Here is a 106,459-nt window from a genome sequence, read left to right on the forward strand (position 1 = left end):
CAATCTTTAAGACTAATAAATACAAAGACATTCAATTGTGCAAGTCCTTTCTTTTAGATAAAATGGATTGCAAATTATAAATTAAACCTAATTTAATTTTTTAAAAGGGTAAATTTCATAAACTTTCCTTATGGTTTAGCCAATTCGTTAAGTGTACCTTTATTATTTGAAAATTGATTGATGCTATCCTACTGTTTCTAACAATTGACTAATACTGTCCGTTAATAGAAAGATAAAAAGCTATTTTACCCTTTATTTTTCTTCAAATTTTCAAAATAAAACAAGTAAAATAACTGTGGCGGTTTAACCGGGGTGGCGGAAGCCTGCTTCTCGGCGTTGTACCAGTCTTTACGAACCAAAGAAACAGAGCTCCTATCCCTGTGGAATTTCAGAAACCAAGAACACATTCTAAGACCTCGTTCGGGAACGACGAAGCCTTCTTCTTCTCCTCCTCCAGCGTATCCTTTTGCCTCTTAGAAGCCATGCCTACTCAAACTTCAAAATCTAAACCGTCACGCAGACAGAAGGAAAAACTGAAAAGGGCTTCAGAGAGATAGTGATAGTCATCGTTGCTACTACCTACGATTTCTTCCACGTGCAGGTGGTTTGTGCAGATCTGAGATCGTTTTCCTCGTGGCTTGTGCAGTAGAGGAGAAGGCAGGCGGCGATTTCCTCAACCACCGCTGCAAGCTCTCTCTTCTCTCCGTTCTTCCCCTCTGTTCGTCAACAGCGGCGGTTTTGAAAAATATATATATTGAGTCATTCCTCTTGAATCTGGCTGGGAGAAGAGAAAACTGAAGCCTGAAGTTTCTATACCCACCGTAATTCTCGGGGGAAATTTGCAGGCCAAAAGAAAGCAAAAAGATGGAGGAGATTTTTGTTGCAATTTTGTCCATGTTTCTTGCTCTGGCGTTACTCCCTCTTTATTTATGGAAACGCCGTCAGGTTTCTAGATCTTCTGATGGTCGAGAAGAAGATGAACAGGTTCGTGTTTTTCAATTATAAATTCAGACGTGATTGCTTTCTGAAATTTTGATATCCTTCCAATGCAATCTCATTTTTTCCCCCTTTCCTTCCCCGTTATAACTTCAAGAACTTGAACCCTAGCTTTAATTGTGCTTTTTTTTGGTGGCTTGGATTATCGCGTGATACGGCTCGGAATACATTCTATGCGTCTTTCTTTTTTCTTCTCCCTAACTTCACTTAGGACTTTAGTGATGAGCATAGTGTGCAGATTTTCATTTTATTTTTTGTTTTTATCTTTTATCAAATTTTTGTACTTTGTTGGAAATTAGAATTTGATTCTTTCTAGGGTAAAATTGGGTTTTAAAAAATATATATTGAGTTTTGACAAAATATTAACAGAATTTAATAGTAAATGATGAGGGCGGATTTAGTCCTCCAATAATATTGTGACACATGGCACCTCAGAATAAATAGGTGACACCTGAAACCATTTAGGCAACAATTTGCCTTAACCAAGTTGATGGTTTCCCACCTGGCGACTTGACCCAGGCGTGACCTGGCAGCCTGGCCCAAGCGCTGACCTAGCGGCCTGACACAGGCGTCGACCTGGCGACCTGCGAGACGTGCTCGCCGAGAAATTCGACATGCATATCCTAACACTCCCACGATCCTTGGAAGTTGGCCCACGTGCTGAATGATCCAGAGGGTGGTCAACATGCATGACAGTTGCCTCAGGGAATCTCGGACCACTTAGACGACTTCTCGGAAATCTTGGATGCGGAGTGTGAAACCCACGCCAAACAATGCCTATATAAAGGCACAAACCCCAATGGCATAGGGGGGCAAGTAAGCATATTCTGGCTCTCATACTTTGTGATTTTTAACTCGTAGTTTACTATGAAAGTACTGACTTAAGCATCAGAGCGACCTCGTCGGGTTAGCCACCCCCGGGTCCTCTGACATTGATTCCTTGCAGGTCTCTAAAGAACTACGAAGCTCAACAATCAATCCAGCTTGGCAACTAATAGGCAGCTCAGCCCTCTGGTCAGCTCGGCACCTAATAGCCAGCTCGACTCTCTGGTCAGCTCGTCACCTAACCTGCCTAGCTCGGCCTAGTCAGTTCGACACCTAACCTGCCCAGCTCGGCCCAGTTCACTTGGCACCTAATCTGCCCCCAGCTCAGCCTGGTCAGCTCTGCATCCAGGTCCTCATCCAGCAAAAGTTCACTTCGGCCTCTGAGTCATCGGCCACTTGGAAGCAAACCAAATGACGAGGTACTTAGCACAAAAAATTAATACATAAGCAAAAATTGATTCATCAATTGGCGTTGTCTATGGGAAGCACTACAAAAAGCTAAGTTCTCATCCTCTAAAATGCTAAGTTTTCTTCTTCTATAAAGCTAAGTTCTCACCTTTTAGAAACTAAAAGCTCTCACTTTCTAGTTTCATTTTTTTATGAACTCAAAGATTATGCAGGAAGTTGATGGCCAACAAACTAAGCAACTCTACCAGCTTTATTTCAACTCAGATAAAGCCTCATCAGTCCTCTTCGCGAGGTACCCTCTACAAAGATGAGCTGTTCGTGGCTTCTGCGGGAGTAGGCAGCCAATAGACTGCATGGACGCCCCTGCCGGTCGAGACTTCCAAGGCTCCTGTGCGAATTGGTGACGTAAAGTTAGTAGTGCTGCCCCCATAGGTCGAGCTCTAGTAGCTTCTTGTAGGATTGGGTAACCAACGTCACTAACGAGGCTGATGCAGCGTAGCCATAGCTCTAAGGTGCAAAGTTGATAAAAGACCTTGGCACCACATAAGACCCAATTGCCTCTTCGACATGGGCAAAATCAAAGATTAAGGAGAGTGGACTACGAGTCGCTCCCAGAGCCTAAGGGCTAAAGTGCTGAACTGGCAAAGACTTCGGCACCACATAAGACCCAGTCGCCTCTTTGGCATGGGCAAAATCAAGGGTAAGGAGAGTGGAGTGCGAGTCGCTCCCAAAGCCTAAGGAATTGAATCGACGCTTACGAGCTCATCGAATTAGTCATTTCAGGCCAAAAGGAGCAATCTATTCCCTTCGCCGAATTACTTTCAGCTCGGGAGTGGGGAGCAAATGATGAGGGAGGATTTGGCCCTCCAATGATATTGTGACACATGGCACCTCGGAACTAGGTGACACCCGGAACCACTTAGGCAACAACTTGCCTTAGCCAAGTTGATGATGTCCCACCTGGAGGCCTGGCCTAGGCGCAACCTGGCGGCCTCGCCCAGGTGTCGACCTGGCGACCTGCGAGACGTGCTCGCCGACAAATTCGATATGCATATCCTAACACTCCCACGACCCTTGGAAATTGGCCCACGTGCCGAACGATCCGGAGGGTGGTCAACATGCATAGTGGTTGCCTCAGGGAATCTCAGACCACTTAGGCGACTTTTCGGAAATATCGGATGCGGTGCGTAAAACCCACGCCAAACAATACCTATATAAAGGCACCAACCCCAATGGCATAGGGGGGGGGGCAAGTAAGCATATTCTGGCTCTCATACTTTGTGATTTTTAGCTCGCAATCTACTATGAGAGTACTAACTTAAGCATCGGAGCGACCTCGCCGGGTTAGCCACCCCCAGGTCCTCTGACATTGATTCCTTGCAGGTCTCTAAAGAACTACGAAGCTCAACAATCAATCCAACTCGCCACCAGGGAGTTCGGCCCTCTGGTCAGCTCGGTGCCTAATAGGCAGCTCGACACTATGGTTAGCTCGTCACCTAACCTGCCTAGCTCAGCCCAGTTAGTTTGACACCTAACTTGCCCAGCTCGGCCCAGTTAACTCGGCACCTAATTTGCCCCTAGCTCGGCCTGGTCAACTCGGCATCCAAATCCTCATCCAGCAAAAGTTCACTTCGACCTCTGAATCATCGGCCACTTGGAAGCAGACCAAATAACAAGGTACTTAGCGCACATAATTAATATATAACCAAAAATTGATTCATTAGTAAAGATGAAGTTAATCAATTGTTAAAAATAATAGGGATAGAATTAGTCAATTTTCAAATAGTAAGAATACAGGTAGTCAATTAGCTAAACCATAAATAGTTTAAAAAATTTACCCTTTATTAAATTAAATAAAAAATACGTGAGAGTCTGCACCCCACAGGGCGCATCCCATCTCGCCCTACATGCACATATCAACGTGCATTACGAACATCTCCCACAGTTGTCATTTGGGAGACGTTTTAAATACACGATTGGGATGTGCTGTGGGGCGGGCGTGGGGCGTAGATGCGAATTCTTTATTATGGGGTTTAAGAACTCGAATTGGATTAGGGTTAACTCAGCCCAACATAACCCGGCCCGACTTGTGATGGTAATTGGCAAAACCTGATTGGAATTGCAGGAGAAATAAAACTGTAATCGGAGACTCGCTATCCCTCTTTCTTTCGTTATTCCAGACCATGCTTTCTTTGGAGCTGCAATAGTCCAGAATCTGGGTCTCTAGACCAGTGCTTTAGCGTGGCAGGAAAATCGAAAGTGGAAACGGAAAGTGTTAGGCAAGCAAAGGCGGAGCCATGGGCCGTTCCGAGACGAGGTTCTTTCAGGAACTGGCCTTGTACGCTGCAAGCGCCGCTCTGAGCTGCTTGGTGTTATTCGTTGGCCTCCGTCAACTAGACCCAAATCGCGCTGCCAGCAAGAAAGCCCAGGAACATAAGAAAGAGATCTCGAGGCGCTTGGGTCGTCCACTTATCCAGACCAATCCCTACGAGGTACGCCACCTCCCTCTTTCACCGCCTTTCTCCTGGCTTACAAAGTTTGGAATTTTGCTTCTTTTTCTTTGTTCGGAAATCAATTCCGCGAATTAGGGTTCGGCCCATATCTTGCTATTTCTTATGCGTGTTTCCCCTCGGCACACAAGAAGTGTGGAAATATTTTTTCTTTCTTGCTAGAAACATCGCAAACCGGAAAAATACAAGGTTCTTAGTGTGTTCTTTATCATAGTTCACAATTTGGGTTTTTCCAGCAATCATGTTGTGAATTAGGTTACAAATTCGATTTGTGAAAAGAAATAGAAGGATAACCGTATCTTATAGAGACGGTTAGGACCTTCTTACTGGCTTTGTAATAAATTAGCTCATCAGAGAAGTAATATCGCTTGAGACCTCTATCAACCGGTAATATTTGGTTAAATACCACTGCGACGAATAAAACAAAAATGTTATGCTTGAGCATCAAAATCATAATTTATAGAAGCAACTAATTATTGGACCTGAGGGGAGTGAAAAGTATTCAGTTTTAATCTAATAGCGACTTTCATTGGAATTGAAAATGCTTTATCAAATTTTGAATAAAAATCAAGAATACATCATGGATATGCACTTCTGAAAATTAAGAGTATGAAGGATAATACTGTGCTGTAGCCTGTAGTTTTTTCTAAGTTTTATGTTTCAAATATTCTATAATTTATTTCCACATGTCAAACAGGTTGAAAAGAAAAGACAAGTTAAAAGTGGCTCTTGTTAACTCTTTTCAAGTTCTAGGGCACCGAATTTATGTTCCACTTTTCCTTTTATTTATTATCTAGGGTGGAAGTATATATATATAAAACTTTTTTGATGGTTTGGTGGAAGAAAACGATTGGTACAATGTTCTATTTATCGATACTTTTTTTATTGTTAATTCGATTTATGGATAATGCTAATAAATAAAACCAAACGATTTTTTATTGATTACCTAATGGCTAGTATAGTGCTTTCGAACTGCATGGGAAAAGATATTGCATTGTACTGTATGCATATCAAAATGGGGTACATATACAAATGCCATCATTCTTCATTAAGAAAAGAAAAAAAGAAAAAATGTATAAAAGAGGATGCTACCTAATTCTGGTCCCAATTACTTGGGGTAGGGGTGGACCAGATACAGAACTAACCTTCGGAATCTTTTACATGAAGTGGCTACTCACAAACTGAAACCTGTGTTTGCACACTTGCCCAAAAAGTATATGCATATCATAAAATGAGAATGTATAGGAGCAATTGATTTGTTGATACTGCAGATTATAATCTTTACCTTCTCTGCAGAGATTGGGGAACAGAGCTTGAAAGACTATATGATTGAGATTTTTTGTTTATCAGTGATTATATGATTGAGTTTAATTGGAGACAACTATGTGTGTTCCAAATAGTTGATAGAAGTATTTCCAATTTCTAAACAAGTGAAAGAAAAAGGAAAATGAGATATTGTTATTGCCTTTTCTATTCTATTCTAGAAACTCTGAAACCACTTGTTTTCTTGATGGAGTATGAACTAAAATTCTAATCTCTTCATTGGTATGAACGTTAAAGTAATTATTTTAATGCATTATTAAGGAATCTTTGAAATATATTAAAGAAAATGAGTTCTTGTTATCTAGTAGGATACCTTGAAACCTGACAAGATAGGTTGTACGTTGTACAGATTAATAAAAGCAATGCCAAATTTTACATGATGATTTTCTATCAATTGTCATGTAGGTACTCGGAAAGTCATTATTCTAGAAAGTATTAGCAAGTAGTGATGCTTCATTGACAAAAGTCTCTTTGATACTGTTATTAATAGAAATATAGAATAAAGGCACTTCATTGAACAAAGAGAACATTTATTGCTAATATTTGTCTATGGAGCTGTATTTTTATCAAAGTTGAACAAATTATTTAAAAAGAAAAGTAAATGAAACTGAAGGCATTTATCTTCGACCAAAGTTATTAAACTGACTTGCATGTGTTAGGTTTGCTATCCTAGGTTATTGCTCTGATTTGAGTTGTAACATGGAAAAATCAAAATAGGCTTTCCTTGTTTGTTTTACTTGAATTATTTCTAATGTCTTACAGGATGTAATAGCATGTGATGTTATAAATCCTGATCATATTGATGTGGAGTTTGATTCTATTGGGGGCTTAGAAGATATCAAAAAGTCACTCTTTGAACTGGTGATTCTTCCACTACGGAGACCTGATTTATTTTCTGGGAAGCTTCTCAGGCCACAGAAAGGGGTATTACTATATGGGCCACCTGGAACAGGAAAGACAATGCTTGCTAAGGCCATAGCAAAGGAATCTGGAGCTGTATTTATTAATGTGCGAATATCAAATTTAATGAGCAAATGGTTTGGGGATGCACAAAAGCTTGGTAAGTTTGGGTTATCTTTTAAATTGTTAAGGTGACAGGCATAAGTTATCTTCATTACTTGATATGATTAGATGATGTGCTCTGTTTTTTTTTTTTTGAATTTTACATTTTTACTGAAAATTATGATTCCTTAACCCTTGTTTAGATTTTGATGTTGAGTGAGCATTACCTTAATTGCTAGTAGATCTGGGGGTCCAATTCGTTTTTAATCATCAACAGAATATACTGTATTCAATGGCAATGGGAACCATTCTATCCAAAAGAAAAAAAAGTAAGAGCAATTACAAATAGCTCACAGCTGGCAGGACATACATTTTCTGTTTACAAATTTACACTTCATTCTCAGGCCCAGGCATTCCCCAGAGAAGACCTTTTCTTTTCTTTTTTTTTGAGAAAAGGGTGGCTTTCATTCATAAAAGGGTAAGATACACAAAAGGTATGGGATCTACAAAAATAATCTGCAAAGGCATTGAATTGGCAGTATACAATTTTTATTGAGCAAAATTATGAATTTATTGAAGGAGAAGAGGTACATCAAGAATCTAAACAAAGAAAACAGAAATTACATAGGCAGAAACCTGTCACTAAACAAGAAATCTCTATGAGCATCAGATTTAGCTAGACCATCATCAAGAGAGTTTTGTTCCCTGGGGATCCAACTCAACTTTACATTCATTGAGCCCAATATGTTTCTAGCTTCTGCCAGAAAATGCGCCAATATCCAAGGACCTCCATCTTTTTCTTTAGCCATCTTATAGTATTGGTGGAATCACCCTCAATGGCTAGACATGAAATGCCTAACAATTTTGCAAAACAAAGCCCCAAGGGGGCTGCCAAAATTTCTATCCTCCCCAGGCTTAGCTAGGGAATCAGCCAAAACATTTAATTCCCTCAGAATCCACCTAAAAGAGACTTCAATCTCAGCAGAGATCTCCCTGCTTTCATTCAGAAAATGAACAAATCTCCATGGGCTGCTCCCCAACCTAGAAGCCCAACCAATAACTTTCTTAGAGGACTGCGTTCAGATATCCTTTGCTGCCCTAAGACCTTCAAAGTAGACTTTACCTGATTACCCTTCTTGACTATCAGCCAGGCCATAGGCAGTTCTAGGGGTCCACCTGAATGAGCAGTCATGCTACTGCCTATTGCTTTAGCTTCTCTAATAGTAAATTGGAAATTCCAAGAAATCTCTTCTTCTGCAAACCACCAAAGGGTGACAACTTGGCAATCCCCTTCTACAATCAGATTTGTCCAATTGTGCAATGCTGCCAAGGCACCGGCCTTAAACCTTGAATTACAGCCGTAAGTTCACCCTCAATGAATTACCATACCTGGCTAAAAAACTAATTATCGTACTTGCTGCCCCCAAAAAGCTAAGTAGGATTTTGCCTCTATCATGTCTTAATGCCCCTACTATTCCAGATTCAGCTGTATTGCCTAAACTGCAACAATCAGAGTTTAGTTTTAATGTGCCCAATTCAAGAGGGCTCTTGTCCTGTTGTCCACTATTATTGGTTGATTCCTAATGGAGGAGCCCACCACTATTTCCAACCTCTCAATAAGCCATCCATTGTGACTCCCTTGAGTTCTTCTCTTACAAACACTCAATATGAGCTATTCTCAACTTGATAGTTTCCATTAGTGATTCTGCATCTTATTCTTTGTTCATAAATGGTCTAGCATTTCTCTGACCCCGAATACTCCATAGAGTAGCAGTCCTTGTGTAGTGCCATAAAATCCTCGTTCTTTTTGTGTGGCAGCTTACCAGGTTTGCCATGAAGAGATCCATGATGCTTGGTGGTGCTGTCCCAGAGGTCCCAAAGAGAGATAAAAAGTGATTCCATACCTGAGATGTGAATAGGTAAAGTATTTTATATTTTATTGATATCATGTAGCAAAAAGGATACATTAGATAACCTGGGATGCATATTCACAGAAGTCCCTTGAACAAGCCATCAATTTGACCTGTATTTGGGATCCACAATGTAGTTGATCCTAATTTTAAACGCAACTATGGATCAATATCCATGTCTCAAGTAAAGTGTTGGTTATGTACTTGCGACCTATAGGGGTAGGGGACTCACTAAAGGCCGAACTGATGGCGCTGCTAGCTAAGCAATCAAGCTTCAGAAATTTGGAAGTTGAAGGGGATTCAAAATTGGTTATTTCTTGGACCACTTCTAGATGTAATGTGCCTTTGACTTATGGACATGCTTTAAGTGAGATAGAAAGCCTGACAAAGGACCTGAATGCCTCTTTTACCTGGACAAGGACTGCAAATGGATGACTGACACTTGAGTTAAGTAGGGGATCTATAGGCAGCAATTGTTTTGAGCTTTATTGTGATTTTGTTCTTGGACGTTATTGTTTCAGGTTTCTGTATTCTTTGGTGGCTGGTTACCGATTCTACTGTAACTTGTTTTTTCACTTATTAATATAATAAATCTTTTCTTGCTAATAAAAAAAATCCATGTCCAAGACCAAATCAGAATCATCATCATAATCCAAGCCTTATCCCAAATATATGGGGTCAGCTACAGGAATCCTGTTCTACTATTCTGTTCTGTTTAATGCCAAAATCTAGACTCAAATTGCATAACTGAACTACGTCCATGATCCTTGTATTATTAGCTAATTGCTCCACCTTGCCTCCTTGATAATTTATATAGCTATAGTAGAATTTATGAACTTTGATATGGGCATTCTTGGTGTTGGTTTCATGGAAAAAGGTAAGTTATTGGTTAAGAATGTATTTAGGCTTAGGAAATGGAAAAGTGTTAGTGTTGTGTGCAAGTCTGAAGTGTTTTCAGTTTTATCATTCCATAAACTCTTTCAAGGATGTGTTGTCTAGAATTGGTACGATTTGGTTTTTAGTTACACTTAGAAGATGAGATCTAAGATTCTAGTTATAGGTTATGTGATGTAGACAACCATCCCGTATTTCAGTATTTCTTTTGAATTCTCTATTCCATTAACTTAACTGTTTTGATATTTTCTTTCCTTCAACCACTGTTTTCCATACCCCCTTCTGACATTTTCTTATCATTAACTACAAGAGTATAATAGTAAAGAGGAAAAATCAGAATGTACAAACTCTAATGTTCTCAAAAATGAGAGGGAAAGTGCTACCCAATGCTCCAACCAGTGATGGGGTGTTGCATGTATGTGACTATGAGGGGCAAGTCATTATTCAAATATTATAAAAATCATCATTCATAAAAAAAATATTATAAAAATCATTGCCTAAGCCAGCAGCATAGAACCATAATACAAATCCCTCCTACTCACCCCTCCACCTTGAAAATCTACAATTTAATTGGCAAAACTTGGAACCTAATAGAATTAAATGCAGTGTTTTAAAAGGCATGGGAGGTGTATGCCTGGAGGCGTGCCTCCAGGAGAGGTGCCCTCAAAACGCCCTGAGATGTATGCCAGGGGCATTGATACCTCTGGTGCAAGAGGCATATGCTTCATACATCTTTTTCATGAAGCATGCTAGAGGTGTACACCTCATGTGCCTCACACACACTTCATACAAAAAAACAGAAAAAAAAAAAAGAAAACAAGAAAAGAAAGGAAAGGAAAGGAAAAGAAAGGGAAGGGAAAGAAAGAAAAAGGAAGGGAAGGAAAGAGAAGGGGAAAGATTTTTATTAAAAATAGAGAAAAATGAGATCCTCCTTTATCTTCTTCCTCCTCCTCCCCCTCCTCCTCCTTCCTTATCTCCTTCCTCTTTAAGGAGGCTTACGCCTCTTATGTTCTGAACTACGTCTCACGCCTCCAGGCAGTGGAATGCCTCGCATCATGCCTTTGCATTTTAAAACTTTGATTAAAGGCTAAGTTTTTGTCAACAAAGTTTTTTCTTTCTTTTTTTTTGGAAATACGTAAAGTAACTGTTACGATTCATTTGTCCCATATTAGTAGTATGGGATGCTAATGTGAGGTATTCCACATTGGTAGTTTGGGATGCTGTTGTGGGATATATATGTGCTTGGGTTCCCTCCCTCTAACAGCTAGCTTTTAGGGGTGTTCTCCTAGGCACATAACAGTAACTTTTATTAAAAAAACAGGTAGAGTACAACAGGCCCCCAAGGAAAATACTCTGCTTGTCAACAAATATCTCGCTTCTCTGAAGATTAACACTTATTCAAGGACTGATAATATAAGAATCTCCTCAAGATGATTCTCTCAAAGATAGAATGGAATCCTAATCCTCTGGTGGGGTGATGGAAACTTCATCCTCAGTGAATGCGTCATACCAGAGGTCCCAAGTAAGCAAGTAATGCCATGCCTCTGCTGTACACAGGACTCCTCAAGCACCATAAAGGCCCAGGTTTCTCAAAGAGATCCATCAAAATTTTAGTATCTACAGATGGAATCATGGAAGGTCCCATTCAGATTAGTCACTGTCCTAAAGATACATTAGAAGGCAATGGCTGCTAGTCTCCACAAGAATTCATTGATATGCTTCTAAAATCCTCCAATTCCTGAACCAAGTGAGTGGATACCAACTTGACACTTGCTCATAGGCCATAAAAGAGCCATTATACAATGTGGGTCCTAGCTATCTGGGATCTTGAGAGGAGTGAACTGTATACAGAGTTACAGACCTAACCTTTGGCATTTTTCACATATAGTGGCTGCTCTCAGAACTGTCTTCACATTCTTGTTAGCTCGATATTTTACCATTTCCACCAAGCAGTGATCCCTAGGTTGTACCGTTGTCACTTCCTCATGGGATCACTATTTATTTTGGAAGATTCTATTCTTCCTTCCAAGACTCCCCCGGCCAAACTGATGCTGCCACATTATATTTGTTTTTGTTGCATCAGCTTGTTATTGGAGTTGTTCTCCTGCATCAGTTTTTGTAGCTGTTATTATTCATTTGTTTATACTTTATACTACATCCTTGCTGTTTTTTTTCTTATTTAAGCAACAAAATATTACTGGCATTATTGCAAACAATATTTTAGTTTTTAAAACCTGAGTAAAACTGACAAAATGGGGATACAAAGGTCCTGTTCTAGATTAACCTGCTCAGGTATTCAAGCTTTGGTATAGGTTAGTTGTTGATAGAGAGGCAACAATACATTATACATGCCACTCAAAAAGTGACAAAGTTGGGCTTTAAACTTCTAAAGCAGTCTGGAGAGTAAGGTTTTAAGGAGGATGGAAATACCAGGAGTGGACTACTGAGTAGGAAAGAGGGGATGACAATGATATAAATGTGTATTAGCCTATTAGGGTTCTGGACTTTAGACAGAGTAGAGGAAGAAAGAATGAATGGAAATGAGAAAGATGTGAATGGTTTTCTCATCTATCCACAAAACCATAACTAGATTATAAAAGGTATGGATGGTTTTGTATTTGCCATGTATGACAACAAATAATACAAGATGAAAATTGTAATTCTAGAATACCTTTATTGAAAAAATAGAACAACTGTTTATATGTGAAAACATTTTTATTTTACAAAAATTTAATGAAATAATATGTATTAGAATGATATAATTTTTAATAATGTGTTTATAGATATTCATGTATTATGTTGAGACACTTGGAGTAATATAATTTTGTATTAATTTGTTGTGGTATGTGGCCAAATAGAATCATGGGAGAATTCTTGAATATTTTCTTGCAAGTTATATATGTTTTTTGTCAGAATACTAACATCTAGGCAAAATTTTGCAGTGGCAGCTGTGTTTTCCTTGGCTTATAAGCTCCAGCCTGCTATCATATTCATTGATGAGGTTGATAGTTTTTTGGGGCAGCGTAGAACTACAGACCATGAAGCAATGACTAACATGAAAACTGAGTTCATGTCTTTGTGGGATGGTTTTACCACAGATCGTGAGTATCACTCAAAAGTATTTTTATTCTGTTGTTTCTGTATGTGTTTAGTTTTTTTTTTGATAAATACCACATATGCTTAGAATTGAGCTATCCTTTTTCCTATACTCTTTAAATCAAATTCCAAGTTAGATATTTTTAGAGTTTCTGGTCAAAGAATGTCATTGTTCATTAATTAAAAGCCATGAAATTGGTTTGCTGAAAGAAATAAAATGCTAGTTTAGTTACTCCAGTGATTAAATACTTGAAGATGTTAAAACTAGTGAACAATGGTGTGTAGCTTTGTAGAAGGTAATTTGTTGCCTCATTTCTGAGCCCAGGGGAACAAAGGCAAACTAAACTGGTTTCATGGTATCTGGGACCTGCATTTTTCACCTTTGTTGTTCTGTTTTCTGAAGCTGGAAATTTGCAGCAGTTGCATTATTTCTTCCAATGGAATTTTTGAGAATGATAAATTTACTGGACTTCTTTCAAAAAGTTCTGAGCATTACTGTCAGACTACCTGGTCAAATCCTCTCAAACTTTTGGGACCCATGTTGCTGAGTAAAGAAATTGCACTCCAACAAATGTAACATATTGTTCTTAAAATTTTGGTGTAAAATGTATTGCATCTTTCTTAGTGCTGAAATTACTGGAGCACATCTCTGGATAATGGTGATGATGATTTTCTATTGTTAATATAGAGAATGCTCGGGTAATGGTCCTGGCTGCAACTAACCGCCCATCGGAACTTGATGAAGCAATACTTCGGCGTCTTCCCCAGTCCTTCGAGATAGGCATACCTGACACAAATGAGAGAGTGAAGATACTGAAGGTGATTTTGAGGGGTGAGAGGGTAGAAGTGAATATTGATTATGACTACATAGCTAGCTTGTGCGAAGGGTATACTGGTTCAGATCTCTTTGAACTTTGCAAGCAAGCAGCTCTTTGCCCTATCAGGGACCGACTGCGTGAAGAGGCAAATGGCAATTTACCTCATGTCAGTACTTAGTACTCAACTCATGTTTGCATTCCGTTGTTTTCTTTTCCTGCTTATTTTCAGCAGAATATTATCTTTTTTATACACCAGATTGTTGACCAACTTGATGAAATTAAGAATTGCCCAGATATTCTATTAGATGGTAATAGCATGTACAAGGACTTAGAACCACAACTACTGCTTGCTTTGTTGTGAAATATGAATGTAAATCTTTTCTTTTAACTTCTCTTGTGTTGATTGACACGATGACACTTCATGGCTTCATGCCAGTCTTGTAACCTAATCTCAATTGTGCAGATTTGTTTCTGGGCAGTCAATGAATTCCCACTATTTGATGTGTTCTTTTTATTTCTTTTATCTGTTCTTGGCTATTACATGTATGGCCGATTTTCTTAACTTGGTGCCTACATTAGTTAATTTTTGCTGTTTGTTACTATTTTTTTACATCGTTTTTCTTAAAGATGATTCTATATTTTGGTGTCTTAGATTAAAAAAGAATCTATTGAATTTTGGAATCTGGTTTTAGATCAGCCTACAGGATGTCTTGGAACTTTCTTGAATTTGAAAACCGAGATATCTGTAAATTAAAAATCCATAGTTGGAAAATGAAATATGTTATTATTGTGAAGCTACTTATCCTGTTGTGATGGAGATGATCAAACATTTTATTCAATTCATTGGTCTATGTTGTTTGATACAGACTACGAGGCCACTGTCACAGTCAGATCTAGAGCATGTCCTAACTACATCTAGAAAGACAAGGACTGCTGCAAGTGAATACAGTGGGTTAAGCTCACAGTTGCCGGCATGGTCGAGACACATGGAGCAGGATGGATACCAGGTTCTGATTGAGAACCTTGCTAAACTTGTGATGTTCCTGAACCTTCAATCAAATGCACGTGACCTTTAGAAAGGATTCTCATCTGAAGGTAGTTCGTGATGATGCATAAATATTTTTTGAGAACTAAATGTCTTGGATGTTTTTTACTTTCAGGGATTGTAATCCTTTTCAAGCAGACTGTTCACACCATAGACTCGTACAAGCACTCAACGATCTCTCCATGTTTTATAAGCATTTAATTACTTTGATAAGCTGCCCTGATTTCAAACATTGCAGCTCCCCCCTCTTCTCCCTCGCCCTTTCTAAATTCATTTCCTGTAGCAGCTATCTGAGCTTAGAATCCAGCATTAATGACTATATTTACAGGTTCTTATTTTGTTTTTGTACAATTTGATGCACATGATAAATTCTCTTTCATAATTGTGTGTCTGCAGCTCTGCTAAATCACTTTTTATTGACACTCAATGGAAACCATGTTAACTAGTTCGTTCACAATTTTCTCTCATTTTAATGATTTATTGATTTTGGGGTCCCTTTGGTTTGGTGATCTATCGGTATAATGTGGGCGGGCCGGCATGACACAGTTTTGTTGTGCTGCCCACACTGTAGCAGGCCGGTCCAGCCCGATAGATTAGGGAAGGGGCCAGCACGGGCCCAGGCCCAGGCCCGTGGGTTGGGATGAACTTTTTTAACAAAGGAAATATATTTTATTGACCATGCCGGCCCGTGGGCCTCAAACCCCTGGCCCAGCCTGGCATGGGTATATGTGTGGCCGTGCCCACATCGTGCTGCGCTGTATCGGCCTATTATGGGCGTCCTGGTGTGTTTTACACCTATACGGTGACCCATGTATTTCATGTTTTCTCCTTTGAGTAATTCTAGTAGGTTGTAGCCATACGGATTGGGAAAAAAACCCGTATTGAAATATGGATCCGGTGTATCATGTGGGACCCCTCACTCCTGTATTTCTGAATGCTGATCTTGGTTTCAAACCCCGGACCTTGCACGATGTAACAGATCCACAGGTCAAACCTTCAGGGCACCATCTTCAAAGATGGACGTGCCGTATCTAAATATTATCGCATGTTTTGTTTGCTTGTTTTGGGTGGAGATGATCCGAAGTCCGAAGATATGATTGGAATGTTTAATATGCAAACAATTACATGAGCTCGTACGCCCAAGCCAACAATGTTTCTCATAATAATGTTACAGCCTTGGTACCCTGGAATTGGATCCTCAGAAGTCATAACTTGTTACATGTTCTATAATCAGAGATCCCTGACCTTTAGATGGTATTCACATGAGGGAGGGCTTACACTTAAAACTAGTACAATCAGCTAGCCTTCAACTATCATTGAAATCTGGGGGGGGTGTATGGTCAATCTCTTCTTCAAGTCTTCACCTCATGACTTTATTCCAGTGTTTTAAAAATCGACCTGGTAGGTTGCAGGTCACCCGTTCGACCATGCCATATCAGTATCTATGTGTATATATAAATACATATTTTATCAATATATAATGTATAATTATGTTTTAGATATGATATATGCATTATATTTAATCTATGTTTTTTAATTCAATTTTTAACTTTTATGTATAAAATATTAAAAATTATAATTTAAGGCCAAAAAGGGATTTCTTGCAGGTTGAGGGAGGGAGACTATCGAAGGAGAAGAATTAGGGTTAGGACATAATATGTATATTATTATATTTTTGATAATATATTATTAATTATTATATATATAATATTGTCGGGCTGGGCTTTTATGTGAAATCCCAAGCCCGACCTGAAATTGAGTCAGGCTTAGATAATAGGGCCCGGGCTGGGGCCCACAGGCCTAATAATACTATCCAAGCCCGACCGCAGCTGGGCCGGGCCGTCGGGCTACTCGGCCCATGAACAGATCTAAGCATGATATAATAAGGTTAGTATAGAAAACACTGTTCTCTAGCTCAGGATGGTGTGCCTAAACTAGCGCTCCATCAGAAGCAAAGCTGGATTTAAATATCTCAACTTGAAAGAAGCTGAGGTTGAACCTTTTAATCTAAATATAAAAAGAAAAGTTCAGTCAAAAGGTTGATCATATAAAATGAAGGAAATTGCAAATAAAATGATTGTAGAAAGCGAACATTAGTGAACGCAAAATGTAAAATAATCAAGTCCCGCCATCTATTAAGTCTTGCAACTGATTTTCTGAGCTAAAATTGGTTCAAACATGGTCACAGAACAATGGAACATAGTGCTCCGATCTTGCAGAATAAATTTGATCGTATAAAAGATTCTTTATCATTATCACTGTTATTTTTGGGGCAGGGTGACCGGTGACGGTAAGCAGAAAGAAGTTCTAGACTGCTAGTAATGTCTCAAAGTTCTCAGAAGTTCAGAGGATAGAGTTTCCTCCATTTGTGCCCCTGAATATTTTGTCATCCTCAGATCTTTTTTTTTTTTTTCTTTATGCCATTTCGCAACCTACATTTTCTTGTAAATTTAATCAAATCATTAAGCCTGGTAAGTAGAATTTAATCAATAACTACCACTTGGAGTAGTGAATAGCTTAATGGTCATTATAAGGATTATGTTTGGTTATGAGTCTAGTTCGGTTCAAATGAAAATGTCATTTTGATCCATATATTCATCAAAGCTCTAAGGGGGGTTTTGATTGGTCGTATCATACCCTTCATATCCTAAAACAATTTTTTTTTATTGATTTATATTTTTATTGGTTTGTATAGTTGAGAATAATCACGAAATCTATCAAAATACAATGAGATATTATATCATTGATGGAGTGTTTGGTAGATAAAACAAAAAACAAACCAAAAAATAAATTATGAAATGGGGCAAACCATAACCCCCTTTTTTGCTAACTGTTGGGTTGTGGGTAATTATCCTTTTAACCATTATATGTCTCACAACTACTTCAATCTCTCATTTCATGTGTATGGCTGACATGGGCTATGAGTTATTATTATTGGTTAAACAGCCCCTAACACACAATGATCAAGTGCAGTTAATCCGGATTCACATACAGCATGGTCTTACTCATTATCACTTGGAATAAAATACAATGTGTTTTTAATGGCAGTAAACGGCTTCTGTCATCACAGCAATGAAAGTAATTAAGGATAACCTAACTTCTCTTTTCCTCATTGGCAATATCATCATAATTTACATGGGCTCTATAATCACCTTCAATTATGTCATTTAGAATTTAGCATCTGGCGTGCATTTGCCATCGATAAATGACATAATTTAAGGGTAATTTGGCCCCATGATCTGTTGTCATCGTTGGTGAGGCGTAACATCAGCAGAAGCAGCCAAAGGACTAGCCCTCTCCCCATGTAAGACCAAACTTAAGCTCTGTGGCCATGGTGAAACTCTTTGTACATCCCGATAAGCCTGAAGGCAAGGAGTTCAGGATCCAAACCAAACGTGATCACATGGAGTTCTCCGTGGTATTCTCAGATGAGAAAGGACCAACGATAACCCAACCATTCATCCATTGGACTCGTTATCAAATGGCGTTCCAATGATTCAATTTGCTCGCTCTCACCGACAAAGTCATTACTGCCCTACCCTGTTCATCATTCATCGTTCAGCTGCTTGAAAAGTGAAAACCCAGGCAAGAAATAATGGCAAATTATTTATTTTCCTTTTCTAGCTACCAGTGTCCAGTGATAAAAAACGTAGAGAGTACAGTGAGAGCGCGTCCTTTGGAGTTCGGATCACCTCTCATTCAATCGTTCTTTAACTCAAGTTCACAGACAGAACGATAGAAATGCTAGTCCCTACAATTATTGGATTCCATGCCCCACATGAGTGTACAAGTACTTGTGATTGTAGGGAGTATACAAGGACGAGGAGAGGGTATTTACTTTTGGAATAAAAGTCGTCCGAATGTAAAACCAATTGCAAGATCATTTGGAATAATAACTGCTCCACACATGTAATAGAAAAAGATACAACAGAGAAAGAGTAGTTCAGACACAAGGACACAAGAAGGGATCGACCAACAAACCACCAAATTATGAATTATTTTGTTTTGTCTATTCCAGCCTCTCCTTTAACCACATTACCCACTACTACACCTAACAGATCCACCACAATCACCTGTCGATTCTGCTTTATTTCTCTCTCTAATCGAAAGCTGTTAACTACTTTCCTTTCATTATCAGGCACTGTAAATGAACTCCTACCATCATAGCCACCTCTTTTGTCCCATATTCTACTATATGCATAATTAGCATCTTTACAGGCCAAAAGGTAAAGTCCTCTCATGCACTGTAAATACACAGGAATCTCACTCCCTAATTCACTATGTTTGTTTGCTTATAAGCAAATGAGTAATTCTATATGTCAAGGGATGTAGAATTACACATCAGTTTCAGGAAGACAGAGTAGCAGCAGGAGTATCAAGCGGTACCTAAGAGGAATCAAATTCGTTGACATGGCAGCAGCATGTCATGCTCAAGAAGATGATATGTTTTCAAGGAGTCTACAGAAGAGATACCATGGGCTTCTAACAGTTAGGACAAGAGCCATTAGAGGTAAAGGTGCTTGGTACTGGTTTCACCTAGAGCCCATTCTTCTCCAAAACCAAACCACAGGAACTGCTAAAGCACTTAAACTGCGGTGTGGCCTTTGTAATGCCCTTTTCTCTGCTTCCAATCCTTCTAGAACCGCAACTGAGCATCTCAAACGGGGAACCTGTCCCAAATTCCGAAATCCTGAGACCAACTCTAGTGCCATTTTCCCCAAGTTCAGAAAGCACAGCCTGATGGCATTGCCAGAACCACCACCACCAATCAGCATGATACTTGCCCCTTCCTCCATTGACCCAATACTTTCTATTCCACCTAACAGGCCACAACTGACCCAAGCCCAAGTAGACACAGCTTTTCGTCTGCTTTCTGACTGGTTCTATGAGTCCTGTGGCTTTATCTCTTTCTCCACCCCTGACCACCCAAAGTTTAGGGCATTTCTTCACCATCTTGGCCTCCCTCAGGTTAATGCAAGATACATCTTTGGCAGAAATCTTGACACCAAGTATGCAGAGGCCAAGCTTGAATTTGAGGAGAAACTCCAGGATGCCATGTTTTTCCAGCTATCTACTAATGGCTGGAAGAAGGAATACCGGAGGAACAACTATGCTGATGAAAGCACTTCTGTGAATGTCACCTTGAATCTTCCAAACGGTAGCAGTCTCTTTCACAAAGTCCTGTTCATTGGAACCTGTAATCCTAGCTCAGATCACATTTTAGAATTAGTACAGTCAACAATCAAGGAAATTTCTGGTGGGGATATGTTCCGGTGTGCTGGAATCATTGCTGATATTGGTAATGTTAACTGCAAAGCTCTACAGGACTTAGAGTTATGCCACCACTGGATGGTTAACCTCACATGCCAATCAAAAGCATTCCACAAGCTTCTCAAAGACTTCTTCAAAAAGCTTCCTATCTTCATCTCTACTGCATCCTTTTGCATGAAGCTAGCCAACATTTTCAAATCCAACAACTTCACTGCAATAGATCTCTTTCTCCCTCACCATCAGAGTGGTTCCTCTGAAAGCATGTCTACTGCCCTTTCTGCCATTGAAAGTGTCTCCACGCTGTCTCACTTATTGAGTCAGACTTTCACTGAAGAAGCCATCGTCAAAGAGTCATTAAACAGGGAAATATTGGATGTAATTCAGGATTCAAAGTTTTGGGATGACCTAAACTCTGTAATTGTTCTAATAAAGCTAATAAAAACTGCAGTGCAGGAAATAGAAGAAGACAAACCACATTTAGGCCGCTACCTACCCCTATGGAAAGAACTGAAGAGTAGAATCAAGGACTGGTGCAACAGTTTCAACATTGAAGAAAAATCAGTCATGGATTTGGTACACAGAAGGTTCTCTAAAAACTACCATCAAGCCTGGGCAGCAAGTTATGTTCTAGACCCTCTTTATCTGGTCGAAGACAGCAGTGGGAGGTATCTACCACCATTCATGTTCCTTTCTTCTGAGCAAGAAAAAGATGTAGTCAAAATTATAACAAGGATGACACCAGAAGAGGATGCACACATTGCATTGATGGAGTTGATGAAATGGAGGACCCAGGGATTAAACACTGCTTATGCACAGGCAGTTCAGGCCAAAGAGAGAGATCCAGTTACTGGAAAGGTGAAAGTAGTGAACCCACATGGCAGTAGATTGGTGTGGGAGACTTGTCTTAGTGAATTCAATGTGTTAAAGAAGGTTGCAGTAAGGTTGATTTTTCTTCAGGCAACAACAGGGGTTTCAAATAGGACAGAATCAACTTTAAGCTGGTTTTGTTCCAAAAGTCGATCAAAGAACATAATTGGAAGGTCACAGAAGATGTTGTTTTTGTCTTCACGCAGGAGGCTGAAGAGAAAAGAGTTCAAAGATGAACAAGGAAATGATTCAGAAATGTTTGCATGCAAGAAGGAAGAGAGTCTGAGTGAATGATTAGCATGTAGACCAGTTGGTAAAAAATGATCTTTATTGCCAGGGTATTCATCAAGTTTCAAACAAGTGATTGCTTGCCATTTCTTTTTCCTCTTTATATCTTTTGGTCCAGGAATGAGCTTTCACTTAGAAACATAAAGCTGCAAACTTGAACCTTAACAACATCAAGAGGTTCTGTTTCAACTTGTTTTGCATCCTTCACATATGTACTTTCCAGTATGATACTGTGTCCTCATCTTTCCATCAATAGACATCTAAAAATGTATAATTACCAAAGGAAAAATGCAATGAGTGAATTTCCTTGCATTCAGAATACTGAATTTTGCAAATGATTTCAAATCCCACTTCTCCCTTTACTTTGAACTGTGCATTCGGCCAAAGCACAAATGCACGGTGAGTAATTTGGCATAATCAAAGAATTTTGGATTTCTCTGAACACAAGCTGAATACGCCATACTACCTCTATTGGAGATGCAATCAGAAAGTCAGAGATAGATCATATTTGAAGTATCTGATATGGACTCGTTTTTTTTAATGTTCAATTTAAATATTTACAAATTCTATCCTCATAAGGAAAAAATCAAATATAACCCCCAAAATGAAGATTCTTTACCTTGTATTGGTTCTGGTAACTGATTTTTTTATGGGAAAAGGACTCAATAACCTCATCTTAAAGCAGAAATCCAGAGCAACAGCAGAAAAAGCAAAGATAAAAAGATTCTCAGATACATAGACTGCACCATCAACAGCATGAGACAAGAAACTCCCAATATCTAATTCTAAAGGCGGTCCAGCTCCTAGTGCCCCTAAGCCTTCATTTTCAGATAAAAAGCAAATTAGTGAGATATCAATTATAAAACTGCAAACTCCTCTATAACTCAAACTAGGAACAAAAACATCACCTTTTTTTATCCATAACTAAAATATTTTATATGTAAAATAACAATTACGATACTTGAAATATGCACTTCGAATCAATAAATCATTAATACCTTTGACAAAGCTAAAAGCTGCAGAAGTCCCAGTCTTAAGTTGAATGTTGTCCAAATCTCTTCGTATAGTGTACCGAAATGTAACTCCAAACAAACTGCAACTAATGAAGGTGATTGCTAATGGAAGTATTAGCTGGGCACTGCTGCTAACCTGAGAAACGGAAATGGGAAGCCCTGCAATTGTTCCAACTATAGCAGATATAGATGCTGCTTTTATAGACTCCCACCTCTCTTCTCCTTTGTCAATTCCCTCATTTTTTTTGTCCTTAAAATTAACTGCAGACTCAAGGTCGTTCATGTTTATAGAAAGAGAGCGTTCAGCTTCTTCAACCATCGCTTTTGCTTCTAATATTTCCTTTTGGCATTCTGCAATCTTGAATAGGACCAAAAAGGAAACAAAGAAAATAAAAATGATAGAAGAAGAAGAAAATCAATATCTTAAGTACCCAGAAAAATAAAAATTAAAAAAAAAAAAAGAAGCAATAAACAGGCGGAATCGCCTAAGAATGAAGGAAAAAGTATGCAACACGTCATGATAGTTAGAGACTAATCTGCCCCTCAAAAGTGTTTTCAGCATTACAGCGATATTAGTTCTGTGTGCATTCTTGCTCCCTCAAATGTACAGTCTCCAGTTGAAAATACACTAAACTGATCACATTCTCAAAGTGATCGGGTATTCAGACTATCAATTCCTCCTTTTTGAACAATAATAACGGATTCGCCTTGGCTTAATTTAGAGTTTGGGGGCCAAGGTTTCATTCACAATGTTTGGATCTCAATTCAACGAAAGATTGAATTTCCCGCCATAATAATCTAACTAATGAAAAGACCAAGTAAAAGCAAAGTATAGAAGACCTCGGAAGCTCTACTCTCGAGTTGATTAACGTAATCTCTCAGTTGGGCAGCTTCTATCTGCTGTCTTTCGATCTCTGCAAGCTCCTTCCTTGCCATCTCAACTCTTTGGGATGCTTTGTCCAAATCATCTAACAAAGCCCTATTTTCCTCTCTGTTCAACAGTTCCTCTACTCGCTTATCGACCATTCCAGATAGAGCGTTTTTCAAATTCCCTTCTGTTCTCTCTTCCGAGCTGCATTTCACAAGCAGTATTCGAGACAATGAAGAAATTCTGTTGGAAATCCTAACGGAGGTTGGATAATAAATAGAACGTCGTTTTGCGAGAAGACTGTTAAGGCATGGAGAGCAGAACCAATTAGGATTGATTAGGGCTTCCATGGGTTTGGTACTTCGGTTGCAGAAATCGTGCAGGGAATGGATAACAGCGGCCACGTCCAGAGTTGAAGTTGAACGACCAGATGAGTTAAGTGCATTTGCTGCTTATCCGGAGTCCAAACGGCCACAGTGAATGAGGCTGAAATGGCTTCGAGGTTGTTTGCATGATCGTGTTTCGCCACGTGGAATATGCAACCCGGTTTCCCAGGCTCAAAAATGCGTCCATGTTTTCGGTTTGGTCTGGGGTGCGGGGTGGAGCAAGTGAGCAACAAGACCCACTGCATGGCTCTCGCCCCCTTGGCATTCATTTGGCACAACTGCACAAGTTTCGTGCAGGTGTCAAATCGGGCCGGGTTAGGTCGGCATGAGGCCAACCTTGATCCAATCCGAGGTTCTAAACCTCCAGCCCTACCCCTAACCCAACCGGAGTTTCAATCCGAGCTAATCAACCCTTTAACCCTAATCCAATTGACTTCGACGTTCTTTCATTGTCTTAAAATCTCTCAAATTTCCTTTCTTCGGAGAGTAAGGGTGGATAAGTTGGTGAATCCTATGAAAATTAAATAAATTTGCATTTATATCTAATATATATATTAAATGACGGTTTTTAGGCTACATCTCTTACCGTTTTTTCAAATTTAGACACATGGCATTTTATAAAAAATTGTTGTTAAAGCTCACAACCACTACCAATATCCAGACAAGTGTCCTTCTCATTTTTTAGAAAGCTAGATACATGACAATTTCTAAGAAATTCCTGCTAAAACTCACAACCCACTATCAGGCTACACTACAGCTCCCCACCATTTAGACACATGGCACTCTCATTTTTCTGGAAAACTAGACATGTGTCATTTTCTAAAAATTTGCTACTAAATCCCACAACCCACTACCACCATTTTCAATCCATTCCTAAAAAAATATAGAAAATGCAAAAGGGTTTATCCACAACTACTTCTGCCTATATTATATCAATCTCACTTAATCATTAACCCTCTAAGTATCGTAACAAAAGAAAATTATCCATATTCTAATAATTATTGAAAAGCTATTTTTTTTTTAATTTTAATAATTATTTATAATATTAATAAATATAAATTTAACACTATTGCTTCCATAATATAAATTTAATATTATTGATTCCCCGTACTTAATACGGGGTCATTCACTAGTTTTAATATTAATGGGTTCCATAAAAAATAATTTTTTTAAGCATAGAACTTTTTTGAGATTTGGATAAACCACTTACCCATCTATACTGAAAATTAATAATATATGATAGGATTATTCCTTCAATAATATTACTTTTTTTTTATAAAATAATCATTATTGTACAATTTTACTTGGAGAATAAATGACTTACTGCTACAACCGTAATACATTTTTTGGTAATTAGGGAAATATACAAAGGGAAAACCAGAGAACAAAACATCTATTCAAGTCTTGGGCAACAACATCTTGAATCCGCTGAGGGCAGTTCAAAACATGGATGCCAAAATCTTTTTAAACCTTTCATGGCCAACGCATGGAGCACAAAAGTTAATACTTCTATTTACAAACTTAAAGTTAATGAACATCCTAGCACAAAAACAGAGCATCCCATGCCAAAGTCACATTGTTGCTTCTAATTGTTTTGATGAGATTTAGGGCCCTTTTGTGTTTTGGATTTAGAGGTGGAGGGAAAGTTGGTCAATGGAATTTTGGTTCTATTGACCAAAGATACCTATATTTTTTTCCAATATTTATGTAGGGTCCACAAAAAATTATTTTCCTCTCCCATATGTAAATTGCCAACATTTGAATGAGACAAAATCATCCCTTTAACTTTTAATGATGGCTTTTTTATGACTAAAACAATCATTTTGAGAAATAAAAGAAATGTACTTATTTATTTATTGAGAAATACTTGTCCAAATAAATAACTTCCCGAAAAGAGAAACGGAACCTTAAATAATTAAGTTTCAACCATCACTTGATTCACCTGTCGTTTGTTTGGCATTGATGTCGTTGCTCTAGAAAACGGTGACACATAAAAACGATGCTCTAGGAAACGTCAATATGTTTGGAACCGTTTTTCTATAAAAAATGGTTCTCCAAGCCATGTCTTGGAAATCGAGAAGGCGTGGTTTGGAACAACGCCGAATTTGACGTTTTCTCATATTGGAGCTCATTACTACCAATGAGGACATGATGTGGCAGTGACATGGACTTCCTATAATGGGTACCAGTGTTGAAAACATATATAGAGAACTGGTACCAAATAGAAGGTGTTGTTGCTCCAGGAAACGTCCTACCTAACAACAACGTTTCCAAAAAAAAAAAAGACATCGTTTTCTCAGAAAATGGTGTTGTATCTACAACATCGATGCCAAACAGAGACAAGACTGCACCAACTCCAGGCCCTTCATCAAACAGAGACAAGACTACGCCTTTCCCAAAATGTGCAGCAGCAACAGCTCCTCTGTGATTAGGGGTGAACATTATTCAATTAAAACTGAATAACTGAACCAAAAATTTCAGTTTCGATTTTTCGGTTTGGCTTTTCAGTTTTTGGTTAAATCAGTTCGGTTTTTCTAGTTTTTGGCTATTTCAATTTTTGGTTTCGGTTTTTGAAATTAGAATTTTGGTTAACCAAATTAATCAAACTTTTTATTATTATATGTAACATATAATATATAATATGTAACATATAATATATAATATATAATATATAATATATAATATATTGAAATTTGATTTCATAATATATAATATTATAATAGAGTATATATTATTAAAATTTGGTTTTAACTGAAATAACTGAAAACCGAACCAAAAATTTTGGTTTCAATTATTTCGGTTTTTTTTAAATGTCGGTTTAGGTTTCGGTTTTTATTTTTTTTTAATTCGGTTTTTAAAATTTCGATTTATTCGGTTCGGTTTTTAACCGAATAAACCGGATGCTCACCCCTATCTATGATATTGAACTATAACTCCAAAGCCCATGTTTCCAACTTTCAGTTGTTAATTTTTAACCACCCAAGCAGGGGAGGTTGTTAAGAAAGGTTTGATCTTCTTTGCTTAATTATTGGGTAAGAATACTGCCATACTATGATATGGATTCCGTTCATTCACTAAACGTTTGTACTTGATTTATTTGCAAAATCGAGAAAATTAATAATGAAATCATTTATTGATATAACTAGGCACCATTAGGCACCACATCATCATTACAGTGAATAAATTAATGTTTAATCGTTGGGGGAAGCATTAAAATTAAGTTTTGCCCAGTGGTAGGCATTCACATAAATCCAGGCCACCTTTTGTGAGTCTCTATGCATACGAATCAGCATGATGAGCTAAATGCAGAAGTGGTGCCTATGTGGTAGCATTTATTGAAAAAATGTCTATAGTTACAAACACCGCCTAAGTAAGCAGAAAGGCAAAGAATTTCCTCTTCTATCACCCATCTAATTAACATGAGTAATATGATAGTTTTACTCTCGTGGTTAACACCGTTTAACATAAATAATTTCAAGGGGTATTTGAAAGTTTGAAACTTTAGTTCTTTGTAGTTAAGCGGCTTTTCGAGTTTACTCTTTTTTTAGGGTAAACTATGTATATGTTTGGCATCGATGCTGCAGATGTAGTAGAAAACGGTGCCTTTATTTTTGTTTGGAATTGTTGCTACCAGGTAGGACGTTACCTGGAACAATAACAATTTTTTCTGTTTGGTACCAATGCTCCAGGAAACGTTTTCAGCACTGGTACTCATTATCCAGTGCCACATCACTACCCTGTTGACAGCAATGAGCTGTAGCTCCAGGAAACGCCAAATTTAGCGTTGCTTAAAGCCATGGCTTCTCGATTTCTGAGGCGTGGCTTGGAGCACCAATTTTTATGAAAAAAGGGTTCCAAACAAATGTCCATTTCTTGGAGCATCGTTTTTTCCAATGTGGCACTGATGTGGTGTCGTTGCTCTAGGAAACGACAACAATGCCAAACAGATGCTATGAAAATCTCCCTTCGATTTTTTTGACAATCATATAAATCAGTATTTTCAAATTGCCTTCGACCTAGACAGTTAGACTATCTGGCCCGAAAACCATCCAAGCAACTCCGATTTCATTTTACTATCAACCTGATCCTTGACCAAAAACCGTTGATAAACAGCTCAACCAAATAAACAGCTCAAATCATATAAATTAGAGGCTAGAGCTACCTAGAGATAAGCAGTTCACATGATTCTAGAGATAAACAGCTCAACCAAATAACTTTTTAGGAATTTTTTGTTAAATGAGTTTACAATGCTGAGCTGGCACCGCTCCTCTCAAAAGCTACATCGATATCAAACACCATCTAAATTAGAGGCTAAGCTACCTTTTCTCTACTCGGGCAACCCCCTTGGCCTATCCAAAGGCCAACAAGCCAACAACCACGTCAGTCCCCTCAAATCATATAAGATTCAAAATAAAACCTAATTTTCTCAAATTTTATTATTTATTTGTTTTCCTTGAATAAAGGAAATATTAGAAATGCGCCATAAACAAACTCCTCAAAAAGACAAAATGGTGGATTTCAATTTAGCAAATTAGAAACTGTCAAAATTTAGCAAATTAGAAGCCCTAACGGTTTGAGTTCAGAAATAAAGCCCAAAGAAAACAGCTCGATAAACCTTTAAATGTTCTTGTTAGCTTATCTAAACCGATCCTGATATTGAATTTTCAAAAGCAGCAGCTAAAACTTTTCAGCAGCAAGATGAAATTCAACCATATTTTCAGATGACATTCTGGAAAATCATTAAAGATTTACGAATCAAACTATTACTAAGAACAAAGGGTTTTGTTTTTTAACAGGAAAGAAGCGACGACTGACCTGAATATAAAAATTAACGCTTTAGATATCTCATTCTTGAAGCATGTTAGATCTTGTTTAGTGTTGAACAATGTTGAAATTAAATGCAATAGCTTAAGATTTAATCTGGTTATTTGAACTCTTTAGAGAGTTGATGGCTTGTGAACTGTTGGTTGCCACAGATAAAATTGGACAAGACAATGGAACACTATTAGACCTATTCATGGGCTGGGTAGTCCAATGATGGCCTGGCCCGTTATTTTTGGGCTTGGTTTAGACTTTCTCAAATAAGTCTAGTTCGGCCTGAGTCCGATCCAATACTATTATATATAATAAAAAAGTATTTACGTTATATATAATATATATTTGTTTTTTAAATTATTAATAAATACTAATTTACTTTTAGAAAATACAAATTAGCTTATTGATTTATTAAATTATTACTAAATTAATATAATATTAATTTATAAAAAGTATATTAAAAATAAGACATTTTGTGTACAGATCGAACTTCAGGCTTTGGGTTTTATATAAGGGTCGGGATCAGGTTCAAGATCTAAGCCTGATGGTTGGGCCAGACTCGGGCTCGGGCTTGCACATTTTTTGTTGATAAAGAGGCAAAGCCCGGCCCAATCCATAAACAACTCTAAACATTACCTAGGTCTTATTGACACATCCAATAACTTTTTTATTTAAAGAATTGAAATAAATTTTCTTTTTTAGTATTTTAGTAAATGTACATACAAAGGGGTGGTAAAGTGATATTTTGAAAAGAATAATATATTATATCAACCTTTTCTGTTTAGAAAGTCAAATGGAAAAGTGTATATTTTCTCAAAATTATTGGAGAGGTTTTTATTAAGATAAAAAACTAAGAGAGGTTTATATGATTCTTAGAAAATCTAGAGAAAGGTTTTATATTTTATCCCTCTTTATTATTAACAGAGTAAGTTTCTTAAACTATATCTAAAGTTTAGAAAATTGACTAATTCTATTATTGTTATTTCAACATTATCTCACAATTGTCTAAAACCTCTCTATCATTAACTTTTCGTCATATTCGATCACATGTGATATCACGTGATCGATTTTCTTTTAAATTTCCAAAAATACACTTTGAAATCATTGAGGCAGCTTGGCGGCGGCTCTTCTCTCTCTCGTCCGATACAGAGTAGAACAAATTCGTTGAGCGGCTTGGTCGTGACATTTTGTACATGGAGCTTCTTCACTACTACAACCCACCCATCAAACCATCGGATCTAGTCTATACCGGAACCGTACAAATTGGCAACAAGGGTGTTTCTACTCCGGCAAATGGAAAAAACTAATTTTATTCCCAGTGTTTTACGTCCTCCCAAGAAAACATAATTTTCTTCCTTCGATATCCACCAAATCTAGCAAAGCTTTCTCTATCTTTATAGGCATTTCAGCTTCGAGAATCTAACCGGTCTGACCTGCAAATGTCGGTGATCTCCCATACCTGAAGACTCTCGACTTCAATGACATCATCAAACCTCGGAATACTTTGCATATGAAACACTGGCCTCTCATCGAAATAGATGGTGGGTAGTGGTAAAAAGAAGGATAAAACGATGGAGGAGAGAGGGAAGATGAAAGATAGGAGAATATAGAGAGGAGGAGGAAAGAAGAGGGGAGAATGGTTGGGTGATCCTACCGCTGGGTGGAGTTACAGGGAAGTGAATTATGCAAAATGGAGAGAGAGAGAGATTGGAGTTGAGAGGGGGTTTTCGCCGTTGTCGCCCCTATTTGGTTCGCTTGTTCTCTACTTCTTCCAATAGAGTTTCAATCCAACCCCCACTATGCTCGAATCGCGGGACTTGCAGTGCAAGAGCATCCCTCCCACCATTCCTAGCATGGCGGCAACCGCCTTAGGGACTTTTGTGCTCGAATTTGCAAAAGATACTTGGAAGAAAATGTCAGTTGGGTATCTAAGTCAGTCCTTTGGCCATCGGTGATCATGGAACCTTTAATGGAATCACCATTTGAGATTTCCTGTTTCCTTCAAGCCAGCCAGTCTGCTGTTTGGGGCGAACTTGGATTATGTTTCCCGGTCTAGGTGCACGTAACGGGAGTACCTCGGCTTTGAACAACAATGAAGAAGGGAAGGGCATGGCAACCAGTTCCGCCATCGGTGGTGCCAATCGCCCAGAGGAGAAGATGATCATAAGCTATCAGGGCATGCCTCCGGCTAACCTCAATAAGCAAAGACGGCTCAGAGTGGAAATGGAATAGTTTTAGGGTACCCTTCTTTCGGAGTGGAAATAAAGCGGTGGGTTTTATTTTGAAAATTTGAAAAATAGTGAAGGGCAAATTTGACAATATTGAAACAGTAAAGATAGAGTTGCTCAATTTTCTAAATCTTACGGGTAGTTTAAGAAATTTGCCGATAGATGCTTCACACTTCTCCGTTTTTATTATGAAGTGGGAATGCCGAAGGTCCCTCTCTCCCCGTGTGCTTGCTAGTTTCGGTTTGTAGTTTGGAGCAGTTGCAAGTAGCCTCGAACAGAGGTTAAATGCAAGGCTTAGTTCCCCGACCTCGTTTTGCAGAATTTCTGAATCGTCCATGGCGGAAGATTTCCCGTCTCCGAGCCTCCTCAACGCCAGATTATGCAAACCAGTCTCGCGGCGTTCTCCCGCGCTTTTACTCCGAAGCTCTTCCGCCTAGCAAGGCAAGCTGTATACCTATTTGTTTTTATAAACTAATTTTAGTTGTGTAACTGTTGCCTAAGATAGAAAATGTTTCGTTCCCATGGTTACTTTGTTGTGATTTTCAGTGTCATTAATACTAGAGATTAATGGATTCGTAGTTCTCTTGTAACATCACATTTATATTTTTCTAAGATGTGTATTTATGTCTATAAGTAACATTAAATTGAGATTACTCTCTGAACTACTTGTGGCGTTTTGAGCTCTTTACACGATTGAAGTGCAACTGTGCTTCTGAATTCGAGTATAATTCTTTTTTTTTTTCTGAAAATTATTATATTGCTATCTTTTTCATCATTCTTTCCTTATTGCACATGTAAAAAACTGTAGGCAAATTTTTTATAATATATATTAGTGAGACCTAGGAGTTAGATTTACCATATAAGCTAGTTATGAAACAGTAATACTGGAAGTAAATGCTAAGGATTGGGTTTGAGATAGAGCTACTGACTCAGAAGCATGGAAGAGAATGAGGTCATAGTGTCATACAGAGGATATACCAAGGCATCCTTCATTGAACCCGAAATTCTAAAACTGATAGTATCAATGCAAAAGCTCTTGTTGCATCAGACATAACCGGCATGTTTAGGGAGACCACGTTTGAGTTAGATCAATTTCCAGAGCTAGTTCTAACTTGGTTATCCAAAGGAGGCATTGTTCTAGCACGATACAAGCTTTTTATGGGTAAATTCTTGCCCACACCTCTTCCCTCCGAATTTTCTTGTTTTAGTTGAGTGTATAACCAATGTTCTAGTGTTTTGATTCCATATCTTTGTGATTTCAAAATTTGGGCCCGTATGCTTAGAGGCTAAATCCTTTTCAATTGCATATCCACTTTGGATGCTTCTTAGTTTGAACTGTTAGAGTATGATTATTGTGCTTTATTTGTAAATCTCTTTGCAACTTCAAATTATAGATCCGTGAGTTTGTTGGAGTGCCCCTTGATGTAGTAGTAGGTTGAATACAAGTTAGGGGATTTTGACTATAATAGAAAGAAGAGGAGGGTTAGGGTTTGGGCTGTATACAAGATAACACTTGATAATTTGAGAATAGGTGCAGAATTAGAAATGAGTGGAGGTGATGAGAAAGATCTGGAGGCACAGGTGGCAGTGATTTTGATCAATGACATTGATGTCTATGTGGAAATGGAAGGACACTAATTGGAGGAGGATCTTTTAAGTGTGTAGAGGGAAGGTAAGGAAGGCTAGTTTGATGAGGCTACAAATTAAGATTCTATGTTGTGGCATCAATTTGGCTGGCAGGTTTAATCTGAAGAGGGTTTGTTATTAACTGAAGTTAGAGTGTTATACCTAGGAGTTATATTCACTAGAGTGTCCTAATAATTCAAGGGAAACGTCCAAACTACCCTGCTGCCTACAACTATGTAAATTACATAAAATAACATGGGACCACACTTATTAAACACTCCAATTCTTGCTATTGGTCAAGGGAAAAAAAAGAAGGGAGGACAAGCAATAAATTATAATAGAATATTTAATAGGGGGTGGATTTGCTAGTAGGGTCATTTAGCAAGGAATTCTAAATGACCTACCTATTGAGATGTTGACTACTTAGGCTCTGTTCGACTGTTCCAAACCTTCTTTGAAGCCAGGGTACATTATAGAGCTTTCTCAGCTCCCAGGGATTGATTAATTTTTTCTTTTTGTTTCTTTTTTTTCTGATTTCTTCGTTATAAGGCTGATTATTCTGAAGTTTTAACTGAAAGGTGACCTCATAAATGCTAAACTTTCAACCGAAACAGTGCAATGCATTCTTCCTAGTTCTGTTAGCTTACTTCTTTTTATGGTCCAGGTGCCATGCGGTCTTTCCAGTTCTAACAGAGTTGGTTCTCCAACTGCTTCAGATGCGAACATGATTCCTACTGTGTTAGATAAGAACTTCGCTGTCTGGACAGCGTGTGTGAAAACCTGAATGCTCTTTTGAGAGTCAGGAGTCAGCTGTTACTTGTACAGATGCGGTTATTAGATCAATCTTCTATGTGTCAAGATGGTCTAGGGAACAAGAAGGTCCCACATGTTAGTCTTTATCCCTATATGGGAGCCCATTTAGTATTGTTCATTAGGTTAAAGTGGGTTTGGTGTCTGTTGGGGGTGCCTAACTATTTCTTTCTATTTGTGCATCTGCTTCTCTCTAACTTCTGCAATTCTAAGAACCTAAGTCATTGTGAGTTTTAGTCCTTGTAAATAATGGACTAACTAAAATTCATTTGTTCTTTAATAAGGTCCTGCTCTTTGTGGTGCAACTCCATGCATTACCGGTGAGATGTTGTAGAATTTTCTTTCCCAATAATAGTGAGGCTACAGTCCTTGTGATTATTTTCAACTGAGATCCTCGGCTACCTTCTTTATCTTAATTATCTTTCTCCTTTACTCTCTCAACTCACTATGTCTGTTTGTGTGCTAGTCAAACTTTCAGGGTGGGGGAGGGTGAAGCAGAAACAAGCCCAGGCCAGAGCAAACAACATCCACTGCTTTACCAACTGAGCCAACCAACTTGAACCTTCTTGTGCCTAATTCTACATCAACCAAATCCTGATCCAAAAAGACATAATTTGTTGTTTCTTTTGGTAAGGCCAGCCTTTTAGTTCTAAAATGGCTGCCTGCATATCACATGCATATACTTTCTATCTGATGGTGGATTGATGGATGGAAAAGCTCTTATAGCTATTGGTGGATGGTAAAGCTCCACTTCAGTGTTAGTAAATGGCCTAACACTGAGTTTGGCTATTTTGAACGATGAATCAGAAAATTCAGTTAGCAAGAAAAGAATTTCCTTCAGTAAGAATGTTTCATTTCATTCTTGTCAACTTTATGCATTTGGGTCCTGATTGGACATGGTATATTTGATAATGTTTTTTTCATTTTTCTCTTAACATAATGTAATTATTTTTTATCGTTATTGATTATAAAATGATGCAGGGTAGTGTTGTTAGAGTACAAGGTGATGAGTTTTGGCATATGTCGAAGGTCTTACGGATGACCATCAGTGATAGGTAGGGTAATGTTTATCACTTTTGATTGGAGTAGGACATGATTATATTGATTCTTTAATATCTAGGAATGGTAATTGACCGTGGACTAGGTCATGTTTGTAACCTATTGATATGGGTTGAACAATTATTATTTTTTATTAAAAAAGGGTTTTTGTTAGTATGTAGATCCTTACTGTAGTCTGTATAGCATAAGGTACTTTTGAGAGGATTGTGAAGGGGATAGCATATATAAATATGATACTATGGAATGCAGATGAATATATTTCCTTATCCATGCTGCTACTTGAAATGGAGGGGTCAAAGAGCTGCAATATATTGGTGCTCGAGATTGGGTAGCCATATGTCATAAGCTAATGATACTTCAGGGTAGAGCTTCACATATATAATGACATTCTACCTCAATGTGTTTGGTGCATTCATGAAAAATATAATTGGATATTAATTTAGATTTGCACTTATGATTTATAAACAGAGTGGTGGAATGGAGGTGATTATAACCTTGAGGCCTTGGAGAAGCTCTTGAAGCTAGAGAATTTCTCATGTAGCAGAGGACATGGAACAATACATTGCTTTAGTGGACAACTTGGGAAATGGAATTCCTTTTTTATTGCATTTGCAGGATATAAGATCATCTAAGACCATGCATTAGCTAGAGATTAACCAATGGATGTTAGGGTAACCTGCCTAATCATCATCAATGTGAGTCCCTTGATCAGTACTATTCCATGCACTAGCTAGAGATTAATAGACTTCCCTCATGGACCCTTCATCTGCAGTCCCCTCATCAGCTTCTTTTTTCCAATGAGGATGCCTACCACGTCCCACTTAAGGTCTTTGGATGTGTTTGCTTTGTCTATGACATGAGTCCTTCTAGACTAAAATTTGATCTAAAGTCTATCAAGTGTGTCTTCTTGGTATATTCATCAATTTATAAGGGTTTCCGTTGCTATGATCCTTGTTCTAGTAAGGGACATGTGTCCAAAGATGTTACCTTTTTTGAGTTTACTCTCTTCTTTTCATATCGTTCTTCTCTTTAGGGGGAGAATGTTAATGAAGATTGAACTACTTTTTGCATGCCTATTCCCGTGTTGGTTGCAACTGATGCTCCTGGCCTCTCTTCTCCTCTTGTATGTGGTGGTAGTAGTGCTCCTCCTTTGCCCCCTCCAGAAACTCCTATTCCTCAATCTTGGCACTAGTGGTTTGTTAGATGAAAAAGGAGGATGACTCTAGAGACTAAATGTTCATTACAATCTGACTTCTTGGACCCAGGTAATTTTGAAACTGAACCTCTCCTTGTTTCTCATGCTTGTGTTGAACCTATTACTAAGCCTCCAAATTAGGGGTGGATTCGAGCCGAGCTGAGCCGAATACTACTAGGCTCGAGCTCGGCTCGAGCCAGAACCTTGAGCTCGAGCTCGGCTTGAGTCAAAAATTCATAAGCTCGAGCTCGATTTTGAGAAAAAATATTTTATAAAAATAAAAAATTATATATACAAATATTTTTTATTTGATATTTAAAAAACTAAGAATTATAATAACTAATATATATATAATTCGAGCCGGCTCGCGAGCCTCATGACTCATTTAATAATCGAGCCAATGAATTGGGCTCGAGCTCGGTTGAAATCAAGCCGAGCCGAGCTCGAGCAGCTCGTGGAAAGCTCGGCTTGTTGCCACCCCTACTCCTAATGTGAGTCCTGACCTTGACCTCCCTATTACAGTCCGCCAAGCAGAAAGGATATGTGTTAAATATCCCATCTCAAATGGACTCTTTGGTTCAAACTAAAGACTAAAATCTTTGTTATTTTCACTGATTTGTACAGTTATTCAAAGCAGTTTAAAGATTGAAAATCTGAACATTTTAGTCAAAGCAGTCTAAAAGCAAGGCCCCCACACGCTTCAACTACAGGCTCTTAAAGTAATTACAGTTTGTTAAAGATACATGATAAAACGATTTTACTTAATAAATTGTCCATAACATCTAAAGTTTCAAATCCTTTTGAGTGCTGGGGAGACAACCTTAGAAAATTCTGATTTTGTGAGGTCCTAGAAACTACTTTTCCTAGTTCTGTATCTACAATCTTATTGCTTAGTTCTGCTCAATCTAATAGCCCTAGCTTTATTGCTTAGTTCTGCCAAGTAATGTGTTGAATTATGTAAACCTATTAGACCAAAACTCTCATGATAAATATATCTATACATATAATGAATCTTCTGACTTAAATCTTAGTTTCAATTAATCTCTTGCATCTTCATCTTGATTTCAATGCTTAGATTGAATATAATAAATATTAATCTGGATATGTGCTAGCTTGTTTGCTTCTGTAATGGTTTTCCATGACATCACATTGTAAGGGTAGAGCTCTTCAATGGAAGAGGAGGTGTGGTCAGATGCTGCATTCAGAAGATTGACCAAACAGGGCTGGATGTCATTGCACTGGAAGAGCCACAAGTATTTCTTCCTAAAGGGACACAATGGCATGTCTTTGCAGCTTTTGGTGAGTCTCTAATTATTGCAGTATTTTAAGTAGTTCTATTTTATTCTACTGTATGCAACTTGGTAATTATGTGTTTCAAATTGCTGCTATTCAGGTACATTGAAGGGCAGTCGGGCAGATTGGCTGGTTGAGAAATGCACAGTATGTTCTAAATGTCAATATAGAGACTATTTTGTTGAAGCCTTGGTTTTTACCTAGCAGACAGTTCTTTTTCTCCTCAGGAGCTAGGAGCAAGTAGCATAACACCTCTTCTAACTGAACGTTCACCTTCAATATCAGAAAATCGTGTAGACAGGTTGCAACGGGTCATCCTAGCTGCTGTTAAACAATGTAGGTAACCAGTTCTAATTAGTTTTCAAAATATTCAGTCTTAATATGAGATTTGTTTTCTCTATCTCGCCTTGATTTGTAATTTTAGTACTCATTTAGGGCATGGGGTTGAAAGTCATTTGAATCATTTCACATGTGAAACTTAAGTTAGGGCGTGTCTATTTTAAATTTATTTATGCTGTTCTTATTTGGTATTTTCTTAAGATTTGTTAATTGTTTCTTTACTAGGTCAACGGCTGCACGAAATGTCTATGAATCCTTCTACCAAAATTGGCAGCCTTTTGCCTATTGTGAGTTTTCTTTTTTCCCCTAGTATATTTAATAGATTTCCAAGATATTTTGATTATAGTTTATTGAAAAAACACTTAACAAGGCAATGATCAATTATGGTTGTACTGTGGATATTTTAAGAATTAATATCTTAAATTTTGTACTGTGGATATTTTATAGACTTCCTCATGAGGCATGCTTTACCTTTTATGTCAGGTGTCTGTTTTTCATCAATTCAATGTCTATGAATGAAAATATTAGAAGACAACTCCTCTTAGTTACATTTGTGTTGCTACTGTTCTAGGTTGCCCAGTCAAAGCTGTCTTTCATAGCGGTGGCAGAAGCAACTCCCCTTATTACTACCCTGACCTGCTCAAGAGTAGAAGCAAGTGGGCTCATAATAATTGGACCAGAAGGGGGTTAGTACACATTATACTTAATCCACCCCTATTTTCTTGATCTCTCGTTTATATGCATGTGTGTGTATTTTGGTGAAACTTTAGATTTAGTGTAGCAGACTGCTTTGGTTCAATATTGCTCTGGTTTAATCTGGGCTTACCATAGTCTGAACCCATACTAAACTGATGCTGTGGCCTCACAAGTAAAAAGATAAGTAAAAGAAAGAGGAAGGAATGTGTTATTGAATCATCATTAGACTGGATGGTTTGCACATTTTCCCATGCAGATAATCTGGTTTGGCAATTCTGTCTATTACAGCATTTCAATTCAATTTGCCAACCAAATAGGTACCCTGGCAGGGAATACTTCCTAGTTCAACCTGATCTAAGCAACCACTCTAGTCGAGTTTTTACAACATTATAACATATAGTTGATTGGTTTAGAGCTTAGACAGGTTACTTTAACATGTATTGGTCAAGAAAAATTATATAGTTATCAAAATATGAGATTGATGTCAAGGGTTTTACCTTTATAAAAGAGCTACTAATTTATTTGCATTTTTTGTTGGGTTTCTAATGTTTCAGACTTCACTGAGAAGGAGGTGAAGATGATGACTGAAGCAGGTGCTACTGCTGTTGGGCTTGGGCCAAATCGTCTAAGGGTTGAGACTGCGACAATGACACTTTTGGCAACTCTGATGTTATGGTCTGACTCTCAACAGCAACAAGATCCTTAATTGGTCCAGTCATTAGTCCACTTCTAGACCCGTGTATGTGCATTTCTGGGACACCTTTTAAAATTGTTGGATCCTTTGTCATCCTTAATCCCCAAATCATTACTCGTGTAAGAATATATTCTACATGAAGGCTATACAAAGGGAAAAAAATGAACATGAATAGGGGGGGAAAGATTAACAGTTTATCCTGGTTTTGATTCCTCATCAGCTTATACCTTTTAGGGTCCGTTTGGTTAGTGGGAATAGAGTTCTGGAGTAGGAATCAGAATGGCCATTTCAATTCCAACCATTTGGTTGGACGGAGTTAGAATCTGATTCCCATTCCTGGTGGAATGGCATTCCTCCATTTGAGGGAATGACCATTCCCTCCCCCTCCCTTGGGAATGAGAATCCTATTCCAGTTGATTCCAATTCCTGTCTGAACCAAACGGGCAGGGGGAATAGACCATTTCAATATGATTCCGGTCCTGACTGTGAACCAAATGGACCCTTAGTTGATTGTAGTGATTTCAAGCTGAAGGGATTTTCAGAGTATCCCATGACTTGTTGCTTGAAGTGCTTTTGTTGCTTTGGCAGAGCAATTAAATAGATGGACAAATCAACCATTTGTTTTTTGCACCTAATATCAATCATTTACATGAATGAAGGATGACATTAAAGAAATGGTGCCTATAGAATCAGAGCAGGATGAATGAAGTGGTGATGTTCTTAAGAGTATTGTTGGTTGAGGTAAACGAGCCATGTGGAAGGAATATGTTTTATGTGATAGTTGTAAGACCAGACATACTTCATGGGAATAGAATGTTTTGGCAATCAAGAATCAAGGCATCCACAATTTCACATGATAGTTAATATGGACATGATGATGTTCTGATGGGTAAGGAGCCATCTTGCCCAGGTTTGGCAAGGATATGCCATAGGTGGTAAGAGCATGTGTTTACATAATTATTACTAAAATTCAAACACATATTCAGGGTTCATTTGAAGTGTTTTAAGTATTACGCATGAGAAATGGGATTAGAAAGAACATAATTAGCGATACATTCAGAGGTCATGGGTGGGAATCTAGTTGTAGTCTAGATAGGTGAAAAGATAACAAAAGTTGACTAACGATTAAATGGTTTAGTCATGTGCATATGTGAAATCATAAAATGTTTTTCCTGCTCTTGGATTTCTTTGGTTATATGAGCACATCTTCATTGCTATCTGTATTACTGAAATATGATGACGAAAACTGAAAATTATGGTACTTGAGAAGGAATGAAGTGGATTAATAGTAAGTATTATTATCCCCTCTACATAATTGTTATTGATGTGAAATTGTTAATCTATGATCAAGGTTTGCATCTTGTCAGAGAAGTCGAGAACGAAAAATAGAAGCTCAAAATACGATGGGAAATAAAAGACAATCCCATGGTTTGAGATGTTTTACACTTTTACTTCGTTAGATGCTTGTGTTGGCATCTCATCAGAGAGAAGTGTTCATGGTGTTCTGCATGTCTACAAGTGTTTTATATTTCCTCTTAGCCACTTCGATTGGCGCTCATGAAAGTTGAAAATTGAAATCCAGTTTTCCTTGAGTTTTCTTTAAACTGACCTTTCAAGTTTGTATTTTATTTTAAAGTCTTCTTTTCATCTGTTCTTTCCTCAGTCCTGTAAGCTTACAAGAAAACTTATGGACTGAGTGTCTAATATTCAACATAGATGTGCTTTGTGGCCCATTGTTTGTTATTTTCTTTTGATGTTTCTTTGCTTGCAGTTTTGACTTTGATTCTCTCTAGGACTGGTAGATCTATATGAGGCAGGTTTTTATATGTTGGCTCTGTATATTGACAGGAACACAATTCAATATTATAAGCACACGACACAAGAGGAGCGATGGGGCCACCATTCCATTGCTCCATCTGCTACAAGTCAAGACACAAGCGTACATGAATTCTTGTAAGTTGCAACCGTTCAATCTAAACATGTTATATTGGATATTTGACAAGATTCTCTTCCAATTCCAATTATGCGCAATCAGGTTGTATGTTGATCATCAATAACCAAGGGGCTGTTTGGAAAGTCTTTTTAAGTAAATCTTTCGACAACCCAGCAGACCGAAAGACATACCTAGTTTTATTTTTTTTTTGGACTTTGTCTTTAAAGGCCAAGATTGTTTGGTAAGTATCCTGGTCTACGGGCTGTTAAAAACAGAGTAGAAGGAAAAACCACATTTTGGTCTTTGGGCCTTTGAAAAACCAGGAAGACCCGCGGGGGGGGAGGGAACCCCAAATGCCCTAGAGGTTTAGGCTGCATTTGGCATTCCTTGTTTTAAGGACTTATCTCCTTCAGTTAAAAACTCATTTTTTATAAGGGCATTTTAACTGCAAAAAAAAGATGCAAGTCCTTAAAATAAGCAATGCAACATTAGGATCATCCAGCTAGATTCTATAGTTTAGTTTTCCCCTTTTAAATCCATCACTTTGATTCAGTGACCCGAAGACATTAGACTCATCCATCAAAAACAAAGAATACAATACAAACGGTCATTGTCTTGGATCTTGAGCCACATGACCCTGGAACGGTGTGCGGGGAAGAGCTTTCACAATTAATTTAGCGAATTCGGGTTTTCAAGAGGTCTACTCCAAATATTGGGCCAGTCATAACGCAACATGTTAACTCTGTACACATGGATCCCATTTGTCATAGACGTGGTGTATCATCTTTACCGTCCTGGGACTGGAGCTCTGATCTGCTACCTAACAGATGTTTCCACATCTCTACCCACGAGATATGACGACTGCACATTGGGAATATCTCCCTTCTTGCTCTGTAGGTATGGATGGAGTTCAAATCTGCACCCCATGGCCTGGCGTTCCAAAAGTGCTCCACACAATGAAAATCAGCCAAGTGTCCTCTCACATGCATTTTCTCCTCAGAGTGTGCGGAGCTAAAAAGGACTAGTCTGTAAGACTCGACCTGCATTGTGTAACCTGACCCCTGCACCTCATCCATTCAAGCTGGGCAATATATCCGGCGTCTCTCTCTCTCTCTCTCTCGTCCTAGAAGTTTAGAACTAAATTTGGACTACATTCGGCCTATCAGCCACCAGATAATCGATTCTGGCGATCATACCGTCCTGCAATACCTCTATTATACTATATGTGAAACAGAATATTAGTATATTACCATACGAAAATGCTAAAGAGGACGAACCCTTAAAGTAGTTGGATGGAGAGTTTAAATTTATCAAAACCATGATAAAAAGACTCCAAGAATACCCATTTTCCAAATTCAAAGAGGGAACAATCAGAGAAAACATTATAGAAATACAACCAAACCCACTTTACAGGGTTTTTAGGAAAAAAATGAGAGAACCACAGATATTTATCCTCCATACAGCGAGAAATATGTACGAAAAGTACAAAACAGAAAAAAAAATAAAAATAAGAGAAGAAAAAATGCCTGAAATGAGATAAAATAGGAACCCATTTGAAGTTCAATGCAGAACACCCGGGACTATAAAACCCTCGATAAAATCTATATAAATGTACGGACGGGCGAGTTGCATGCACAAGGTTTTTGCGTTGCGGAGCAATGAGTGAAGTGTGGTGGCCTGGTGGGAGTCTGGTAGTACGTGTAGGAGGTGAAACGTGGAGCGTGAGTTTGGTTGTCTGGCGCTGGAGAGCAAGTGTGGAGTTCAAGGTTAGTTCTCGACCGAAATGAGATGACAAAGAACGGAGTCAAGAGAAGCGGAATGAGATTTTTGGATCTTTTGGGAGCTAACAGAATGAATTAACGTCCCTGACGTTAGTTTCGCACGCATCAAGGCAGGTGCAGGAGCGGGAGGACGCTTGGCAGGCTTTCATTGTACGAGGCGTTTTTGGGGCGCAAATTTGAATTTAACGTTGTGGGTAGCAGATCCCGAGTCGGGACAAGAATCGTTTATCGGTATTTTGGTGCAGGCACCGGCCACTGAGCATGGTGTAAGTTGGACACCTGGTGGTAATAACTCTTATTAGCCAATAATACATGATTTTGTTTTTCAAAACAAAGACAACTGCCGGTAACCGTAAACATCCCCATGGCTTTACGGGGAGGGGGTTCGGCTTCAGTCAAAACTTGATGGGTTCGAACACCGTTCGAACATTATGAGAGAATGACACGTGTTTATAAGTGCGTGTGGATTTTTCATTCGTGCGGGGATGATAAATGGGCGTTTACCATGAACCTCATTAGCCAAACCCTCATTCAAAGTATTTTTGTGAAAAAATCTTTCGTTCTCTTTTTTCTGGCGTCTCTCCATTCTCCACCAAAACTTTTCATTCTGCTATCCTCTCCAACCGGCGAAGGCAAGCTTTTTCTGGCGACCGACAAAAAAGGTTTAGTGCTTTTCTCCTTGCGGTGGTTCATCTACAACTGAAACCCCAAAAGGCAAAAGGCATCAACGGCTTAATCTGCAACTTTGTGCTTCTATGGCTTCATCTGCAACGGCTTCATCTGCGGTGGTTCAATTACTTTGTACTTCTACGGCCAAGGTTTAAAGTATTAGAAACGTAGGGTGTATCGGAAAGATAATTTTAAGAGACATATCGAGATACACTTTGGATACGTATGGATGCGGATGAAAAATCAAGATACACATAAATATGCTAAAAAACTCAAATAAATCCTAAAAAATATATTAATAATGATAGTTACAAGTTTTATATGATTTAAATAAGTTATTTAAAAGTAAAAAAAACTATAATTTAATGGTCTATATAAAATTCGAGATATCAGAACACACTTAGTAACTATTGACAAATGATGGAATAACTCAAATGTGAAAAAACAAAAAAAAAACTAAAATGTATATTGATATATATTGTTTTAAAATAATCAATATAATTTATCTTAATATTTTACTAATGCATAAATTTTAATAATTAATTCTAACATTTATTGATAAGCATACACTAAGAAAAAGAGAAAATTTACTTAAAAAAAATGCATAAACCTATAACAAGCAAATGGGCGTGGCTTAGTGGTGAACCTCTCTAGTTGTTAAAGTCTAATGTCCAAGGTTTGAATTTTGCTATTGGTAAGTTTGTAGTTTTATACTAACAAAACGAATTTAATGAGAAAGAGGGTTATTAATTAACGAAATTAATGAGAAGAGAATTCCAATTAGGCGCTAAAATTGAAATTCAAATTTAAAAGGACTGCTATCAGGGTGTATCGAACTGTTTCTGATATCGGCCGATAAAGACTTGAAATAGCCCGATACAGATCGATACATACGAAAAAGAACGCTACAGATAATTTCTATGCATTCCATGTATTGGATTTATATCGAAACGATGCGTATCGGCCGATACGATACGTTGCGAAATTTGAAACCTTGTCTACGACATCATTTTACTTTGTTCTTTTCTCCCTGTGATGATTCAATTACTTTATTTTGTGCTTCTACGACTTCATCTGCAGTGGTTCTAAGAAAACCACGAAGGGGATAATAACTAAGAAACAATTGAGAAAACCATAAGACCATAATTCAGAGAAGGAGAAGAACAAAGGAGAAATTCTCTCATAAAAGACATATACAAGAGGGGCCGAAGGCCACAATATATATACAAGTTGTGGATAGAAAAATAGTAAGTAAAAGAAAAAGAAAGTAAAGGAAAAAGGAAAGTCTGGCAAGATAATATACACCTTCATAATTCAGAGGATATACACTTTCTTAATTGTAATTTCCTATTATACACCTTCATAATTCGTGGGATATTACTTACTTTCCTATTACTCCCCCTCGAGTTGGAGCATGAGGGTTCGAAATGCCCAACTTGCAAAGGAGAAATTGAAATTGTCGCTTGCCAGACCTTTAGTGAACAAATCCGCTAACTGTAAATGTGATGGAAGGTAGCACGGTAAAATTTTGCCAGAAAGCAGCTTCTCACGTACAAAATGGCAATCTACTTCGATGTGTTTGGTCCTCTCATGGAAAACGGGATTGCTTGCAATGTGTAAAGCTGCATTGTTGTCACAGAAAAGACTAGTGGTTCCTGACTGTGGTGTTAATAATTCACTCAATAGTCTCTACAACCAGACTACTTCACTAGTAGCCATGGCCATGGCCCTATGTTCTGCTTCTGCCGAGGATCTAGATACTGTGGGTTGTTTCTTGCTCCTCTAAAGAACAGGAGAAGAACCAAGTTGGAAGTACAATCCTGTTATTGACTTTCTGGTCAAAGGGCAGCTTGCCCAATCTGCATCGCAGTATCCTCGCAATACCATGTCATTCTCACCATTTAGTAATATACCTTGCCCTGGGCATCCCTTGAGGTATATCAGAATGTGCACCAGGCCGTTCCAATGTTCAACTCGGGGTTGCTGGACGAACTGGCTAAGCACATGCACAGCATAAGTAATGTCGGGCCTCGTGATTGTCAGATACAATAGTTGTCCCACCAATCTTCGGTACTGATTGGGATCATAATGAAAAATCCCATTAGCGTACCCCAAATGATGATTTTGCTCAATTGGGGTGTCTACGGGTTTGCATCCAGTTAGTCCAGTTTCTTTCAAAATGTCTAGAACAAACTTGTGTTGATTCAAAAACAATCCAGTAGTGGACCGAGCTACTTCTATCCCAAGGAAATATTTCAAATTTCCTAGGTCCTTTATCTTAAAACAACTGTTGAGATACGCCTTGAACTCTGCACACGTTTCTGAACTGTTCCCAGCTAGTATAATGTCATCAACATACACCAAGAGACCAAGAAAGACGTTTCCCTTTCTGTATATGAAGAGAGTGCTTTCCGCAGTGGATTGCCTGAAACCATACTCATGCAAGGATGCTGTCAGCTTTGCGAACCAATTTCTAGAAGCCTGTTTTAGGCCGTATAGAGATTTTTGTAGCCTGCATACTGCATTTGGTTTTTCGGAGCTGAAACCTGGTGGGAGTTTCATGTAAATTTCTTCTTTGAGGTCACCATGCAGAAACACATTGTTTACATCCATTTGATGAAGTTCCCATCCTTTTGCTACTACCACTGCTAAAAAAGCACGAACAGACACATGCTTTGTTACTGGGGCGAAAGTCTCTGTATAATCCTCTCCCCATCTTTGAGTGAAGCCCTGCACAACTAATCTTGCCTTGAAACGTTCGATGCTTCCATCCGATTTGTATTTAATTTTGTAGACCCATTTGCATCCGATCACTTTCTTCCCTGGAGGCAAAGTCACAATTTCCCATGTTTTATTTTCTTCCAGAGCCTTAACTTCTTTGTCCATTGCCTTAATCCATCGTTCATCTTTGACTGCCTGTGTATAACTAGTTGGATCATCATGAGAATTGATGGCCGCTAAAAAAAGCTTTATGAGTTGAACTAAATTTACTCTAGCAAATGTAGTGTGTTAGAGAATAGTCCTTACCTGCGGCTGCCTTTCGGACTGAGTTCACGTTGGATGGTAGTAACATCGCGTCACACACATAGTCTCTTAGATATCCAGGCCATTTTCTTTCTCGTTGAGGTCGCTCCTGTTGCAGAACTGATTGCTCATTTTCGTTTCTTTGTGGTGTGCTCACTGCAGCTTGGTTAGACGCATTCGTTCCTTGGTGTTCTTCCGAATTTGTTTCCTCATTAGTTGCGTGGACCCCTTCCTCATTTGCACCTATATGCTGGTTTCCATTAGCCCCAACAAGACTCTTATCCCTAAATGGCTCATTTTCATCTCCCACAATCACGTGCTCCCCCTCACTTGGGAGTCGTTCTCCTCTGACTGCCTCATTGTTGTTGAAAGGAAAGACTTCATCATAGAAATGTACATCTCGGGATGTAAGGATATCTCCTTTCTCCAAATTATACATTTTCCATCCTTTCTTTCCATATGGGAAACCAACGAAAATACACTTCTCGGCACGTTTTCCAAACTTATCATTTCCAATGCCTTGCCTTTTGGCATATGCAAAGCACCCAAAAACCTTAATATGAGAATAATTGGGTATTTTTCCAAACAACACTTCAAATGGTGTGCGACCTCCCAGCACACTACTTGAAGTGTAGTTAATTAGATGAACTGCTGCCATAACACATTCCCCTCAAAACTTCAAGGGTAAATTGGCTTGAAAGCGTAAAGCTCTCGCCACATTGAGGATGTGTTGGTACTTCCTTTCTACTCTCTCGTTTTGTTGCAGTGTCCCAATGTAGGAGGTTTGATGAATGATTCATTGGTTGAAGAAAAATTCGTTGAGAGTCCCTAAGAATTCTGTTTCATTGTCACTACGAACTATCTTGATATCAACCCCAAATTATTTTCTAACCATAGCACAAAAGGACATAAAGACCCTTTGAGTTTCTGATTTATCATGCAAAAGATATACCCACATAGTACGTGTAAAATCATCCACGATGGTTAAGAAATAATGGGCTCATGAGAGAGATGGAGTATAATACCGACCCCATAAGTCACAATGTACTAACTCAAATGCACATGAAGCTTTATTGTCGCTTAAAGGAAAAGGAATTCGTGTATGTTTTGCACGATGACATATATCACAATACTCAACATAACTACCGTTACGGTCAAAACCTCATACTCCAGATAAGTACGATATTTTTTTTTTCAGAAAGATGTCCTAGACGCTTGTGCCATAATTCCTTTGTATTCTTCTTGGTGGCCATTGCAAGAGCACTATGTGTGTTTCACAGATAATACAGGCCATCCTTGAGATCACCCAGTCCAATCAGCGTCCGCCGGGTGGGGTCTTATATTACACAAACATTCAAATAGTAAGTAATAGCACAACCCATATCCTCACTTAACTTTCTTGAAGATATCAAATTACATTTAAAATCTGGTACATAAAAAATATCTTTTAATTTGATATGTCTGTTAATCATGATGTCCCCCTATTTTATTCACTTTCAAAGAATCCCCATTTGGGATGATGACTCTTTCATTCCTTCCAACCTCTCGAACATTCTCGAAGACTTTAAGATTAATAGAAACGTGGTGTGACGCACCACTATCAATAATCCAATTTGATAAGTGAACCAAGGGAAATTTCTTACCAGACAGTGCATCATGGATCATGTTTTCTGAATCACCCATACCCAATAGAGACATTAAACGATCAAGTTGGGCTTGCGTGAGGGACATCATTTGTATGGTGTTGTTTGATGCTCCCACTTCTTCAGTGATAGCACCTGCTCGGCCTTGAATGGCATTGGCCGTAGCTCCTTTGCCTCCGCAATTTCCATTCCCTCGTCCTCGACCACGGCATGCTTTACCTCCGTTTTGATTCTTCTAGTGTTCTGGGTACCCGATGATTTCAAAGCAGCGGGTTTTGTCATGTCCAGGTCTCTTGCAGTGAGTACAGATTACGGGTAAATCAGCAGAGTCTCGCCCTTCACTTGCTTGACCCCTTTGATCTAATTTACCTTGGCTTGCAAAGGCAACAACTTGTACCCTTGGATCTTCGCGCTGCCCTGCCTTCAATTGTAACTCTTCTCTTGATATCATGGCAAAGCATCGAGTGAGTGAGGGCAGTGAGTCCATGCTTATAATGCTTGATCTAATAGTACCATAACGATCATCAAGGCCCACTAAAAATTTATAGACCTTTTCATTCTCTCTTTCTTCCAATACATTGATCAACGTTTTGCACGTCGATCCACATACACAAGTGTTGGTTTTAGTGTACTGATCTAACTGATCCCATATTCCCTTTAGTTTAGCATAGTAATCTGTGACACTCAATGACCATTGCCTGAATTCATTTAATTCCCATTTCAATTGATATATTCGGGGACCATGACTTTGATGATATCTTTGTTGGAGTTCAATCCATAACTCTCTAGCGTCATCAACGGAAATTATAGTGTTTTGTATGCTTTTGTCGACACAATTAAAGATCCATGAAACAACCATAGCATTGCATTTATCCCAAGTATTTTTGTCAATGTCATCCGCCTTGTCTTTCTCTAGAGTCCCATCAATGAAACTCAATTTGTTTTTAGATTTTAGAGCTCTTTGAAAAGCCCTTTCCCAAATATGATAGTTCTCTCCATTAAGAATGATTTGGCTTAGAAGCATACCTGGACTATCAGACGAGCTCAGATAATATATAGACGTTGGATCACTGATTGATGGAATTTTGAAAGAGGTGGATGTGCTGCTCCCAGTCATTGCTTCAGATATGAGGTTTCCCAAAATACGGTTGGATTGAAGGAGTGGTTTGGCACACACCGAACCTCACTGTTACGAGTCACACGACTCCTCTTCTTCGATGGGCACACACCCTCTGAACGAATCAGTGGTGAAACTCACCACAACTCTAATACCATAAGAAAACCACGAAGGGGATAATAACTAAGAAACAATTGAGAAAACCATACAACCATAATTCAGAGAAGGAGAAGAACAAAGGAGAAATTCTTTCTCATAAAAGACATATACAAGAGGGGCCGAAGGCCACAGTATATATACAAGTTGTGGACAGAAAAATAGTAAGTAAAAGAAAAAGAAAATAAAGGAAAAAGGAAAGTCTAGCAAGATAATATACACCTTCCTAACTCAGAGGATATACACTTTCTTAATTGTAATTTCCTATTATACACCTTCCTAATTCGTGGGATATTACTCACTTTCCTATTAGGTTCAATTACTTTGTGCTTCTACGGCTTCATTTTACTTTGTGCTTTTCTCCCTGCCGTGGTTCAATTACTTTTCTCCCTACGGTGGTTTTAAGACGTCAACGACTTCATCTACAACGGCTACATTTTACTTTGATATATTTTAGAACATAAAAAGTCATTTCTGGTATACTTTAACACAGAACAATAATAAAATCATTTTTGGGTTAATTTGTTTCTGTGTTAATTTTTTTCTCTTTTGTAAAATCATTTTTGGGTTATTGCTGGTTAAACTCATGGGCTCCTGAGGATCAAACAAATCCTCCCCTTCTTCAACCTCCAAATCAAATGCAGCATCCACCTTTGATGAATCCTCGGCCCCATCAAAGAAAAACCGAAAACCCCTTTTTTTATAATCCTCTTGACTCCCCAACCCTTACGGCAGCGCGGGATTTGATGTCCTAATGGCAGTGGGATTTTCCTTCTTGAAAATCTCTTTTATTTTGTAGTAAATAATACTTTTAGATACCATTAAGGGATTTGACCGATTAAAACCTTAGACTGTATTTGGTTTGAAAGAAAAAAAGTAGGAAAAAGAAAGGAAAGGAATGAAAATCCATATAAGGTTTGTAAAGATTTCCTTACCTTTTCCTTTCTTTCTCTACTTTTCCTTTAAACCAAACATAACCTTAAATGAATTTTGATAAAAACCACCCGATTGATTACCATTTTCATCACTCGATTGGTTATAAAATTTTCTGTTTATCATGTTTTTCCGGCATCATAGTCCAATGCAAAGCATACCTATGAATGCAAAGAAATACACTACAAAACAATGGAAAAGAAATAAAGATGACTCTAGCTGAGATTGTGATGGTAACTCTGCGTCCCAACTGGCAGCAACCAAGATGCAAGATGGAGTCTCCACCGTGGAGAACCCACCCATCCCGTTGTACCTTAAAAAACCATTTGCACCACCATATGTGCTGCCTTAGTGGTATATATCATTTTTTGAGATCATACATTCCTTTCCTTTATCTTCAAAATGTTGTTTGAAATGAAATAAATCTCCACATCACTGTCGACCCCATTTCTTGATAAAGCCTTCATAATTGTTTTGCAACTGCTTTCCCCATTCACTCTTTGTTGCTTCCAATCTTTCGCAAAATGTAGACCTGATGCTATCGGGCTAGATTCAGCTAAAAGGAAATTTAAGGGTGTCCACCAGCACGAGTATTTTTGTTTCTCAACATCAAAGTTGAAACTTGAAAATATATACACAAAAATTGTATATCGTGAGTTTTCAACAAATTAATAATAATAATAATAATAATAATAATAATAATAATAATAATAAATTAATTAATTACTAAAATCAAGGTTTTTAAAATTGAATTGGACAATGAACCGCTCAGGGGTCCGGTTCTCGGGTCGAACGGTCAAATCGTTTGAACTAAATGAACGGTCTGCTCTGACAAAAAAATAAAAAATAACCAAACAGTTAGACGGTTCAAATGGTTCAACCACTTGAATCGGCGATTTTCTAATCAAATCAACAATTTTTGACAAAATAATGGTTCTAAGGTAAAACGAAATCGATCATCCCAATTTTTCCAATCCAACCATCCGGTCTGGTCCGGTTTTGAAAACCATGACTAGAATCATCTGACTCTCAGTAGTCATAATCTTGTTGAACCTCGATAACAATATGTTGTGTACGATACAATGATATTATCGACATTTTGAACCTTGCTTAAATAATTATTACCCCAGCAAAAACAATATGATTTAGCTGATGTGGATGTGGTGCATACCTATTGACACCCACCTAATTGTAATGCCTTCATACTAATGTCTAAAACTTCTCCCAACTTTTAGATGCCTCCAAAGAACCCCCCTAACATATTCCATTAAATAGCGTTATAAAAAATAAAAGAAGACAAACTTACTGCTCTACCTATCACACATAATGTATTGTTCAAATATGTGCTTTATGGTATTCCCAAAATGCCCTTAAGCAATGACTATTCTACAAATGAATAAGATGCCACAGACATACAAGCTAGGGATGGGGGTTTTTGGGTTCAGGGGGGTGGGTAGCCCCATGAACAAAAAAAAAAAAAAAGAATTCATGAGCAAGTGGTCATATTCATGTTAGGTGTTGATGCATTATATTGAGGGTCATGATCAATGATTAGATCTTTGAAAGTATTAGACAAATCTGTTTAATATAAATTTGGGCATACCATTCATAGGTGTGATTTGAATAAACTGACTTTTGACTTTTTAGAGAGAGAGAGAGAAAGCATGTGCCAGATGTCATTTTAAAATTACTTTTCATGGAGCCCATGAGAAAATGTGACATATAGGAAGTATATGATTTTTAAAACCTTGTGACATGGGTTAATTCATATATTATAAAACGTGACATAAGGTCTTTAGTTCATATTTTCTATTGTAAGTTTTAAGAATTCATCTTCCCTTCCCAAATTTTGAAGAGGGTCTGGGTCTTGGACTTTTGGTCTTTAGTTCATATTATAAAAATACTCAGCCTGTTCTTATTCTTCCTAACCAAACCAATGCCCATCCAATCAATTGGAGTGATCCTTACCCACTGATCAGACGGCAAGACTTATGCAATTGTATGAAAAGGTTTGAGGTCAAATAAATCCATCAATGGACTCTGCATCGTTTCGATTTCCTATTCCAAAATATCTCGTCTCAGCCACTCATTAATTTGAGTTATAGCAGACTGTCCCCATACGCTATTGAAAATTGAACTCGTGGCTCCCTCTTCTCATTGCAAGTCAGCTATTCAAGCTAACCACTGCCTAGTCTTTAATCCAATTGCATGACTTAGATGACCATAAAAAGAGTTAGTTGTAATTACTCTCCGGTCTTCAGTGGTCCCTTTTGCCGTTTTGCGCTCTGATATCGTTAGTGGAGTGGAGTAATTGTTATTGATGCTCATGCCATAGTACAGGGTGGTTTTTGTTACAAATAAAACCGAGGGCTATGATTGGACTGTTAACATGGGCGACGTGGCTTTATTATTCACCGTTGAAATGAGTTCTCCTTCTGATCTGGCGAAGCCGATCAAATTGGTTCGAGTCTTTGAGGTGGTTTGTACATGATTATCCAGAATATGGGTCACGGACTCACGGTCAAGGAATAGGATGGAGTATTCGTTTTCTTTCCCGAGGCGAGGGCCTAGGGCCGGTTAGATTTTTAGAATTTTAGAATCTTGAATCAAGGCAAGGTCGGGTCGGGTCGGGTCGGGTTCTACTGGCAAATATACCAAAGGAACAATGCGATGTAGAGATCAGAGCTGTCCAAAATCCAAAAATGCTGTAAAGCATTAGGCTGACCGCTCGAGTTTCGTCTGCGACTGCGAGGGAGAAAAGGTTCTTCCGTAATTTTGACAAACGGTAGTGCTATTCTTTCGCCCAAGCTTCAATAAATACTGTGAAGGCAAGGCGAGGAGTCGAATATCTCTCTTCTCTCCAATCTCCATGAGGAGGAATGGAGGACCATGACCAAGAGACCAAGAGAGAGAGAAAACATGGAACGGATGCTACCGTGACTGAAGAATAGATTTGGTAAGTAAGAAAAGTGTTTCTCGTCTCTCTGCTATTGTTGTGTGAGGAAAATAGCAGGTAGTAACTTGTCATTCAAAGTGAGAGTGAGAAAGGTGGATAGATAGTTGGAAAAAGAGAAATGGCGAATCAGTTGGAGAACTTAGTTCAGTCGATCAAATCGAAGGTGAGAGCTCTGAAGAAATCGAAGAAGCCCTACATAAAAATGGACAGGAGTTCTAGCGTTAAAGTCGAGATCCGAAGCAGGCAAGCTAGAAAGCTCATTGACAAAACCTTGAGGGTGGCGGATCGTCCGGGAAAGAGAAGTATTTCTTGACGTCTCCTTTCACAGAAAGGCTCTTTCCGTTGAGTTTATTTTCCTTCATCCATCTCTGTGAATATAAACATCTCTTTGTCTTTAGTTTTAATCAAGCGCTTATGTTTTATCACTGTGTTTCCATCCGTAGAACATAACGGATTTGTTTTTTCCAGCCGGATGGCTTGTTTTGCGCTAGGGTTTTAAACCGTCTCGTTGAGCTTAAAAAAGGAGCAAAAAAAAAAAAAACTAATTTGTTATGAAATCGCTATGTAACCGTCAAGTTTGAATCTTACCTCTTTCTGTTATCTTCTGACTTCTGTTCGGTGCGTATGGAGATCGAGGGGTTCTGACGGATTCTACTATAGTTGATTCCCATCGTTTATTTGGCGTGGTTCATTTTTCATTTCATCTCTGGAGATGTTTGGGTTTTCTGTTTTCGTGGAGAGTGCAGATGAAAACTGTTGATGTTGGTTGCACCTTGCACGACACGAATCATGTTTTTAGTGGCTGCGTTGTAGTATTCACAAACGGTAGTGCAGGGGTTCCACGATCACGATGCGTGATGGGTGTGATATTTCTTTCTGTCCTTTGGAGTTCAAAAGTCAAAACTGGACGGCTTAGAATTTTGTGGCCCCACACATCCAGTACGTATCGCGAACCACAGTGCAACTGTTTCCTCTTCACGGTGGCAAGCTGCCTTGTGTGTTCCCTCGACCACCACTAATCTATAGGACTGGAGAGTAGGGCCTACCATTAAACATTTAAACGTTTCCCTCTCAATTAGATAGGTTTCGTATCCAAATGAATCTGAGATCATTCATAAGATATGATAATTTTGACCATCATTTTGTAAATTAACACCATGATTAGCATTCATCATCAAAATACGTGGTCGTCGTTTTGAATTTATAATCGGTAATGGCAATATTTGGAGGAATTGTTTAAGTTCCTGGTCAAAATGGTTGTATACCTTAATTTCTCCCCCATCAGGTTTTCCAGATGGGGACCACAAGTTGGGTGCCGGTCTCGGATGTCCATGAGGGTGATTTAGAATATTTGTTTGAAAAGCACGTGCCAGCTCCAATTCCAACACTGTTTTGAGATCGGGAATGAATAAAAAAAAAAAAAAGAGATCAGGACGCTGAACCGTTTTATGTATGGGTACGTGGGTCAGAGGGAATGGATCTGCTCCTCACACTTGGGCGCTTTACATGTACATCTACTATGCACATTGGAAACAAAAAAAATAAATAATTGAAATAAAAAGATATAATTTTAAAAATAAATAAAAAATATAAAAATTGAAATTTAAGGGTAAAAAGTTGTTTTTTAACAAAAACAATGAACTTCGAGTGACCCGATGTTAGATGTCAGGATGTTATCCAAAATAAAAATAAAAAATCATTCCAATCTAATAATCGAATGCAACTTATGACCTACATAAGTTTCGAGCGACCCGATCAAAGGGGTCAGTGGTTTTCAACTAGTGGCTCTTTGATGAAATCAATGGTTTTTTGAAACAGGTTTTAGAAAAAATGGGCCCAACAAAGCGGCTAGGTGATGGTTTAAATGGTTCAACGGTCCAAGTTAATCATGGGTTGAAAACATTGTTTTGTACATGCAAATTAGCCTTAGGGGAAAATCTATGTTCTAATTTTTTCAATAAGACCTTGCCAATGCGTGAATTGGACAAACTGTCAGTGGGGGATCAAAGAAGTGATTCCTCGCACGAACTACTGTGTTTCTTCTACAATTGATGATCTAATCGATCCCAATCATCCATCACCCTACGGCACCCTCTGGATTGATCAGGTTTAGCCTTTGTATATGTGATTTATGGTACTAGCAATTCAGGCTCAGTTTGAGAAGGGTAAATTATAAATATATAGTGTGTAAAACTTTATATATTTCCAACCTTTGTATTTGCAGTGTACATATTTGTAATTGTACTCTTTCCAAACTGAACATCAAGGAATTTCTCCAATACAATGGCCTATTATAGACACAAGGATAGGGAGCTTTTGCCATAGAAGTTGCCCCATGAACAATTGTCAGAAACATAAGATAATGGACCCCTGTTGGACTCCCGATGAAGTTGCACATAGACGTATAGTTCGATCTATGTGTATATGCATGCATACACATGTATTTATTTTCACTTATCTTCAGCTTTAATTTAAAGTTCAGGGACCTAAGCAACTGAAAAATTGGCTGAAACGATATCTACATCTCCCAATGAGACGTCAGGAAATCCATGTTTCTATTCTTGACGGTGGGTAGCCAGAGATTAATTTTGTACTGTAACAAGCCCAAGCCCTCCAGCTCGTTTAATTGAATTTGCTTAAGCCAAGATCGGACGTGTTGAGTTTGATTTCCAGACGTTTGGACAGTGTTAGTGTTAGGCAGACTCAAAAATATGAGTGCCGGTGGTAAAACGGGCCCAGTTGAATATCAAATAAACCACCAATACATTTCGGGCCCACTTGGAGGTTATAGAATATACGGCTTACAGATCACGGCATGGGGTGGAATCTACTGAAAATTGGGGGTAGGGATCACGTGGTCAGTCCTTTGGCCACAGTGGAACACGGATGACTAACTCACAGGTCACAGGGGACTCTTTCCTTTTCCTATATTCAAGAATTTGAGGTGAAATTAGGATCTACCTGTGTTGGGCCTCAAGCTCTAAGTTCATAGTTATCTTTGGTCAGAATTAATCATGGATGGAGAAATGGGCCCAGGACTTTTCATGAGACTGAGCTTTGGCATTTATTGTTCATTGTTTTCTTTTCTTTTTTTTTTTTTACTCGATAGGATTGTTAAATGGTGAAACATTTAGGTTTTATCGGATAAATACATTTATCTATGTTATTTTATTTCTCAGGTAAGTAAGGTAATGACCGTTTTAGTTATAAAAATCTATTATTGAAAGGGACATTTTTTCTTATTCAAGTGTTGGTAACTTTTTCCCCAGGTGGAAAAGTTATTTATCCATCTAGGAAATGGGTTCACTTACCCATCAACTAAAATTTTCATGGTCTCCATATAAATCTGAAAAAGAACATGTATTTCTTGACTAATGGGAACCTAAATTCCATTGGCCAACTTCCCCCTCTCAAATCCGAAAAAGAACACCCCTTTAAGGGCATAACTAATCACCTTGACATGCCATTGAGCAATTAAAGAATTCAAATTCTTGCTTATCCTTGAAAATTAAACCAATAGACAATTAAAGAACCTTAGGCTATGTTTGATTTGAAGGAAAAGGTAGGAAAAGAAAGGAAAATATAGAAACTCCAAGTTTCCCTACCTTTCCTTTCCTTCAAACCAAACACAGTATAAGCAAGAATCAATTAGAAAAGTCCCATGGCCTTTGCTTTTCTTTCCCTACTTTTTTCCTTCAAACCAAACATATAAGCGAGAGTCAATTAGAAGAGTCCGATACTGTACTGTTCTTCCTTGTCAGATACTCAAGCTCATGTTGCTACGCTGACAGCTCATCTCTGGGGCATCGTTTATTGCCTTAACTTAAAGAAAAACTTTTATAGAGAATATAGCTTTCACCCTTGCTACAAGAGATAAGTGATAATAGATAGATAGACAAAAGAAAGCTAATGCGTGATCTTGAAGACTGTTCATGGTTATCTGTCCATGTTGCCTTGACTCTTTGATTCCTGTGTGATTTTTTTTTTCATAAAACGGAGGGGCTATACAGCTCTGGGGGTACCACGTCCTAAAAACTCAAAGCAATAAATTAACTTTAAAGGTCTTAGAATCATTTCATTCAAAATAGAATCTCGGAATCAGCCCATTCAACACAGAATCTTTATTATCTTTTAGGTAAAATACAAAAATCTCTCCTAAAGTTTAAGTTTTTGATAATCATAAAAATCTCTCCTATAATTTTAACAGAAACCTCTTTTAAACTTTTAAAGAATTTAACAAAAACCTCCCTTCCATCACCGATTCAGACGAAAAACGTTGGACCAATGTATCAAATTCTTTCAAATACCCATTTTGCCATTTTGTTTTCCTGCTTGGCCCCGTTGGCAGTAGCTTCGATGCTTCACTCGAAGAGAAGGATTTATCACAACAAACCCATGATTTACAGGTTAAGCTTCAATTAATAGATACGGATATTCAAATGCTAGAGGCAGACTGACGGAGATGGAGACTGAGCACAAATCGGAGGAAATGTGACTGTTGACTTCGTCTTTGCCTAGGACATCAAGACCGTAAGAGTCGACATGGAAGAGAAGCTTGGATTTGGAACCGTAGACAGAGAAGTCGTCGTCGGCGAGGAAAAGAGATGTCTTGAACACCGTAAGCTAGGTTTCCTCTTGGTAGCAAAAACTCTCTCGAACCAAAATTCCTCTTCTCATGTTTCATTAACAACTACAATCACTGAACCACATGTTTCATTCAAATCTCATATACCCACGAATAATTAACTCAATCTTCTACAGTGGAAAAATAAGAACTAAAGAAGAAAAGATTGAAACCTAGGACTAGGAGTTGCAGATCTTTGACAAACTTCTTTGCCTCTGTCTCTCTCCCCCTCCTATGTTTCAGCCCAAATATCCAAGGCTACTTTACACTTCGTTTGGAACAGACGGAACTGTCCATCAAATTGGGACCAACTCATTTCCATAAAAAATTCCTCCTCATTAGAACTGATTCAACTGACAACTGAGTAGTAAAATCAGTATTCTAGAGAAAATGAGTAAGGGAGCAAACTGATTTTCTCATGCAATTCGATTCGTTACACATGTGGTATATGATCCATTACCTACTTGCTGCTTCGTTTAAAACAAACACCCACATCCATTATCTGGACGATAGAGAAAAAAAGTTGTTGTAAATCTAGGGAAAAAGCTCATCAAGTTCATAAACTCATCATCACATTGATTGGGACAATCCGTTATCTAGGATAAACCAAGTAGAAAAGTGAGAACTTAACTTAATGGAAAAGTGCAAATTCCTTGTTTTCTATTTGCCATTGTTAAAGGTAGAAGTGGAATCCCAAATTTAATTTAATGGAAATTCAAAAGGATGAAAAACAAGGGTTTCAATGGATTTGAAATACTTGCTATGGATGAGGGATGAAATCGATAAAAAACCTCCTTTTTGAGTTTTGAGCAGAATATAAATATTTGTGGATGAGTTTCTGTTTTCAACTTTTTATTTAGGCAGCTTGATCCAAAATTACAGTTCAGACTGTTTACTCTCTACATGGGAATCTAGTTGAAATTCCTCCCATGGGAGAACACACCACCACCCCTTCGCCTTTTTTGTCTGGAAGTGAAAACCATAATACAGCAACAATTACCGACCAACATTGTGACAACCGGAACAATCTATGTTCTATCTTTGTGAGGGAAAAACTTGAATTCGACTAACTAGTATGCAATAAAGGGCCCATGAATCCCAATCGTGTTTATAGTGAGATTTTTTTGTCGATTTTCGTATAAAGGGTATTTTAATAAAATATATGTACATTAATTTATAAAAGGGTAAAATGAGTATTTAAAATAATTTGATGCATCGGTTTAAGGTTTTTGTTAAAGTAAAATTATAAGGGAGGTTTGAACATGGTAAGGGGTTTTTGTATTTTACCCTTACCTTTTTTGATTCTCGTGTGATTATATAAACTTAAAAAAAAAGTCCTAAGTTAACGTAATTTAGTATTAAAACATTGTAGGGGGTTTGTGAACCCGACGTGAATCGAACACGCAACCTTCTGATCTGGAGTCAGACGCGCTACCATTGCGCCACGGATCCAGAGGACTATAATTGTTTTGAAGCTAGCCTTTAATAATCAATACTCGAACCGAAAACAAGGCTATATCGAACCCTCCGGCCTCCACGATGGTCGTGCTTTTTGGATGCACACATGGTTACAGCTGCGAGAGCGAGCCGCCGCGCTTGGGCCGTAAGAGAATTAAGTATACTCGGCCACGTGGACTCTAAGCAACCGATGTGGCAGATGCGAAAAATTTAGCAAATAAAAAGAATCTTGCTGCTGATTTCCCTCATTCATCTGACCCAAGTCCTTAACCGTGGGTTCACGAGTTACGATTCTTCACATATATTGAGTACTTTGAGGAGAGAGTGAGAGAATAAGAGAGATCTGTTTGCGGAGGACTCGTGGTTTTGCGACTGTACGTATGTATTTTTCTTTTTCGTTTTTTGTGAAAGAATTTTTTCTTTTATTAATTTAGGAAAATAAATAAAAACCAAGGTCCAGGCGGAGGCGGGTCTCCGGCCGGGGGTTAGGAAATTCTGTTCTTTGACCCGCTATCCTTTTCGCTCGGTCCTTTTCCTGCTTCCCTCCCAGAATTTACTTCACGCCCTTACGCTGTTCTGCTCTTCTGAAACTCTCTCTCTCTCCTGCTTCCGAGTTTCGAAAACGCTTGGGAGGAAAAATCGCTGAAAGCCTGAAAAACTGTCAGAAAGGAGAGAAAAAAAGGTTTTGCCTCCTGAGAAATGTGAAACTTTATTGAGCAAAACAGAGTCTCCGACAAGGTGAGCTCCTTTACTATTTGGCTTAACTATTTGTACTTTCCAGATTTTACTTTGATGTCCAAAAACGATAAAATTGTTCAGGTTTTTTGCATTGTTCTTATAAGATCTAATCTATGAATGCTATGGATTTAAGGTCGTGTTTAATAGATGAGAACGTAAGCTGAAAAAGAATCCGTGCTTGTGATTTTTTAATTGAAAATTTAGTCATATCTGAAAAGAAAACATTTCGATCTTCGTTCCTCTTCTCTAGTAATTATTATTCTCTCTGTTTGAATTAGTGAAGACTCTCCGGTGTTTTGAAACTTCTTCTGCTTGAAAAGTTGTTTCCTTTTCCCACACAGTGCTCGAGTTTTCTATGAGCTAGGGAGCTTCGTCCGTCAATTCGACTTCTTTTTCTTAAAAGGCATATGACAGAAGGCCTGATTCTGATAGCGATGCTTTTGCCTTTAGCTTAACTTTTCTCAAAAATTAAAAAAAAAAAGGATATTGTGCTTATTTCTGTGGCTTCTGTATTCCTTCTTCTTTAAGGTTCAAGCTTTTTTTCTCTTTAGTTGTGTTTGTGTGGTTCTCATTCACATCTCCTCCGAGAAACTATCGCAAGAGATCCTTCATACATGTATGTGCCTTAGATTGATGACAATTTGATTTGATTCGATTCGATTTTTTCAATAAAAAACATTGCTGTGGGCCTTAACAGACGAAAACATCAGATGATCAAACTACAGGGAAGGTTCTCCAAGAATCTCTTCTCCTTTTCTTGCCTCTTATATGTCATAGATTATTTCTTTCTTGCTTCTTCTTTCTTCATTTATTGTTCTCACTACTACATCATCATCTTCATCTTCTTCTCCTCATTGTTACAAGGTTTAAGATTTTATGATCCATCTGTGATGAAAAGAAATAACTATTAATAAAACGGTGGATCTTGAATCATTATTAGATTATTAACGGGGAGAGCGAGTGTCTTGTGCATAGGGGAGATGTTCTGCTTGAAGTGTCTTGTGCATAGGATGTGGCCAGCGTTTGTGATCCGAACTCTTCAAGCAAGCATCAAACTCCTGTTAAAAGGAGTTGCTTAAAAAGCAAGACGCTGCAGTCACCGTTCGATTATCTAATCCTTTTTTTTTTCTGGATAGATGATTGTCTATCTAATTCATTTAAGATTCCCTTTTCCTCTTCCTAAAGTAAATAAATATATAATTGATTACTACTACTGTTTTAGTGTATAGAAAGAGAGAGAGTGGTATTTATCAAAACGAGAGAGAGAGAGAGAGAGAGTGGTGGACTAATATCGAGTGTGTTGATTCTGGAATTGCAGGCAGCATGGAGATCATTGTATATAAGCCATATTTAGATCCTGAGTTCGAATCACTCATTGAAAGAGTCCATCCGCCCAGGTACGAAACTATGAATTATTAAACAGTTCATCAGCCCAGCCGGTTGCTTCTTGTTTCTTCTGTATCTCTCTGCACCTATACTTAAGAGTCTAGACACGACACTCGTCGCTGTGCTGGTGGTGGCACGATAACTGGAAATTATACCGATGATGGAGAATATACGATACATGGTTCTTTTCCCTAGGAATTTGGTTTAGACGACGTTTGGTAGCGCTCTGCTGGTATTCCCGGGGCGATAAGATGTTGCTTTTCTTCTCCTGTTATCAGAGTACCAGAAACCTTCCTTTTGAAACGTTACCAAACGCAACCTTTACTTGTTCTTCTTTGATTTGATTTCTTCTTATATTTATTCAATTATTTGTTTTTATCTGGTCCGTCTCTGTAGGGTTTGCATCGACAACGACGCATGTGGAGACTGCACTCTTGTAAAGGTAAATGATCTTCCAAGTTCGTCTTCCCCCCTCCCCTCCTCGATGCTTATGTCATTTGATAAAGAGGACGTACTTCTCATACAGTCTTCGTCGAAATGGGATAGGAAGACAGACAGTAATTTCCTCCGAAGAATCTTTGCAACTTTTAAGCATTTAGTAGTAGTATTATTATTATCTACTTCAAAAATTCAAATTGAAAAAAAAAAACAGAAAAGAATAACGATTATATGCGCAATCATTCTCATGAATAATAATAATAATAATAATAATAATAAATAATAATATAATTAGACTATTAGAGTATCTTTTTACATGCCTTGATCAACAACTCCTCAAGCTTATTTATCCCAACTTAAGGCAAGTATGCCAAAAACTAGGGAAAAGTGAACCAAATCCTGCTCTTTTTATTGTTCTAGTTGGATTAGCAAAATCTTCTTTTTGTTAGTGTGTAGAAGAAGACTCCGACACAAAGATAACATTGGTGACTGGGCTCCACTTGTCACTCTGTCTTTTCTTTTCTTCTTTCTCTGTACAATGGAATTTGTTGCTAACTGGGGGGAGGAGAGAGATTGTGTTTTAATTGATGAAAGAATAAAGCACTGGATGAACTTAATTAATGGGCTTAAATGAGCAGGTTGATAGCGCGAACAAGCACGGGATTTTATTGGAGATGGTCCAAGTTCTGACGGACCTCGACCTCGTCATCTCCAAATCTTACATCTCGTCCGACGGCGGGTGGTTCATGGACGGCAAGTTTCTTCTTCATCATCCTCCTCTTTCACTTTTAAGAACCTTTTTCACTTAATTCATCAATCATTTGTTAATTAACAATAAAATAATGATTAATTAATCGGATACCATTAAGATCCTCAAGTGGTGATAGGCAGTTTGTTGGTGGTTCTTACATGTCCAAGAATGATTTATACATGTGATTATTTAGTTGAATTGGTTATAGCTGACATCTCTGTATTCTGTTACTATAAATAAGTCATTCGAATGCAATAATAGATGCTTTTCTTTATTGCTCATTCTGATTTTATAGAAAGTGCTCATTATTCTATTTCTTTTGTGCGGTTGCTGTGTTGTGTGCAGTGTTCCATGTGACAGACCAGCTTGGGAACAAAATAACCGACGAAAGCCTCATCCATTACATACAACAGGTCTGCTTTTCTTTCATCCTTTTTCTTTATCCTCTTCCTTTCCACGTCCTTGTTTTTTCTTCCTTAATTAAAAAAATAAATTTATCTCCTTTCAGAACCCAGAAGCCCATACTTCTCTTACCCAACAATTGAATATTTGAATAGATGATGAATCTAACATACATTAGAATGTCTTCCACTTTCATTTGATAGTCGTTTTAGTTTCCTTTCAATTACTTACTACTGTTGGATTCACGTCATCGTCATGGTCGTGCAGTCACTAGGTTCAGGAAGGAGAGGAGGAGGAAACGCAAAAGAGGTGCAGACATGCTTGGGCAAGGTGGTGGGTCCAAGACACGTGTCTACGCAATACACCGCTTTGGAGATCACTGGGACCGATAGACCGGGCCTCTTATCAGAGATATCAGCAGTGCTGACAGAGCTTGGGTGCCACGTGGTGTCTGCTGCTGCTTGGACGCACAACACCCGCTCTGCTTGCATCATCTACGTGGAGGACGCATCTAGGGGAGGCGGACCCATCACGGATCCGGATCGTCTGACCAAAGTGGAGGAGCAGCTGGAAAACGTCGTCAGCGCCCACCACGGAAACGGAAGCGGGGAGCGGAAGAGGGTCAGGTTGTCTGTGCCGTCAGCCAGCCGAACCCACACTGAGAGGCGGTTGCACCAGTTGATGTTTGCTGACAGGGACTACGAAGAATGTGGCACTGGTGATTATACTACCGAAAGTGGTGACGGCGACGTCGACCGTAAAATGGCGTTAGAGTTGGATGGGGAGGGAAGTTGGACAGGGAGGACAGAAGTGTCGATAGAGAGCTGTAACGAGAAAGGGTACTCGGTGGTGAGAGTGAGGAGCAGGGACCGGCCGAAGCTGCTGTTCGACACGGTGTGTACGTTAACCGATATGCAATACGTCGTCTTCCATGCCGCTGTTAGCTCCAACCATTCCGTCGCTGTACAGGTATCCTTATTTTCCCTTAATTTTTTTAAATGTCATCATCATGTTGCTGGAATTCTGGTCAATTCCTATCTCCTCTCCTTGCTGGATGTACGGCCTCTCTGACCTCAATCTAGCCGTGGCCAACCCAGAGTTCCAGTCTTCCAGACTTTCTGTCCATATCATGGTGAACGTCTTTAATTCATCATATGTTTTCCACTAGAACCAAAATGGGACACCTTTCTTTAAGTAGGGTATAAGAATTGAGGTATTCACTAAGCTAGGCAACATGGGATGGGCGGATGGGGTAGGTAGCTACGAGCAAGGGAGGTACCCGTTGTTGGGCAATAAGAGTTTCTATTTATATACTTCTGATGGCCGTGATGGTGGTGTAGCTCCAAACCCGTAAAATACCAGGCTGAGGGTACAGGCCCAAAACAAATATCTATTTATTAGTTTTTCAAGTAATAGTAAAGTTCTTTCAATTTTTAATTTTAAAAAATATAAGTTGCCCATCTAAAAACTGGCTTATTTTATCATATGTATAGGTCCTTGTGTTCGAGATATTTTCCATATCGTTACCAAAAAAGAAATAATAAAAGAAATTCCATAAACCAAGCCTGAGGAAAGGAATCATTGATAATGCCATGGTTCACTGTATTGTTTCCTGCGTGTCGCATGGAGCCAACAAGCACACATGGTTTCCTACAATAATATTTTTTATCCAACTTGTAGACAAGTAGGATAGCTTAAAAGCCTAGATCAGATTAAATGAGTATAACAAAATGTTTAGATATGTAATTTGACATGGAAATCTGTGTTCACCCTAAGTTAGAGCATTCAATTTCATTTAACGAAACATTGGATGGGGGAAAAACCCACCTGCACTCATAAATGTAGTTATAGGATTTTGGTGCGTCCTCTGCCTTGGATGCCCTTTCTGTGATGTTGTAAAACCCTACCTGGTTCAACCTAGGCACAGAATAAGTTAGTTTCTTAAGTTAAATTATTCAAACACATTCATGATTATATATATAGCAAATTGGAAAACTAGGAACCGCCTTATATGACAACTCGACGGTGTACCGTGTACATCAGTACATGCTCACAATGGTAATGGTTAGATTAATGATTCATCTTGCATATCCAGGAGTATTACATACGCCACATGGACGGATGCACATTGGATACGGAGACTGAGAGATGCCGAGTCACCCAGTGTTTAATTGCTGCCATTGAGCGACGAGTCTCTCATGTATGCCCAGTAAGTTTGCCCCTTCCCTTGTACACATTATGTATGTTACAAGTAACTTATGCTTTACCTCTTTTTTGGCATCCACCGTCCTGCAGGGATTAAGACTGGACGTATGCACTCGAAATAGAGTGGGATTACTCTCCCACATAACACGAGTGTTCAGGGAGTATGGGCTTTCAGTGTCGAGGGCAGAGATTGGTACTCGCGGCGAGACGGCAACTGGATCATTCTACGTAATTGATTTATCGGGGAATGATGTCGATTCCAAGACAGTGGAGTTGGTGAGGAAAGAGATCGGGGGAACGGTCCTGGAGGTAAACAAGTCCTCAGGTTGGCCTGCTCCCACCTCATGCAGCAATGGCTCTGTGGAATACAGGTCAAGATTCTCATTGGGTAGCTTGCTGTGGGCTCAGCTGGAGCGTCTCTCAAGCAACTTTGGATCTATAAGATCATGAGTGAGGAATGCGCATTGCTTACTAATGTGAAAAATCTAAATGATGCTGAATCACTCTGTAAATATTAGTCCTCCTTGCTCTAGTATTTACTTAAAAAGTTTAAACTCATGTAGGGTGCTATTCTTACTTAGTATTACTGCAATTTCTATCTGTGTGTAAAATAAACAACCATCGTTGTTTTATGACGGTGCATGAATTCTTGTTTTGCAGAGTGAAGGTTCTTCCGTTCTTATTTTGTGAAGTCTATCCCTTGCACACTTGGGGAGCGTTCTTTTTTTTTTTATTTTTATTTTGGGAGGGGGAAATCCATTTGGATATTCATCTCCTAGGTGAATAAATAATATGGTTTTTAAAAACGATTCGGAGACCGAACCGGTCAGGGTCCAGTTATTGGGTTGAACGGTTGTCCCATTCTGAAAAAAAAATTAAAAAATAAAAAATAGTCAAAACTATTCGAACAGTTAACAATCCAAGTCAGCAGTTTGCTGACCAAAATCAATGATTTTGGGCAAATTTTCGATTTTGGGGAAAATCGAAGCTGGTCACCTAACTGGTTTTCAATTTTTCTGATCTGATCATCTGGTCCGATCCGGTTTTAAAAACCATGATAAATAAGGCCCCGTTTGACATCAATTCTAGAGATTCTCATTCTCAGAATCCTTTCAAAAAAGAATGAATTCTGAGAATTTTCCTCTAGAGAATCGTCAGAAGTATTTGACACAATCATCTAATTCCTGTTTCTTATAAACAGAATCGCCTTTGGCAGCAACCAATTTCTTGGAATCGATTCTCTAATATGATTGGTAGACAAAACCAAGTCAATTTGGTGTTAGATTTCTAGTCTTCCGCAAGTAACCAACAAGTGCTCTAATTGGTTATTGCATAGATGGGACAGGTGTTGTGTTGCACGTTGATTGTGTGCCTACTTGGTGTATCCATTACAACAATGTACACGAATCCACAATCCTATTATAAATAAAAAAAGGAATACCATCAATTTTTACAGTCATTCCTCCATTCCACGCCCGAGCTTTGCCAATTGGCTACCTGATTTGCTTCACTGAAGAGATCAAGATTATTTAAACTAAACTGGTCGAGTCAACTGATTTGTAAATAATCAATAAATGATTCAGTTTGGTAGTAGCATTGAGGGGTGGCTTTAGCATATCTTCATGTGTATTCTGTGTACTATCTGCTTGTATACCATTCATATAGATTAAATAATCAGTAAATGATTCAGTTTCTCCATGCCACTTAGACGAGTCAGTCTAGCATGCTTGAATTTTTTCCAATCATTTTTCAGTCTGTTGTGTTTTGTGGTGGCATGACTCAAATGAATTGTGGCCGACTTGGCCAAATTTCAGGCCATGCTAAGACAAGCTCTTTGGAGTTACGGGCAATGACCTACTGCTTCTATGAAGTTTTTCTGTTCAAACAATTTACAAGAAATTAGACATTCCTTCTGTTTAATGATGATCAGATGGTGGTGACTGTGTATATTTGTTATAAAATCAGCAATTGTTCTTCTGTATAGCTGCCAATTTAAATGCTTATTCTTGATTTGTATTGTAGTTGTTTGGTATCACAACCACAATAGACCCCAGCTATATCATCTCAATGATACATTCTGTTTGTACCAAAAGGTACACCATCGATTCCACAGTACCAAATGATAGGGCTATGGTAATGCATGAACAAGAAAGTGCATTTCCATAAGATTGAAAACATCGGATGCAAAACACCATTAACAAAGAAGAAAAAGAACCAAAAGTCGAAAGCCAGTGGCTGAAATTGCAATATGGTTTTTTCAGCAGTGGAGAAAACATTCAAACCGTATGGTACAAGAGAATAAAATGATTGAAAGAGAAAAAAAAATCAAAATAATACAATAGATTTTCAGCGAGAGATAAAGTATTTACCTGCATATTTTGAGGTTGAGAGCTGTCGAACCAGAACAAAGAAGCTCCTTGACGCCTGGTAAAACCTCAAAACACAGGCAAATACATTGATGTTTGAAGTAGGAAAAAAAACAATGAGATTTTTGGAGAACCAGAGCAATGGTATTATTGAACGATGGGATTTACTTGAGAAACTCTGGGTTGTAGACAGCTTTGGAGAAGCAGAGTGTCGTTGGAGAACCGTTGGAGCTTGAAGTTGGAGAAGAATACGATTATGTGTCCATCTCGTGGATAGACCGTTCCTGTCCATGCCACCGGATGAACATGCCGTTCAGTTGGGCGTGGATGGGACCAGTCCATTGGCTCTGTCAACATTCCAAAATATCGGCAATGGGTATTTATCGTGGAAGGGCTCTGTCCACAGTTTATTTTTTATATTGTGTTTCACATTCACAATCAAAACCCTGCATTTTACCGTTAACCTCTCCACCACCGAAGCGCTCCTCCAGGTTTTCTCCGTCCTTTCCTTTTCCTTCGTTTCTATTGTTGATATTGATTTTGGGGTGCTACTCCCTCTTTTTCCACCACCGTTTCTTTTTCTTTCCAGTTCATCTTCTCTTGCGATTCTTCTCCCAAACACCCCCACCGAAATACAACTTCGAGTCTTCAAGTTTTAAAACCTTTTCATCCAGAGGCATAACCAATAACACCTTTCCAATTCCAAAAGTCGGAGTCAAATCCTTTGAAGAGAACTCTTATTCAAAGGACAATCCTCTATGAATCACCAGTTTTGGATCCCCCCTCTAGCGGAACTACAATATAAAGATTTGTGATATGGATCACTAGGCATCATCCATCACATTAGTAGAGAAGCTTCATGTTATGAAAGCATAGTCAAAGAATAACTGCAATTTTCATGTTGTCCATACATTCTATGGATAGATGTTTTTCTTTGAAAAGAGAAAAAAATGATGTGCATTATGAATGAAGTCAGGGAAGGCTAAGAGAAACCTGGATTTTAGAAGTGAGAAAAAGATTTGATAGATCTTGTGTTTTGTCCTAAGATTGTGCTGAATGGAGGAAACCACTTAGGTGAGATCCAACATGAGCTGTGGTAGACAAGGTAAGGAATTTCCGTTCGAAGAGAAATTTTAATTCTTCAAAATGAGAAGTTTCATAAAAAAATCTGAGATGGAAGAGAAACAATAGGGAAAATGAAATGCTTTCTAAAACTTAAAAATTTGTTAACATATGCAAATTAATTACTTAAAAACTAACACCAAACAACAATCAAGGTAAATAGAAGATAAAAATAATAATTTTTATTTTTTAAATTATTTTATTACTATTTTTGTTGAAATTAATATTTTTAATTAATATTCAATTGCCAAAGCCTTTATTTCAATTTATTTATCATATACATTATAAAAATTAGACATTTATGATCGACTATGTAGATTACTTTATAAATTGTATATGTGACACATAGAATCAAAAAGTGTGGCGTGGACTAATCCATATCACACCTACAAAACGGGGTGTGGAGCGGTCTAGTCCACACAATCTATCTACAGCTCAAAATAGTTGTGAACTGTAGTGTGGTGTGGTGTGCATTGGTTCCTGCCACTAGGTGTGGTGTGGACCGGTCCACACCACCCAATTTCTCATCCACACTACAGAATGCCCCCTTAACTTACTGTGGTGAGAATTACGATTATGAGAAGTTTATTTGCCTAAGGAACCGGTTTCTCATCTAGTTTCAAATGAGAAGCACTTCATATTCGTATCCAAAAAATGTTTCTCATCTTAAGAATCCAAAGAATCATTAAAAATGATTTGTAGAGTGATGGCAAACATAGCCTAACTTTTCCACATAGGGAAAAATTGCCAACACTTGAATGAGAAAAAAAATGTCCCTTTTAATAATGTATTTTTATGACTAAAATAATCATTGTGTTATTTACCTAAGAAATAAAAGAGCATGGATAAATGCACTTATTAAAGTATACTTAGGTAATTAAATTTATATGGATAAATAACTTCCTGAAAATAAACGGGCCCTGGGCCAAAATGTTGCTGTTTTGTTAGATCGGCAGGAATTGGATGCTTACGAAAACGAGAGGCTCGAGCAAGGACTTTTTCCTAGCACTCCGCCTTTACAATCCAACAAAGCATCGGCGTTTAAAACCCCCTTCCAATACATGTAAACTGCCCTGACTAAAAATTGAACAGCACGGTTAGGAGGTAATTATAATAATGAGAATTTATAAGCGCCAGTATCATCATCTAAGCTTTGTTCCAAATACGAGGTTGACTACATTAATCCTGCTTTGCCATGCTTTTCTACTGTCTGCCATATCCATTCTTGAATTACAAGCCTTTTGATCAATTCTTACTACCTCAATCCAAACCCATGTCCTATTTTATCTGCCACTGATTCTTCTAGGCCCTTAACTTGTAAAATCACCTTTTCAACCATGATTCACTAGTCAGAAGGAATGATGGATGAAAAATTATTACGCATTTAAACATGCCTTTTGTTTTACTAGAGACTAGAGACCATCAGTCTACCAGGATCGAGTTGCCTTGGTTGTCATGATCATAGCTTGCTTAAAAAGTCATATCTCTCTCTCTCCCTCTCTCAACACGAGGAAGATGGACTCATGGACATGCCATATTCAAAACAAAACCAATTTAAGGGAGACGATATGTACAAACGCCAGTTGAAACACCTTAATTTGGATTTTGGAGGAGGAACCATTTGGAGCATGGACGTGGAGATGGCACGCGTCACATTTACTAGAGCATCAGGAAGATATACATTCATACTACATCGATTTTATCAACACTCAGCCAGTCACTAGAATCCTTGCTCTCTGGATTATTACCACGCACTTGCTGAAGTCCTATGCTCTCTTTATCAAGGGATCGACAATCCTGAGCTGATTCGGTTGAGCTTCTGCCCAGCTGGACCCAGCCTGTGGAATCTTTTGTTGATGAATCTGAAGCATATGCAACTGTTTTGGATTTTACAGGAAAAATTCCATCATCATCTTCCTCAAGATCACTAAATGATACATCCTCTTCGTTTCCTAGTGGAATGAAGGTAGCATTAAAGCTACCTATTTCTGAGTTCGCTAACCAGTCATCTCCATCCTCTTCAGATTTCTGATCCAAGGCTTTCGAAGATGGACCAATCCATATAGTCTTGGTTGCTGGCCTTTCATCAACAACAGATTTATCAATTATCTGCATCTCAGCAGCACTTACAACTGGATGCTTTTCAGTCTCGAAATCAGTTGAAGCATAAAGAGTATTATTATATGATGCAGATGAACCACATTCATGTGGTGAATTAATGACCTCTCTTTTATATGATATGCCCCATCCTGACCATTCTGGTTCTGACCTTGTTCTGCTCTGTAATTCCTGCATCCACATACTTCTGGCCTCCACAATCTAACATTGCACGAAAGACAGATTAGAAATATTTATTGACGCTTCAAGCACACATTCAAACCAAATATGCAATAACAAAAACTTGACAAGTTTGCAAGTATGAATTTCCTGGATGCAAATAAAATTCAAAATAATCAACAATTTAGTCTTAGTAATTCTGATAACATCTCCAACTCAATGAGTAGGAGAATGGGTAAACGTTAAAGACTTCAGCAGAGGGCTTATCTGAAGATCCTTCTAATTTATTTACTTTGGATTTTAGAAAGGAAATTGACCATATGTTGTATTGTCCTGCCTAATTGTCTTGCTCAACTTTCATTTTCGATGGAATTTAGGTGCCTTTTTTTGTAAATATTTTCTTTCGTCAGTAAGCAGATGCTCACTTGCTCATCCACTTAGAAATGTTTTCGAAGCTCATAATTTCATCATTCCCTAAGGGCAAGAGCTCTACCTTCTCTATTGTGGTGCAACAACTGCAGAGGTCCTCCACGCTCCACCTCCCCTTTCATTAGCTGATAACTATCTAGAATAATCCTCTACTTCCAGCATCTGTAAATCCAATGAGTACATCAATCTCAACCCAGCAGTAAAGCCAATATCTCCATCATGATAGCAGTCCTATGACCTAACAGTCTGGAGTAATCCTGGAGCATCTTAACATTCCACCCATCACCATTCTTCGTCCAACTCATTACTACATAGGCATCCCCTTCAATCTGAATCCTCTCATAAATCATCAAAATTAGAAGCCTTGATCCCTGAATCAGTGATAGAACCTCAGGCCTTAGTGCCTTACTTGATCTCTGGATCACACTGAACCAGAAGATGCCAATATCAATGTTCAATAGTTGCCTCTGAAAATGGTGTTAATTCTTAGATGGACCTGGATTGTTGGAAAACAGCCCTAAAAACTAAATGGCATTGTCTTTAGGAAGCATCCAAATGAACTATTCCCTCTTTCTTTTCTTTTCTTTTTTTTGATAAGCTAATAATTAAATCCATGATCAATCCTATAAAGATTTCAAAAAACTTCAAGTCTGCAACCAATGAATTATTTAAATGGTGGCCAGCTCAGTTGCTGCCAAGGAAGGTTCTTTGTTTATTCACATATTTATTTTTATTTACCGCCCATATATCTTTTGTCAACAGACACATGCATTCATCATCCCAACTTTAAGAAGACAATCAGCTGAAATATGGAAACCCAAAATGAAATACTGAACTTAAATATACAAAACGGAAGATAAAGCTATCACCGACAAGTTGAATCACTTCAATAAAGATTGCAGCCCAATCAAGATCTCTCTTCTTCAGGCCTCTCATTTTTCTCATCCAATAAGGAAACTGCACACCAACAAGGACTATGAGATCATCCTTCATTAAATGAAAGGATCCAACTTGCACCCTTTCCTAGTTTCTTCCTTTCTAGAGCTTTCAACTTACACCCTTGACCTAGTTAATCACAAACAAGGACTAATTAAAACTACATCCTTTCTTAGTTTCTTCCATTTTAGAGCATTCAACTTACACTCTTGACCTAGCTAATCAACTATGCATTTAAGATCCTTAGCAACTTGTTCACTGGCTAGGCATTTAGGACACCTACAGGATTTAAGTATTTTTTCAGCAAAACAATCACCTGGAAGGATAATTTATTTTTTTATTTTTAAAAAATCATAAACTAATTCATAACTATCCACTATAAAAGATGAAACAAAAGGATGGAATTTGAGAATCTAAGGAGACAAGAGATGAGAAAATGATTAAAATAATGGCATTAATTTTCATTTACTTTGACGGGAAAATTGAAATGCAAGTTTATGAGGAAAATAAAATATTGTACAAATAATAGATAGTTAATGTACTATTTACTTAAAGAGCATAATGTTGAGAATCAGTAGTATAATTACTGATTTGGGTGAGCAAAATTGTTTTTGAGAAATAAGGATGCAACAAACTGCCTTATGCCACTTTATTTTTATAAACAAATTATAAATATTGCAAAGTCATTAAAAAAAAAAAACAGCACCTACTAGTCTTCACTTGCCTGAATCTTCTGACCTATTTCTCTTTAATACTAGGTTTCCACTTAAGGTACATGTACACTTGAAATGGGTGTGAGACCTTTGAGAACATGTAGAGTGGGGACACCAAAACCTAAACAACATTTGGCAGAATGCTCCTTTCTGTTGAATCCATAATATTTCTTTATCGAATCCATAATATTTGACTAAAAAACATTTGAACTCTTAAATATAATTTATTAATCCATTCATGTAGCCGACCGCAAATAGCAGGGATTGAGGCTGAACTCAGTTTTGAATTATAAATCCATAGTGTTTGATATTTTGTGTAACTAATTATACTAATAGTTTATTATCATTTAAATTGATTTATGTTTCTCCATTTAAGTGTTTTTTTTTTCCAGCTGAAGTTCAACCAAGCATTGTCCCAACCATATGGAGTTGGCAATATGATAGGAGTGCAACTCAGATTTCCAATTTAAAGAATTTGCACTGCATTGGGCTGGGCTTTCAGGCCATGCCCCTTCAAATTTTAACAAAATTCCAAGCCAGCCCAAGCTACACTCCTACTATATGAATCCAGTTCCACCATTTGTTCAGTGCCATATCCACTGTTCACTATTCCATTATTAATAGAAAACAAGGAAACATAATACTAGAAAATGAAAACAAGAAGTAAAGTATACCCAAGTGTTGAAATCCTATTTTATTGGGTTAGCCAAATCTAACACCTAGTGCATGTATCAAATTCAAAAACTCGTGTGTTGTGTCCTTGTCCATGTAACATGGGTTTCCACTAGCTCAACCATTTCTTATGTCATCCTTCCTATCCTTGCCAATTATCTATTTCAATGTCCTCATCTCATCTATGATTTTTGCATGAACATCATCAACATCATCTAAGCCTTATCCTAACTATATGGGTCAGCTACATGAATCCTGTTTCGCCATTCTGTTCTACTTAATGCCATATCTATTGTTTAATTATGAGTGCTTAAAATTTTTCTTACTACCTTAACCCATGGCCTTTTTGGTCTGCCTCCTAGCCCTTCTAGCCTTTTCAACATGTAACTGATCAATTTTTCTAATGGGTTCTATAGGTGGTCTCCCATGCATGTGACCGAGCCATCTAAGTTTATTTTCTCTCATTGTACCTATTGGAGCTACTCCTAGGTTCCATCAAATAACTTCATTTCTGATCTATCCTTTCTAGTATTTCAGCTCATCCATCTCAGCAAATGCATTTTTTCCACAATGATTTTTCTATGAACATGTAGTCTTATTCGTTGTCCAGGTCCAGCATTATGTTCCATAGCGCTTGGCCATTTCTTTTTGTAACAATAAATTAACAATGTGAAAATCAGTTGAACAGATATTGTTTTAATCAACTATAAAATTGTAATTGTATATTTTTCTTTTACTTGCCTCATATTTATTAATAGGAGCATATGATAAACTGGCAAATTGGATGACTGTAATAAGATATTTTCATTTGGTTTTCTCATCACATTTAATGTCCCAGAAATTACTGGGTGCATCCGTAAGATTCTATAGTCAGTAACATTATATTTTATTTCTTTTATATTTCAGCAACATAGTAGGTCAGAGAACAGAGATTAATTATAAAATATCAGTTTTGCCTCTGACTATATATTTTCAAATTGACAAAACTAACCTCTTCTGTGCACACAAAATACAGTTTTACCATCTCAATGTATTTTATTTTATTTTTCTTGAGCCTTTTTTCAAATTTTCAATCACAGCTTGACTTTTATGGTAGAAAAAAATTGTCCCTTCAAGAAATATAGAATGAGGTTACCTTTGTCCATATAATGTATAAGAAGGTGCTGAAATGGACCTTCGAAAAATTTTAAATGATGTGTGGATACTTTCTGTCACTAAAACTATGGATTAATGGCAGCTAGAATAAGTAACTCAACCCCAAACTATGAGGGTTGAGTAAGTTAATAGGTAAGCCTTAGGGGAGGTGTTTGTATTTGACCAAAATCTCAGGGAGTAACTTACCTTTTTTTTAACAGCCATGGTTCAATCAGAATCCTAAAGCAACAATAAGGGTGATCTTGTATCTATTAGTGATTAAGTGCAGACGATGAAACTCTTCAAATCATAATCCTAAGCATATGCAAGATCTCAGAAAGGCATCGCAACAACATGACTTCTATCTTAGTAGGGAAGCAAAGAGCTTATTCTAACTTCTAAATTAGCAAATTAAGAAACTTCTACAGTTCTACTGCATGGCACAAATCAATAAATCAATAAGAATACCTTCCTAAAGAAATAGGAGCCTACCTCAAGAACATAAGCAAGGGCATAAAGACACATCTATTAACAAATGTGCTTACAGACTTGAGTATAGGCCTTCTTGTAAATGAGCTATATGTTAATGAGGCACTACGTAGAAAACCAGGCCAAGTACCTGAGGTGTGGACAAAAGCTCGGCATCATGTTTGTTGAGCCTGGAATGGAGAAGAACAAAATAAATCATCCAAAAACATCCCTCACTCATATGGCCTGGGCAAAGCTCAATCCTGAGAGCTGCTAGCCTTGGAGCAAGTCTTTCAATAGCCAAAGCATGCTCTAGTTGCGCATCAGACATGTCAAAATCTGAAAAAAAAAAAAAAACGTTAATATAAACGACAATATCAACAAGAATGCGAAGAAAGAACACAGTACTGAAGAAACAGAAGTACAAACTTGCAAATGTTTAATTGCGAGATACCACTGTTGGAGATACAGAGTTAATTTAACTTTAAAGTATAGGTAAACGGTTTGAATTTAGTGCCGTTTTCTTTGTTTTTGCTTTTCTCCATTCCCTTTTCTAAAGATAACTTTAACTACAAAATGCAGACTCCATTAGCCACCTAGTAATCAAGTACCAGTACATCCTTCCAGACCAAAAGGAAATCAGGAACAGAAGAATTGATTAGCTACCTTAGGTTAAAGAAAATACTACCTTTTCATCATTACACGAGTTGTGAACTTGCAAAGAGTGCAAAAGTGCAGGCAAATGATTTCCGTGTAAATATGTGGATTCAAAGTTCAATCTCTCTCTCTCTCTCTGTATATATATAATAGCAATCCTTCATTGATCAATAAGAAAACATGAACTATCTCATGAATGAGATTCAATCTCAGAAATCCACATACCGTCCAAATCTTCTTCGTCGACCAGAGGGAAATCCAACCACGTCTCCGGATGCATTGCGATATTCTTTGCGAATGCGAGTACCTCGTCAGTTATACCAACCGCGCCTCCTATAGAATTCTTCTCCATAGATTCTCCATCAGTTCCAAAAGGTGGAAGAAAGGTAGAAGCGATCTTTGAAATCTCGGAAACTGCTCTTGTATTGGATAGCTTGGAGAACCCGGACTTAACTTTCCCTCCAATCTCAGCAAAATCGCTACGAATTCCTGCAATTCGCGCTGGATCAGAGTCATCACAGTTGAGGGATCGATCCGATGATTCCGAACGATTCCAATCGGAGATAAAGGGATCAGTGGAAGAGATTCGTCTGGGAAGGGGAGGCGGAGGAGGAGGGCTAGGGGCTGAGGATTGGGAAGAAGAGGAAGAAGGAGCAAGAAACGAGGCGACGCCCCATAGCTGACGAGTTAGGGTTTTGGTAATCTCGGTGAGATCTTCTTTGACGCCTCTTCCCTGATTCTCCGATGACTCGATCTGGTGGTGTTGCAGTTGCTCCACGACTTTCGGTGATTGTCCCTTTTTTCTATCATTGTTGGTAACCTTTGCCTTATCTTCATCGTCGTCCTCGTCGACTTTCAGCGAGTTCACCAAAGACCTTGCCAACCATGACATTTCGATTTCAATCCACGGATACACACATACACAGACAGACAGAGAGAGCGCGCATAGAGAAAGGGAGAGAAAAGATAAATCTATCAGAAGAAATTCAGAAGGTAGTTCGAGTTGCAGCGTTGCCAACTTTTTTTATTTTTAAAATTTTCCTACGTATTACGCCCATATGGTTACAGAAAGGAAGTAATTTTCTGTGTAACACATCACATCAACAGAGACATGGTCATCTCCCCAGAATTCTCCACGTGGCGAATCAAACGAACGATATCCACTACGGTCCATCCTCTCCGTCTCGTTCAGTACTGGAATTGGTAGCATTCGCTTGGCGCTTGGCAGTTGGCACCGTCATTGGGTGCCAGCATAATTAGCGGTGTTTCTGTTTGGCGTGATGTTACCTACGGATGTCAATGGGTCGGGTATGAACCGACTCATGCAGCTCCATGTAGCTGAGTAAAATTGATAATTATGTAACAAAAAAAAAAGAGTAAAATAGGCAATAGAAAATTGAGGGGGTGTTAATTGAATTGTTTTTTTTTTCTTGTTTTTTTGGGCAGTGTTGAATTGCTTTTCGTGTGTTTTAAAAACAAACCATTGAAACAAAAATATGAAAAACATCCTCTTGTTATAAATAAGTTTTTATTATAAAATTAAAATAAAAATATATTCTTGATTTTTTATTTGAAAAACTTTTTTTTTTTTACCTTAAGGGTAAAAGATAAAAATCTCCCTTGAGGTTTCTGACAATCATAAAACCTCCCCTAGGGTTTCAGTTTAATAAAAAACTCTCCTATAACTTATAAAAAAACTCTTGTTACCACCCTTTGGTCATTATTTCATTAGTGGAGAGACTTGGGATTTATTATATTGCCATTATTAGTTGTTAGGGCATCTTTCTACATAATTCAAAATGTGAAATTTGCATTCACTCTAATTGGCAAATTTGCAAAGTAAAATTATTTTACTGTTTTCAAGTTGAAGCAAGGAACTTTTTTTTATTAAAAGTTAAAAGTTCTTTTGAGGTATTTTAATCAATCTTCATGTGAATTGATAGGCATAAAGGTAGAGTTGGTATTTTAAAAAACTATGCATTAAGCTAATATTTTGTTTATGATAATGATGGAAGGGAGGTAACTGCAGTTTTTTTTTCAAAATAATAAGGGGATTTTTATTAAAATGAAACCTTGAGGAAGATTTTTATTAAAATGAAACTTTAAGGGAGATTTTTATGATTGTCATAAACCTCAATGGAGTTTTTTTCTTATATTTTACCCTTATTTTAAGTCATACAATACATCTCACCATCTTTCCAGAATCACACAATATTGGTTTTGTTTTAAAAATAATAATTTTGATGTTTTAAAAACATGCTTATTTTTTAGGGGTTCTTATCATCCAGTCCATCCCTAGGTGGAGCTAGGATTTTCTAGGGGTGGACTTAATCTTGCCCGTGGATTGATGCCAAATTCACAGGCAGGATGTGGTTTATAGGGGAGGGGGGGCTACATGTAGATTAGGAGAGGGCTGCAAAAAAGATTTTTGAGGGGGAGTGCAGTCCAAAAATCCCTATTTTTTTTAAACAAAATCAACTTATTTTTACTTCTCAATACAAAAACAAAATTTCAAACACATGTTTTTGTTTAATTTCAAAAAGCAAATAAAAACAAAACATTAGAATAACCCTACTTCTCTTTTTAGAAAATATCTTATACATCCATTATAAAATTAAATTTTTTAGGCATTTTATATGAATTTTTGTGATTATATTTGGAATCAATCCCAATTCCATTTGAATCAAAACTCAAAATGTAAGGATCCATCTGGTTCACATAACTAGGGGTTTAGAATTAGAACCACCCAACCATATTGGTTGGCCAGAATTGGAATCCTATTCCCATTCCATCCAATTCCAATTCTCATTCCACCAGGAATGAGAATAGGATTTTGGTTCCAATTCTTAATTTCTAATTAATTCCGATTCCCCCATTTGAAGGAATGGTCATTCCCTCCCCTCCCCTGAAAATGAGAATCCATTCCATCCAATTCTGATTCAACTTCAATTCCCACCTGAAACATACAGATAAAAGGAAAAGACCGTAAGACCATTCAAATTCTGAATATGAGGGATTTTGATTCCAATTTCAACTGTAAACCAAGCAGATCCTTAGATGCAAAACAAGTTTTCCTTTGGCATTTTATCCTATGTGGTATATTAAAAATGGAATGTAACCCAAATCCTTTTTTTGGCTCAATTTGATAAAAGTGAAAATATAAGGTTTAGAAATTCTATATGCAACATATTTATATTTATATTTGCACTCTTTCCAAACTGAGACTATGTATTCCTTTTTTCAATGTTTACATGTTAAACATTTATGAATTTAACCAGCATTTCCACCCCCAATAGTTTTTAAATTACCAAGCTGGTGTAGCCGTTGTACGTTTTTGTTTTGAAAAAAATAATAATAATAATTTATAAATCGACAAAGACACCATAAATTGTGCGTTTATGTTTATGGTGCAAAATTTACAAGGCAATACATAGAGAAAATATCAGAAGTATAAATACAAATATTTACGATATAAATAAATACAAAATACAAGTTTTTTACACAACATATTTCTTGCAAACATAGCAACTAATGTTGCGTGTGCACATAACATCATCATTCAACATGCATACGTACGTTTTTTATTAATCAATACTTTGCTATAATCTTCATGGCTTTATGTGGCAGGATATGGGATGTCCAGATGTGAAATGATTGCCTTCAAAGTGGATTCCTCCCACAGTCCCACGTTGAGCGTGTCCTTCTGTTGCAAATGTAACCCTCGTCCAGCATGCCAAAGCCAAACCATCTTCATGGCTTTATGCAAACTTGCACTCCTTGCTGAACAAGAAATTAAAAAAAGATGTCATTGATGATGTTGTACTTTTTTTTTTTCTTTTAAAGGATTTCATTTGTAAATTTTAAAATTTACATAGCGTGATGTAGTAGGATTGAAGTCTATGACCACCTGGCCCTTACATGTAACGTATGCAAAAATATGGGCAAGGGTGTTATAGTTCCTATTAAGATGTATAATAGTGCAGTGCTGAAAGCGTGAAATTAGACGACGGATATGGCCTTCATACAGCTGCTCGATCCGATTGTTCGGCCTGTTACCATTCTTAACATAACAAACTAGACTACTACTATCAGAAAACACAGCTATTTGTATATTTAAAAGAGTCGATGGCCCAGCATGGGTGGTGATGATGCACAATCTGGCCGGTCTTAGCTGTCGATGATCTTGCCTCTGAACTGAGTAACAGGGACCTGAAACAGAGGGAGAAGAGAAGCTCCGGGGAGAACCCGGCGTAAGGGCTCTGAAGCTCAAGTTAGAATCCTTCAAAGGCAAGATAAACCAGATAGCGCGAAAGTTAGCATACCTCGTTCATGGGGGTAGAAGCCTTTTATAACCACCTCGCGCACTCACTTCCAGGCCTCCGTCAGGTCGGGCATGATTACTTCTGAACTCCTGCCAGTTCGGGTGTCATTTCCTCTGGCCGGACAGAACCGCCACTGTTCCTTTTGTCGGAGCCGTCTCTACGGCTAGTGACGACGGTTGCAGGTGGCGGTGGCAGGAAGCCGTTTGAAATGCGGCTGTCAGGCGTCAGATCCCAAATCAGTCAGGCGCGTCGCCCTTGGATACGGACGTCCTTGGTGTCGGGTACGTTTGGCTGGCCTGGTGCTTTGGAAGTGAAGTGTTGGAGTGGCGAGCGAGGTGCCATGAGTTCGGTTTGGAGTGTTCCAAGCTGCCATGGGCAAACTCGGGTCAGTTTTGTGAGGCTTGGGGCCCAGTATAGTTCGTGCTCCTTGCAGGGAGCTCGGGTTCTCAGTAGGGAGCTCGCTCTTAATAGGGAGCTCGGACTCCCAGTAGGGAGCTTGTTCTTAATAGGGAGCTCGGATTCTAGGGAGCTCGGGTTCTTAGGGAGCTCGCTCTTAATAGGGAGCTCAGACTCCCAGTAGGGAGCTTGTTCTTAATAGGGAGCTCGGATTCTAGGGAGCTCGGGTTCTTAGGGAGCTCGCTCTTAACAGGGAGCTCGGACCCTTAATAGGGAGCTCGCTCTTAACAGGGAGCTCGGGTTCCTAGTAGGGAGCTTGGACTTAGGGAGCTCGGGTTCTTAGGGAGCTCGGACCCTTAACAGGGAGCTCGGGCTCCTAGTAAGGAGCTCAGGTTCTTAGGGAGCTCGGACCTTTAACAGGGAGCTCGCTCTTAACAAGGAGCTCGGACTAAGTACAGCGGTCTGGAGTTCGGGCTCGGTAGTGAGCTTGGACTTGCTTCCGATGTTCGCTTTGGGCGCTCTACTGTCCCGAGCTGCTTGCCTTTGCCACGTGTCGGGCGATCGCGAGGTCGGGCCAAATTTCCCTTCATCAGGTGGTGTAGTTTTTCAGGAGGGCGATTGAGTTAAAGTAATAAATAACTTCCAAGAATGGGTCAAATTTCACTAATTGAATGATTGTACAAGACTGAATATATATACAAGAATAATAAAAAATAAATTAGAAGCAATTATAAGTATAGAAACAAAAATATAAGGAAAGGAGCATTAATAGGAAACTTCCTAAGAGGAGAGTTTCCTTTTTGCTTTGATTGATCTCTCTATAATAAGAATCTTTTGTATAGTAACTGATCCTTTTTTAGCAAGAAGACTAGAATCTTCTTTGATAGGAGATCTAGCTCTCTTTGGTAAGAGTTCTAGAGCTCTCTATGGTAAGAGAAGAGCTAGGGTTGGTCAACTCCTCAATACGCCCCCTTAAGCGAAAGTGGGCTAGAAGCACTCGAAACTTGGACCGAAGCCACGCGAACTGGTGAGAGGAGGGTGGCTTAGTGAAAACATCAGCAAGTTAATCTTGTGTGGGAAGGAACTACATGATCGGAGACTTTTTAACAATAAGATCTCGAAGGAAATGAAAATTGACCTCAATAGGTTTAGTATGAGCACAGAAAATTGGGATGAGCTGCAAGATATGTGGCCCCAATATTATCATAATATAGAACCGGTGGTGATTAGATTTTGACCCCTAGATTGGAGAGAAGAGAATTTAGCCATAAGAGCTTCGTGGTGGCATTAGCTTGAGTTTGAAATTCAACATCTGTACTAGATCGAGCAATAGTTGGTTTTTTCTTAGCACTCCACGAGATCAAGTGAGAGCCAAGAAAGATGCCATATCCACCAGTAGATCATCTATCATCAGGGCAGTCAACCCAATTGGCACCCGAGTAAGCAGTCAATGTCTCCGATGTGTGAGCCAACAAAAATAAGCCAGTGTCAATGGTACCTTTCAGATACTGCAGAATACATTTAATTACACTCCAATGTTCAGTAGTAGGAACATGTAAAATTTGACAGACTTTATTAACTGCAAAGGCAACATCCGGCCGACTAAGAGTGACATACTGAAGAGCACCTACAATGCTCCGGTACTGAGTGGGATCAGATAGTAATTCGCCATTAAACCGTGAGAGACGAGAAGAGGTGGCTAGCGGACTAGAAACCGATTTGACTATAACAAGATTAGTCTTCAACAAGAGATCCAAAATGTACTTGCGCTGAGAGAGAAACAACCTTGTGGCATCACGATGAGATTCAACACCAAGAAAGTAGTGCAATGACCTTAAATCTTTCAGGGCAAAAGTTTGAGACAAACTGCTAATAAGCTAAGAAACATGAAGAGAAGAAGAACCAGCAATAATAATATCATCAACATAAACAAGGATATAGATGATGATCTGATCTTGACTGTAGATAAACAGAGAAGGGTCACATTGGGAGCCATGAAAACTAAGATCATATAATTTATTACTTAAACAAGAGAACCAAGCCTAAGGGGCCTATTTGAGGCCATAAAGGGTTTTATGAAGTTTGCAAACATGATGGGGATAATTGCTATCCTCAAACCCTTTTGGCTGATGCGTATAGATAGTTTTAGTAATAAACCCATTAAGAAAGGCATTATGTGCATCCAATTGAAGCATGTCCCATCCACGAGTAATTGCTAATGAGAGAATAGGGCGCACAGTTGTCAGTTTGACCAAAGGGCTGAAAGTCTCAATGAAGTCAACTCCTGAAACTTGAGTGAAACTTTGAGCGACAAGACGAGCCTTATAACAGTCAGTCGAGCCATCAGGGTGCCGTTTGATTTTGAAAACCCACTTGAAAAGTACCGTTATGAATTAACGCAAGGAATTCGGCAGCCATAGAAGAATGCCAATGAGGGGACTTAGCAGCCTATCCGTAAGAAGATGGCTCATCTTCATGAGTAATAACATCATGAAGTAGATGGAAAAGGATGACAAGTAGCGGATAAAGCTTGAGCTGATCTGGATGTCATTAATCTTGTTGCCATAGAATGAGTGCGAACAGGGGGTCCCAGAACAAGGGTTGTGTCAAGCAGTTCCTGAATAGGTTTGGTGTGTCGAACTAGTAAGAGATCATCAGTGATGGAAGCTCCTTGTTCTGGTTTAGAGGAAGAAGTAGCAAATTCCTCATTAGTAACAGATATAGATGGAAAGGAAGCAAGAGATACCTTAGGGGCAGGTGTAGGAGGAGCAGGACATGTGTCAGCATTAATGGTACCTAGAGAAGGGAGAGTAATGCGAGTGGGAGCAGCAGGGCTGGAAGGTGGTGATGACTGCACAAGTCCAGAAGGAATGTTCATCAAAAACAACATGTTGAGCAATGATTTCCTTGCCGGTAGCAAGGTTGTAACAACGGTACCCTTTGTGACTGTTGTTGTAGCCAATAAAGATACAAGGAGCAAATCGAAAATCCATCTTGTGCAAATTATAAGGCCAAAGAAGAGGAAAACATTTGTAGCAAAACACTTTTAATATAGAGTAATCAGGAGGTTGGCCAAATAACTTCTCATAAGGAGAGAGATTACCAAATCCCAGAGTCGGCAATCAATTGATAAGGAAGACGTCAGTTTCAACAACATCGGCCCAGAAAGACTGAGGGAGAGAAGAGGCGGTGAGTAATACCAACATTGTCAAGATAGCGAGAAAGGGAGTGAAACTCACCAACCCAATCACTCTGGAACATCTTGATTTTTGTAGAAAATAGATTCTCAACATTATTCTTAAATTTAAGAAACGTATTAAACACATCCAACTTCCCCTCAAGAGAAAAAATCCATGAAAATTTTGAATATGCATCCATAAATAAAACATAATATCAGAACCCTTTATTGGATAAAATTGGGGCAGGTCCCCATACATCAGAAAACACTAATTCAAGAGGAGAAGAAAAAGATGTATTTGAAGATAATAAACTTAAACGATGGCTTCGCTCATTCTACCAATGGGGTTTTCTCACCAACAAAAGCTTCTAAGTTTTCTGTCTTGTGCTGAACTGCTCTAGGAAATTGATAGAGTCCATTTTTACTAGGTCCTTTGAGTAAAATTCTCCCTGTATGGTCCTTCAAGACAAAGAAATTCGGATGAAATTCAAAAATCAGATTATTATCTGTGATAAATTTACTTACAGAGAGCAAATTCTTAGTAAGAGAAGGAACATGGAAAATATTCTTTCAAGCAAACTGATTATCATTCAAACTAGTGAAGTCAACCCTATAATATTTATAGTCAAACCTGTGCCATTACCAATCTTGACTTGATCAGGACCTTGGTATTCGGATCAGACTTGTAGGATGTCAGCATCCGGTGTCATATGATGAGTGGTACCACTATCCGGATACCAAATTGGATCAAATCCATATCCAGACATAGAGCCATTGTGAGGTATGCCAATGTGAAAAGCTGCAGGGTCTACTGGATACGAGTTGCTTTCTCCCTGATATGACAGATTGAACTGTTTGTAACACTTCAGTGCACCATGGCCTGTTTTGTTACACAGTTGACAGATTATGTTATTTCCTTTTTCGCGACTTTGTCCGCGGCCTGAGGGCAGACCTCCACGCCCGTACCTCTGCCACGATTGTTGCCACCCCTATTTTGATTATATGAGTTCTGAGAGGTCTGAAAATTTTTAGTAACATTTGTATTATTCATGGCAACATTCGCATTGGGATTTTCACTGGAAAAATTATGTTGCAAAAGCCAGGATTCAAGGCTCAAAAGTAACCCAAGGACATCACTAATATTGAGCTGATTTGCATCAGTTCGACTTGTGATGGCCGTAATAAGATATTCATACTCACTTCCCTAACCAGATAAAACGTATAGAACCAGATCCTCTTTTGCTACTGGTTCTGAAACCACATAAAGGTTATCTGCAATGGTTTTGGCCTTCTAGACATAATCACTGATGGAGAGATTTCCTTTCTTGAGATTCTGAAATTGGCGCCTAAGTCGTAGCACTTTGAATCAAGAATGAGAGGAGAATGATCTTTCTAGAGCACTCCATACTTCGGCAGTTGTAGAAATACCAACAATTTGTGCCAAGACTCCCTCAGTTAGAGAGGCAACAAACCAGCTTAGAACCAGCTAATCTAGCTGCACCTAGGTAGTGAAGTTTGGGTTCAGAATTTGCCTATTGTTGTCATTGGGATCTGGCATTTCTTCTGGAGGAGGCTTGGCCGATCCATTAATCAGCCCCATTAGCTTGTGAGCTTCAAGTACTAGAAGCAACTGAGCTTTCCAGAGAAGAAAATTATCACCATTAAGCTTGATGGTCAAACAATGATAGATGTTGGGAGTTGAGTTGATGCTCATGTGTAGAAAAGCAGTTTGGGAAAAAGTTGAGCTCAAGCTCATTGCTTCAAAAGCAATGGAGGTATTGTAAGTCATGGCTCTGATACCAAATTAAAGTAAAAGAGAAGAGTAGACTTCAAAGAATGGGTCAAATTTCACTAATTTAATGACTGTACAAGATTGAATATATATACAAGAATTATAAAGAATAAATTGAAAACGATTACAAGTATAAAAATAGAGAAATAAGGAAATGAGCTTCAGTAGGAAACTTCCTAAGAGGAGAGTTTCCTTTTTGCTTTAATTGATCTCTCTATAGTAAGAACCCTTTGTATAATAGCTAGTCCTTTAGCATGAAGACTAGAGCCTTCTTTGATAGAAGATCTAGTGCTCTCTTTAACAGGAAGGCTAGAGCTCTCTTTGGTAAGAGGAGAAGAGCTAGGGTTGGTTCTAGGATTGGTCAAGTCTTCAATAGATTGGATGACGAACCCTTGTCTTGCAAGACCTGTTAATGGGTCAAAGGAACCATCAATAAAGGGGAAATAATTGGTTCGGAAGTTGATGCCTGGGTGTGAGATGTCGGTCGAGGTTGGATGTCTGTGTTGATGTAGTTTCAGTGAAGCTTTGTTTAACACAACTATCGGATCTAGCTGAATTTGTTCGATTTTTTTTTTGGTTTCGTGCCTCCCAGATGAAGTATGCTATTGTATAGAGTTTTGCAAGGCTGCTATGAATTTGCTCTTTGTCCACCACCCTTTGAATCCTTGTTATCCACTCAGAGATGACTTCAGGCATGGTCTTTGGCTCCATGATGTGTGTGTTCAACCCGATCTAAACTGTACACCAGATGGCCCTTGCAAAAGGGCATTTTATCATAAGATGGAAGAGAGTCTCTCTCTCTTGGTTACAAAGACAACATGTGTAGTCATCTGCGGGTGTTAGCCTGTGCATCTTGTCCTTTGTTTGAAGACCATCCCACATCAATTTCCAGGCAAAGACTTGGAATCGGAATGGGATCTTGAGTTTCCAAATTATGCTCCAGTTGAAATGAGTAGATGAAGGGGACGGTTGGTGAGTGAGGAGTGAGAAGTTTGCCGATTTTACAGAATATACTCCAGACTAGTGCCTTTTCTAGATGATTTTGTCATTTGGTAGCTGCGGTTGAGGTTCAATGTGAGATGGTGTGGTTATCGAAGAAGAATGGATTTGTTGGAGATTCCATGGTCCATAGAAGTCTGCAACTTTGGGGGCAATTGGGTTAGGAGAGGTTGTGATAGGTGTGTTGCCTATGGTGGGGATCCATGGTAGCTAACATGTTGACTCCATTTTTTATGAGCCAAATCAGATTAGGCTTGAAATCAGGGATCAACTTGTGAGCCCGTTGCCACCCTTTCTTTGCTGAAAAAATATTGTTGTTTGAAAAGTATTTTTCCCTGATAAGCATGCACCACAAACTTTGATCCTGTTTAAGGAGTCTCCAGATCTATTTACCAAACATGGCTTGGTCCATTAAGCTGCTTTTACGAAAACCGAGACCTCCTTTGGATGTGGGTCTGTAGAGCTTCTCCCTTGAGGCTGTGTGTGATGTCTTGGAATTACCATTGTTCCACCAGAATGTTCTTAGAGATTTGTCAATCTCTGAATGTGTTGAAGCTGGCAGGATGGATGATGCCATGGAGTATATTGGTATAGATGATGTTGCACGTTGTGATCATAAAACAGGACGTATTTCACACAAGGTCCGTTTGTTTTACAGTTGGAATTGGAATGATCTATTTTATAGTTTGTTTGGTTTAGACAAAAATGAAAATGGGAATTAAAATCAGAAGAAATGAGATTTTATTCCTAAAGAAGGGGCAGGGAGAATGGCCATCCACCCAAATGGGGAAATGTCATTCCAATAAGAATGAAAATGAAATTCTGATTCTAGTCAATCAAACAATTGAAATCGAAATAGTTCATTCGGATTCTGATTCCAGACCCCTAGTCATGCAAAACCAAACAAGGCCTAACTTCATAACTCCAGCTCTTGTAAATAAAAGACACATGGATCATAAAGACACGTTTGAGCAGAGGCCCCACGGAATTAGAAACTACAATGCTGGATGGACCAGTGATATATTGGTAAACATTAATTTCTAATACATTATTTTCTAAAAGAAAAAAAAAAAAAGTTGACGTAGGGCCTATTGGTTTGTAATGAAATTTGACCTTGGAAAGTAATTCACCTTTAATAAAAGTACGGTAGAGAGTTGTAATTTTTGTCTTTTCCCCCGACATCTGAACATCTAATGTTTTGAGAAATTATGATCGATAATTTTACCCTTGATGATACAATGGTAGGTAATAGTTGTTTGTTGTTTTAAAAAGATGAAGTGATTGGAGATGAACATAAAATGAATTAATTTGTAGAAGAAATGATGAATTAATTACGCAAAATTATAAAAATGTCAAAACCACAAAAAAAACTTCTCAATAATAATAATGATACGCGACCTGGCAATCCCCTGATGAAGGAAAGCTCGGAAGTCAAGCTGACGAGTTCCTTGTTGGAAGGTAGTTTGGATGTCGAGCCGGCTAGTTCATCGGGTCAACTTACAAAGAGATAATATCAGAGTGCCCGGGTTGTTTTATCCGGATTGTCCACTTCGATGCTTAAGTCGGCGATGTAGAGATTTTAGAGAGAGCTAGAGAACTGCAAGAGCTAAGTTGTGCATATCTTCTAAGGTTGGAAATGAAACCTTTATATAGGCATTGTTTAGCGTGGGCTTCACGCACAGCGTCAGAGATCTCCGGGAAGACGTGGCTGGCCGGTCCGAAGTCCTCGGAGACTTTGTGCCTTTTTCGATTTTCCTCTGAAACATTCGGTGCGGGAGTTGACTTCCAGAAGACTCGAAAGTAACGGGATGCACACATGAAGGAGGTCGGAAAGCACGTCTTGCGGGTCGCCACCTGGACCTTAGTCAAGTCGACAAGTCCTTGAGGGAGGTTACTCCTCGCGTCAAGGTCCCTTGGACTGGTAACAACGTGCTACCATAGGTCGGTCCTCGACGAGGTGCTCCTAGTTGCCCTACTGAGGTACTCGAGTTGTGTATGAGGTCATCAACTTGGACTCCATCAGGTCGGCGAAGGTAAGTTGCCAGCTGGGTCTCTAGTAGGTCGGCAGCTAGGTTTTCATCATTTTTGCTAAGGCAAGTCGTCGCCCTCGTGGTGTCGGGGTGTCGTCCAACTGTTATGAGATGTCACGTGTCAAGATGTGAACGAAGGGCCAAGTGTGCCCTAATCAAATAACATATAATTAAAAAATAATAATTGGATTCTTTAAGAATTTAAAAATGCTCATAATATTTGGTACTCACTTTTTAAGTAATTATGTAGATAATTAATATAAAATAATGTTAATTATTAAATAAGTAACCTTAATTATTTAATTTATTAATTAAATAATTGTAATTACATTATTAAATAGTATAAATTAAACAACTAATTGAATATTTATTATGTAATAGTAATTAAACAATATTAAATAAATATTTAATGTTTAAATAAATAACTAATTATTAAATAATTAAATAAATATTAATGAACAATATTCAATAGGCTATTATTATATATTAACTAAGCAATTATTAATTATTTAAATAATTAAATAAGTATTAAACGTTATTAAGAAATAAAAATTAAAAAATTCCAACCACCCAATTTGAATGAACAACCCATTCTGATTTAAAAATTAAATAAAAATGGTCAAAAGCTGTTTTCTGGGTCGATGGATCGACAGTTCAACCACCCGGGTCAACAGGTTGTTGACCAAATCAATGATTTTTTTTTCTTTTGCTTAAAAGCAGTATTATGGTGAAACGGAACCGATTCCTGGGTCAATTGGTTTGACTTCCAGTCCAGTCCAATTTTCAAAACCATGGCACAAACAAACGATACCTTAGAAAACATTCCATTGACTCATGGCTGAACTGTTGATGCATTTGATCCATTGAACTGCTGATTGATTTAAACACTCATAATAATTTGATAAAAGAATAAAAATATTTAAGCATTTATATTTTAACAATGGATATATATATATATATATATATATATATATGACAATAAATATAGGATGGAATGGTGAAATGAAATTCATATAACCGACACCTTATAATTGGGATAAGATTTGGATGATGAAGAAGATGACAAGGGAACTGATAGATGGTAGGCCAATCATGACGATGCACCACATCAACAAGGGAGAACGAGGATTCAGCCCAGGGTCAGAATTGTTAGGCCCAAAGTACATTTGGAATGGGTGTTAGCTCGGAATTGATGCCAATTCATGGATGGATATTAATGTATAGAATGGGGATTATTAACATTTTAAATGTTTATAACTCTGTAATAGAAATAAAAAATCTGCATTGAGTACTTCTCCGCATCAACTAAATACATGGCTTCTCGCATATAGAGATGAAATGGTGCATTATGATTGGCTCAATATCACGAATACATGAGTCAAAAATATGGCTCCACAACATTGGTATTATCTTCTTCATTGCATCTACGGCAGCATCATGGAGAGACAGAGCTCTTTCATTATTTTAGTGATTTAATAATAAAACAAAATGAAAAAAAGCGTGAAATTAGGCAAATTGGACAGGTCCAATCGGATCGATCCAGTTTGCAATTTTACATGGGCTGTGGACGTGGATGCATTTATATGTGTGCATGTATAAAGTATGAAACATATAAATTTCCTATTTAAAGATTAAATAAGTTTGTGCAATTTTTAATACATTTTTACTTTAATAGGCCCACCTGAGGCCAATTGTTTAACCAAAGCCCGGCCCAGGGTAAGTCCAACCCCAAATATGTCAAATTTCAGTTTGATTGGACCCTGATATGACAGATGGGGTTTGAGCCATAAACCCAATGCTTAGGATTGAGCTTGACTTGACCTTAAACTCGGCCAAATCCGCCCCGATTTGCACCCTTACCCTAAATAAAACAGTTTTAATGACCTGCTCGATCACTTCCCAAAAGAAAAGAATAAATAAATAAAGTAGATCAAAACCAATACTTGTTTCATGGCCTACGACTTCATTTTGCGAAACCAATTTTACTAAGATATAAAATAACATAGGTAGTCTATGACTGCAGCCTGCAAGTGGATCGTATTTGAATTGAATATACTTAGATCCCTATGTGTTATTTATTAATTTTCAGATTTGAATTGACTCGTATCAATGGTATGGATTCGTTTCAAACTTGATCATATTCCATATATAAATAAAACCGAAAATAATCAGAAATATATTATTAATAAAATAAACCAGAAATGATATTTTTTATATTATACATTGAATGACGCGAAAAATAAACTAGAAAAAATTCTATGAGATGTTGGGCCTATGACTCTTCAGTAAAAGTATAGCATTCAAACCAATTTATTTACAAATACCGACATATTGGTTCTGCGTTGATATATGCACATATACTTTCGTTGAATTCCAACAAATGAATAGTTGATCCGTTACGGCCAACAGAAAGTTTGTAAGTCGAAATTTCGAATTACGATCCTTTCCCATATGGCGCATCACTGACAGACAGAGAGAACGTCACCTTAGCGATAGAGGTTGAAATTGGAATGTCGAAACTGTTATATGGATTGATGGTTCTTCTCTATCTTTAGGCTTCAGAGTTCAGGCTAGCGTCAGCTTCCCGGTAAGTATAGAAAACAGCATCTGTCTGGAGACTGGACCTACTCTGAAGACTAACCAGAGCCTGGGAAATGTGAAGTCTAAACCAGAGCGTGTAATGGGTAGTCAAGTTACTACCTGAACTTTTAAACGTGCTATGCAGTATTTAAATTTTATCTAAATTTTCGAAAAGTATCAAGTTGGTTCCTGCCAATAATCAATCATGAGTTATTTATTAAAAATCTTAAAACTATCTTTTTTGAGAAGAAAGTGTTTTGTTTTCTTTCTTTAGACTGAACCAGTTGAGGTGTTTGATATTCTAGATTAGTGAAATCATTGTCTTCTACCTTTAGATCTAAAATATATTTTTATTTAATTATTTTTTTACTTTCGGTTATTGTTTCCCTTTATCATATTTCATATTTTTTCTCTCTCTCTTTTTTTTTTTTTGCAGAAGATAATGATAGTGTAGATAATTTTGATATTTTTAACAGATAACTTATAGTTCATGAATAGCGTCAAGTCATGATGCGCTGTTAGAAGCCGATGCATAATAACAGGGCTCACGAATTATTTGTAGAAGATCCAGACTAGTCCAGTAATTACAATACGAAATAAAGCTAGTATACATGTGAAACTAAGACTGATTCAATTCACAAAAAGGAAAACCCTTACCCCCTCCACTCCGCTCCAGTTATAGGCCTTTCCAACGATCTAATACATACTGCTTCATGACGTTGCGCAGCAGTTAAAAAACTCACACTCTCACATAATAAGAGATTTACTTTAGAAAAGAAGAACTAATAAAAGAGAAACTGACAAAGTGAAAGGAGAACAAATCGGAGTCCTTCGGAACAATGAAGAAACGCTGGGTAATTTAGCTCCTAGTAAAGTAGAGTGCTTTGATCCAAAGACGCTAGAGTTCCTGGGCTCAAAAGAGAATTCCATATAAACGATGATGATGGCGAGGAACACAAGCTGGAGGACGACCAATCACTTAATTTTCTTGCTGGCTTAGTCTCTAGATGCGTCTCCGTCGGTAGCATGTTTTCATTATTATTACCGTTGTGAACCCCAGGCTGCGATAAGTCCGGGTTACAGAACAGCTGCAGTGGTTCAGAGATATCATTGTTGGACGGTAGGGGCAAGACTGTGTTAAGTGGTGGAGGTGCCACTCTTTGGAGACGCCGAGACCGTAGATCAGGTGAGCCAGTTAACTGTTGCACCACCTGCCGGAAGTTTCTCGAGTCCACTCGGTAGACTCTAGGAGGTGGCGGGGGACCTGGCTTCTTCCATGGTTTGGCTGATGACTTACGGACAGAATGGAGGAAGGGTATTGTTTTTGTATCTTCCGGCGGTACTGGTGATCTCTGTGGTTCTACCTGGTCCGCTAGTAGTAAGTCAGCAGAGCAAGAAGAAGAAGATGAATCAAAGGCATAATTAATAGGATCCATGTGCGTCGAAATATTGAAAAACCGATCCAAACGAACCTCTATCTCTCCCAGGAGGAAGAGAGAGAGAGAGAGAAAATAATAAGAGGGCGGAACGGTGGAAAGCAAGAGAAGACCAAGAATAATTGAATTGAGTAGAGAAATGGTTTGATCTTGGAGGGGATATTATACTCCAAATATATAACACTAGAAGGTGAATGAAATTCAATTGCTTTGACATTAGCCGCCTGGGGTGGGGCATGTGTCTATTGAATGATGATATTAATTGGTTATTGGTCAAAAGCGGAATTTGACCGAGATTCTGTCTACTCTTAGCTTTTAGCATCCGGTTCAGGAGTAAAACAAAAAAAATAATACAAAATACAATGAGTTTTGCATTCTATTAATTTGTATTTGTAGGAGTATAAATACAAATATATACAGTATAAATATATATAAAATATAAGATTTTACATTCTACATATTTGCATTTGTACTCTTTCCAAACTAAGCCTAAATTTTTTGTTGAATTTGTATTTGGGCAGTTTGTTTTAGTTGAATTTCTATTGTTATTCTTCTTCTAGTGGGCCAGAGAGAGAGAAATGATACAGTTGCTGCATGCTCTGGTAAGGTATCATCTGTACCTTGAAATTGTATGTTGAATCAGCAAAAAAGCCCACTCACCTGCAGGTATGGGTGAGAAAAAAACTAAAAAACTGAATAAAATCCAACCGAAAAATCGGTTAATTGAATCGATCGGTTCAATTTCGATTAACCAATATAAAAAATCGGTAGTTAATAGAATTGACCGGTATACATATTTCTATATATTATATATTTATGTATATTATATATATTTTATATATTATAAATTAATAAATGTGCATTATATATAAATATATATATTTATAATATATGATATATTATTTATTATTTAACATATAATATTTTATATATATTATAAAAATTAAAAAACCAACGAACCGTACCAACATTTAACTGAACCGATCAACCGATTAACGGACTGAATTCAATTCGATTCCCTTTACTGATTTCAAAAAACCGATAATACCAATTCAGTTCCGAACCGTGAGCACCCCCTACCTGCAGGGCTAAAACCGAGAGTGATGACCCCTTACATGTGTTGCTGTAGCCCCATCAAGATCTAATTCAAGAAGGGACCACGCCATGGTAAGGCATTGATTTGGTTGTTTTGCGTTGTGTCGTAGCAAAATCGGTCAGTGATGGATGAGTAGATTGGACCCACGCCCACCAAATGTGCGGGTCCCCGTTCAGGGAGAACCGGTATTTGGCTGGCTGCTGGTTGAGATCATCTGTTCAAGCACAAGGTCGGCGTAAGTGTCTCATTCGTCATTGAGAGCGAGGAGTCGACGACGACGGCACAACTATCCAGAACGGTTGAATTGCATGGAGTCGTAGGGGTCTGCAGTCTGCACATCTAGGATTAATGCAGCCCTTGGACATAAATATATATATGAAGTCATAAACAGGTTGGTTTTGTGGTATATGATCTCATCTCTGTGCAGTAGGTATTAGCTAGGGCCACCATGTTAACTGAGCGGATCGGAGCCCAGTTGACGACGGCGGCATGCATCGATCAATCTCCAACATTAAAGCTTCAAATTAATACAATGGTGGGGCTCCATCAAAACCCTAAAAAACTGGAACAAGGGGGGAGCCCAGCCCAGTCCAGTTTGTCTCATTTGTTTTATATATCCAACGGTGGACACCCCAACTTCCCAAACGTAACCGGTCCCTTTCTGTTGTATGTCGTTCGATCTCTCCCTTTTTTTATTCTCTACGTTGCTTTCAGGGACCGCTTGGTCTTTAATTTCTCATCACCACCACATGATTAGACCGCCATTAGGGTGCAAAATCGATTGATTAATACGCAGAAAAGATGCCATGCATGATACGTTCAGCAGAAGTCAGCAACTGCAATGGATAAAAAAAAAAGCGCTACATATATCTAATTGCATGGATGGAAACCCGAATCTAATATGAAAGTGCACTTCACCTCCGCATTATTTACTTGCAATTTTGCACTGCAAGACATTTTGGACCTTTATTCAATTGATCCGAGATGGAAGCTAAGGATTGATTTCTTTGTCAGGCTTACCTATGACCAAGTTTTTATTTTTAGTATTTCCAGTGAAACAACTCCATCTGCATAATAAGATACTATAAACTTCGATATTTATGATGAGTAGGTTGTGAAGTTACGGTCATGAAGGGGACATGCCCAAATTGTTTTATGTCATGATGAAGTATACTGTTATCCTTTCCCAAATTCAGTGGCTGTTTAATTTGCCAAGTCAAAATTTCAAAGAGCGACAAACAAATAATGCAGATCAGAAGAAGACTGGTCAATTTCTTACGGATAACGATTAAATGAAAACTTTACACTCAACCACCTGTCTCAGGCCTGATTCAATGCCGGTCTAACTCAATATGAGTACAGATCTGCTCACCACAACGCTCCCAAACAAAATGTTTGAAGTTTGAACGCCACCAGTCCCGCTACACAAGACAAAGACTCAAATATGCCAACTCCCAACTTAAAAAACACTAGCTTCTCACTTTTTTTTTTTTTTTCTCTTTTTTGTTCCGACCATTCTTGTTCTTTTGTTTCAATAGTATACCAGCATAAATCTCTAGTTATCATAATTTTCATTCTATTTATTACTAAAAAAGAAAATTGATCTTCTCACAATCAAACACTTCAGTGAAGATCTTCGGGTCATACTCGGAACATGAATTGAAGGAACAATACTAGTTGCTCGAATGAATGAATCCTCATTCTTGTCCCAATAAATACTTCTCCAAACAAAGTAAAACCCTAACAGTTCAGAAGGATTTGTTTGAACCCTCCAACCATAATGTGGCAAAGCAACCTGAGATCAAACCAAGAAAATGAATCTTGTATGTGAATCCGACAAAATAATAATAATAATAATAATAATAACAGAAACCGAAAGGGGTCAACTTCAAAACTACGATATGTCGTATACGTAAAATGAATTTCATTCGGCATGCTGTCGGTGTAACGGGAAGGTAGAGAGAGAGAGGGGGGGACTCAACAGTCTTGGCTTTTGAGTGGAGAAGACGATGAACATGACGCTTGGCACTTGATGAGATTAAGAGGTTGTGTCGGGATCGTTGTTGCAACTGTTGTGTTGGAAGCAGATTTGGATTCACATGAATCTAGTCTGGATATGGGAGGGCAGGGAGGGTAGATCTGCTCCCAACACCTCATTACAGTCGCGCGTTGGCAACATATCCCCGTGAATGTTACCGATATACGGCCGCGATGGCCTGATGAAACAGTGTTGGGAGCGTTTTATTGGTAGTAGATCTCTAGTCGGATTATTGTTAGCAAATTCTATTTAAGATTTTGTATTCAGATTTTTTTTTTCAAAAATACATTTTAATATTCAATTATGTTGAACAAAACACAAGCAAAGTGTTTATACATATATTGATATATAATATCATATTGTTATCATCCCCAATTCCCCATCGTATGTTTAGCAGTATTAAATTAAGAAGATTAATAAATATTGTCAATTTTATTAAAAAAAATGGCCTAAAACTTGAATCGGGATTGTACTTCACACCGACTGTTTCACAGCACGTCCCACCGTGTATTAGAAATAACTTTCCATGAATAATAATACACAAATAGTTGGAACATTTTGTAAAGTTCTGTGAGAAGCAGATCTGGGCTTTAGTTTTCCATTATTTTTGTCATTACTTTCTCCCCATGTATCTTAAATAGACATATATGTTCAATAATTTCATGGCTTTAACAATATATATATATTCAAGTATCCCAATCCAATATCAAACTCTCATTAAATATTTTAAAGCATTTACAAAATTTTGACTTTTCAATTATCGTCCTTAAGGCTCAGTTTGGAAAAAGCATAAATACAAATATGTACGAATAAATGTATACAAAATATAAGATTTTGAACTCTATATATTTGTATTTGTACTCCTTCCAAACTGAGCCTAATTTTTGAGCAACATCAACATAAATTTGATTTATTTCCATACATTTTTTCATATAGTGTCTTGCTAACAATAGTTTGATTAACGTAATTCGGCTTAAGTTTGTCTAATCTTAATTCAGTGTTGATGAGGCCTGATTCATCCATTTCTACCTTGAGAGCATTTAATCTAGAGTATTAGTTATAAATAATTTCCATCAAGTATTTCATTTTAAAACCTTTTTCTCTAAGATTCTTTTACACGTCAATTCAGTCCACCAAAATTAACACACAAACTTAGCCCAAGTAAAATGCTTAGCTAGTTTACAAAACCTATATTCAACAAGAAAAATCTCTTCTTGTCATTCATACTTAATATTATCAATACATTTTCTGAATATTAGAGAGATGAGATGAAGTGCTCTTGGCAATCAATAAATATCCATTATATTCATTGTTAGAATAAGATACAACTTCACCTTGCTCTTCAAAAAGACCAGTATTGAATTATTTCTTTCCTTTCATAATAGAGGAAAAAATATAAAGGAGGAAAAGGTTTTTTTTAGGGTTAACTAAGGTTGGGTATCTTAAGTTTTGTAGGAGAATGTAATATTTAGTAGTCTTAATCATAAGAGGGCCTTGGTTAATCTTCTAGAGATGGTTTAAGGGGACTAATCTAGATTGAATGGTTCCTTGACAATGGTCGGTTGAAGCAATGACAAACACATGCCTATTTCTATCTTATGCTAAAATGTAGTTAATTATAATGACGATGACAAGGATCAAACACTAAACTATTTGGTCAAAGAATCATTCAACCTAAAAGCCCAACCTGTTATTTTGAGGTCCCAAAATAAGGTGCCATCTGATAAATCTCTTTAGGAAGATCATCTGACAGTTCAGATGGATAAAAGACGTATTGAGCTTTTGGAGTCTTGTTTTTAAAAATGAAGACCATTTGGCAAACAGCTCGATCTAGCAGGCTCTTAAAAAGTCATTTGGATGATATTTATCTCACAAAAAGACCGGGAAGCTTTCTGAAAATTGCATTTTGGTCTTTTAGATTCTTTCCGTCCATGTGTTTAATAGGTTTTTAGCTTTCAGCTATCAAATGAAAAAAGCTGATTTTTGGTCTTCCAAACTTATCGAAAGCCCAAAAGACTGAGTGAAAAGATTTTCTAAAAGCTTCCAAGTTTTTATTCTCCAAATGAAGGGACGTACTGTATCTAAGAGGATTAACTTGATTAATACCACCCAATTGGGAACAACTTCTTGTTCTTTTTTTCTAAACATTTAGGTGGCATCTGATAAATCTGAAATATAAAATCTAAAATCTGGGAAATTAAAAAGATATTAAAAGCCTCTAAAATCTGGAAAGAGACAGTCGTTTTTTTGATTTTTTAAAAACTCTAAATAAAAAAGGTTGTTTGTATCCGATCAAACCAGCATCTAAAATTCACTAATTTTACTATTTTACCCCTAAATTAGATTATTTACAGTGGCAAGAAAAGAAGAAGAAGAAAAGACAGAGAGAGAGAACAAAACATCATCCGGCGAGTGGCGAGAAAAGCAAACGAATGTTGTACCCTATTACTCCTTTTGTCTCTCTTCTTCTTCTTCTTCCTCTGCACTTTTTATCTCTCAACGTATTTTACTCTCTGAAATTGATAGTCCGATTTCGATCCTTGCAAATATTCGAATTCAGATACCGCATGATGATGCACATTCTCCTCTAGACCGATCTCCGCTTCGGCGTCATCTACTCCAACTCAGCCACCGGAATGGCCGAAGTCGGCTGCATGGGCGAGGTCATCAAGCATGAACGCCTCGTTGATGACCAATTCTTCCTCATCTGCAAAGGCCAGGAACGATTCCACGTCATCAATCTTGTTCGGACCAAGCCTTATTTGATTGCCCGAGTTACGTGGTTGGAGGATCAGCCTTCCGGCGGCAGCGATGACAACTTGGAGGGGTTGGCAAATGAGGTGGAGACTTACATGAAGGATGTGATATGCTTGTCTAACCAATTGAATGGAAAGCCTGAGAAGGAAGCCCAGGATTTGAGGACGAATATGTTTCCCACTCCTTTTTCATTCTTTGTCGGGAGTACATTCGTAGGGGCACCCAAGGAACAGCAAGCCTTGTTGGCATTGGAGGATACGACGACCAGATTGAAGAGGGAGAGGGAAACCTTGAGGAATAAGGCAGAAGGGACTGAGAGAAAGAAGGAGCTTGGGATTTCAAAAGCAAATCAAGAGATGAAGCATCAGTAGCGGCGACCAAAAAAATAGAGAAAAAGAAGAGAATTAACTGGTACTTGTGCATTGATTTCTAGCATAATGAATCTATAAGAATGTAAATTTTGATCGGTAGCTTGATTTGCCTTCATTGACTCATCTCCGTTTATCTTGTATAAGAGCCAATTTTCACTTCTATGCTATGTTTAAGTTTGGTAAATATACAGAGTTCCTTCAAGCGATCATAGTGTTGTTTTTATTCTTTGTTTTTTTATCGAATCGAATTCGAGGCATCTTCGGCTCTCTCGTTTTTATACATTTATACAATTGAACCCTTGCTTGCTCCCAGTTGCAGCAGCAAGAGAAGAAGAAGAAGAAGGAAAAGGGAGAGAGAGAGAGGATCGGAACTCGCCGCCACTAATTCTCCGAAGGAGTTGCAGTGGCTAGAGAGAGAGAGAGAGAGATTTGAGGGTATTTTGGACTTTTGAACAGGTCGTAAACACATTTGAACGGGTTCTGCTCATAGCACATGTCTTATTATTTCAAATTTGAAAATAATTTTCAAATCCATAGATACACTTTTAAACACCTCGAACGTCTGAAAAGCAACATTTTCATACTTTTAGAATTTGAGAACACTACCTTAATTTTAATTTCCCATATTTTCTAATCGTCTCTAAAGATGTATTGACTGAGGGAAATGTTTTTCTAATCAGTACCTATGTCTTGTCTACCCACTATTTATAATTGGGTTGGTGAGCGTTAATTTCAATCCACATTCAACTCAAGGATCGAATAACCAACCTAAGTAATTGGCTAGGTTTGGGTGACATGGATCAAGGTGGAGGCACGCGCTATTGTGAATTGAAAATAAATCAAGGATTTCCGATTTGTAATGTCTTTTGTGATTGATTATTCAATTGATCCTATATATTGTGTGGTTGAAATCATAAAGAAGAATGAGAAATAAAAAAGACTGATGAATTGAAAATGACATTGACTAAAGCAGTACTCGTTCTAATACCAACAACACTATCAACCATGTTTATCTACTCCCACTTCACAAGCTGTTATTATGAAGTAGTCAACACTAATTTATATATATAACACTAATTCGTAGGTGGATACTTCTTCTAATACCGAAGTACCAACTTTAAGACCAATTAATCAAACGAACACTTTTAAGTAATTTTGGGATTAGAATTATGATGCTAGGAGCCTCCCCTCCTATTTAAATCTATGTTCATCCATACTAAAATATAATCTTGATGACATCCATACTAAATAAATATATGTTCATCATTAAGGAAATTGACTATGCTATGTATTGATCATTAGCAAAGATGGTTGAGCGCATGCAGGGTAGAGGTTAAGAGGAAGTATTGCATAAATATATATTAAGTTAGATTATGAAATTGGATTTCCTTCTTGTAAAATTCGTCCTCACACGCACGGCTCTTGCAGCCATTCATTGGGAATATTTTCCCATGAATAAAATCGTACAAGTACAGGGATGTTCTATTTGATCGAATTTGAATCACCCCTGTTTGGATCTTGGATCTTTGGTTCAGATCGAATAATAGGGTTCGATCAGAAATTGTATCGGATTCGAATCACTCTTATCCGATCCAAGAAGATTTGATCTATATTATATACATATAATACATGTATATATTATTTATTTTTATGAAAAACATGTATATGTATGATAAAAATAATTTAAAATACTTGTATTTTTTGTTTTTACTTTATTTAAATTAGTATTTTTTTTCTTTAAATAATTAATTAATTTTTAAAGAAAATAAGTCAGATTGGATCAGATCCAAAGATCTGACTTACCGATAGGATTTGAATTCAAATCAAGTCCTATCAGATTCGATCGGATCGGATTCAATGTGAATAGTGTCATATCGGATTTGAATATACCTTGATTCAAATCCAATCCGATCCATTTGTATCCCTCTATGAGACCAATTTTGCGAGGAGAAAACCTAAACTCTTACATAAATTATTTCCAAGGTTTACATTGTTTCTCTTTATTACCATTTCATCAAATCAATGCATGTTTTCTGACTTCATAATAATTAACAATTTAAGGCTGCATTTGGCATTCCTTATTTTAAGGACTTATCTCCTTTTGATTCTTCTATGAACACTAAGTTTTTAACTACAAAAAGGAGATGAGTCCTTAAAATAAGAAATGCCAAATGCAGCCTTAAGTCTGCATGAGAAGGTAGCTACTTTGTGTGGTGCTTGGTTATTTGAATATTTAGGTGCTGTTTAGCAAGTCTTATAAGTAGATCTTTCAAAAGCTCAATAGACAAGAAGATGCATTGAATTTTTGGGGTCTTGTCTGTAAAGATCAAGGCTATTTGATTTATGTTGTGGTCTATTTGGTTGTTGAAAACAGTTGGGAAGGCTATTTTCAGCATGAAAAGACCAAAAGCTTTATTTGAAGCTTCTTGATTTTAAGCCTTTTTTATCTTCTACATGATTGTCTTCGGTCTTTTGATCTATGCGATACCAAATGGGAAAAAACCTTCCAGTATACCAAAAGACACACTGAAAATATGTGAGAAACATCACTTTAGGCTACTGGTGAAAGGGCAAATGGCACTTGTAAGTCCCTAACTCAGATTTTGAGACTCCTTAGGGTCCGTTTGATTTGCAGTCGGAGTCAGAATTAAAATCCTTTGGAATCGGAATCGGAATCAGAATGATCCATTCCCATTGTCTATTTGATTCAGACAGGAACAGAAATAAAAATAAAATTCAGCAGGAATGGGATTTCATTCCCAAGGGAGGGGCCGTCCAATAGGAATGAAAATGGGGTTCTGATTCCGCCCAACCAAATAGTTAGAATCGAAATGACTCATTCCAATTCCGATTCTAGACCCCTATTCCCACAAACCAAATGGGGCCCAAATGTCTTAACCCATTGATTATAACAAAGTAAAATTAGCATTATATATTGCTTTTAAATATTTCGATTTTAACCAAGGCAAGTAACAGCATCTATACAAAATATGTTTGGTTCGATTGAAGATAAGAGAGAAATAAAGGTCGAGGAAAATTTCTTTAATGACTGTGATGCTATTAAAATTTTCTTAAGAACTTTCCCTCAACCTTCATTTTTGTCTTTCATGTTCTACCAAACCAAATACAGCATTATATACTAAAATACCCCCCAAAAAAAGAAGGAAACCACTAAGAAAATTCCTCTCCTTGAGAAGAAACACCAAACACCTCTTCCTTGAAAAATACATGCTCAAAATTTCATGTCTCCAATTGAGGGTACATGCAAAATTGGTCATGCATCCATCATTCGGCAAATTTTTACTGTTTCGATCTAGGACTCAAAGAACAATGCTAGCATCACAGGCCGTGCCCATTAATAATATAAAATACACATATCAGAAGATGACAAAAACATAAATAAGATTTTCTACTTTCTTCTTTTATTCAAACAAGGAGGTCCTGTGGCTGTTCTTCTTGTCTTGTTGTGATTGAAGAGAGGATAGAGAACTTAAAAGTTAAAACATAGAACCTTGTTACAAACGGCTTATAATAGGGTAGGATTGAAAAGAAATCTGTGATCCAGCAGCTTCAAAAGTCTTGAAGATGTCATCATGTATGGCAGAGTAATATTTTAAACAATATAATTTGAAGGCGTGGAGTGGAGCGGTAAAATCGTACAAAAATAACAGTTCTCTCGTAGGGCTCACGGTCACCTCCTCACGGGGGGTGGCTTGGCTTCAGGCTTCATCAATGTCCACGAGGAGGAACAACGTCGGCAGCCGACGTGGACTACGATGCTGCTGGCCATATGACCAGCAGGGTTGATCGTGCAAACGGACAATGCTTTCATCGTTTGTTGTGCCGGAGACTGAGAGACCCGTCCAATGTGCAAACTGCAAATTTGAGAAATCATATACATTTAGCAGTGTAAGTGTTGCCAAGAAAAGAATTGTCCCTTTGCTTATTTCATCGCCACGTGAACTAGTGCCCACTTTTTATTACCCTCCACCTCCAGCAACGGTCTTCCTAGATTCTCTGTTCATAAGCACTCCTGAGTCCTGCCTCCCAAGGTCCCCCCTCTCCCTCTCTCTCATCAGTCTCGTTTTGTTCAAGCAACAGAAGAGGAATTGCAATTTGCAAAGGCACCCACACCCCGATACGACACCATCAGATGTAAATGCAATGATGACTCAGAATTAGGCGCTGTTTAGAACCGTGGGACAGACGTTTATTGCATGTTTTTTATAACTGAACCGGTCAGGGGTCCGATTACCAGTTAGAATGGTTAGCCCGTTTTGACAAAAAAATAAAAAAAAATTAAAAATTGAATACCGGTCAAAACCATTCGAATAGTTCGAACGGTTAACCAGCCGGTTCAGTGGTTTGTTGATCAAAAACAACGGTTCTGGGGAAAAATGGAATGGTTCCTGATTTTTCCGGTCCAACCATCCGGCCTGGTCCAATTTTGAAAACCATGGTATATTGAGTAAATGCTGTTATATAGGTGTCATTTCAGCATTTTTTCCATTATATATATCCGTATGTATAGAGAATTGCAAAAGGAGGTCTTGATTTATTTGTGGGTCTATTGTTGGGAGAAGCTTCATTTTAGTGCTTCCTCTAACGATTAACGGATTTATTATTACTTTTTTATTTTTCAAATAAATCAAATACAAACTTTAACGAATAAACACCCACGATTCCAAACACATATTTAATCTCTCCAGTTCTACCTAGTGAGCGACCCATCTGTCTCGGTCATCAGGCCAGCCACCACAGAGCAACAACAATTGTGGGTCATCAGATGCTCTGGGAGGCTGAGGATCATGTTTGCATTTTGGTAATTGTCAGGGTGTTTGATTCTATTTATGTTTATTGGTAGTGCCACATAGGCACCATCTCAGCATTTTCTCTCTCTTGTTTTTCTGCATGTATCAAAAATACAAAAAGTGAATTTTAGTTTTTGTGCATGCCAGCGGTTTGTGGAATTTATTTTTTAAAACTTTCACAAATGGCCAGGCGTTTATTATAAATTGTTACAATTATTGTATTTTTCTATTTTACCAGCAAATAAACTACAAACGTTTATTCAATAAACATAAAGGGAACCAAACACCAAACACGTACTGTATTTCTTTTCCCCCGTTTCTGAGTAATTAAACGAACCAATTGTTTTCTCAGTAATTAGAGCGAACAGTTTCACGCCCACTATCAAATCACTTGTCCTTTCAAAAAAAATTAAGGAATATGTGAATGTAGAAAAGCGCCCTATGATTTTCAACAAGACGAAGCACTATGTAGCCTCGGCTAGTTTTTCTCCAATTCACATGAATCGTCCTTGCTAAGAATTAGTAGTGGTCAGTGCTCAGTCTATAGATTGTCCTGCTTCAATAGTTCCTCAATCTATCCTACTTCACTAGTCTAATGAAACCGAGCTCGGTGCACTGTGGACACTGTTGTACATTCATTTGTCCAATATAATTGACCCCTACTCTCTCTAATACTAACTTTGATTGCGGTTATAATTTTCAACAAGTTCAAGACTAATAAGAAACAGGAAACTATCTGGGTGCTAGGGTTTATGGATCAATAGATGTTTAGAAGATAATAAACCACCATTGAGTCCATCCCATCTAAAAGAGGACCTACAGAAATAATCAATTTGGATTTTTTAATGGATGGAAATACCATAACTCCCAGTATTATTATCCTTCATTTCTCCGTCACAATTAATCTTCATGGAACCTCTCCAAAGGGGTACTTCATCTCATATTACTTTCTATCACATTAGCTAATATTCATTTTAAAAAAAATTTCAGGACCTCATGACTGAACAGCTTAAGCTTTTAGGTTAATTGGTTCTTTGAGATAATATCAGAGCCTGTTTAACCAAGTGGTCTAATATTTGATTCTCGTTATCCCTATTCTAATCAATTAAATTTAAGCACAAGGTGTATAAGGGAGTGTGGAATAAAAACATGTTGAGGGATCTCACCTTACAGCATAAGTTTTTAGGTTGAATGATTCCTTGAGAATCAAGATAAGAAGACCTTCGTTTTAGTAATTTAATAATATTTTGTAATTTCAGTAGCGGTACCACAAAAGCACCGTGGGACTGTAAAATATCCACCCAAAACAGTTTGTAATTTCGGTCTGTAAATCTTGCGAATCCAGGGTATAGTTTTTCAAACTTCAATGTTCCAATGCTTTTCAGTTTCTATTTTGTATCAGAGCAAACAATGTGACTATTCTGGTTTGCGTCATTAAATTGGCTTTTGCTCCATATGTTTGCATTGCAATTTCATTTGTGCTGATACAAATGAATGGGAATGCAAATGAGAAAAGTGCAAATTTTGATTTTGTTTTGGATTTTATTCTTCATCTGCACTCTCATACTTGGCAATTGGCACCAGTGCAGATAAAAATTCAATTGCAAACATACCAGGCCTTAGGTACAAGTTCCTCTACAATTTGGGCAAAGTTAGTACTTGAAATGCTTTAAAAAATGGCACGGAATCGAAACTATTTTGGCCATCGGTTTCTAGGGCAATGGTTTAATCATCCGATTTGAAATGGCCAAAAACCGTTGAACAGATCAAATAGATCATTAACCGATTCAATGGTTTTTGGCCAAAAACTAGGTTTGAGATAAAACGAAATCGATTGCCTGAACAATTCCCAGGCCAAACAATCCAGTCGTCCAGATCAAAGGCGGTTTAAAAACCATTTAAAAGTCACTGTTGCTGAGAGATTGTATGGTCTATTGGTCTTAAAATGAGCTAGCCCACGGTCTACGGATAGGATGATATAGCTTAGAATTTGGGTGGGTCAGGTATGCGCCTTAAGAGTTAGGGCTCAAATTTGAATTTGGTCTGATATTGGGCTGACCCTCTACAAACTTGAGAAATGATTGCATATCTAAGATAGTATTTTTTTTTAATAAAGTAATTGTACAAAGTGCCATATTTGGCAGTTCAAATCCATTATAGACCCGATTTTGAGTCAATCTCAAATCTGTGGCAAATAATTGCACATTGCAGCTCATATGGAGCTTGAATTCATTGACATAAGCTCAGGCTCTTATTACCAGAATAAAACAAAAGTTGAGGTTCCACCCTCCTGTCCTGACATGGGGCTAGCACAGCAGAGCTGGACTCACGCACAAGAACGTGTGAGCGGATGGATTCATCATTCATTTCGAATGTACCTTGGACCAGGCGAACCTGACCTCAATCCTCCATTAAACCCATAATACAACTGCGATATCAGGCCACGTTCTCACATGAAATGAGGTGCCCCCACTTGATTATACAGTGGAAACCCCCACTAAACGGATCACAGGTCATCAGGATCAGGAATTCAGGATGATATGGGCCTTTTTTTATTATTGTATTATATTCTCTGAAAGTCTGAATGACCCGATTCATGCAAATTGTGCCCACAAAATATGAAGCCTACTTTCACGTGACCCCACCCGCTTCCCAAAAAATAATAATAATAATAGTAATAAAGAAATTCATAAGTATGGAAATGGAGTTGATCGGTCCACACAGGTTGGAAAACAGAGAAATCTAATGGCAAATTGAGAGATGAGATAGAAGCAATGCAGATTGACAGATCCTTCAAGTGCATCAGGGTAAATTTTGAGAAATATAATAAATAAATGGATGATGAGTTTAGCTTTGAACCATGGTTCAGGAAAGGATGAATTCAATAGAGGTGGCAGTACGTGGGCGGGATCACGATTGCACAAGAACATTCACATTCCCCTCCGACGGTGGAAATCTACTCTTTTATACCCTCTTGAACTTTTTACTGATCCGGCAGTTTTTGGCCTCTCTCTCATTCAAAGATGACAATGTCATGGAATTGGAATCCATTTCCTCCTGCCCTTTCCAGCAGGTAACAAGTTATTAAGGTACAAGACGATATGTGACCACGCTCAGCCTGATTTTCAATTCTTTCATTTTTTTTCTTAAAAATAATAAGAAATAATGAAGTTAAAAAAAATAAAAACGAAAAGAAAGCATAGTACTAGACAAAGCATCCGAGTCTAACTATGGGGTATTGTCCCCTCTTATGGTAGAGTTTAGAGAAACTCCAAAAAAGGTAGAGTAGGATGAGGCCCCATCTGCTTGATTTCAACTGACTCTGAGTGTCTCTGAGATGTCTAATGTCTGAGGCAGACATCACCACCACGGCACCACTACAATCCATCA

At 38.0% G+C, this 106,459-nt stretch overlaps 6 protein-coding genes, 1 long non-coding RNA gene and 1 other non-coding gene across 27 annotated transcripts; 5 read left to right on the forward strand and 3 right to left on the reverse strand.

The window, feature by feature from the left end:
• Positions 1-337: 337 nt before the first annotated feature.
• On the forward strand, positions 338-15,281 carry LOC104608935 (uncharacterized). 2 transcript variants are annotated; one of them, XM_088887207.1, is made up of 9 exons: positions 338-984; positions 1,565-1,812; positions 1,889-3,482; positions 3,613-3,906; positions 4,355-4,721; positions 6,825-7,122; positions 12,811-12,969; positions 13,653-13,948; positions 14,649-15,281. In XM_088887207.1, the coding sequence occupies exons 5-9, from the start codon at positions 4,527-4,529 to the stop codon at positions 14,856-14,858; spliced, it is 1,158 nt and encodes a 385-aa protein (XP_088743333.1). In that variant the 5' UTR covers positions 338-984; positions 1,565-1,812; positions 1,889-3,482; positions 3,613-3,906; positions 4,355-4,526; the 3' UTR covers positions 14,859-15,281. The 2 variants fall into 2 exon arrangements, with proteins under 2 accessions (XP_088743333.1, XP_010273377.1); XM_010275075.3 differs by lacking the exons at positions 338-984; positions 1,565-1,812 and having other exon boundaries at positions 2,848-3,906; positions 14,649-14,789; positions 14,943-15,281.
• Positions 7,131-9,589, forward strand: LOC148791200 (uncharacterized). The gene is made up of 2 exons (XR_016075972.1): positions 7,131-8,983; positions 9,192-9,589. It is a non-coding gene; the product is annotated as an uncharacterized LOC148791200 (long non-coding RNA).
• Positions 15,282-17,816: 2,535 nt separating the features above from the next.
• LOC104608927 (homer protein) lies at positions 17,817-23,610 on the reverse strand. The gene is made up of 4 exons (XM_010275057.3): positions 23,107-23,610; positions 22,252-22,624; positions 21,873-22,071; positions 17,817-18,367 (listed from the first exon to the last, which is right to left on the reverse strand). Exons 1-4 carry the CDS (start codon positions 23,482-23,484, stop codon positions 18,355-18,357), a joined length of 963 nt encoding a protein of 320 aa, XP_010273359.1. The 5' UTR covers positions 23,485-23,610; the 3' UTR covers positions 17,817-18,354.
• A 5,896-nt stretch (positions 23,611-29,506) lies between these two features.
• LOC104608906 (methyltransferase) lies at positions 29,507-40,377 on the forward strand. Of its 7 annotated transcripts, XM_088888691.1 has the most exons (10): positions 33,278-33,319; positions 33,466-33,628; positions 33,981-34,054; positions 36,410-36,552; positions 36,647-36,693; positions 36,774-36,882; positions 37,111-37,172; positions 37,457-37,571; positions 38,136-38,256; positions 40,124-40,377. In XM_088888691.1, the coding sequence occupies exons 3-10, from the start codon at positions 34,020-34,022 to the stop codon at positions 40,230-40,232; spliced, it is 741 nt and encodes a 246-aa protein (XP_088744817.1). In that variant the 5' UTR covers positions 33,278-33,319; positions 33,466-33,628; positions 33,981-34,019; the 3' UTR covers positions 40,233-40,377. The 7 variants fall into 7 exon arrangements, with proteins under 7 accessions (XP_088744814.1, XP_088744812.1, XP_010273340.1 ...); XM_088888686.1 differs by lacking the exons at positions 33,278-33,319; positions 33,466-33,628 and adding an exon at positions 29,516-31,004; XM_010275038.3 differs by lacking the exons at positions 33,278-33,319; positions 33,466-33,628 and adding an exon at positions 29,527-31,004 and having other exon boundaries at positions 38,136-38,320.
• Positions 40,378-52,267: 11,890 nt separating this feature from the next.
• LOC104608898 (uncharacterized) lies at positions 52,268-53,087 on the forward strand. Its single transcript, XM_010275027.3, has one exon. The coding sequence runs from the start codon at positions 52,606-52,608 to the stop codon at positions 52,798-52,800; it is 195 nt and encodes a 64-aa protein (XP_010273329.1). The 5' UTR covers positions 52,268-52,605; the 3' UTR covers positions 52,801-53,087.
• A 5,404-nt stretch (positions 53,088-58,491) lies between these two features.
• Positions 58,492-58,563, reverse strand: TRNAW-CCA (transfer RNA tryptophan (anticodon CCA)). Its single transcript has one exon. It is a non-coding gene; the product is annotated as a tRNA-Trp (tRNA).
• A 257-nt stretch (positions 58,564-58,820) lies between these two features.
• ACR1 (ACT domain repeat 1) lies at positions 58,821-65,180 on the forward strand. 13 transcript variants are annotated; one of them, XM_010274964.3, is made up of 9 exons: positions 58,905-58,943; positions 59,120-59,307; positions 60,626-60,704; positions 61,090-61,135; positions 61,770-61,884; positions 62,228-62,295; positions 62,552-63,253; positions 64,380-64,493; positions 64,580-65,180. In XM_010274964.3, the coding sequence occupies exons 3-9, from the start codon at positions 60,631-60,633 to the stop codon at positions 64,937-64,939; spliced, it is 1,479 nt and encodes a 492-aa protein (XP_010273266.1). In that variant the 5' UTR covers positions 58,905-58,943; positions 59,120-59,307; positions 60,626-60,630; the 3' UTR covers positions 64,940-65,180. The 13 variants fall into 13 exon arrangements, with proteins under 13 accessions (XP_088744637.1, XP_010273298.1, XP_010273266.1 ...); XM_010274972.3 differs by having other exon boundaries at positions 58,909-58,947; XM_088888511.1 differs by having other exon boundaries at positions 58,821-59,307.
• Positions 65,181-69,546: 4,366 nt separating this feature from the next.
• LOC104608842 (uncharacterized) lies at positions 69,547-76,291 on the reverse strand. The gene is made up of 3 exons (XM_010274948.3): positions 75,489-76,291; positions 74,758-74,945; positions 69,547-70,296 (listed from the first exon to the last, which is right to left on the reverse strand). The coding sequence occupies exons 1-3, from the start codon at positions 76,153-76,155 to the stop codon at positions 69,661-69,663; spliced, it is 1,491 nt and encodes a 496-aa protein (XP_010273250.1). The 5' UTR covers positions 76,156-76,291; the 3' UTR covers positions 69,547-69,660.
• Between the last annotated feature and the right edge of the window lie 30,168 nt (positions 76,292-106,459).

Source organism: Nelumbo nucifera, chromosome 5 (assembly GCF_055504915.1).
Source record: "Nelumbo nucifera cultivar China Antique chromosome 5, China Antique-T2T, whole genome shotgun sequence".
Taxonomy (NCBI): domain Eukaryota; kingdom Viridiplantae; phylum Streptophyta; class Magnoliopsida; order Proteales; family Nelumbonaceae; genus Nelumbo; species Nelumbo nucifera.

What these genes read in the sequence shown, in the direction of transcription:
- LOC104608842 (XM_010274948.3), bottom strand. Translation starts at nt 76,155, where the DNA reads ATGTCATGGTTGGCAAGGTCTTTGGTGAACTCGCTGAAAGTCGACGAG. An exon ending in CGACGAAGAAGATTTGGACG is followed by an intron (nt 74,946 to 75,488) that starts GTATGTGGATTT and finishes TTTTTTTTTCAG; the next exon opens with ATTTTGACATGTCTGATGCG. An exon ending in AGCTTTTGTCCACACCTCAG is followed by an intron (nt 70,297 to 74,757) that starts GTACTTGGCCTG and finishes GTGCAATGTTAG; the next exon opens with ATTGTGGAGGCCAGAAGTAT.
- LOC104608898 (XM_010275027.3), top strand. Translation starts at nt 52,606, where the DNA reads ATGGCGAATCAGTTGGAGAACTTAGTTCAGTCGATCAAATCGAAGGTG.
- LOC104608906 (XM_088888686.1), top strand. Translation starts at nt 30,849, where the DNA reads ATGCAAGGCTTAGTTCCCCGACCTCGTTTTGCAGAATTTCTGAATCGT. An exon ending in AAGCTCTTCCGCCTAGCAAG is followed by an intron (nt 31,005 to 33,980) that starts GCAAGCTGTATA and finishes AAAATGATGCAG; the next exon opens with GGTAGTGTTGTTAGAGTACA. An exon ending in CGGATGACCATCAGTGATAG is followed by an intron (nt 34,055 to 36,409) that starts GTAGGGTAATGT and finishes TCACATTGTAAG; the next exon opens with GGTAGAGCTCTTCAATGGAA.
- LOC104608935 (XM_088887207.1), top strand. Translation starts at nt 4,527, where the DNA reads ATGGGCCGTTCCGAGACGAGGTTCTTTCAGGAACTGGCCTTGTACGCT. An exon ending in GGATGGTTTTACCACAGATC is followed by an intron (nt 12,970 to 13,652) that starts GTGAGTATCACT and finishes TTGTTAATATAG; the next exon opens with AGAATGCTCGGGTAATGGTC. An exon ending in CAAATGGCAATTTACCTCAT is followed by an intron (nt 13,949 to 14,648) that starts GTCAGTACTTAG and finishes TGTTTGATACAG; the next exon opens with ACTACGAGGCCACTGTCACA.
- LOC104608927 (XM_010275057.3), bottom strand. Translation starts at nt 23,484, where the DNA reads ATGGAAGCCCTAATCAATCCTAATTGGTTCTGCTCTCCATGCCTTAAC. An exon ending in TCGAGAGTAGAGCTTCCGAG is followed by an intron (nt 22,625 to 23,106) that starts GTCTTCTATACT and finishes GTCCTATTCAAG; the next exon opens with ATTGCAGAATGCCAAAAGGA. An exon ending in AGCTTTTAGCTTTGTCAAAG is followed by an intron (nt 22,072 to 22,251) that starts GTATTAATGATT and finishes CTGAAAATGAAG; the next exon opens with GCTTAGGGGCACTAGGAGCT.
- ACR1 (XM_088888511.1), top strand. Translation starts at nt 60,631, where the DNA reads ATGGAGATCATTGTATATAAGCCATATTTAGATCCTGAGTTCGAATCA. An exon ending in GAAAGAGTCCATCCGCCCAG is followed by an intron (nt 60,705 to 61,089) that starts GTACGAAACTAT and finishes CCGTCTCTGTAG; the next exon opens with GGTTTGCATCGACAACGACG. An exon ending in GAGTCTCTCATGTATGCCCA is followed by an intron (nt 64,494 to 64,579) that starts GTAAGTTTGCCC and finishes ACCGTCCTGCAG; the next exon opens with GGATTAAGACTGGACGTATG.